The sequence below is a fragment of the Barbus barbus genome, assembly GCF_936440315.1.
Source record: "Barbus barbus genome assembly, chromosome: 42".
NCBI lineage: Eukaryota > Metazoa > Chordata > Actinopteri > Cypriniformes > Cyprinidae > Barbus > Barbus barbus.
In genome coordinates, this window is record NC_136720.1 from 19,358,829 (window position 1) to 19,503,007 (window position 144,179).

General features: G+C 37.5%; 7 protein-coding genes across 9 annotated transcripts in view; 5 read left to right on the forward strand and 2 right to left on the reverse strand.

The window, feature by feature from the left end:
- The window catches only part of LOC306861430 (scavenger receptor cysteine-rich type 1 protein M130-like), a gene marked incomplete at both ends in the record, with an annotated part of 11,253 nt that extends 10,871 nt beyond the window's left edge, over positions 1-382 (forward strand). Inside the window, 2 exons of the mRNA XM_079403678.1 lie at positions 1-22; positions 117-382. The exon at positions 1-22 is cut by the window's left edge and continues 293 nt beyond it. Coding sequence (XP_079259804.1) covers positions 1-22; positions 117-382 — 288 coding nt within the window. The remainder of the gene's footprint in view (positions 23-116) is intronic.
- LOC306861874 (scavenger receptor cysteine-rich type 1 protein M130-like) overlaps positions 1-519 on the forward strand; it is a gene marked incomplete at both ends in the record, with an annotated part of 24,192 nt that extends 23,673 nt beyond the window's left edge. The window contains one exon of the mRNA XM_079404361.1: positions 416-519. Coding sequence (XP_079260487.1) covers positions 416-519 — 104 coding nt within the window. The remainder of the gene's footprint in view (positions 1-415) is intronic.
- Positions 520-2,421: 1,902 nt separating this feature from the next.
- LOC306861875 (scavenger receptor cysteine-rich type 1 protein M130-like) lies at positions 2,422-34,445 on the forward strand (the record flags this gene model as incomplete). The annotated part of the gene is made up of 19 exons (XM_079404362.1): positions 2,422-2,506; positions 12,666-12,980; positions 15,209-15,517; positions 15,619-15,927; positions 16,009-16,305; positions 16,450-16,764; positions 17,579-17,878; positions 18,631-18,945; positions 23,930-24,241; positions 24,343-24,657; positions 24,741-25,103; positions 25,141-25,458; positions 25,535-25,837; positions 27,507-27,821; positions 27,925-28,125; positions 28,224-28,319; positions 28,538-28,603; positions 28,704-28,769; positions 34,381-34,445. The coding sequence occupies 19 exons, from the start codon at positions 2,422-2,424 to the stop codon at positions 34,443-34,445; spliced, it is 4,665 nt and encodes a 1,554-aa protein (XP_079260488.1).
- An 868-nt stretch (positions 34,446-35,313) lies between these two features.
- Positions 35,314-48,688, forward strand: LOC306861876 (scavenger receptor cysteine-rich type 1 protein M130-like; the record flags this gene model as incomplete). Its single annotated transcript, XM_079404363.1, has 22 exons — positions 35,314-35,399; positions 36,951-37,015; positions 37,616-37,774; positions 38,001-38,168; positions 38,998-39,141; positions 39,235-39,558; positions 39,629-39,679; positions 39,972-40,285; positions 42,623-42,692; positions 43,105-43,179; positions 43,577-43,885; positions 44,012-44,323; positions 44,444-44,758; positions 44,840-45,163; positions 45,240-45,557; positions 45,758-46,060; positions 46,211-46,282; positions 46,730-47,044; positions 47,143-47,355; positions 47,454-47,537; positions 48,295-48,339; positions 48,645-48,688. 22 exons carry the CDS (start codon positions 35,314-35,316, stop codon positions 48,686-48,688), a joined length of 4,110 nt encoding a protein of 1,369 aa, XP_079260489.1.
- A 14,616-nt stretch (positions 48,689-63,304) lies between these two features.
- On the reverse strand, positions 63,305-79,878 carry LOC306861208 (synaptotagmin-10-like; the record flags this gene model as incomplete). Its single annotated transcript, XM_079403353.1, has 7 exons — positions 63,305-64,469; positions 65,014-65,143; positions 67,786-67,957; positions 69,691-69,811; positions 73,576-74,137; positions 77,505-77,967; positions 79,572-79,878. 7 exons carry the CDS (start codon positions 79,876-79,878, stop codon positions 64,398-64,400), a joined length of 1,827 nt encoding a protein of 608 aa, XP_079259479.1. The 3' UTR covers positions 63,305-64,397.
- A 35,516-nt stretch (positions 79,879-115,394) lies between these two features.
- Positions 115,395-133,328, forward strand: LOC306861475 (liprin-beta-1-like). Of its 2 annotated transcripts, none has more exons than XM_079403736.1 (25): positions 115,395-115,559; positions 122,887-122,968; positions 123,745-123,950; positions 124,551-124,640; positions 124,817-124,930; positions 125,062-125,172; positions 125,833-125,925; positions 126,349-126,466; positions 127,272-127,333; positions 127,763-127,847; positions 128,226-128,308; positions 128,631-128,704; positions 129,072-129,123; positions 129,516-129,675; positions 129,812-129,941; positions 130,018-130,146; positions 130,219-130,369; positions 130,480-130,591; positions 131,263-131,351; positions 131,596-131,715; positions 131,811-131,936; positions 132,015-132,203; positions 132,340-132,498; positions 132,629-132,694; positions 132,778-133,328. In XM_079403736.1, exons 2-25 carry the CDS (start codon positions 122,905-122,907, stop codon positions 132,853-132,855), a joined length of 2,661 nt encoding a protein of 886 aa, XP_079259862.1. In that variant the 5' UTR covers positions 115,395-115,559; positions 122,887-122,904; the 3' UTR covers positions 132,856-133,328. The 2 variants fall into 2 exon arrangements, with proteins under 2 accessions (XP_079259862.1, XP_079259861.1); XM_079403735.1 differs by having other exon boundaries at positions 115,405-115,559; positions 125,833-125,946.
- A 3,287-nt stretch (positions 133,329-136,615) lies between these two features.
- The window catches only part of LOC306861586 (stabilin-2-like), a 30,767-nt gene continuing 23,203 nt past the window's right edge, over positions 136,616-144,179 (reverse strand). For both annotated transcript variants that reach the window (XM_079403953.1, XM_079403952.1), the window contains exons 55-68: positions 143,046-143,169; positions 142,553-142,702; positions 142,358-142,462; positions 142,141-142,248; positions 141,869-142,062; positions 141,618-141,759; positions 140,831-140,964; positions 140,570-140,735; positions 140,381-140,487; positions 140,179-140,295; positions 139,320-139,469; positions 138,983-139,231; positions 138,632-138,739; positions 136,616-137,646 (exon numbers count right to left, since the gene is read on the reverse strand). In XM_079403953.1, the coding sequence (XP_079260079.1) occupies positions 137,587-137,646; positions 138,632-138,739; positions 138,983-139,231; positions 139,320-139,469; positions 140,179-140,295; positions 140,381-140,487; positions 140,570-140,735; positions 140,831-140,964; positions 141,618-141,759; positions 141,869-142,062; positions 142,141-142,248; positions 142,358-142,462; positions 142,553-142,702; positions 143,046-143,169 (1,914 nt within the window). In that variant the 3' untranslated portion in view covers positions 136,616-137,586. The remainder of the gene's footprint in view (positions 137,647-138,631; positions 138,740-138,982; positions 139,232-139,319; positions 139,470-140,178; positions 140,296-140,380; positions 140,488-140,569; positions 140,736-140,830; positions 140,965-141,617; positions 141,760-141,868; positions 142,063-142,140; positions 142,249-142,357; positions 142,463-142,552; positions 142,703-143,045; positions 143,170-144,179) is intronic.

The window sequence follows — 144,179 nt, forward strand, 5'->3', positions numbered from 1 at the left end:
CACGCTGGACTCACCTGTGCAGGTCATAGCAAACACTGAGAAATAGTATATATTTGATCATTTTAGTTAATATTTTTGTATTCAAGACTATGTTTGACTATCACGTGTTTTGACAGATGTGTCAGTGTCCACTACTCCTGCCACAGCAACATCAGCTTCTCCTCCAGTGCCCTCAACATCAGTCTCTCCTCCACAAACTCCTCCAGCAGCGCCTCTCTCCGTCCCCCCAGAGCTTGTGATTGTACTGGGAGTTGTGCTCTTACTGCTCTTAGTGCCACTGCTTATACTGATTCAGCAGAACAGAGTGATGAGGAGAGGTAGGAGAGATCCAGAGACTGTCATATTGTGTCTTATTCAGTGTGTGATCAGTCATGTGTTGTGAACTGACAGCAGGTTTGTCTGTCTACACTCACAGCTCTCTCTAAGAGGAGACACAGGACGACGACTGAGGCCGTTTATGAGGAGATTAAGCGCAGACCCATTAATAGACACGGTCTTTTCACTCAGAGGGGTGAGTAAGTGTCATAGTGTGTGATGTGTTGAGATCATCAGGGTGAGTGGAGTAAATCACACTGATTCATTTGTGGGACCTTGTGTGTTGAAATATAGGGTTAGTGTTATATTATTCAAATGTTTTTGATTGTAAATATATTTCTAAGATTCTGCTTCCCAATAACAGCAAGTGTCATTTCTGAAGAACAGTATTCTGGGTATGAAGAAGCTCGTGAGTTTCTTTCAGGTTAGAGGGATCGGGATGACATGTAAATATGTTACATACAGAAACGTGAAATTAATTGAAGAAAATAAATAAAAATTACTTAGCAAGTTAACATTATTCAATGTTATATATCTTGAATATAAAAAATACAAACAAAATTTCAAATGTAAAGATAATTTTGATGATTTTTGTTGTGGTTGTCATTTTGAATGTTCATTGTAATTTTATATTAATATTATTATTATTATTATATAGGAGTCACACCTGACTATAATGACGTCACCACCACTACAGGCCCAACAGGTCAGTGAATTTGTAATCACGAGATTTCACTTAATTAACTTAATTAGTTAGTTAGTTAACCTACTGGGGCCTTGAACTGTAAAATCTGTTGTTGTTTTTTTTACCTCTTTTTCTTTTAACTCATTCAGAAGAGCAACAAATCATACCCGAGGATTATGATGATATAATCACTGTTAATTTGAGACCTCATGCTACAGGTTTATTTCTTTAATTATTAATATTATTTGACTATGCATGTATATTATGTGTATTTTATTTTACTATTGTAAATTATTTGTCTTTTCGATTGTCACATTTTATTTTTCTTTATTTTGTTGCAGATGACGTATCAGAAAGCTATGATGATGTTGTCGTCATAAGGCAGTTTTCCATTAATCAAGCAGGTGTGGGTAACAAATTTAACTTAAACAGTCTGGTACAGTGTTTTTCTTTTCGTTTATTATAGTGTTATATACATTTATAGACTTCATTATTATAGTTTTTATGTCATATATTGAATTTTGTGAAGTACAATATTAGTTTTTGTTCATTTAATTAATGATTGACACATTTATATCAGAGGGAGTTTTAGAAGAATATGATGATTTGAGAAATTTCAGTAAAGATGTGCAAGATTTTAGTAGGTTATTTTGCTTTACGGCACTCTGAATATGTCAAAAAATTATAATGCAATGCAAACATTTGCTCTTGTTTCCAAAAACAGCAGACTATGATTATTTGAGGGAAGAGCCAGGAAAACTGGGAGGGACTGTTTGAGTCATCCACTGCCTCACATCCTGTTACATCTTTTAAGTTTTCTACTTAAAACTAACTTTACTTTCTAATTGATTTTTTAAAAAGATGATCTTACATAAAATCATATTTTTCTGTAATATAATTTAAGTAGTGAAAGTTTCATATTGATTATTTTTTATGCCACCTTGTGATGAAAGAAAATCATCAATGGTTTTCCTAATTTGCACATTTTGTTTAAATCTGAAGTAGGTAAAGTCTTTGTTTGTCGTTAGGTGTGACTGTATATACACTGTATATACTTTGTGTTCTCTCTTCAAAGCTGAGTGAATTTGTCAGCATAGTGTCTTTTCTCTTGACATTCTGAAACTGAACAACATGATTGGCATTTGCCAGAATCCCTTCTCCCCTGTATCTCACTTTATTTCACAATATTTCAAAGGGTGATAAGAAAAATTCTATCAGTGAGAGTTCTGGAGGAGGTTGATATACAGATTGTAATGGGACTTCATGCAAGCGTTGCAGTTTTCCCTGAATTTTTTTTGTTTTGTTTTTTTAAATTGCGTTAGTTTGACATTTTGAGGCTACCAGTAAATGGGTGTTTTCACAACTATAAAATGTTTTGCTTTGGTTAACATCCCAGCCAACATGGGATTTATCTGGGCTATATGGGCATCAACTGGGCATGGGCTCAGAGTGGGCACATTGATGGGCTGAATGTGGGCCCCAGCTTGGATAAAGTTGTGGGCCCCGGTTAGGTTGCCCATTATTGTTTATTTGTGGGTCCTAGATGGCCCAGATTTGGGCTATATTAGGATATATTTATAGTTACATAATTTTTTTATGTTGATTTTATTTTCATGCAATTATGGGTAACTAACCTTAACAATTAAATAAATTGATTTGATTTTATGTATTTCATGTGTTTTTTTTTATATCATGAAGGATTATATCATAATTTACTGTGTATAACAATCCAAGACCAAGATTCAAGATTTTTATTTGTCACACACAATTATACGACCATTTACTTTTTGAATAATCTAATTTTATTTTATTTATAAGTATCTCAAAGGGTATTTTTTCCCCCTTATAATCTAAATGCACTTGTGTTATGCAGTCATTGCTTCATGCGATGACAGGCGTGCGTGTCTTCCCGCCCCTTCTCATTTGAAAAAAAACAAAAAAAACAACAACGGTTTGGTACTCACCACTTCAACACGGTCGGGCACCTCCGTGTCAATGGATACACTCTCTAATCTATCAAGGTAACTGTGGTGGGAGAAGCAAACGACAGACACAGTGGGCGTGGCGTCAGGCCTCGGAGAGGTTTTTATTAAACAAAAATATTAAAATAAAGTGTCCAAAGGGGAAAAAGTGTCCAAAATAAACAGGGGATCTGGTGTCCTCGTCGTGCTGCGGGGCTTGTGAAGGAGGGCAGTGTTCAGGAGGGAAGGGTCTAGGGAAGGGGCGGAGTCCGGTGGCCGCACGCGCTCCCCTCTCGGGTCTGGGAGCGAGTGGCGGCGGCTTCTTCCAGCGGTGACATCCTGCTCCTAGGCCCCCGGAGCTTCTGGGGGACTCGACGGCCCGGCATCCTGGCCCGTCAGCCGTCTAACGGGTGCGGCAGTCCTCCTACTCGATGCGCCCTTCCTGGACCCATGAGGACACCAGCGTGCATGCACGGGGAAGGGACCGGTCTCCCGAGGAGAGGCACAACTGCAACAGGGGAGGTAATCCAGTTCCGGCAAGCAGCCATCCGGTCCTGCAGCCATTCTCGGCGCCGGTCGGACCCGCTTGTCAGGCTGGCGGTACAAAGCGGCGAAGGCGAGGGATCGGGGGTGGGGAGGTGAATGCATATCTGTATATATGTGCATATGTGTGTATGTATGTATTTGTAGGCCTGGAGAGCCGCCACGCTGGCATTCAAATCAAGTTGTCTCAGTCCGCAGAATGTAAGGAGAATTGTCCAGAATGTAATAGCGACACAGCACGTTGCTATGGAGACAGCCTTGATCAGGACCCAGACAGAGTCAACAATCCGCAGGTGTCTGTGGAAGGGGGGAGGAACGCAAGAGCGTCTCACTGCAGTGCTCTTCCCAGGGTTGTTTTTCCAACAGCGACCTTGGCCGAGGCCAGTGCTGGTGTGAGAGAGCTGAAAGAAGATAAGATTGCGATTGTTTGGTCTTGGGGCGAGTAGCCGTATTCCAATTTTCACGGCTACTCTCTTTGTCCATTCTGGTCTCCAAATCCATCAATTTTTCTTTGCAAAGCCGTAAGCTTCTCCGTGATGGTATCCATATTGCGGTTAATAGTCTCAGTCTCAGTGCTGACCGCTCTGCCCACTGCTTCAATCATGATGGGCAGCCTTGTGAGGCTTTTGACAGCTGTACCCGTTTCCTGAATTTTTCGATAACCCAGGGCAAAGCCTAATCCAATCAGCAGAAGACCTGTTATCATGGTTCCGAATAGGTAGATGTCTTCAATGTCCTCCAAGGAGCCGCCAGACACACGACCCGCCACCTTTCCCATGCGTCCATCGTGTAGCCAGCTGCGAACGTCCCGCCAGGGCAGTCAGGTTCCCCCGAACCTAAACTTCTCGTCGAGAAGATGGTGTCAATTGCGTTGAGAGACCAGTTGATCAAATCCATGATTTTTCAGTTTGGAGAGCAGTGAAGAGAGAGTCTCTCAAGTATTAGACAATAGACGAGAGAGCAAAGCAGGGAGGGTAAGGGTAGGAGAGGAACGAAAAATGCGTCCGCCTTCATTGAGAGCCAAAGTAGATGGCTCTCAACGTAGCCCAAATGTGTGCGAAACATACACACACATATACCCATATATACAGACATTCCATTCAACCCCCCACTCCCGATCCCTCGCCTTCGCCGCTTTGTTCCGCCAGTCCGACAGGCGGGTCTGTGACCGGCGCTGAGAATAGCTGCTGGACCGGATGGCTGTTTGTAGGAGCTGCATTACCCCCCACCTGTTGCAAGTCGTGTGTCTATGGTGTATTGATTATGTGCTTTTGTTGCTGGGGTGTTTTTTCCTGTTCTCACACTGTACTCCCATAGGAACATAGTCTGGGGGTTATTTTTTTTTCTCCCCTCCTTCCTCATGTTTAAGCTGTATTTCTTCCTCAATTCCCTGTCTTCCTGTCCTGTCCACCCCCCTGTCATATTGTATTATATGTATGTTGTGTATGTATGGACAGGTTGATGGCTAATTTCGCTGGTACTTGTGACTAGTGACAATAAAGGGCTGCTACTACTACTACTACTACTATAAGGGTTCTGTATGTGGCCCCAATTAATAGAACCCATTTGGGACCCATGTGGGCCCATATAATGAAATCTACATGGACCCCACTTAGAGCCCACTATGAACCTATCTTGTGCCCTTATGGGCTAATACACATGGGGCCCAAGTGGAGCCGATGGACAAAATTGTATGGGTCCCATTTGGGTTGCCCATGCAGGGCCCAAGTGACAGCACATCAAAAACCCACATGGAAATGTTGGCTGGGATAGGGCTGCATGATTAATCATATTTTATATCCACTTTTCTCGATTAATTAAAAACAATCGTCATGATATTGGCCGGCTAATTATTTGTCCTGAAAATTAGTTTTTAATTTGGCATTTGCATTATCTTGCATTGCTAACAAATCTTGTCACTAGCGTTCATGCTTGTGGTTGCCAGAAGTGAGGAGATTATAAATCCCTAAAACAGAGCTTTTCTACTTTAAGGATACACTTCCTGCAGGTGTTTTACTTAATCTGTGCAATCTGGCAACCCTGTGCGCGTGCTGACTGATGGCGGAACAAACGCTGATAATATGAAAACATCTCTATTACATATGTAACCTTGGTTCCCTGAATAGGGAACGAGATGCTGCGATGACGTCATCGCTATGGGAACATTGCAGCATCTTGATCCTTATTCAGGGAACCAAGGTTACATATGTAACTGAGATGTTCCCTTTCATTGGTTCACTTCAATGCTGCGATGACGTCATCGCTATGGGAACACTATACCTTTACATAGCTGGAAGACCAAGGAAAGCGTCTGCTCAAGCAGATAAGCCCCGGGAGCCAGGAGCCGTCATCATGTTCAGATTGTAGAACTTGATGAAGGTGCTAGGAGAGGACAATCCTGCTGCACCACAGACATCTTTCATTGAAGACCCTTTGAAGAAGGCCTGAGAAGATGCCACTGCTCTTGTAGAATGAGCATGCACCCCTAGAGGTGAAGTCAAGCCACGCACCTCATAGGCCAGAGATAGACTCTACTATCCAATGTGACATTCGCTGTTTGGCGACAGCAGAACCTCTGTTCTTACCACCAAAACACACAAACAACTGGTCAGATCCATGCCACTGAGCTGTGCGGTCAACATAGATCCTTAGTGCCATCACTGGGCAGAGACTCAAAAGCGAAACGGAGTCGAAGCAACATTAGGAACATAATCAGGCCTAGGTTGCAGTAAGACTTTAACCAGCCCTGGGGCAAAGTCCATACATGAAAGGTTGATGGAGAGAGCCTGCAGATCCCCTACTCTCTAAAGGGAGGATAAAGCCACCAAAAGATCCATCTTGAGGATCAACAGTTTCTCAGACACAGACTCCAACGGCTCAAAAGGATGGCCTGTCAGTAGAGATGCTCCGATCAGCTGATACAGAGTACAGATTTCTTGTCATGATGATCGGCCAATACCAATGCCTGATTTTGATTAAAATAATAATGAAAAAAAAACATTCCTAAAAAAAACTTAGAGTAATTTGATGCAACTCATTAGGTTTAATTTAACATTGTCCAATATTAGAGAGAGGACAAAATAAATAGAAACATTTAAACAGCAACATCGAGAAGTCTGATGTAACTCATAAGGTTTAATACTGTCCAATATAAGACTGAAGAGAAAAAAGAAATAGAAACATTTAAACTACTGAAAGAACAAAATGGAGTAGTTCGATCACGGTTATATCCACGGTTGCTGCAGATAATCCGCGGGTTGCGTAATAAAAAAAAAATGCATGCGGGTGGATAAAATAAATCATAAATGATGTAAATATTAACTACATTTTTTCATCAGGCAGACGATTTCATTTGTGTGTTCACCTGATCGGGAAGGTACAGTGACATTCCAGATAAAGTTTGAAAAGAGTAAAGCCTGTGTTAATGCTATTGAGTAGGCTAGTATGACCAAAGAAGGTCTTTTTGTTTTATAATGTTCATTTAAAAGCAGCCCACGATCAGCATATTATGACGTTACTTTCGTTACTATAACTATAAACTATGATCAAAGTTCATCAGCATGCATTAATTAATCAAATGTTGTAGCAATAAAAAAAAAAATGCAACCAAATTATGTGCTGGTGCGACCAACTGAGAAAGTTAACCCCAATTTATACTTCTGTGTGGACCCCTCTATACCGTAAGCTGTGCGTCAGTTTTCATTTATACACTGTAAAAAAAAAAAGAAAGTTGAGCCAACTTAATATTTTAAGGCAACCAGCTTCAGCAGATTTTCTCAATTTGTTGTTTTAAGTTTATACTACAAAAAGTTGAGAATCTCCTACAAAAATAAGTTGTGAGAACTCAAAAATCTGCAGTGACAATCTAGTCTGCAGTGTCCATGGGCATGTTGCTTGTGAACCCGCAGTACCACGGCAAAAGCCGAAGAAGAAGCGGCTGGTCGGAGAAGCACTGCCGTGACGGCGGCAAATAAATCTCAAATCATTAAATCATTATTTAAAACTACAAAAAGGAGACAACAACGGAACAGGAAAAAATGGCATTCTTTCAATCTGCACAAGCACTTGTACGGCAGATCAACATTGTTTGATGCGAACAACTACTGATGTACAAAGCAAGGGATGGACTGGGACAAAAAATCGGCCTTTTTTGGCCCAGACCGGCCCACTACATACGATCAAAATACTACCCATCTTAGCACGCCCTTGAATATGTATACCAGCTCCTATTCCATAAAAGCACTAAAGCCATATAATAATAGGAAGGAAAGAGTGAGAGTTGACACATTAAAAACTTCAAAAAAGTGTAATTTATTAATATAATAAAACTATAATCCACATTGATGAGTCCTAAAACTATAGGCCTATACAGTCATGACATCCTGTGTATGTACCTGTGTGTTTGAGGGAGAAAGGGAAGAGACATGATAAATTGTTGATCAGATGATCACTGTTTCCCATAGTATAGCATTAAATAAACTGTAAACTTAGTCAAATTTGTAAACTCCTTGGATGAACATTTAAAAGCATAAGAAGGCATCCTGTGTGTGTGTGTGTGTGTGTGTGTGTGTGTGTGTGTGTGTGTGTGTGCGTGCAGTGGTGTATAAAGTACCCAAAAGCCATACCCAAGTAAAAGTACAGGTATATGATATTTAAAGTATATGATATTTATTGATATTTGAACACACTTAAGTATTGAAAGTAAAAGTACAAGTAAATGCAAAATGGAAAAGAAGCAAATAAATATATATATATAAAAAAATATTCATACAGCTTTAGTAGCAAGATTGTGTTCAGTTTTAACTCTTTCTTCCATTTTGTATTTTTGGGTAAGAACAGGAAGCACTTCATCCAGTACTTGGTGTCTTTCATTCCAACATAAGAAAACATTTCTGGAATCTGCATCTGAAATAGCATTAAGATTTATTTTAATATATATTTATTTACACAGTTTATGTATCTCAGAGGGGGACATGGATGCATTTAAACTGCAGTTACAGATGCATAAATAGGCCTAATGTTGTGTTTTTAACATAAAACGTTGAATACTGATATTTGAAATAATTTAAAACATGAAAAAAATGTGAAATTAAAACTGCTAGTAGGTGACAGCAAAAACTTTGGTGACAGAAAGTGACCATTAATGAGTGAGTCATTGAGATTCAACCGATTCATTCAAACGACTGATTCATTCAGGAACAGAGCATTTGACTGTGTTAATGAGTGAATCACTGAATCATTTATTCAATAGATTCGTTCAAAAAGCGGATTCATTCAATAAGTACACCGTCCATTGCTCAGAGACGCAAAACAGTGCTGTGTATCTTTGTTTGGAACTATTTTCGTTTGCAAAATTGAGCAAAAACAAGCAATAAGTTTAAAATGTAAGTCACTTATTGCTTTACTGAACTTGTATGAAATGATTATTAAATGTGTTCATGCTGATATCTGCAGAAAAACGGTACCCTTTGTGTGATATATAGAAGTTAACTATATTATATAAATATAAAAAACATACAGAAGCATTTTTGCCGTCTATAATTTAGAATGCCTGGAATTTTGAGTTGTAATACATTAATAAATCAAGTGCGTGCACTCTGTGTGTGATTTGATGATATAGCCTACTTGATAATGTCAGATCACACATCATTACAACAACACTTACCCTATTATTGCAGAAGAAGATACTGTATATCACACACCCCAGACTCGGCTTTGAGTGGAAAATGAATCATCCGCGATTGTGCGCGCACTTGTTTGCATGTATCAGAGTAAAAGTATACGTTTTAATTAGGAAATGTATCGGAGTAAAAGTAAAAATTGGCTGAAATATAAAAACTCAAGTAGGCTACAGAAACTCCCAAAAAATACTTAAGTACTGTAACGAAGTACTGTATTATTACTTTGTTACAATACACCACTGTGTGTGTGTGTGTGTGAGAGAGAGAGAGAGAGGGAGGGAGAGAGCCCAAAATGGGAGTTGTTTAAAGATGTGATTGGGTCAGCCCAATGTCAATTAAGAAAATAACCAATGGGCTGCTGATTAAATGTCTCATGGCCGGTCTGTCTGGGGGAAAAAACCCTAAACCGACTTTTTTTGACATCATTATGAAATACATTTAAATAAAATAAAAAATAATTGAAATAAATTTGGCCACTCAAACTCTCCTTCTCGCCATGCATTAGGACGATATAGACACATGTCCTCTTCCGGGCAGATTCATAACATTTTCTGTTGTTTGGAAATTCTTAATTATTGCCCTGATGGTGGAAATGGGAATTTTTCACTGCTCTGGCTCTTTTCTTAAAGCCACTTTCTAATTTGTAAAGCTCAATTATCTTTTGCTGCACATCAGAAATATATTTTTTGGTTTTTCTCATTGTGATGGGTGATTAATTTGGAATTTGGCCTTTGTTTTGTTTTCCCTCCTATTTATATTTCTGTGAAACAGGAAGCCATGGCTGGATAATTTCATGTTCATAATCACCCTGGAGTGCTCATAATTGTGAATATGAATGGGAATATACTTTAGAGATATTTTACTCATAAGAATTTCTAGGGGTACTAGTAATTGTGTACAACGTGTATTTGAGAAAAAAACAACATTTATTTCATAATGATATTTCCCCTCATTTTAAATTCTTATTCTCCAATGAAAGATAAGATTTTTCTATTTTTTTAAATAAAAGATCAAAAGGATTAACAATGCACATTTATTTCCACAGCCTGTGTTATTTTCTGACCACGTGTGTAAGTGTCTTTGGTCTTTTCTACTTAATTTAACACTTTACAAAGGTAATAAAGTAGGAAGTTGCAGTTTATATCTTTATATATCGATATCTTTATCATCCCTCCAAAACAGAAAAAACATCTTTCACAAATATCTGCATGTCTGTCTCTGCATTTGTAATGTATATAATGAGTTGTACTTGTAGGGCTATTAAAGCACAATAACCAGATCAGGGATGTAAAAACTCAGTCCTGGGGGGCCACTTTCCTGCAGGGTTTAGCTCCAACCCTAATTAAAATACACCTGAACCAGCTTATCGAGGTCTTACTAGGCATACTAGACACTAGGTGTGTTGAGGCAAGTTGGACCTAGACTCTGCAGGACACCAGCCCTCCAAGACCGAGCTTGGACACCCCTGGTCTAGACAGACACCCCCCCCCCCCCCCCCCCCCCCCCTCAAAAAAACCCCTGTGAATTTAGATTGATCCAGCACATTTCAGTTGTGTGATTTCAGTGGGGAAAAAAAAGTGAAAAACAGGTAATAGCTGTTTTGCTGTGGCTTTTACGGTCTTTACTCCCATGTTGTGGTTACAGATGAAGTGCAGCAATAGAAAGTTCTAAACCAAAGGTTCATAGGCTAATACTTTTATGATTAAAGCAAATCTGAATAACGCCAATGCAAGTACTCATTCAGGTTTTTTTTTTTTTTTTTTAAATTGGTCAACTCACACTGCTTCTGTTCTCTGCTGCTGCAATATTGGCAACCGCTAATTATTTCAGCAAAACCTTTGGCATTTTTTGTAAATTGACCATGACTGCCATGGTTTTTCAATTGAATTAAGACTTGCAAAGAGGCCTGATTGAATTGGGCAGTTTTTGAAACCTACCATCAAATGTGCACTTTAGGCCTAATTAAACGTAAAAGAAACATCCCACAGATGTTGCTGTAGCACTCCTGATTTTATTCTGACCTTAAAAATCATACAAGAGTCGTTTTAAACTAAATCCCACACACAAAGCTTATGTGTTCTTGGATAACTGCTGAAACCACCTTATTTAAAACACTTAATTTCTTAAATTGATCATTGAAAATATTCTCTTTGCTTAGGCTAATCTAGCAATAACAGATGGTGGAAGCACATCCGATTATTATATCATTACTGCTTTTCTGTAGATGGCATCAGCACAGCATATAGCTCTACAGGGTGGAGTTCAGAGTCAGACTGATGCTTTGCTTGTAAATGTCACTGAAAGGAGGTTAAAAATTAATTGTTTGTTAGTCTGTTAATAATATAATATATGCCATAATATGCCAGTGCCCTGAGAGTTATCCACTGTCTGTCATGTAGTAATCAGTTTTTTAAGTGTGGCAAAGAGTGTATTCTTTTCAGTAGCTTTAGGACAGCATAATCTCACGTACAGAACTTTGAAGACAAAAATTTAGATTCACATTCTATAGTACTCAGAAACGATGAACGTGTAGTACAGAATGCTGTAGCAGACAGTTAGCACACAGACTCTCTCTGTTGGCCACAAGGTGAACAACATGCTTATCTTCACTCAATGAGCATTATGGTTTTTGTGGGCTATCTGAAACCACTTGCGGAATTAGATAAATTTCACATTGGTTACAGGAATTATTTTTAAATAAAAATTTAAGCTAAACATTTAATAATCTAATTTTGATTAAATATTATTCATTTTTTTGAGTACGTGTCATGCTAACATATGTATACACTAATAGACATTTTTAGGATATTTGCAGTTATTTATCAGTGCTTTTATCTCATCTCTGCAGGTGTTTGGCTTTGATGTTGTAAATAAACTGGAGAGTTTCCTGCCTCCTGTATGCCTTATATTTATATATCTGTGTGTGTGTGTGTGTGTGCATCCCCTTAGTGAGGCGTCTTGATGTATGGGGAGGAGCAGTTCATCAGCACTGACATTGATATATATGGAGAAAATCAGAAAAGCGTCCTCTGATTTGTCACTGAAGTTGTTTGATGATTTCCTCTGTTGTGTCTAATAAGGTAGTAGCGAGTGTGATTGGAGGGTGTTGGGCTTCTTTCTCTCTTATTAAGGGTGCTGAGAGGATGCCTGTACTTCTGTATCATCAGTTTGGAGAAGCTTGTACTGGGTGTTGAGTTAATCATGCTGAGGATAATGGGAAGATGCCTGACACTCATTTTACTGTCTGCAGTTGTAATACTCATCACAGCTGGTAAGTACAGCATTTAAAAAAGACATCAGAGCCTACTTTCAGACATTAAAGTTACTTTCAGAAATATTGTATTTGTAAATTGCTTGTTTTAAATATTTGGATTATAATGTGGTGTATCAGATAATTATAAATTAAGTCACAATATGCTCTCTCTCTCTCTCTCTCTCTCTCTCTCTCTCTCTCGCTCATTTTCTGTGTTCAATATACAGACCCTGTGAATGTGAGGTTGGTTGATGGTCACAGTCGCTGTGCTGGTAGAGTGGAGGTTCTTCATAGAGGTCAGTGGGGAACAGTGTGTGATGATGACTGGGATTTGGCTGATGCTGCAGTGGTGTGTAGAGAGCTGGACTGTGGAGAACCTGTAGATTTTCTGGCTAATGCACACTTTGGACAAGGATCGGGACCAGTCTGGATGAGTCACGTCCGATGTGTTGGTTCAGAATCCACCCTGAAGAACTGTAGGTCAGGGGGATGGGGTAAAGGTCACTGTGATCATACTAGAGATGCTGGGGTCATCTGCTCAGGTAAACAGTCCCAAACCCTGTCATCACTGCAAATATGTTCCTCTTTATTAAAAACAATGTGTTTCATTTAATCATTTTGTCTAATTTTTAAAGTAACAAGTTAAATTTTATTTTTTTTACTTTACTTTTACTTTTTTTACTTTTTGGGGAAAAAGCACTTTCAGTAGTTTTGCCGTGGGTACTCTTTTACTCAATTTGTAATCACTAAAATGTACTTTTACTCTATTACTTTCAGTGTTGGCTTATTAATGCATTTACAAAAAAAAACTAATGAATATTTAGTTGATTTACTGATTCTTCTGTTTATTTGACTATATTATTTGGAATATGAGGTCATGACTCTATTTGACAATCACTGGGTACTACGAGTTAAGAGCGAATGCACCAGTGTGTTGGGCTGCCCACATTTTGAGCAGCATTTATTCTGAAAGAGAATATCCAGCATGACTTGAAGCCCTAACAATTTTAGTCTAGCCCCAATGATTTACCAAGGGGTTGAATGAAATTGAAGTGTGAGTTATTAAACAGCATGATAGGCTTAAACAGTGGTGAAATGTGACTGTTGTGAAAGTGGAGCTAATGTTAATGTTAAAGCATTTATATTTTAATACATTACTTGTCAAAAGTGTGGAACCATTATGATTTTTTACGTTTTTTTTTATTTGTCTTATTTCAAGTCTCTTATGCTTGCCTAGGCTGCATTTATTATGTTTTCTTTCTTTTTTTTTAAACTTGGTTTATCCACAGAGGCCATCTTTTGTGTAGCGCCAAGTGAAAAGATAAAATAAAAGTAACCTAGACCACTAGAGATGGATTGACCCAATAATGAAGACTGTAAAATATCCATCTGAGTGGATCTGAGTATCCATCCAATATCCATCAGTCCATCTGTCGGTTAAAGCATCATTGATGTTTGTTTTTGTTTTTTTAATGCAGTAGACAGTAAATTTAATATCTCATTCCTGTGTAAATGCACAGGGTAAATGCATTTATTCCACCTCTGTGCAGCAATAACCAGTAACATTTATTCACATTAATGATGCTCATTCATAGTTATAAATTTATATCCTTTAGCATCTTATTTATTTTATCTATTAATATTCTATTAGATTGTTATATAAGGGACATTTGATTAACATTCTAATTTATGTTATGATGTTATTTTCACATGTTAATTTATACTTATTGTCTGGCTCAAGCATTAATTATTGGTAAGAATAGAATAGAACAATGTGACATACTGTATACTGTATGTTTTGTCTCTTCATGCTTGTCATGTGACACACAACAGCCACAACAGCACTACATAACTTATAGGATTATGTTTTATTTTATTTTATTTTATTTTATTTTATTTTATTCTTTTTGATCGAAATATTCCCAAACATGTTAACTATATCATGAAATATCTATATCTATACTATATAGATCATGTTAGTACCAGATAAACGTGTCATGCCATATAATATTTGAAATATCACTGACTTAGCATTTAATGTGAACTTAATAAAAAACATTGTAAGTTACTAATTATAACACTTTCATTGTACAGAAATAGAGCAAAGAACATATACATTGTCAAATAATATTTTCACTGACTTAAATCTAGCCAGAGTTCAAGCACAAAAACTCCCCTTATATTCACTCAAGCTGTTTACACTTGTGAAATTAATTTTACATTTGTACGCACATCTGCACTTTGTTGTTTCTGATCAGAAAATTCACCAGAGAGCAGAATTCAGTCAGTGAGCGCACGCGCAATGACCAGTGTTTCAGTGATGACTCATCTGAATGCTCAAATGCTCTGCTTGGCTCAAAAATCTGAGGGGGTATGTGCCCCCAGTTTCAATGGGCATGACGCCTCTGTTTGGGCTAAATATTTTTTTCCCCTTCATTTTCCCCTGCGCACCACAGTTTTAGATTTCTTAATCAGTCAGGAATTTTCATGTTTCAATGTGTAGAAATTTGTAGATTTTTTTTATAGTCAGCCTAGTTCAGGGCACCATAATGTTTGTTTGGGACACAGTAATAATATGTAAATTAAAGCAGTCACATACTGTACTTTGTTGCATATCTTTGATGCTCTGCAAGGCCTGTACTGTAGTGATCTTTAGCTCCTGCTTGTTTAGGGAGCAAGTCCCCTTAAGTTTTTTTTTTCAGTATATAAAATTCATGCTCAATTGGGATGAAACAACTGGGTTTTTGAGGCATTATCTGTGTTTTCTTAGAAATCAGGCTGGTTGGAGGTTCTCGCTGCTCTGGGAGGTTAGAGATACTTCATGATCAGACGTGGATGTCAGTGTGTGACGCTGTCTTTGACCAGCAGGATGCAGAGGTTGTGTGTAGAGAGCTGGACTGTGGGGCTCCTGTACAGGTGCTGGGATCAGCTGCTTTTGACAAAGGAGATACTCAGATGTGGACACAAGAGATTCAGTGCCGAGGAAATGAATCTCAGATTCATATGTGTCCAAAATCATTCAGATTTACACCAAAATACAACTGTTCAAATAAAAACAGCGTTGGACTACTGTGTACTGGTATGTGTTGACAATTCAAAAGCAAAAATGCATTTAATTTTGATGAGTTTCCTTTATATATATATATATATTTTCTTTTCCACATGCATCTGCAGACCTAGTAAGTGTGAGGTTGGTTGATGGTCACAGTCGCTGTGCTGGTAGAGTGGAGATTCTTCATAGAGGTCAGTGGGGAACAGTGTGTGGTTATGGCTGGGATTTGGCTGATGCTGCAGTGGTGTGTAGAGAGCTGGACTGTGGAGAACCTGTAGATTCTCTGACTGATGTTGAATTTGGACCCGGATCTGGACCAATCTGGATGAGTGGTGCAATGTGTACTGGATCTGAGTCCACACTGAAAAAGTGTGGATCAACCACATGTGATTTTAATGGTGTGTGTCATGGTAAGAGTGCTGGAGTCATCTGTTCAGGTAACCTAAAACTACATTTATTAAATATAAAAAAAAGTAATGTATGTTTTCATTCATTCATTCTCAGTGGGTTTTTTTCAGGTGTCAGGCTGGTTGGAGTTTCTCGCTGTTCTGGGAGGTTAGAGATACTTCATGATCAGTCGTGGATGTCAGTGTGTGATGCTGCCTTTGACCAGCAGGATGCAGAGGTTGTGTGTAGAGAGCTGGACTGTGGGGCTCCTGTACAGGTGCTGGGAGCAGCTGCTTTTGACAAAGGAGACGCTCAGATGTGGACACAAGAGATTCAGTGCAGAGGAAATGAATCTCAGATTCACCTCTGTCCAACATCACCTTCACACAAAAACAACTTCTCTCATGAAAACAGTGTTGAACTAGTGTGTGCAGGTTAGAGCAGATTTCTTTTAGTTCACTAAAATGTTAAAAGTTATGACGCTGTTTTTTTTTCTCTCTTTGTGTGATTCTTCCCTACCACCCTATTTCTCCGTGTTTATACGTATTTCTTCTTCTGTTTTCAATATATAGACAGTGTGAATGTGAGGTTGGTTGGTGGTCACAGTCGCTGTGCTGGTAGAGTGGAGGTTCTTCATAGAGGTCAGTGGGGAACAGTGTGTGGTCTTGGTTGGGATATGGCTGATGCTGCAGTGGTGTGTAGAGAGCTGGACTGTGGAGAACCTGTAGATGCTTTGGATGGTGCTTATTTTGTACCAGGATCAGGAACAATCTGGATGAAAATTGCATTTTGTACTGGATCAGAATCTACACTGAAGAACTGTGGATCAGTAGATTCAATTTCCTATGATTGTAATCAAGATAGCGGTGCTGGCGTCATCTGCTCAGGTGGGTTGCTCTAAAGTTCAGTGTCTTGCTAAATATAAAAAAGGCATGTGGAGCACTAATGATCTACATTCCTTATATTTTTAGTCCCAAATTTTATACTGATTTTCTTTTAACAACAAAAATAATCTCAGAAGTGGTGATTTAATGATCGACTAATCTCATAGAGTCGGACCACTGGCATAAACTGCCTACTTATACTGGAAGAGCTCATTACATGAACCATATAAACCAAAGCTCATTTATTTTTACATGAAATTTAGTGGTGGGTAAACATGCAATTGATGATGTCACAATAATATACTCTTATCCAGATCCAACTAAACCAATAATCAGTTCTTCCTCAGATCTTGTCGTACCAGCCCAGGACCAGTAAACACTTTTTTTCCTGGCATAAATACATAAATGTGCATTCTAACTCCTTGAAGTTTCTTAAAGCCTGACAATCAGATATGAGCTTGCAGTTTTGACAATTTTAATTTTTTTTTTCCTTATTTTTTTTTTTCTTTCAGTAAATTGACTGTGGGTGTCCATGGGTGTGCCAACTATGGTCAACCACTAATAACATTATTTCTAATAATTTACTTTATGTCGGTAACAAACAATTTATAGCCTAATGTTGATCTTAGATCAATAGTTCATGTACATTAAAAAAATGAAAATATATATAAATGTTTCATAACATTTGTTAATTATCTGAATGTACATAAAATAATGATCTGTAAGCATTTTTTTTATCTTATTACCAAAGTAGCTTTTGTTTTATTTTAGATAAATGGTTTTTTTTTTCTGTAATTTATTTCTCTCACTTCTTAAGGTGTCAGGCTGGTTGGAGGTTCTCGCTGCTCTGGGAGGTTAGAGATACTTCATGATCAGTCGTGGATGTCAGTGTGTGACGCTGCCTTTGACCAGCAGGATGCAGAGGTTGTGTGTAGAGAGCTGGACTGTGGGGCTCCTGTACAGGTGCTGGGAGCAGCTGCTTTTGGCAAAGGAGACACTCAGATGTGGACACAAGAGATTCAGTGCAGAGGAAATGAATCTCAGATTCACTTCTGTCCAGTATTATCACACAAGCACGACTGTTCTCATGATGATCACCAGGGGCTTCTGTGTGCTGGTAAGAGTTGGATTAGCATGAGAGTAGTCAGTAGTTTATGGTGCCCCGCCACCCCAACACCCTCACCCCATCTTACAAGAATGAATTAAAATACATAATATATAACCCTGTAATATTGTGTTGTACTGAATTGGCCAAATTGGTGCTCCCAAGGCATCTTTTCAATAATTTAAAACTGAATGTTTTTGTTTCTCAGTGAATATATACTGTCCCTGAAGGAATTTTTATCTTGTTTATTTATTCTGAAATGTTGTATTTTGCTTAATAATACTACATTTTGGATAAATTAATAATCATTGACCCAGTTTACTAAAGTATATACATTACAAGTAATCACCATGAATGAGATACATCAGCTATAAATAAGAAGCAACTGGTGAGATGAGTCAGTAAAATCAGGCATTAAAGTAATTTATCTCATTGTTTTAAAGGGCTGTTTAAGTTTGTAAAAATATTATCAGAGATCCAAAGCCACAGTGTGGCTATCTCTGCACTACTGGGTTTCATCACAGCATTCAGTTTCTAAAAAAGGACCACAAAATTTTTCCATATGCTTTGTATTTTAAGTCTAATAAACTGATAAAATAGGTTTGTTTGAGGAACACAGGTCAACATTTATCTGATTGCTCACATTACTGGTAGTTACACCCCTGAGGATAATAACTTTTAAACATCAATGGAATTCTTTTCATTCCTTCACACTGTTTTGTTTCTTTTGTTTCTCTCATTCTCTGTATTCCCCTCTCTCTTAGATGTAATGAATGTGAGGTTGGTTGGTGGTAACAGTCGTTGTGCTGGTACAGTGGAGGTTCTTCATAGAGGTCAGTGGGGAACAGTGTGTCATGTTTGCTGGGATTTGGCTGATGCTGCAGTGGTGTGTAGAGAGCTGGACTGTGGAGAACCTGTAGATGCTTTGATTGATGCTCATTTTGGTCAAGGATCAGGACCAATCTGGATGAGTTTTGTATTATGTACCGGAACAGAGTCTACACTGAAGAACTGTGGATCAGCAGGGTGGAATAAACCTTTCTGTACTCATAAAAACGATGCTGGTGTCATCTGCTCAGGTAAATAACACTAAACCTTCAAAGCATGCAACACTTTCTAACCCTTTTCTCTTGATTCATGATATGTAAAACACCTAAAGAATGCTTTCAATTCGAACTATCTATCTATCTATCTATTAGGGATGTCAATTATAACATTGAACTGTTTGGTGCAACATCCATGTTTCAATACGTACTTGTGAATTGCAGTTTTTTGGTCCCCACTTATAACGTGCATTTGAAAAAACAATGCTCCAAACATAAATAAATTGCAATGAGAAGTGTTTCTAAACCTGTTGCCTAACAAAAAAGAACATATTTTTACTTCACAACATCAGTCAAGAAATAACTCCCTTTTGTGATCTGATATGGCTTCTTATCACAGAATGAGGACGAAAATATTTTACCTGTACTGTAATAAAGGCTTAGAGATTAGCAATGGATTATAAATATACTTAATTATTATAAAAACATACTCGAGATGGCTTGAAGAACAGAGATAAACTAAACTTTGTGGCAGTCCAGTGTTTATTGTCTTTATCTTTCAAAACGTTTCTATTTTTTTAATTCAGTGAAAGCTGGATGCCTTTGTCCATATTAGTGATTTCCTGGAGCGGCATCAGTTCTATCACTTCTGTGATGCACATGTAGAGTTTCTGCCCAAGGGCGCAGAGCACTTTTTTTTCTTTACTGAAGCGAGGTCCCGAGTGGGGGTAGTTGATGGATGAGGGGGGTTCAGCTGCCTTGCACCCCATAGAAATCTAATCACTAAATCATTCCTCCACACTGACAACCTATCAATGTCAGAGTGAATGATGATATGACAGCTACATACACTTGAGCATAGAGGGCTGTCATCCAAAACTCTTGTAGAAAAGACAAAACAACTGAAAATGGGCAGTTGAGTCTTGGCCCTTTGAAGTGCAACAATTTTTGAAGGCTCTCCACCTATGAGTGTAGAGACGTCTTGTAAACAGAGCGCTTGCCTTTGACATTGTCTTCAGCACTTGATGTGACAGCGAGTCTGACGTCAGCAAGCTCAGTTGAGAGGCCAGATGCACAGATTCCATTAATCTGGGCTGGATGCCAGACTAAGCCGCTCGCTTGAGTGGGGATCTCTACAAAACGAAATTAGCCATTCAGGTCCAGAGAATGAGGGCTGCATGTGCCCTATGCCTCGAAGCATGTCTGCCCTGCGATTGAGATGACCGGGGAGACTGACAGCTCAACAGACAAGAAGCACTGGTCTGCCCATGTCTACAGGCTCATCGCAAGTGTGAGAAGAGGGCGAGAACGGGAATTGCCTTGGCGATTTATGAACGCCATGGCCGCCATGTTGTATTAGAATTAGGGCCGGGACTTTATCGCGTTAATTTAGATTAATTAATTACACAAAAATAACGCGTTAATTTTTTTTAACGCATTTTAATCGCACTTATTTTTGCACCACGGAACGTTTCTCACTGGATGAGTTTCGGCGGACCGATTATACTGGAGCACCAACTAGCGTTCAGAATTCCAAGAACGCAAAGAACGGACTTGCGTTCTCGTGGAGACCGGTCTTGCCAGGCTTCCTTGGAAGAACGAACTCGGAAGGACGCGAGAACACAGAACACATGTACTGCGTTCCTGCTTAACTGACCGCATAGTCTCAGCATAAGAAACGGCCAATGAACAATAAATATTACAAAATGTCATAACTTATTAAAACATTTCATACTATTATAGATATTACTTTCATATAATTGTATTGTTTTATTTTACAGCGTTATATGTTTTACTGTTCAGATTCATTTTAATATGCCAATAAAAATGCAGACTTTCTCCGGGTCTTATAACTTTATTAAAATTAACCAAAACAAAACGATAAATGTTTACTTTCAACTTGAAGAGCCGTTAAGTATTTGTGAGAGCGACTTTAAAGCTTACAGGCTTCCGTACACCGGCCACCCACAGCGTTTTCTGGGATTTCTAACGGCTCGATTCTCTCAAGTCTGCACTCGATGCATCCTCAGTTTCAAGAACATATCCGGGCACTTTCATGCATCCTCTGTACTTGCGTTGTCATTCTATATATATCTATGCTTGCGTTCTTGAGAATTAGAACTGAACTTCGACGGTTAATGACGACGTAGAACGAGAACACAAGGACGCAAGATCGCTGAAGAACGCATACCTCATTTCATAAATGAGCTTAGAATTATTGCTTCTTCTCTACATACACTTGAAAGTAATAAAGCTATTACATTAGCTAATTTTTTCAACCAATTTAGTGACTCATAATATATTGTAACCCCTTCTGTATTTTCTTTTTATTTATTTGTTTTATTTATTTATTTAGTTTATTTCTAAATCATATTTAATTATTGATGTTAATGATGTACAATGTAAATAACTTAGTTGTGTCTGCCTTGTATCTGAAATTGTGATTTTTTTCTATGTCTTAAGTTTGTTCAGTTAAAGCCTATTTTGCTTGTACATTTTTTGATTTTCATAATAAAAAAAAAAAAAAAAACCCAGAGAAAAATTCAGCAAGAATCCAAAAAAAAAAAAAAAAAAAATAGCTGAAGAACGCATATTGAGAAACAGCCAAAAACAAACCGCAGTGAACATGGACGGGATGGGAAATGTAAAAATCCATATAAAAAAAAACTTACTTCTCACTGTTCTCAGGTCAAATATTTATATGCGATTAAAATGCGATTAATTTCGATTAATTAATTACAAAGCCTCTAATTAATTAGATTAATTTTTTTAATCGAGTCCCGGCCCTAATTAGAATATAAACGATTCTACATGTTCTAATGAATATAGCGGCACAGCACTGGTGCATATCATAGGAAGTCAGTGAGAGCACTGGAGTTTACAGCAGTTAGTATAGACAAGCACTACACTCTGCTACAGTAAACAACTGCTTAGCTGGTGTTTATACAGTGATACATTATAAACTCATGAAGGCTGAAGCTGGCTGCCTGGCTGCTTTGTACACAACAGCTCGCCGCTGGGTCAGGGGAGATGTTTATATGATTAAGTAATTGGCTGGAGTAATTTGCTCTCTAGCATGAAAAATGCTACACTGACGTGGGGCACCGTTATATATTGTGTGAGCCAGTGTGAACTCGACACCTCATGCTCCAAAACAGGATGTCAGTGCTTGTTCCTCAGCTGCTTGAAGAGAGCAGGTGAGATGGTTTTTATTTGGACAGGGGGCAGCTGTGGAAGGGCTAACTAAGCCAGGAATTCTGACACTCACAGCATCGCAATGTGGGCAGTTAGGGCCCTCAGTGGCGGCTTCTGCGTGAGTACGGCCAGACAAAATCAGAATCGGAATGAGCTTTATTGGCCAAGTATGTTTACGCATACGAGGAATTTGTTGTAGTGACAGAAGCTCCACAGTGCAACAGAAAGACAGCAACAGGACAGGACACAGATAACAAAAGAATAACAACAATTAACCAAATAGGCAATGTACAAAGCAGCAAAAACACAATATATAATATAGACAATTATGTGTGTACAGGTCTGATATGTGCAAATTTGAAATGAAAAACTAAGTATGTGTGGTGAATAAATGTATAATAGAGTTGTGTGTTCCAAGTTTAGTGTCAAGTGTTCGTGAGATGGATTGCCTGAGGGAAGAAACTGTTCCTGTGTCTGGTCGTTCTGGTGCACAGAGCTCTGTAGCGTCAACCAGACGGTAACAGTTCAAAGAGGGAGTGTGCTGGATGTGAGGGGTCCAGAGTGATTTTGCCAGCCCTTTTGCTCACTCTGGATAAGTACAGTTCTTGGAGAGTGGGGAGGGTTGTACCAATGATTCGCTCAGCAGTCCGGACTACCCTCCGTAGTCTTCTGAGGTCTTGCAAAAGATGCAATGTTTAATCTGACGGAGATACCGATGGGTCCCACACAGATTGGGCAAACCTAAAAGATCCATTCTCCACTGGAACGTGTAAGGGGATCAGCGAAGTGTATTCCATAATTCTCTTTGGCGATGAATCAACGGCGAAGACTTAAGCATTTACAATGAAGGAGAAAGATTCTGATAAAATGCCACTCAGCGGCACTTATATGTGACCGTGGACCACAAAACCAGTCTTTTCAAAAGTGAGATTTATACATCATCTGAAGGCTGAGTAAATAAGCTTTCCTTTGATGTATGGTGTGTTAGGATAGGACAATATTTGGCAGAGATACAATTATTTGAATATCTGGAATCTGAGGGTGCAAAACAATCAAAATATTGAGAAAATCACCTTTAGTTGTCCAAATGAAGTCCTTGGCAATGCATATTACTTATCAAAAATAAAGTTTTGATATATTTACGGTAGGAAATTTACAAAATATCTTCATGGAACATGATCTTTACTTAATATCCTAATGATTTTTGGCATGAAAGAAAAATCAATAATTTTGACCCATACAATGTATTTTTGGCTATTGCTACAAATATACCCGTGTGACTTAAGACTGGTTTTGTGGTCCAAGGTCACATATAGGGCGCTTTCCCACCCCCTCTTCATGTGCTTGAGCAACATTGGCCATTGCGATGCAATGTGGTTAAGCCAATAAAAAGGTATTTCCCCAAAGCGTCAGCTTACGTTGTGCGCAACGCCAAGAGACCCTCTCGAAAGGGAACAAGACATTACATGTGTTTCTAGCACTCAATAATGGCCATCCATCCTATTCTGGGTAAAAAAAATAGGAAAATACTTTTCACAAAACAAATTTGAGGCAGATGATAATTTGTGCTTTTCTCTGGTGTACAGAAGTGTAAAGAAGTAATTTTATGGCAATTTGTTTAAAAAAAATTATTCCTACTGTCTATCTATCTATCTCTCTGAATGTCTGATTCCAACAAACTGTCTTGTTATAATGTATTGCCACTTAAGTGCTGGACAATCTGGAGAACAAAAATCTACAGTGATTGTTTTACTGCATTTTCACAATGAATTCAATAATTCACCCATGATCAATGCCAGGCACTACTTTTGTGCAATACAAACAGGTAATAAACACTCCAGACTTGCTGCTGGACCTCATCTGTGTGCTGGGAGATTAGAGATACTTCATGATCAGACGTGGATGTCAGTGTGTGATGCTGCCTTTGACCAGCAGGATGCAGAGGTTGTGTGTAGAGAGCTGGACTGTGGGGCTCCTGTACAGGTGCTGGGAGCAGCTGCTTTTGACAAAGGAGATACTCAGATGTGGACAGAAGAGATTCAGTGCAGAGGAGATGAGTCTCATATTTCATTCTGTTCAGTATCAACATACAATCACAGCTGCACCAGTGACAATAACATGGGCATGATATGTTCTGGTAAAATATCAATATTCAGTGTCTCTTAATTTATATTTAATATATTATATATTCTGCAGCATTATAGCAGCATTATACTGTATCTTAACTTCTTTATTCAGGTTACACAAAAGCCAAACTGATGAACGGTTCAGACTCTTGTTCTGGAAGAGTGGAGCTTCAGTTCCTCAATGAGTGGGGCACAGTGTGTGATGCATGCTGGGATATGAGAGCTGCCAGTGTTCTCTGTAGACAGCTGAATTGTGGGATTGCTGTGTCTGTTGTGGGATCAGGCTGGTTTGGAGAGGGAAGTGGTGAAATCTGGGCTGATGTGTTTGATTGTGACGGGAATGAAACAAAACTCTCAGAATGCTCCATCTCTTCATGGAGTCGAGCTGAATGTTCTCATAGACGAGATGTTGGAGTCATCTGCTCTAGTGAGAGGATTTTATTGAGCAAAAATGTTGAATACATACTGCAATATCTTGCAACATCTTAGTAAAATTCCACATCTCCTCAGATTCCTCTCTGGCTCTTCATGATGGTCTGGTGCGGTTGTCTGGAGAGAGACAGTGTGAGGGGGAGCTGGAAGTTTTCATCCATCAGGTCTGGAGGAGAGTTCTGCTGGACTCCTGGAGTCTCACTGAATCCTCTGTGGTCTGCAGACAACTGGGCTGTGGCTCTGTGCTGAACTTCTACGGCTCCTCTTCATCCAGTCCTGAACACAGTCATGAGTGTGTGACGGGCTTCCAGTGCTCTGGGAGTGAAGCTCATCTGGGGAACTGCAGCTCTCCACAAACTCTCAACTGCAGCTCCACACAACAGCTGTCAATCACCTGCCTTGGTGAGAAGAACAACATCTGGACAGATTCATCAGTTGTTAGTGATCAATAATGTGTTTATCTTTCTCTGAATATCAGGTCGCGGGTCCATCAGGCTGGTGGGTTCTGGGGGAGACTGTGCAGGGAGGCTGGAGGTTTTTCACAGCGGCTCATGGGGGACAGTGTGTGATGACTCCTGGGATATTAAAGATGCCCATGTGGTGTGCAGACAGCTGCAGTGTGGAGTGGCCCTCAGTAACCAGCAGGTACCAGCCTGGTTTGGTCCTGGTTCTGGACCCATATGGCTGGATGAGGTGGAGTGTGAGGGGAATGAGACGTCCCTGTGGAGCTGCTCTTCTCCAGGCTGGGGAAAACATGACTGTAATCACAAGGAGGATGTAGGAGTCGTGTGCTCAGGTAAAGACTAGATTGCTGTATTTTTAATTAAACATTTTGGGATTTTAAAATAATATTTGCTTTAATTTCCTTTAAGAGTTTAAAGAGATCAGGTTAACAGAGGGCTGTGAAGGGAATGTGGAGGTTTTCTACAATGGATCATGGGGTAATGTGTGTTGGAACCAGATGGACAGAGACACAGTGAGTCTGATCTGTCAAGAGCTGAACTGTGGAAGATCTGGTGTTTTGTCTGCTTCTACACCAAGATTGAAATCATCCCGTAACTGGCTGGATAAAGTAAAATGTCGACCGCATGATTCAAATCTGTGGCAGTGTCCATCTTTACCCTGGGGACAGAATAACTGCAATGAAGATGAAGTCACTAAAATCACCTGCTCAGGTAAGACTGATGCAGAAAAATACAAGATTAAAAATATACTTATGTCTCTCTCTCTATGTGTGTTTTGTATACATACGTATATACTGTGTGTATATATATATATATATATATATATATATATATATATAAAATATGTATAGATATATATGTGTATATATATGTGTGTGTGTGTGTGTGTGTGTAGAGAGAGCAAGAGAGAGATTGATACTAATAATATATATGAAGAGTTCAGATGCAAAAGCCTCTATAAGTGCCATCTGAAATGTTCTTCTAAAATGAGCATTTTTATCAGGCTCCAATATTTATGTTTGATTATTTTGCTTTAATTGCATAGAATACATTACATAACATTACAATACCTATAATTGCCATAAGAGTGAAATTACTGAACCTAAACATAGGAGCCTGATAAAAATGCTCATTTTAGAAGAAAATTTCAGATGGCACTTATAAATTTATGAACTGATTACAGAACAGAAAAGCCATGAGTCCCTTCGAAGCTATCTGACATGGTCCTCATCTCCCCACCAGAAAAAGAGTTCAGGTAAGTTTAACTTGGGGAAAAGAACTTCATAATAGCCTATGTAATGTATGTGCAGGGACGCATTAATGCACGGGCTTCAAGGGGCTGAAGCCCAGGGGCCTACACTGGAAAGGGGGCCCACTGGCTGCAGGGAAATTATATTTTTCAAAATAATTATTTATATGGGATATTGCAGCAGTGACAACAGCATTCTGTAAACAAACTCACACACTCAATTTCAGCGAAGCCCTGGCCGTAGTTGCCTATATAGTGAATGATTCAGTTTAGGTTACCCCCACACAGTTTATGTAGTAGGTATGTTCCACGTGTTCCGCCGATATACTGTAAGCGGAATGCACAATCAATGCATTTGCTTATTTCGCTAGTAAAGTAATGTTAGCCCAGCACAAAAGTGTCTGTATGTTAACATGCAGATTAACAAGAGAAACAACACTTCTGTGTGAAAGAAACTGGATCGGACAACTTTCTGTAACGTCATACAGTGCGAGTTCAGTAACTTGCGTGCCGTGGATGTAATCTGTGTCAATTGAAGGTTTTAGATTAAGGTGCTGCTTCAAAATCTCTATTTTAAATCCAGGGATGGAAAAATAGGAATCGTCCTATTGCTGTGATCATTAAAGTTTATACGGCTGTGATTTAATTAATTAAACGCGAGCACGGCATCTTTTTAAAATAAAAAGCCGTTAGCAATCACCAAACAGCCCATGTTTATGCCAACATGTCGTGTTGTTTCGTTCTACTGATGATGAATAATAAATATTTTGTGTGATTTATGGGGTTTAAATCATACCTGTAAACTCACATTTCTGCCAGGAAAGTTTTGATGGCATTTTCTTTTCATATTACCTCCGTATAAAGCCTGTAATAACGTAGTGTTTACTTTACTTTAAGTGTTCTGGGGTAGGGGGGCCTGCCTTAATGCTGTAGCCCAGGGGCCTCTGGTTATCTTAAGGCGTCCCTGTGTACGTGTGTACTGTAATTGTGTTCTGGGGACAACAGCAGGATTTTATCTCTGCATACTGTATACGCCTGACCACACATGTACAGTACCCCTTGAAAGTGCTTATGTTCTGACAGCAATCTATTGTCAATTAAGGTGTTGTTTTGTCTGTGCGTGTGTTTTAGATCATGTTCCTCTCAGACTGAGTGGAGGGGAGGGCCGGTGCTCTGGGAGGCTGGAGGTGTATCATAACGCTGTGTGGGGCTCAGTCTGTGATGATCAGTGGGACATCAGTGATGCTCAGGTGGTCTGCAGGCAGCTGGGTTGTGGAGCAGCACTAAGGGCTGATGGGAATTCAGTCTTTGGTGCTGGTGAAGGTGTTGTGTGGCTGAACAGAGTCGAGTGCAGAGGGAATGAGATTCACCTGTGGGACTGTCCTCTCTCCCTGAAAAACCACACTGACTGCTCCCACAAAGAGCACGCTGGACTCACCTGTGCAGGTCACAGAAAACACTGGGGAATATTACTTATTTGATCACTTTAGTGCCAAGTGATGTTTGTGTCTTTAAATCATTTACAAATTAAATGTTTTTATATTGCCAGATTTGTCAGTGTCCACTACTCCTGCCACATCAACATCAGTCTCTCCTTCAGTGAGCTCAACATCAGTCTCTCCTCCACAAACTCCTCCAGCAGCGTCTCTCTCTGTCCCCCCAGTGCTTGTGATTGTACTGGGAGTTGTGCTCTTACTGCTCTTAGTGCCACTGCTTATACTGATTCAGCAGAACAGAGTGATGAGGAGAGGTAGGAGAGATCCAGAGACTGTCATATTGTGTCTTATTCAGTGTGTGATCAGTCATGTGTTGTGAACTGACAGCAGGTTTGTCTGTCTACACTCACAGCTCTCTCTAAGAGGAGACACAGGACGACGACTGAGGCCGTTTATGAGGAGATTCAGTACAAGCCCATAAACAGACACAGTACCCTTACTCAGAGGGGTGAGTAATTGTCATAGTGTCAGATGTGTTGCGATCAACAGGGTAATCTCTTTATTCAGAGGGGTGAGTGGAGTAAATCACACTGATTCTTTTGTGGGACGTTTTGTGCATTGGAATGATATAGGGTTATATAGTGTTAGCCTATATGATCCAAAAAAATGGGGGATTTTGGCTGATTTGTGATTGTGATCATGTGTCTGATGTTTCTACATCCCTAGTAACAGGAAGTGTCCTTTCTAAAGAACAGCATTCTGGGTATGAAGATGTTGATAAACTTATTTCAGGTTAGAAGGCTCAAGTATATAATAGTATAATAATTCTAAATACAAAAACATGCATGTTAAAATAAATTTTTAACAATTACAATTTATCGACTTTTTTTAGCACAAACTTCAGTAGGAGTCACACCTGACTACTATAATGACAACACCACCACAAAAGGCCCATCAGGTCAGTGAATTTGTAACCAATCATAGGATTTCACTTAATTCAATTACCTGTTTGGCTTGTGAACAGTACACTTAGTCCCTGCTAATTTTTTCTTTGCTACTGCATAATTTAAAAGAGCAACAAATGACACCAGAGGATTATGATGATGCGATCACTGCTGGTTGGAAACATCGTGCTACAGGTTTACTTCTGTTAATTATTTCTACATTTAAGCACGATTTATATGATTTCTAATTACACATGTGTACTAGAGATGCACCGATTGACTGGCCAGGGACCAGAATCAGCTGATATTCCGCTTGATTGTCCCGGACCGGTGACTGGCCAGTTTCATGTCTTGCCGATTCCAAGCATTTCCATTTTGACATTACAGCTACACTCACAAACGTCATTGTCATTGTCATGGAAGTTCTTCACTGCGAGTGAAAAAAAACACACAGTTCACAATTCATAATATGTGCAATGGGGCTCGATTAACGCTTGTCTGGGACAAGTAGTTTTTTTTTTTTTAAAGAGAATTTTGCTTGCCTGACCGGACAAAAAGCCTGATTAAAACATCAATAGCAAAAACAACTAGGGAAGCACTGAAACTTGGCCACCAAAAATGTTCAAGCGAGAATGATTGTGACTTTATTGCATTCAGTGTTACAGGAGACTGATAATGTATTGATGTTGTGGCAGATGAGCCTTGCGCAGCCTGTCTGAGTGAGAGAGAGACTTGTGCAGAAATCAAAACAATATGAGCGCAACAGCACACACAAAGTAACTCAGAGAAAGTTATAGATGGATACTGCAGTAAAAAAAACAAAACATTTATAATATAGGATATAGGCAAGCAACATTACATAACCCAGATGTTTCCCCAAATATCAGCATGATTGCAATGTGACATTGATTTTATACAATAGCAATTCAATAAACAATAAGTTAAAATTAAGTAACTTAAATTTTAGACACAATATTGACTGTTTACTCAGTTTTGCTAATGAAAATAGTTCCAATCAAAGCCACAGCAGAACTGCTGTGTGTCTCCGAGCAATGCACAGTGGTGTTTTGTTACTGAAAGAATCCATTATGAATAACACATTTAATCGCTTTTATTTTTGTTCACATTGTTTTTAATCATGCACTTACAGGACGAGCATATAGGCTTATGCATTTATTTTGAAGAGAACTGATGAACAGAGACTGTGCGTCACTTTCATGTTTAACACCACACCCCGCAGGGACAGCGGAGACCACTAAAAAGAAAATATGCCAGGGTTGGGGAAAAAAAAAAAAAAAAATTCCCGATTTTAATAGATTCTCATTTTTATGAACAATTATTTATACTTAAAGGGTTAGTTCACCCCAAAACGAAAATTCTGTCATTAATTACTCACCCTCATGTCGTTCCAAACCCGTTAAGACCTTCCTCTTCGGAACACAAATTAGGATATGTTTAGCTCTCTGATCCTCCATTCAGAGCAAGGATACGATCACGATCAACACACAGAAACCTAGCAAGGACATTGGTAAAATAGTCCATGTGACATCAAGGGCTCAACCGTAATTTTATTAAGCTACGAGAATACTTTTTTTGCACAAAGAAAATAACAATTTATTCAGCAATTCTTCTCCCCGAGTTACCGTCTTCCGCCATTTTGGAGAGTATCCCAGAACATAATCAACGTAATCAGAGCTGTTTATGTTCTGCGTGTGCGCGCTTTCTACTGAACGTAAACAACGCTGATTACATTGAAGTCCTTAGGGTTGGGAATCGAAAATGGATTCCAATTTCAGAATTGGATACTTGTTGTAAAATTAAAATTCCGCCTCAGTTCTTGTGTGCGCTTCTTTTTCTTTCTTTTTTTTCATCTGTGAGGACCCGACCTAGCGATCTGCCAGGACCTTGCTCGCTAATCTAAGTGCTCTAAAGTTTGGCTACATTTGCGATCAGAGGCCGAAAAAGCTAAGTATAATATTTGTGATAAGCTAAACAAGTTGCAAGAGAGGTGTCACCACCAACATGACAAAAGCACTTTATTTTAACCGATTTTTTATATGAAACAAAGTATCAGATTTCAAATTCTGTCCATTTCATTAGGAAATTTAAGCAATAAATACCATTTTGGTGCTTTTTAATGTTGCGTGATATTGTTGTAGTTTACAGTGGGTACTCGTCTGTGCGTAAATCAAACACATAGTAAAAGACTCATGACAGGTTATTTTTGTTCTGGAGGCTGACAATTCCATGCTCTGCTGCCACACTGGAGCGCACTCGCCACCAACTGGACAGGGGTGGAAATTACAGTTACAAGTTTACAATATCACCTTCAGTGTAATCTGTCAAAGTGATGGACGGCCTTCAGATTTTTCCATATATATATATATCCCTTTGAAAAAAGTAGATATGCTTATAGTTTTTATAAAGAAAATTAGGATGGGCAAAAATCGGTATCGGCAGGCACACTTGCAGAAAAAGGAAATCGGAATCGGCTAAGAAAATTGCAATCTGTGTATAGCTGCACTGGTCTAATGAAATGATAGCCACGCTTCATACAGATGTCTTTGCTGTTTATTTGTGTCTCTCTCTCTCTCTCTCTTTCCAGTAGACACCTTGAAAACTACAAGAAATAAAACATAATGTTCAAAATATGCATTTCTCACAGTCCTTTTTCTCAGTCTCTCATTCAAATGTCAGCTAATATGCAAATGAACATGTGCGATAAATCTGAATCCAATGACATCGCTATTAACACAACATCGTTTTACATAAGCTGATACAAAACAACATTATACACAAATGCAACATATTTAAAGATGAATTACCGTGTGCGCCCTCTTAGACCATGCAGATAAAATCTTTTTCAGGTTCTGCCTCATTAGCGTTTTTTCTGCTTACATGTTAGTTCAACCCATAATGCAATGGTCCCGCGCTCAACATGTGACCTGTTACGCATTTCTTTCTTAAAGAACCCTTAACTTTAAACATTTCAGTTAAGTATTTCAAACGATGAATGAACTCAAATGAATATGAATATACAATTAAGCATGTACAACTCTGAAAACATGTCTTTGACAGATACACTGTGCATCTCCAAATTTTGTACTTTTAATGAATGCATTTTATTTTCTATTATTTTACTGAAGAAGAATTATCAGAAAACTATGATGATGTCATCACTGTACAGCAGTTCTTCGATGTTCAAACAGGTGTGGATTTTAAAATATACCTTTCTAAATTAGAATTTTTTTCCTCTTGTTTTCTTCCAATCATAATAGCAAAGACAATTGTACGTGTAATTAATGTTAGCCACATTTATATCAGAGCATGTTCGGGAGGAGCATGATGATGTGAAGAATGCAAAGTAATGTATGAGTGACATAACTGAACAATACACTATTGAAACTTTTTATACCATACTCTGAATCTTTTTCATTTAGTGCTTGTAATTACTCTTTAAATGATGAATTGCTCTGCTCGTTTTAGCTAATATACTTTGACTGCAAATACTAATGTGTTTTAATTTAATTCATTAAAAGTATATTATTGGCACCCTTGATAATAATGATCAAAGAAGGCTGTGAAAATTAATCTGCATTGTTAATCCTTTTGACCTTTTATTTAAAACATTCACAAAAATCTAACCTTTCATTGGATAAGAAGAATTTAAAATGGGGGGAAATATCATTATGAATTGTTTTATTTTTTTCTCTAATACACATTGGCCACAATTAACGGCACCCTTTTATTCAATACTTTTTGAAACCTCCATTTGCCAGTTTAACAGCTCTACATTTTCTCCTATAATGCCTGATGAGGTTAGAGAACACCTGACAAGAGATCAGAGACCATTCCTTCATCCAGAATCACTCCAGATCCTTTAGATTCACAGCTCCATGATGGTGCTTCTTCTCTTTAGTTCACCTCACTCATTTTCTACAGGGTTCAGGTCAGAGGACTGGAATGGCCAGCAGAAGCTTGGTTCTGTGCTCAGTGACCTATTTTTGTGTTGTTTTTGAGGTTTGTATTTGGATTATTGTACGGTTGGAAGATCCAAACATGGCCCATTATAAGATTTCTAACAGTCAGTCACTTATTGATTTTTTTTTTTTCTGTTGGTATTTGATAGAATCCATGATGCCATGTGTCTAAACAAGATGTCCAGCAGAAATATAGGCCCACAACATTATAAATACAGCAGTATATTTCATTGTACTTTTTATCCCTGTGTTCACCAAACCCATCTTGAGTGTTTGCTGCTAAAAAGCTAATTTTTAGTTTCATCTGACCATAGAAGCCAGTCGCATTTCAAGTTCCAGTCGTGTCTGATATCCAACGTGCTGGAGTTTGTTTTTGGATGAGCCAGGAGAATTTTTCTCGAAACCTTCCCAAACAACATGTGGTGATCTAGGTGCTGTTTGACAATTTTTTAAAAAGATTTTCTGACCCCGAGACTCAACTATTTTCTGCAATTCTCCAGCTGTGGTCCTTGGAGAGTCTTTAGCCACTCAAATGCTCCTACTCACCGTGCATTAGGACGATATAGACACATGTTCTCTTCCGGGCAGTTTCGTAACATTTTCTGTTGATTGGAAATTCTTAATTATTGCCCTGATGGTGGAAATGGGAATTTGCACTGCTCTAGCTCTTTTCTTAAAGCCACTTCACTAATTTGCTGCACATGAGAAATATATTCTTTTATTTTGGATGGATGATTAAGGGAATTCGGGCTTTGTTTTCCCTCCTAATTAAATTTCTCTGAAACAGGAAGCCATGGCTGGATAATTTCAGGTTCATAATCACCCTGGACTGCTCAAAATTGTGAATATGAATGGGAATATACTTATTGGGGTACCAATAATTGTGTCCAACGTGTATTTGAGAAAAACATGTATTTCATGATATTTCCCCCCATTTTAAATTCTTATCCAATGAAAGGTTGGATTTTTGTGATTTAAAAAAAAATAAAAGATCAAAAGGATTAACAATGCAGATTAATTTTCAAAGCCTTCTTTGATCATATTTACCAAGAGTGCCAATAATTCTGACCACTACTGTGTGTATATATATATGAATTTGATCTTGTTTTCCAGACTATGATGATGTGGGGGAGGAGCCAGGAAAAGATGGAGGAACTGTATAAATGAAAGCAACACCCACTGTCTCAAATCCTTTTAATGCTTATAAAGGGTCCACAGAGTTTAAGTTTAATGTTTTATCTGCAATCCACCAATGTTTTATATTACATTTTGAATTGAAATCTAAATCAGTTACAATTTCTGAGAGAAAAAAAAAACTGTTATACTGAGACATCTCGCTACAGGTTTATTTCTTTTACTATTAAAATATGCATATTTTATGTGTATTTTAATTATATTATAAAAAATTGTCTATTGCGTATTCTATATTAATGTTATACGTTTTGTGTCATGATGTCTTAAATATTTCCAGATCATTAAACTCGTCTTGAAGTTGTGAGAAATCTGTAAAAATAAAAAATTATTGTCTTTAAAACTGACTCCATATTCCATGTTGAATATATATTAAATAGGGCTGCACGATTAATCAAAATTAAATCGCAATCGTGATTAGACCAAAGTTGTGATTGTCGTGCATATCTTTCAGTGAAGCACAGTTCTGTGAGCAGTAGTAAGCCTCCACCTGAAGGCCAGAGGGCGCTCTCGCGCTGAAACTGCAAACATACCAATATATTGTTTAACTGAGTTCTACACATTATAATTTGTATTATAATAAAGTATATTTATAATGCAATGCAAAGTGAGTTTGGAGTGAAATCATGTTATTAAATGTGGTATTTTGTGGGACAAGAGGTTGATAAATGCTTCATATTTGAAAAGATGTTTCACCTATGTTGCTTTTTGAAATGCACGTTGTAAACGACTCAAACTCGCCAGGTAAATGGTATACAGAAGCGGGTTCAGATGGAGCAGCATTTACTACACAGAGCTGTAGTTCATTGGCAAGCTACACAAACTGCTTTCATAATCACAGAACGATTTCATAATCGCGCGATTATATCGGTCTGCAATTATGAAAGCGGTTTTGCGTAGCTTGTCAGTGAACTATGGCTTCATTAGTTTTCTGCCACAGTGGTATCCCCTGTAGCCACAACAAGCCTGGAACGACATGCATTACCTTTCTTCTGCGGGGCATGTTAGGAGTTTCAGTGCAAGAGCGCACTCTGGCCTTCGAATTGAAATTTACTACTGATCACAGAACCGTGCTTCACTGAAAGATATGTATGACAATCGCATTTGATTAATCGTGCAGCCCTAAAAAATAATATCATTCATGTTTAGGATGCACAAGTGAATTGACTCCCTTAAAGGGGTCTTGAACTGAGAAATTAAAGTTCCCTTCATCTTTTGATATATAAGAGGTCATTGTGCTATAAAAACATCCTGTAATTTTCTGAACTCAAAACTTTCTTGTTAGTGAAAAAACAGCTTATATTGAAGCCAATCTGCCAAAGCGACAGGTTGTGGAATGTGCCAATTTATTACAGTAAGGTGGCTATAAACACTGCCTCCACAGAAGATGAACGCCTCCTTCTACATCACTGCCTATTCAGCCCCGCCCACCGTTTTGAACACACAGGTAAATGACAAGAGCAGCAAACGCAGGTCTAAGCAGAAACCAAACAACAAACCTTATTTGATGAACTTTATTTTTAATGAAGTACCAGACTGCGTCGGTGAAAAATTGGTCCTTTGTTCACGTCATTTTACCATGGATTCGTTTACAAACAAGGCACAATTCGACGGCCAGTGCCCTGAAAGTGTGGTGAACCTTGTTTTTGCCCGTTCTTCTAAGTAGATTTAAGACGGCATAGTCTCACCTGCAGAACTTTGAGAAGATGACAAAAGCTCAGATCCACATTGTAAAATACTCTGGAAGAATGAATGTGTTGTACAGAATGCTTTAGCAGGGTGTAATGAAATGTACCTGCTACAAGAAATATGTCAAATGAACCGAAAGCATACACTTAGCACAGTGGTGTAGTGGTGCCTGGAGAAGTGGGTATAGTCTTAATTTATGCCCCCAGTTTTTTTTTTTTTTTTAAGCAGCCCGGCAAAGGATGAACTACCTGTGTCAAAACAGTGACATGCAAAATAGTCTTGCATATTTAGTTCACTCCAAAATGGGCCAGTAATATTTGCACTGTCACTTAACTTCAGCTGCTTGAGTAAGGATCATTATGAAAATAATATTATCCACAGAAGAGGTGCAGATTTTGCAATTAAAATAAATGTATAAATAGACTGCAGCAACTGACATTTTGTCAGAATCTCTAGTAAATTACATGCTATTTTGTTTAGTTGTCTGTTCAGAATTATCATCAGTGTGGAGAAGCTTGTACTGGGTGTTGAGTTATTCATGCTGAGGATGATAAGATGCCTGACACTCATTTTACTGTCTGCAGTTGTAATACTCATCACAGCTGGTAAGTACAAGGAATAAAAAAGATTGTTATTTCTAGACATTCTCTGAATATTGTGTTTTTTTATTCACTTACAACTAAGCTTGACTGTAATGTGGTGTCTCAGATGACTATAATAATAATAATAATAATGTTTAATCAGGTTTATTTATATATTTATTTATTTATGAAACCCTTAGCGCCATGAATTATTATTTTTCCTGTTTTGTTTTCAGTAGATATCTGCTTAATTTTCACAGTGCAAAGAAATTGTCAAATGTCATTAGCCTATATAACCACACAGACAAGTCAGTCCCTTGGGTTGACTGACGCTGAAATTGACAGTTTGAACTCGCTGTAGTCTCTATACGTGTTATAGTTCTGATTTGTACGTGGTTTCATTTAAAGACATATATTTTAAGTGTAATCAAAGGTAAAACATTATTTTTCCATGATAAAGCAGTAGACTGTTTATTATACTTAGAAATGGCTTTTGTTAAATTCATACCACAAAAAAAAGAAAAAGAAAAAGAGAGAAAACTCATTTTTGTATGTTTAGAATCCAAAGAAAATTCAGCTGAGAGCAAAAAAATATTTTGGGTGAAAAACCCAGACAGAAAAAAGAATAATGCATGGCACTGAATACACAATCCCTTTAGACAATGCAAATACTGTAGATCAAATGCACGGAATAAATACTCCCCTCACACTCTCTTCAGTTACTTCATCTTTATTCTTTCTGCTCAATATTTAGCTCATGTGAATGTGAGGTTGGTGGTCACAGTCGCTGTGCTGGTACAGTGGAGGTTCTTCATAGAGGTCAGTGGGGAACAGTGTGTGATGATTTCTGGGATCTTAAAGATGCTGCAGTGGTGTGTAGAGAGCTGGACTGTGGAGCAGGGACGTGCACAGGAATTTTGAGGGGCAGTTGCTCTGACCTGAAAAAAGGGTCTGATTATTTAGGCTAAACCGTGGCAAACGCAGCCTGGGTTTATGAAGATTTTAATTCATTTCATAAAACTTGATGATGATGATGATGATCATTCGTTTGTTATACATCACAAACTCAACTTTTCTGACAACGTTGAGACGCCTCACCCGACAACCGCGACAAACTCGCGCCCGCTCATGCAGGCTCAGCTCAGGTGTCACGTGCAGCGCTGCAGCAGCCACGTAAACAGAGTTTGCCCTTCCCCTACTGACTTTCACTTTCGGTGCCCGAATAGAAGTGAATGAGGCTTTTCGATTTTTTTTTATTATTATTATTAATCTAGGCCTACGTGAAAATCTGCATCCATTGTACGAAGTTGTTGTTTTTTTCCTCGGAAGGGCAACGTGAGTCGAAAAGGGCATATGGGCAGTTGCCAGGGCAACCTGAGCAACCCCCCTGTGCACGTCCCTGCTGTGGAAAACCTGTAGATGCTCTCTATAATGCTCATTTTGGACAAGGATCAGGACCAATCTGGATGAGTTATGTCATGTGTACTGGATCAGAGTCAATGCTGAAGAACTGTGGATCATTGGGATGGGATAAACGCAACTGTGTTCATTCTAAAGTTGCTGGGGTCATCTGCTCAGGTAAAGTATTGTTCATATTCTAGGTTATATTTATGTAAGTTTTGTGCTTCCATATGCTTTCTAATACTTAAGTTAATTTTAATGATTAAGATGCTGACTTTGTTAACATTTGTTTTTCATTATTCAGTCATTCAAAGATTAAAAATAAAATTTGTTTGACAAATAATCTATTAAATTAATTAATTTATAGCGATGGTATTTTTTTTTATCTTGTTTTCTTATTTAGAAATCAGGCTGGTTGGAGGTTCTCGCTGCTCTGGGAGGTTAGAGATACTTCATGATCAGACGTGGATGTCAGTGTGTGACGCTGCCTTTGACCAGCAGGATGCAGAGGTTGTGTGTAGAGAGCTGGACTGTGGGGTTCCTGTACAGGTGCTGGGAGCAGCTGCTTTTGGCAAAGGAGACACTCAGATGTGGACACAAGAGATTCAGTGCAGAGGAAATGAAACTGATTTATTTCTGCTCAATATCATCATCACACAAATACACCTGCACCAGTGACAGTTTATTCCTGATTTGTTCTGGTAAAGTATTATTATTATTAAATGTTCCTTGTGTCATATCTGGACTTTTGTAGTCAGTTTGTAGTGGGTTTGTTTATTGGCTCCCTATTGATTAGGCTTCCCAGGTCTTATCTTAAGTTTTTTAGCCCCCGTGTATAAATTGTCCATGTGTTTCCTTTGTTACTTCTTCAGTTATTGAATGTATTGGGTACTGTTTTTCATGCTTTCTCTTATTTTTGTACTCATTTCCCCATGTTCCTGGTTGTTTGTTTGTTTGTTTGTTTGTTTGTTACTTTCATTAAATATTGCAAATAGATCCTGATTGGTTTACCCACGTTACAATTAAGTGTCTTTTCATTTGTTTTTGGTACTCTGTTTATGTCTGAGATGTAAAATATTCTGTAATAAGTCTTAAATGTATTATATTACAAAATATATTATTTTTCTGCATTGTTACTGAATGGTTAAGTAATATTTGACCCCACTTTACATTATACTACACACGTAAAGATAATATTTATCTAATGGGCCATAAAGTTCATTGCACAGGTTACACTGATCTCATACTGGTAAATGGTTTAGACTCTTGTTCTGGAAGAGTGGAGCTTCAGTTCCTCAATGAGTGGGGTGCAGTGTGTGATGCATGCTGGGATATGAGAGCTGCCAGTGTCCTCTGTAGACAGCTGAATTGTGGGATTGCTGTGTCTGTTGTGGGATCAGGCTGGTTTGGAGAGGGAAGTGGTGAAATCTGGGCTGATGTGTTTGATTGTGACGGGAATGAAACAAAACTCTCAGAATGCTCCATCTCTTCATGGAGTCGAGCTGAATGTTCTCAGAGACGAGATGTTGGAGTCATCTGCTCTGGTAAGCTTATTTGACTTTGAGAGCGTTACGTTACTGAAAAACTTTTGAATGTATTTTATAAACACTATTCCATTACATTTGAACACAATTCAGGTTCCTCTCTGGCTCTTCATGATGGTCTGGTGCGGTTGTCTGGAGAGAGACAGTGTGAGGGGGAGCTGGAGGTTTTCATTAAACAGGTCTGGAGGAGAGTTCTGCTGGACTCCTGGAGTCTCACTGAATCTTCTGTGGTCTGCAGACAGCTGGGCTGTGGCTCTGTGCTGAACTTCTACGGCTCCTCTTCATCCAGTCCTGAACACAGTCATGAGTGTGTGACGGGCTTCCAGTGCTCTGGGAGTGAAGCTCATCTGGGGAACTGCAGCTCTCCACAAACTCTCAACTGCAGCTCCACACAACAGCTGTCAATCACCTGCCTTGGTGAGAAGAACAACATCTGGGCAGATTCTTCAGTTGTTAGTGATCAATAATGTGTTTATCTTTCTCTGAGTATCAGGTCGCGGGTCCATCAGGCTGGTGGGTTCTGGGGGAGACTGTGCAGGTAGGCTGGAGGCCAGAGTTTGGCTCCAGCCTTGACAAAAACTCAACTGCCTGTAGCTTTCTAGTAACCCTTAGACCTTGATTAGTAGGTTCAGGTGTGTTTGATTAGGGTTGAAGCTGAACTCTGTAGTACTGTGGCTCTCCAGCACTGACATTGGTCCACCCCTCCTGTATGTAATGTATCAATGTAATTGTGTTCTGGGGGCATTTGATCTCATGCACCACACACTGGTGCTGCTGTTCTAACAGTACTCTGCTGCTGATTAATGTGTTGTCTTGTCTATATAATTTAGAATGCCTAGCTCTCAGACTGAGTGGAGGTAAGGGCCGGTGCTCTGGGAGGCTGGAGGTGTATCATAACGCTGTGTGGGGCTCAGTCTGTGATGATCAGTGGGACATCAGCGATGCTCAGGTGGTCTGCAGGCAGCTGGGTTGTGGAGCAGCACTAAGGGCTGATGGGAATTCAGTCTTTGGTGCTGGTGAAGGTGTTGTGTGGCTGAACAGAGTCGTGCGCAGAGGGAATGAGATTCACCTGTGGGACTGTCCTCTCTCCCTGAAAAACCACACTGACTGCTCCCACAAAGAGCACGCTGACTCACTTGTGCAGGTCACAGCGAACACTGAGAAATAATGTCCTTATTTAGATAATTTTTCTGTGTTCAAGACAATCATGATTTTGAATGTTTGTTTGTGTCTGTTTTGACAGATTTGTCGGTGTCCACTACTCCTGCCACATCAACATCAGTTTCTCCTTCAGTGCGCTCAACATCAGGCTCTCATCCACAAACTCCTCCCTCTCTCCGTCTCTCTCTGCTGGGAGATGATGAGCTGAAGCGCCCACTTGCTTCTGAATGGGAACCGGACGACTATCCTCCACATCAACAAGAAAATCAGAGCCATTTAGATCGAGGACACAATTAATAAAGTCTGCTATGGGTCTATAACAATCGTCAGGAGACAGGAATCAAAACAAATTATCATTGTCAGTCCCATCCGGGAGCATGCATTAATCATATGATCGCTTCAGCTCACCAGATGGAAAACACTCAGGAACTCCTCCACATATCGTTCCAAAGACCATCCATCCTGCTGGATGTTCCAGATCAAGTCCTCAGCCCATACTTTGCTGGTCCGGTGTTCTGTCACGCTGCTGCTGTGTTGGAGCAAGGAGACGAAGGCGCTTCAACTTGACAATCTTTAATGAACAATAAAGCAGGGAACATAGGGCAGGCAGGAGACAAAAAATGACGTTATCACCAGACAAAGGTAAGAAGGAACAGATAACAATTTAAATACAGAACTAAACAAGAGTAATTAACGAGACACACCTAAACCAAATGACTAATCAAACGGGAGGGAGAAACTGTGTCACGGGGAGCACATGGGGAGAAATACACAACAAAACAGGAACACAAATCTAACAACTGGTTTTTATTATCAATTTCTGTGGTCATGATAGCTCATTTAACTGGACTGCCAATATTGGTGGGTTAATTATAATACTTTTTAAAAGCATACTGTGTGTTGATGCATGAATTTGCTCTTGATTTCTAATAACAGACTATGATGATGTGGAGGAGGGGCCAAGAAAACAGGGAGGAGCCGAATAACTGAAACCACACCCACACTGTGGTGTGCAGGGTTGTGGCTAGAAGGGATACAGCTAAAACCAGAAGCTAACAATAAATTAAGTTTTCTACCTGTTAGATTGTGTTTTATTGATGTCTACACCTACCCCAACCCTAAACCTACCCCTTACAATAATGTAAAAATAGTAATTATTGTTGTACAGTGTGACACAAATTATGCTATATTGATGTTCACACGCCCAGTAGACGAATCGGTCAACCATCTAGCCTTAACCGGTGTGCAGTTTTTATATGGCTTTATATACTTGCCCCTGGTTTCACAGACAAGGCTTAAGCCTAGTCCCAGACTAAAGTGTAAGTCTGAGCTGTTTTAACTGAAAGAAACTTGCACTGACTGATCTTAAAATATATCAGTGCCTTTGTTTTGTCTGAAGATGCACACCAGTAATGTTTTTTCTAAGGCATGTTAATAAAAATGGCTTAAATTGCATAATTGAACAAGGGCCTAATCTTGGTTTACTCTAAACCCTGTCTGTGAAACTGAGACTATATCTTTTAACTGCAATCTAAAGTTTTGTGTTACATGTTGTGTTGAATGTACTAAATCAATTACATTTAGGAAAAAAAAGAAGTTTTTCCTTCATGGCTTTTTCAAAATGTTTACATGTCTCTTTCCAGAGGTTTTTACACATCACATTGTGTTGAAATCCCACTGCTTTGTAAAATTTCTATCATATACAGCAGTTTTAAAGAACATTTAATTTGTATATAATTGTCTTTAACATATCACAGCACCTTTAACTTGTATTCCTTTTGAATGTGGAATGTAGTTTGATAGATGTCATTTTATATTTTGCTGAATAACATTACAATGAAAATGGGAAAATAAGTTTGCAAACAGCATGTGTGGGCAACGATCTTTTGCTTCAAAAGAATGTGGTAACTCTTTTAACTGAACACAAGAGCATGTTGTTTCTGACAGACACACACGGCGTGCATAAGCTTTTAATAACAGAGATCCTGAATGTTTTATGTTGTTTTCTATTTGACTGCAATTTGATTGTTGTTTTAACGTGGGTGTTCTACTGAGCAATTAAAATCAGACTACCAATGTGCATGTTTTTTTTTTTAATTATTATTATTATAAGCTTAAAATGGGGGAAAGTTGCAAAACATTTGGTTTCAACACATTGTGTTTTTGCACATTAAATATAAATGTTCAATATAATTTTGTGAAATAACCACTTCGCAATAACAGTGTTGTCTTTCAGGAATAGTCCTTTGATATGTCTCTCTTTCTTATCAGTGTTTCTCATCAGCAGTTAGTTATCAGTGCTTGTATCTCTTCTCTGCAGGTGTCAGACTTTGTCGTTGAATGTACACTTAAAGTGGAGGTGAAGCACTCCGTCAAGTTTACATTATTTAGTAAAGTGATTTCCACTTTAATTAAAAAATATATAACAAACACTATTAATGAAAGCATTGTAGAGAAAAATAAGGATGGTTTGTTATAGCTTTTAGAGCAAGGGTGCCGCCATCTTGTAGTACCACCGCATGTGAGGTCACGGGGCTGGTTCCTGGCCAGTTAAATAATATGGGCATTTCTTTATTTTTTGAACACATAAATGTTATTTTAACACATCAATATTTAGATTTTCACCATAATTTGGATGAACGGTCAACATATCACGGCCTATTTCACAAAGTTTAACTCTAAATGTGATTGGAGGTTGTCAAAAGAGCCCTCCCCTTGCTCTATCTTTCTCGAGGGAGGCAGAAGTCAATTTTACTTAAGAATTGCTGAGAAAGCCGATGAAAAGTTTGTACTGAAATGCAGAGCAAAGGAAGATGAAGAGCTGTCTGACGATCCTTCTTATGTCCACTGTTGTCACACTCACTGCTGCAGGTATTTGTACTTCAAGATATTTGTACTGTTCCTTTTAAAATATTTAATGCAAGTATAGTTAAATATTTAACATAAGGATATTGCTAACTTGTATAATATTTATCTTCTGTCTTGTATATTATAGATTATTGTTTAGATTTTCTGACTGATATTTATTGATATTTAATTAAAAAATATATATATATATATTCTCACTGATTTTTTTTAAATTATTGCATTAAATGGTCCTATGGTTTGATATGCTATAATACTATACATTCAGTTTTTAATTACCTCATATAAATGGAATGAAATGCAAAAGTCATTTGTTACACCACAGAACCACTTAAGTGAACTGCAAAAAGCAGCATAATTTGTCTTTAAATATATGGATATTTATAGAAATAAAGACTCTTGTGTACAGGCAATGTGAGGTTGGTTGGTGGCAGCAGTCCCTGCAGTGGTAGAGTGGAGGTTCTTCATAGAGGTCAGTGGGGAACAGTGTGTGATGATGGTTGGGATATGACTGATGCTGCAGTGGTGTGTAGAGAGCTGGACTGTGGTAAACCATTACGTGCCATTGGTCTTGCTCACTTTGGGCAAGGATCAGGACCAATATGGATGGATGAAGTGAACTGTACTGGATCAGTGTCAACACTGAAGATCTGTAAATCAAAAGGATGGGGTGAAAATAATTGTAATCATGGTGAAGATGCTGGAGTCATCTGCTTAGGTAAGCCTGTCCAATTCTCCTAAATGTTTTGATTAAACAAAAATTAACAGAATTGATGTCAGTATCTTAACAATGAAATTATGTTGATGTTATGTTGATAATTATTTATATAATGTAAACACACAGGTCGCCTCCCCAGACTCATTAATGGATCTCATATTTGTGCTGGGAGATTAGAGATACTTAAAATAAAAAAGTGGATGTCAGTGTGTGATGCTGCCTTTGACCAGCAGGATGCAGAGGTTGTGTGTAGAGAGCTGGACTGTGGGGCTCCTGTACAGGTGCTGGGAGCAGCTGCTTTTGGCAAAGGAGATGCTCAGATGTGGAAAGAAGAGTTTCAGTGTAAAGGAAATGAGACATACTTTGCGTTCTGTTCTACATCCAAGTCTTCACATAAACACTGTTCCTCTGAAAATGCTGTAGGAGTAATTTGCTCTGGTTGAGTAATATTTGAACTCTCTTTCCATGTAATATACACATAAAGACATTTGCTGTCATTTCCAAAGAAAAGTAAGTGCTCGTAAACTGTTATGTTTTGTTTCAATATCCTTTGCGCAGGTTACACTGATCTCAGACTGGTAAATGGTCCAGACTCCTGTTCTGGCCGAGTTGAGCGTCAGTATCTCAGTAAATGGGGCACAGTGTGTGATGCATGCTGGGATATGAGAGCTGCCAGTGTCCTCTGCAGACAGCTGAATTGTGGGATTGCTGTGTCTGTTGTGGGATCAGACTGGTTTGGAGAGGGAAGTGGTGAAATCTGGGCTGATGTGTTTGATTGTGACGGGAATGAAACAAAACTCTCAGAATGTTCCATCTCTTCATGGAGTCGAGCTGAATGTTCTCATAGACGGGATGTTGGAGTCATCTGTTCTAGTGAGAGGATTTTATTGAAAAAAAAAAAAACATAAAATACCTTACACGGTAGCTTAATAAAATGCAACATCTTTCACTCAGGTTCCTCTCTGGCTCTTCATGATGGTCTGGTGCGGTTGTCTGGAGAGAGACAGTGTGAGGGGGAGCTGGAAGTTTTCATCCATCAGGTCTGGAGGAGAGTTCTGCTGGACTCCTGGAGTCTCACTGAATCCTCTGTGGTCTGCAGACAGCTGGGCTGTGGCTCTGCGCTGAACTTCTACGGCTCCTCTTCATCCAGTCCTGAACACAGTCATGAGTGTGTGACGGGCTTCCAGTGCTCTGGGAGTGAAGCTCATCTGGGGAACTGCAGCTCTCCACAAACTCTCAACTGCAGCTCCACACAACAGCTGTCAATCACCTGTCTTGGTGAGAAGAACAACATCTGGGCAGATTCTTCAGTTGTTAGTGATCAATAATGTGTTTTTCTTTCTCTGAATATCAGGTCGTGGGTCCATCAGGCTGGTGGGTTCTGGGGGAGACTGTGCAGGGAGGCTGGAGGTTTTTCACAGCGGCTCATGGGGGACAGTGTGTGATGACTCCTGGGATATTAAAGATGCCCATGTGGTGTGCAGACAGCTGCAGTGTGGAGTGGCCCTCAGTAACCAGCAGGTACCAGCCTGGTTTGGTCCTGGTTCTGGACCCATATGGCTGGATGAGGTGGAGTGTGAGGGGAATGAGACGTCCCTGTGGAGCTGCTCTTCTCCAGGCTGGGGAAAACATGACTGTAATCACAAGGAGGATGTAGGAGTCGTGTGCTCAGGTAAAGCTTCACAATTTTAATAACAAATTTTAGTAACAATTGCAAATAATTGCCCAGAAGCTGCTAGAAAATATTAATCTTGTAGGATTTAGAATCAAATTATTTTTAGTTTATTAGTTTAAGTTTAGTTCAAGTTTAATAGTTAAAGTAATCTCCAAAAAATACAAAGAACTAAATTGAATGCAATATATTTTATCTAGAGTTTAAAGAGATCAGGTTAACTGAGGGCTGTGAAGGGAATGTGGAGGTTTTCTACAATGGATCCTGGGGAAATGTATGTTTAAACCAGATGGACAGAGACACAGCGAGTCTGATCTGTCAAGAGCTGAACTGTGGAAGATCTGGCAGTGAACCCAAACATTCAGTGGGACTGAGATCTGCTCCTAATTGGTTAGATCATCTTAAATGTCGAAAACATGACAAAACATTGTGGCAGTGTCCATCTTTACCCTGGAGCCAGAACAACTGTTACAATAATGAGGTGGCTAAAATCACTTGCTTTGGTAAGAATTAATTTAATGATTTAATAATGATTTTCTTAATTTTTTGTAGTAAATCAAAATAATAAATACATAAGTTTTTTTATTTAGTTTTCATAAAAACTTTTCCAGCTGAATTGAAGGTTTGTTAAGGTTCACATGTTCTAATCTCAGCGAAAGAAAGTCTTGAGTCTCCACAGAGTCTTCTGACATGTTCAGCATCTCCTCACCAAAGGCAGTGTTCAAGTGAGTAGGTCATATTTTATTATTAGTAAGATCAATATTAAATGGCTAATTGCTTTTTCTTCACCATATAATTGTAAAATGTATGTTAAAGGTATAGTTCACCCAAAAATGAACATTCTGTTATCATTTACTCACCCTCAAGTAGTTCCAAACCTGTATGAATGTCCTTGTTCTGCTGAACACAAAGGAAGATATTCTGAAGAATGTGGGAAACAGAGCAGTTCTGGGGCACCATTGACTTCCATAGTATTTTTCACTATGGAAAAACAACCTGGTTACAAACTTTCTTCAAAATATCTTCCTTTGTGTTCGGCAGAACAAAGAAATTCATACAGGTTTGGAACTACTTGAGGGTGAGTAAATGAAGACAGAATTTCCATTTTTTGGTGAACTATCCCTTTAAGTGATAACTGACGAGGCTCCTGATGAATGCTGTATATATTTTAGATCACGTTCCTCTCAGACTGAGTGGCGGTAAGGGCCGGTGCTCTGGGAGGCTGGAGGTGTATCATAACGCTGTGTGGGGCTCAGTCTGTGATGATCAGTGGGACATCAGCGATGCTCAGGTGGTCTGCAGGCAGCTGGGTTGTGGAGCAGCACTGAGGGCTGATGGAAATTCAGTCTTTGGTGCTGGTGAAGGTGTTGTGTGGCTGAACAGAGTCGAGTGCAAAGGGAATGAGATTCACCTGTGGGACTGTCCTCTCTCCCTGAAAAACCACACTGACTGCTCCCACAAAGAGCACGCTGGACTCACCTGTGCAGGTCACTGCCAAATACTGGGGAATTTTTTTTTTTTTTTAAATCTTTTTATGTATTGAAGAAAATCATGATTTTAAATGTGTTTGTTTCTGTTTTGACAGATTCGTCAGTGTCCACTACTCCTGCCACAACAACATCAGCTTCTCCTCCAGTTTCTCCTTCAGTGCGCTCAACATCAGTCTCTCCTCCACAAACTCCTCCAGCAGCGTGTCTCTCCGTCCCCCACGAGCTTGTGATTGTACTGGGAGTTGTGCTCTTACTGCTCTTAGTGCCACTGCTTATACTGATTCAGCAGAACAGAGTGATGAGGAGAGGTAGGAGAGATCCAGAGACTGTCATATTGTGTCTTATTCAGTGTGTGATCAGTCATGTGTTGTGAACTGACAGCAGGTTTGTCTGTCTACACTCACAGCTCTCTCTAAGAGGAGACAAAGGACGACGACTGAGGACGTTTATGAGGAGATTCAGCACAGACACAATCACTTCACTCAGAGGGGTAAGTTTGTTGAAATTATTTAATATGAAATAATTTTATATTGTTGTTGTGAATAGTCAAAATAATGAATTCATAGATGAAAGTATTTGTTAATTATTTTACTATGCTGACATGTCAATTGATTCTACATGTCTTTTTGACAGTTAGAGTTAAAGATATGCTAATCCAGTTAGGCTTCCTGCTTTTAACCACAGAATTCAGCAGTGAAAACCACATCGCTGTGTTTGTGTAAAAACATTTTTATGCAAGCTGCAGTCAGGGTGAGAGCACACAGGTGTTAGTCTGTGGGGGAGGTTTGAACAAGTGTAGATATCCAAGTCAGCATTTTTTAACTCTCTTAGTAAAGGAAAAGTTCACCCAAAATGAAAATGCACACCCTCAGGCTATCCAAGATGTAGATGAGTTTGATTCTTCATTGGAAAAGATTTAAAGAATTTAGCATTACATCTCTTGCTCACCAATGGATCCTTTGCAGTGAATGGGTGCTGTCAGAATGAGAGTCCATCCCTTGTTGTCCTCTCACATTTGTTTATAACTGTTGTAATTGATATTTCTTAGAGTGTATGATTTATTGGTTTTCATTTATGCAGACAAAATGGACCAACAGGCTCCAGAAGAATATGTAAACACCGATAGACTGAATTGTGAGAATTTTCCATACTAAAATGATCATTCCAAAATAAATATGAACTAGGACAGCAAATATAACTTAGTCCTAGTTTAGAGAGAGTGATGTTGTCTCTGTATTTTGTCACAGATTGCACGAATGAGACCTACGATGATGCCACAACCACGAGAGAAGGTGATTTTTACAGCCTAGTTTTTTAATGTTGGTTTCGGCATGACAAATATTTGCATAATATGCATCTGCTGTACATCTTTAGAAGAAACACTGAAGAATTATGATAACATCGTTTGTGAACAAAATGTTGGAGCTGTAAGGGGTGAGTCTAATGGTGTTTCGGTTTTGTTCCATCTAAAACAAATATTTTTTTCACTATCTTACATGTCATCTAAAGTACTCACCAACTGGTACATGTGTAGACTAAATTCCGAAGATATTGTAAAATTTTCAGATTAATCTTCTTTCCTTTTTTGTAACAACAGAGTACGGTGAAGAGGAGCCGGTTGAAGATGAAGAGAGTGTGTGAAGTGCTTACATTTACTGCTTCTGTTGTTTCTTCTTCTTCTTCTTGTTATTGTTATTTGATACCGTTTTGTATTAATCTGCTTACACTATTGCTGAATGCTATCGGTCGCTGTCCATGGTGCTGGTTGAGCGTCCACACTGTCAACTGCCAGAAAAATATATTTAGCTTGATGTAATAGTATAAATAGATACGTCACCCATACAATACATTCGAATGAACTGCCTTCACTAAGTTTAATATAATAGCAGTATTTGGTTGTCCTCCGAATAAAACTATTTTATATCAATGAATCAAAATAAATGGCTCTCTTTGGTCACGTTCTGTCATTTGTACAGTATTCTACAAATATCCTTGCTTGGGTGGTCATATATTGCTTTTAGTTTACTGCCATCTTCTGGACATGAAACGGTGTTACAGTGTTTATTGTCAAAGAGCTTATCATTCCTGCAATTTTATTTTTAAAATTAATTGATTAAAACATTTTTGTGTCCACGATTGAGCTTCCATTATCTTTTTTCATATAATGATCTGGAGCAGGTTATGTTCCAGGGTTAGTTCACTTCAGCGCTATCAGAGCACAAGTGATGTACTGACGAGCCTTCAGTGGGACAGATATCACACAACATTATATAATATTACAATATGTAATATATATATATATATAAGTTGTTCTAATTTGTTTTTTCACATTGTTTTAAATTAGATTCAATCATGGACACTGGTTACAAAAACTACTAAAATATTACTTTTTGATGAAACAATACTTAATGCTGTCAGGAAACCAATCTTTTAGCCTTTTCAGCCAAATGCTTTCTGATTGAAACAGCATTCAAGACAGTGCACAATTAATCTGTTCTCAACCTAAGCAAATGCTCTACTCCTCAGCACAATGGTAATCTCTTAAAAACCACCAACATAACAGAAACACTTTTAAATACCAAAAGAACAGAACACTGAACATTAATAAATCTTCTCCTGTTCTGATCTTGAATAGAAATGCATAAAATATTAGTTTATTTCTACATTACCGCTCATTATTCAGTCACATGCAAAGCATGCTGGGTACCTGAAACGTGAAATGGAAAAATTAAGTTATGGAGCTAATTACATTGAGTTAGTACAACTTAAATAATGTTTTAAACAAACTAACACAAATATTTAAGTTGAGTTACACACAATATTACGTTGATGTAATTATCAACATTAAGATGTCAGGACAACTCAACAACAAATGTTTGCAACTTAAGATGTTTAATTAAATCAATAAATTAGAATTTTTAACTTGCACCAATGCATTAAATTAAGCACAGATCCACTGAATTATTTTTTAGAGTGTATGGTAGTGACTCGTCCATTCGTCGCTCTGTTGAGAATGTCTGGAGTCTTAAACTGGCTGCACACTAGGCGATTTCCAAATCTTAACCGATTTTAAAACCATGGGAGACCAGACATGAAGACAGTTCAACCCATTCTTAGCATTATAATCCTCTGAACAGGCAGACTAGACCCTCGTTCAGACTGTCAGTCCAAATCCGATTTTGTGCATATCCGGATGGAATCTGATTTGAATAAATGACTGTCCACACAGCATATCGCAACTGTTCATATCCGATTTGTGTGTCCATAAGCGCTCTTTAGTTTTACTGAATGTGCATTGGTTTCTATGGTAATGTCATTGAGTTGTTATTATCTAAAAACAACAGGTTGCACTGTAGGCTAGTATTAAGGGCGAATTCCAAACGACTTTTTTGCGCCCTTGAAGGGCACTTCGGGAAGGGGACGCCATTTGTAGGGACGTTCCAAACGAAAGTGAGCAACTGAATCCCTTCAAGAAGGGCCCTTCCTGAAGTCCGTTAGCGAAGGGAAAGTGAAGTGAAGTGACATACGACCAAGTATGGTGACCCATACTTGGAATTCGTGCTCTGCATTTAACCCATCCAAAGTGCACACACACAGCAGTGAACACACACCCGGAGCAGTGGGCAGCCATTTATGCTGCGGCGCCCGGGGAGCAGTTGGGGGTTCGGTGCCTTGCTCAAGGGCACCTCTGTCGTGGTATTGAGGATGGAGAGAGCGCTGGACATTCACTCCCCCCACCTACAATCCCTGCCGGCCCGAGACTCAAACCCGCAATCTTTGGATTACGAGTCCGATTCTAACCATTAGGCCACGACTTCCCACATTCCATGGTCACTTCACGGAAGTGATTTCCATTTGTGATCATGTGATCTTCAGTTAGGAGATCTTGTGATGCATTTTAAAGCAAAGTTGGTGTTGATTTCTTCACATGCAATCGTAAGTATTAAAATAGGCTGATTAAATTTGTATTAATTTTAATGTAATACAAAATATTTTTCACCAGAGATTGAAATATGATTTAAGACAGAAGTGTAAGCAAGTTTAGTTTGAAAAAGTGTAATAGTAAATAAGACACAATTATAATGATATTTGAATAAATTAATTATAAGAAGAAATATTTATTTGCAACAACTGATCCACGCACGCGCAGCGTTGTCAAGATAACATCTGGTCAGTCATTCCCTTCGCCAAGGGAGTTCCAAAAGCTTATAGTGCCCTACACCCTTCAAAGAACTCACATCAAAGGGCACTTGCCCTTCGAAGGGAGTAGGGCATGGGGTGCTCACTTCCGTTTGGAATTCGCCCTATATTTCGTCTTGTGAGTCAGCAGCAGAAAGGCTTGAATGTGCGGCTTTATTCCGTGCTGCCGTCCCTGATACTTTTTTTTTTTTGGTCTCCGCTACATTCAAAACACAAAGAGGTACGTATATACTGGCAGTATATTGTTTTTCTCCGCCTTGACTTGCACTTCGCAACGACACAAGCTTTCTGCAAAATGTTCAGCATGTTGTTTGCAAAAACGTTTTACGTGGCGTAAGGACGTGAAAAAGCTAGGCTAAATCCGATCTGACCGGTCAGAAATATGATTTGAATAGGATTCAAACCACATACGAATGTAGCTCAAAACGGATTTGCACAAAAATCGGATTTGGGCTGACGATGATTCGATGATTCGACTAAACTTGAAGATTATAGGAACGATTTCACAGTGACACGTGATATTACGGAGACTCGCAAGATCAAACGTGACTAGAGAAGAAAAACAAATACAGGACAATCGACATTGTCAGCTGGCTCTCCTGGCGTGCATTCTGTGTCACAGTGAAAAACAAAGTATACGAAAGAATATGGATGATGCTTTCTGCTTTCATAGCATGTTTGTGGCTGCCAGGTTTCAGCTATAGAAGCACGCAACCATTTTAACCCACCTAACCATTTTTGGTTCCCAGAATGTTCTGGGAACGTTCCCTTTTGGGTAGGCAGGAAAGTTTTCTTAACGTAAATAGAACATTCCCCTAACCTAAAGGGAACGTTCTATTTGCATTCCTAGAAGGTTCCCAGAAAGTTCTCTTAAGGTTCTCAGGGCGTTCTCCTAACCTAAACGAAATGCTCCATTTACGTTCTTAGAAGTTTCCCAGAATGTTCTCCTAACCTCTCTACTCCGATACCGCTGCTGCCAGTAATCATCCAGCACTCCCGTCCCGAGTCCCGTAGAGTATAAGTGGCATGGAAGACGGACAGATATGGACCTCAATAATCGGTACTACAAATTTCTTGTTTCAAACTATTGTTTAATCATTAATGTTAATTAGAGCACATTTAACCATCACAAGGAGCATTAAATGAGATTGAAATATCCGTTAATATGCCGCTCACTCATGCCCGGCGTTTGCGGGGAAGCCAAGCCCGCCGTCCGCGGCTCACTCAAGCCCGCCGGCCGTTCCGAGGTCAAGCTCGCCACTTGGCGGGGGCTGGGGCCGCGGCGTTGGAGGTGGTCCCGTCCAGCCCTCCTGAGACTCCTTTTTATTTATAAGGCTTATTACAGGAAATTATTACTTTTATTTATAAGGCTTATTACAGGAAAATGTAAGCTATGACCTCTAAACACATTTTAAATGTGTTTATAATATGTTGATATGACCGATCTGGGTAATTCATAAATCAAGTGAAGTTTTTACTGTTCTGAGAGACAGTTAGTTTTGTCATTAGTAATCCCATCATAAATTAAAAAGTCTGTTAGTGTGTTGCTCTTTTTTTTTTTTTTGGACTCAACACAGAGTACACAATGAAGAAAGGACTTGCCTAGCTTAAAATTGTTGTTTATTTATTTGTTTGTTTATTGGGACTGGAGATGAATGCAATGTTTATAATTTTGCTTTTTTTGTCCCCTTTCAGCTAAAGTATTGCCTGGCACGTCCTCCAGATATGAATATTATGATTCTTACAAGTTAGAGAACTGCTTGCTTATTTACTTACTTGCAAACGTACTTATAATGAGATGTGACTGAAGAGCCTCAGCGTTGTAAATAGTTTTGTATTCTCCAACTATTTTAAACCAGAATTCTGGAAATTTATCTGTAACAACAGTAAAACTTATAATGTATAATTTGATGTAAATAGTTTTCTCAGTGTAATTAAAACAGTGAATGTCTGCTCAGGGATTGGCTATGACTTATGAAGTCATCAAAATTAAAATGATAAAGTAATTTGCCAAGTTACTTTCATAGGATTGATGCTTTGCTGTGATGCCGGTTTCAAGCTGTTCAAACAGCCTAAACCATTTAGCTGTCTGTCATTTAGCTTTCAAAAATGTTGATCCATTTAAAATCCATTTAAATCCATTTGTGGTTTAAATGGATACATTTAAACCCCAAAACCTAAATCTTGTACTGTATTTTTCTTAATGAAGATGAAATTTATCAGTATGTCATGCTTGAAAGTGACTTAGGGGAACAGTGGGGACTAACTGAGGTTAGATGAGGTTGCATGATGCACACTTTCAACTGCAGTTCACATTATGATCACAAGGTGGAAACGTGACTGAGGAGATCTAGACAACTAAAATATGTGTGGTGTCTTTATCTCTGTCTCTCTATCCATCCTTTATCTTAAAATATAAGTAAAAACAACATCAATAACAAAATCATCCAATTCTTAATTTACATTTTGGCTTTCTTCAGTGCGTATTCATTTAATTGCCAAAGATAATCAAGTTAGGGCTATGTTAGGTCATACTGCTCTGCTGTAGCCAATAGACCAAAGATTAGAAAAATTCACCACGTTGGTCCACAATACAGCGGTTCAGCTGGATGGTGTTGTAATGTGAAATGTTACTCACAAGCAATTGAATCACGAATACGCTCCTGCAATAAAGGATGCGTTCTCAAAGCACAGCTGTGACTGACACCAGCTTTATCAGCCGTCTGGTCACCGTGGGAACGCAGGTAAACCTATTAAATTCTTACAGAGACTGCAGAAGCAGACGGGATTTCCATAGAGACCGCAGGAGGCCAAGTCCACAATAAGCAACCCCCAAACTATCATTACACCCTGTGGCTCAAACATTCCCTTAAACTTCTCAGCCAGTAATGAAGTGGAAGATGATAGATCGATAGATAGACAGATCAATCATAGGCCTAGTTTTTCACTTCACAAGAAGTTAATTCATGGATGGGAGTCATTTGTTGGATTATTGTGATGTTTTTAATCAGCTGTTTGGTCTCTCATTATGACGGCACCCATTCACTGCAGAGGTTCCATTAGTGAGCTACAATTATCCAAATCTGTTCCAATGAAGAAACTAACTCTTCTAAATCTTGGATGGCCTGAGGGTGAATGCATTTTCAGCAAATTATCATTTTTGGGTGAACTATTTTTTTTTTAAATTGTGTTGTTTGTGCATATGTGGTGCAAATGGAGGCAGTTGTATTACTTTTGCCGTTTTATATTGGAGGGTTTTTTTCACCTCGCTACCTTACTAAAATTTACAATGTGGGCAAGACATGCCTGTAACCCTCCAGCTCACACTCTCACGCTGGGCTTCTTATCGCTCTATTGGCACCAGGATGGATGGATCGGTTTAGCACACGGCGCTGGCAGGCTTATCTCCACTGCTCACCAAATTGAGATTGGACCTGTGTCTAGCCGACGGTATCAAACAGCTTTAGCCCAACCATGAGGGCATCAATCTATCTCCCCCTTGATGATCCTTATTCTCAGATTTCAAGCCTGTCATCATTCAAGCCAACAGCAGAGCCTTGCCTTCCCGTAATGGACATCAGACTCTGACCACAGATGTTTTGCCTGCTGTTAAAAGCCCAGTGATTATGAGCCAGATGGTGAGCAGTCTCACTTTAGGGCATATTGTAGATATTTGCTAAATACTGTTTCAAAGCCCAGAATCACCCTGCTTTTTTGTTGTTGTTGTTGTTCAGATAAGACTAAAGACAAATTTAAGAATTAGAAGAGGATGGAAAGTGCTGCCCTGTAGTGGAAATCAATGGGTAACATGCACCAATGTCTGAGAAGGGAGGATATACAACAATACGGATGTAATTTAGTGATATTTTTGTGTCATTATGTGTATGTTTCAGTTTATATTGAAAGAGGATTAAACTGCAAAGTCTTAATCATGATTAAAATATTGTTATACATTTGAATTAGTGTGATTAAATAAATTATGAATAAACGCTATTTTTATATATTTTACCTCTGAACCTGCAGCATTGATATTAGCTTGTATAAATTCCATTAAGGCTGTGTAGTGGTGTGTTTTGGTATACATGTCTGTGAAAGTCAACTCGGGTTATGTCTCACAGTTCAGTGATCTAACAGTGCACAGTTGGCGGCACTCACTGACTCTGAACACCAAGTCTAAGTCAATGACTCATGATGTGTGGAGTGGGCGTTTGGACACTCATTCATCGAAATACAATTTCCTATGGACAGAACTTAGTTAATGAGTGCCACTGGGCAATTTATACAGAAAAAAAAGGATTGTGGTGATTAATAATCAGCTGTTTTTCCCAATGGCCTTTTTTCTGACTTCATGCAATACAAAGTACATTCATTAGAATACAGTGGTGAAAATCTATCTATCTATCTATCTATCTATCTATCTATCTATCTATCTATCTATCTATCTATCTATCTATCTATCTATCTATCTATCTATCTATCTATCTATCTATCTATCTATCTATCTATCTATCTATCTATCTATCATTTGTGTCTGTCTATCCATCCATTTGTCTGTCATTTCTTTGTGTCTGTCTCCCTATCGATTTGTCTCTATCCATCTGTCTTTTGTTCTTTCTGTCTGTCTGTCTCTGCATCCATCCATCATTTGTTTGTTCGGTCCATCTGTTCGTCCGTGTGTCATTGGCTGTTCTATCATTGTCTATCTAGAATTCCTGCCCACCATTAATCAGTATATTAAAGGAAATGGATTAGTTAAAAATGAATAAGGAAACATGGCCATTTAGTATTTTATGTATATAGCATATAGGCCATTTATGAGCTTATGAGAGCAGGGCAGTGTGTGCAGACAGCTGGAGAAAAACATGAGTGTGTATTTACCATGATGGCTCACTCCTCACTGATCATTGTGATGAATGTCAACATTAAAATTCGTCACGTTTCTGTTTTCACTAGGGATTTACGATATAGCATTCTTAATTTAGACTCTGTAACGGGAATAGACAATCATGCTTAAATCCAAGATCATGTTGAATGACCGAATGTGACATACGGAGCTTGGATTAAGTGCCACCAATGTGAAGTGATTGTGAGTCAAACTCAAAGGTATAATTCCAGGGAATTAGAGCTGGAGCTCCGTAAGTGATAGGAATGCTGTCAAAACACATGAAGTGGATGCCGTCACTAATCTTAGAGAGTTTCAAGCATCAAGTACTGTAGACTGGATAGGACATGTGCTAATTAAGTAGGACATGTGTCTTGAAAAATGTACCTGCATTATTAGAACATCATTAAAGCTGAAGTGTATAATTTTCACCTTCACCAAACACAATTGTAGATAATAAAAGACTTTTAGGCTAATTGGGATGCTTCGACACAGTGTTTACATTACAGTTGTCTTTGCATATTGTAAGAGAAAATATTGAATAATTTCAATGTCATTTCTCCATTCGGTACAAACTAGATAAGTTTGTTGACTCAAATTAGATAAATTAGATGACTGTTGATTCAAATTGCACCTGAGTTCAAGCAGGTTATTCCAGTGTTACATGAAAACAGATTATAAAAAGCATTTGTCAAACATTTTCAGAAAGCTAGATGATGATCCATTATATATTTGATAATGCCCTTAGTTTGCACTGCATCCCTATGTGAACTGTTTTCTCCCTCCTTTCACACACACAAATGCACCAGTCTTGTTTATTCATGAGTTTTGTATGTGTGTGTGTCAAAGGATATCAGGCAAGAGAGCTCTAATGAAAGATGATTTGTGTGCCCTGATCCAAGGGGCAAAATGTCTATTTCTGGTTCCTCATATCAATACACATCCACCACCGGCACCTCTGTCAGTAGCTTGGAAAGTCGGCGCTGTGCTTTATATGTGAGAGTGCTCTCACCAGCGTTTCAAGAAATAAAGACAGTAATGGATTAAGTTGTTTACAACAAACAACCGTGTGTGTATGCACTGTAAAAAAAAAGAAAAAAAAAAGTTGAGCCAACTTCAAATTTGAAGGCAACCAGCTTCAGCAGATTTTTGAGTTCTCTCAACTTATTTTTGTAGGAGATTCTCAACTTTTTGTTGTATAAACTTAAAATGACAAGTTGAGAAAACTCAAAAATCTGCTGAAGCTGGTTGCCTTAATTTTAAGTTGGCTCAACTTTTTTTTTTTTTTTTTTTTACAGTATGTGCATGTGTGTGTACTGTAATATACAGTACATGCATAGTGAAAAAAGATGCTAAGAATTATTAGCTTTACTAATTAGCATTAATATGTTTTTTCATTTAAAACTAGCTTAGAAAAATGTGTAAATGTGAAAATGTATGTGAAAATCATATATACTGTTGTCATTATGTAGCTAGATATTTAAACATCGATTTTTTAATTTTCTAAAAATATATTTTCTTTTCTTTTAAAGTTTTTTATTTATTTATTTTTATATTTTTATTTTTATTTATTTTTATGTTGTGCATGCTTTTTGCCATAATGCAAAAAGCCATTTCATGCTATTTAGCCATTTCATGCTTATGTGAGCATTTTTGCACATATGTTTATAGATAGGAACTGAAGTATAGAAATTCAATGCATATTCTTTTCATATAATGTCAGTGCAGGAAAGCAGTCAGGTAGGGCACGTTGACTGTGACTACTCATCCAGAATGTGTGAAATATAAGCAGCAGAAGTGTGATGTCCTCTAATAATTAAACCTTCAAATGACATGACAGCTCTTAGCTGATGATTACAGAAGGAGACCTGCTGTGTTTATGAGTCAGATGCATATGGAAGCATTGTGTTCACATGTTCACCAGAGCTGTTAAGTAAAGCATTGCTACCTGTCCTCCCGCGCATTATTCAATCCACAGTTATTCGTTGGTTTTCAGCATTAAAATAATCTGTGCTTGGCAGCTCTGTGATCGAGTCATGAACCACAATGTCTGTGAAGCATTGCAGGGTGACTGTGATGACCCTCATAATGGATAGATGAGCACCCTATCCACTACATCCCCTCAACATGACAGCACTCATATATCACAGAATAACCTCTGGCTCACACTGATCAGGATAGCGCTAAAGCAAAATCAAAGACGAGCAGAGTGGCAGATACAAGACAGGATTGCTTTTCAGCAGAGCTACAATGCTGTCTGCTAAAATCTTGTGCGAGGATTACTTCACTCAAAAAAACGAGCTGTAAATGTTTACAGAAAGAGGCTACATGTGCAAGTAAAAATAATAAATGCAAAATGGAGTATACATGACAAGAATTAGAAACCCAAACCATTTGAGATCAACAGAAAGTTGCAATGGAAATTTGTGCGGCTTCAGGTCTTTAGGTCAGCTCAACTAATCGTATCAATTACGATTGTTATTTCTTGCTCTAAAAATGCACAGTCTGACAAACAAATTGTTCAGACATGCATATCACAAAGTTTTTGTAATTTTGACTTCAGTTTTGAGGACACTGGTGAGAAGTCCTACCTAAACTAAACCAGTGTAGTTGTCTACAACCGCCTATGTGATATTAGATGCTACTGAATCCTACTAAAATAATAATACTGACTACTAAAATAACACTGGTCCATTTTCATCATATGGACAAAAACTGTAAAAAAAAAACAACAACATTATTTAAGATATCTTCTTTTAAATAAATTGCCTTTGAAACATAGTAATAAGGAAAGAGTTAGATGTTTTGTATGATGAAAATTCCCATTATCATGTTCACTCTGTGCCAGTTTCTCAGACATCAGGAAAGCATAAGTTGTTCACAATCATCATGCTTTCGTTACGCCTTGCGTTAGTCTCCAGAAATGGCTAGAATGGAGAACATGTCAGACATCAGCCCAAGGGGATATACATGGACCCTTGTTGTGAGTGACAGTTCAACAATTAAACTGACAAGGTGAACACATTCACACACTCTGGCCCTGCAGCCTCTATCTAAGGAGACTAAATGCACTGTAGATTTCATACAAACAGCATGCAAGCTTTAGCCACTCAGATGTCCAATCATTTCTGTATAATGGAAGCCAGGGGGGACCTGAAATGACAGTAGCCTGAAACTCTTTCTCTCATGCTTTATTCCTGATTGCTGTTAGAATAATTGATGGAGACTTGCTTGTTTTTCATTTATTGTTGGTTTCATTGAGCAGTGATGTGCTATTTTCAGTCTGGAGGGGTCTATCAGACATATCTGTCTACATTTCCAAACCTGCATTGTATTGTAGAATAATGAAAACCAAGATTTCTTAGAGTCTGTAGTGTACCTGAGGAAGTTTCTTGTAGCTAAAAGCTTACAGAGCTCAAAGTGATATAAAGCATAGGAACCAAATAATGCTGAATCAGATGTTTTCTTGTAACAAAAGAGGCAAAACATTGGATTTTCATGCATTATTATTACATTGTAATAGTCCATTAAAAAGGAAAAATTAAAAAGGTAATTTCCTTCAAACCTTAAAAGAAAATCTCGGGCTAAAAAACCTGTGAAAAAAAATCAATATGGAAAATTACTTCATATTTATTTTTCTTGAAAATTGTTCCACTTTTGTACTTTTCTTAGAGTATAAAATGTTCTCTGGAATACTTGACTTTGATTGGTCAATCATGGCATATTTTTTGTATAATACTGCATATTTGAGTCTGACAGTAAATGTCTTGCTATTTTGTTCTTGTATAATAAACTACTAATAAAAAAAGTTGTAAATAAAACAAAGATTATTGGAGTGTGTTTTACAATAAAATATTATTTCAGCCTTCCTACTTCATAATTTCATGTTTTATTCAAAGTGTTCAGTTCTGAGTGAAAATCATTTAAAAATATTTACGTCACATAACAAACCCATTAGGGATTATACAAATCCTCTCTTGCTCACTGTATCAGGATTTATTTTGCAATAATGACTGGCTCACTCAATCCTGTTCCACTTATCTGACCAAAAAACAGATTAAATGTGTTAAACAAACTTGCCTCTGGAATATAGGCCCTTGGCAGTTCATAGCTCATGATAACAAGATGTAAGCCCAACATTAGAACCAATTGGTTTTCTGCCATCTCTTTCCCCAGCAGACTGAGGAGATTGCAAACCACTGAGGCAGACGACTCTTTGATATCTGCAGAGATGAAGGAAATGGCAGGTGTCTGTCAGCCTGATCAAGGTATTCTTAGGTACACCAAGCTTTTGATGAGGCACCTTTTAGCAGTCTGAGGCTCAGAGGTAAGATAGAAAGCAGCGCCTCATTCAGCAGCATCTCCTTTTGTGTTAAGCGGGTTTTTTATTCTTCGATACGTGCATCATCTCACTAGTGCCTCTATCTTCTCTTTTAGCCGTTTGGCTCTGGTCTCTTGATAAATGCAGTCTTGATGTGGGTCGAACACATGTCTCTGAACATGAATTGTTCACAGCTGCTTCTTTACAGCAATTACATTTTGAGATTTTTTGTAATATCTAATTTTATAGTGATTCCAGTAAAATAAGAGACCAAATAGGGCCTTTTCAGCATATTGTAAAAGCATTTTTCACTTAAAGATGATCAAATATTAGGCACTTTGACAAACCGCTGACATTTCTTGCCTTTCATTTCCTTAATAGGCTTGAGGTCTTTCTTTCTTCTGCTCTTGCTCTCGTTCCTACTCTGTCTGTCATTAATTATTAAATATCAGAGAAAGCCTAATTACAGCTGAACAGTGTGACGCCATTAAGTAAATTGTCTGAAAAATTGGTACAGCGCAGCATACAGAGCTTTCTCACTCAGTTGCTGCTATCTGAAAGACGTCCATCATCTCTCAGAAGATACGGTACCATTCTTAATGTACCGTTTTCTACTTCACCCATAGTTGCCTTTTCTGAAATTGGCAAATGTGAAATGTTTCAAATGTGGAATGTGTCTGTGTACATGTGTTTGAGTATAAATGTATTCTATAATTAGGAATATAATCGAATATCCTGTAATAGAATATTCTCATATTTCATATGCATGAAATTGAAGTCTTAATATTATACAGGGTTTTATAGTTAACTAAAATGAAAACTAATCTATATATATTAATATATAACTATAATAAGTTGACACTCTACGAATAACTATGAGTAGCCTAATTGTAAAATACACTTTGACAATTCAGAATTTATTTAGTTAAAATACATTTGAAACATCCAGTAAAATCATATTTCAAATATTTAGTGTATTTGTTTTTTTTTCTTACAAAAGTTATCACAAACTGTACACATCATAACAACATGTATAGCGATCATTTTAGTTGTCCTGTGCAAGTATGACAAAGAATCACTGAGAAGCAGTTCATCAATAGCAAGAACAAGAAGTCATCTCAGAAAGTTGAGTGCTAATCAAAACAGTTGTACAATTTTTAGAAGCCATTACACAATATATGCAAACTGTGTATAAAGTTATTCAAGATCACAAGCCCATAGTACAAACCAATCACCAAACGATCCATAGAAATGCACTTTAACAGCATAACAATTTGAAGAAATCCTCAAGTATATACACACACGCCAGCATTGACAAAGTTAAATAAAATAAAAAGTAATACCTCTCAGAAATGATAGATTTCTAAACAATATCTAATGTATTGATATCAGCATGCTACAAGAATACTTCATCTTTGTTCTATCACGCTGACCAAGCTCTGGGGCAGAAGCACTGTCTTGTGCAAATTAAAGTTAACAGTACACAGCCGTTTGTGTCATTGCCATGATTGCATTATTACTTAATGGAGACATCAGAAAACCCAATCGTGAGGGTCCAGCTATAAAACATTAGGCGCCTCATTTATAAAGTGTGCGTATGCACAGATTTGATCTTAGAGTGTGTGTACGCTTATATCCACGCCAACGCTCATATTTGTAAAAACTTCCTTTGATGTGGAAAAGTGCTTAGCGTCACGTCAGAGTCTGAGCAGATGAACTCCCTTTTTCTTGCCGGAGTACAGCAGGTTTTTGGAAATAAGCTTTTCTTCCAGCTCACTGTTCTAAATTAAAGAATACGGATGACGACTGGTGATCTTTTATATGTTAATGACATTAATTAGGAGTCGTTTACAAGCAGAGAGCTAAAACCATTCAGTTGCGCGCAAGTTCAAGATCATTTGCTATTCATAGATTTAACATCTGAAAGAGAGGCATACGTGTGTTTTCTGTGCATACATTCAGTCTATGAATCACACGTATGCATATTTGAGAGATGACCAAATTTAGGATGGTTTCTGCACAACATTTTATAAATGAGGCCCTAGGTGTGCAATTATCATGATGTACCATATTATTTGCATACCGACTGAATAGATGCTGGATGATTTCACACAATGAATACTAATTCCCTGACATAACAAAACTCAGCCACACAGATACTAATAAACAGACAAAATTCACTCAAATGAAAAGTAAATCAAGGCTTCTCTATTTTCCATCCATTTTAAATTACCACTGAGCAATCGTTCCATGAATTGTACCTAAAGTTTGTGTGGTTGGTTGATTCACCTCTCTTTTTGCAGAATCAATTCATCCTTGAACCCCCACCCCCCCAAAAAAAGAATGCTCATCCATTTTCTAAATCGTTAATGACATGTCAACATTGATTTCCTTTTGAATGTCATCCGAAGATGGATGTGCATATAGTAGATTTTGCTAATATTCACCTGATGGAATCATTTATAGCACCTTAACTGAATCACACGCAACTTTCCAACAACGGGATCGCTCTGAGAGTGCCAGACACCATTAAAAGTTAATTTCCTTGTCTAGTTTTTCAAAAACTGAGGTTTTTCACTTGCAAGAGTTTTAGAAATTGTAAAGGAAACCATTTTTGTCTGCATGCAGTGACATTTAATAATACTGTACATCAAAAACTCTAGGACGGAGAACAGGAGTGGGGTGGTTGTTTTTAGATTTGATCATTTAATGTTAGGCACGTGTTTCATATATTTAAAGATAATATAAGTTTATATGAATATTATTCTGCATGTTGGTAATATTGGGAATAATCAACAATTTTATTCTTTTTTTTTTTTCTTTTTTTTTTCTCAAAAACAACTACAATAAAACACGCTACATCATTTGGCTACTGTGAAAGTTCTTTTTGACCATAATTTTCAGCACATACTACCTAAGAAAAATGAAATCTGTTTAAAAAAAATGGCTAATTATAATTAAATTTTGGTATGTTATGACAGCTCTTAAGTTAACTCTTAGATTTATACATCAATATCTTCATGAAGCTTCTTATCCTATATACATATATTAATTTAAAGCTGAATTATTGTAATATGTTCCATTTATTTACCAACTTTAAGACATTCAAGTATGATGAGCACATCATTAAATGTTAATGTAATCAAATGAAATTTGAATACCTTTAAATCAGTATGCTACAACAGTTTGATTAAAATAGCGTCTTTAGAAACATCAATTAATGAGCAAATGAATCAGTTAGTAGATTCCGTTTGTAGTAAACATGCTTTGAAAATGCTTTTTCCTTCATAATGCCTCTCAGAGTCATGATGACAGATAGAATATCCATCCTGTCTCAAATGGCTAAAACACAAAGTTGTATACTTTTGACATCTCAGTGTCTTAGATGATATAAAGAAATGTTGTTTTATGTCAATTTTAAAGTCTTCTTGATATAAAGAAAGACAGGCTTTATAAATAATTGTAACAATGTTGACATCTCCATTGTTCTCCATTTGATCACAATTGTATGAATGTTTTGCATACCAAACAGATCTTGATTTTATATTCAAACGCTTTTTTTCTCTAACGCTGCATCAAATTTGTCAAATGCTTTCACCAGACAGGGGAATATGTGTTTGAAATGTTCAAGAATATGAAATGATAAGCACTGTAAAATGACATGGCATCATTATACTGTCAAACAGTAAGAGGCTTCACATTATTTCACTGTCAGCTTCAAAGTGACCTGAAAACTATTGTTTTGGGAGCTCATAAACTCAGCACCAGCAAAATGTCAGAGAAACTGTGAGATTTGGAAACTTGATTGTGTCTGTAGCAGGGATACCAGTAATATTTAGTTCTTTTCCAAATAAAAATGCAACAAGCTACAACTAGAGAAAAATATACCCTATTAATTATACAAACCAAATGTGTTTTGCAGTTAGATGTGTGTGGACTTCAGGGTGTTATGGGGTCTGTGGAGGTTTTGGGGATGGACATGATCCTTGACTCTCAAAACTGGATGCTCTTCCAGGCCACTGCAGAGACAGATGATACAAAATATCACAACAGAGTAGTTTAGGACATGTTAGACTTAAATACACTTGGCAAATGGATCAGCCATTAATAAGCCCAAAGCAATAATCAAGGCTCAATCTACATAACACTGTTGCATAAAGTTGTCATCATTTTGACTCCTCCATCATACCTTCCAGGGCTCAATACTATGGATATTTTTCTTCACTAGTTTTCTTCACATTTTTACCACTCTGTCAACATTTAGTGGTCCCACCGTAAAATCTTTGTAGATGTTCCAGAATTTTTAGATGTAATTTTTAGCAACATATATGTGTAAAAACATAATAATGTGTACAAAGATATTAAAAAGATTGCATTGGGCCCAGTGAAAATATACAAATAGTTTTTCATAATTAGTTTGATATTGAAAAAATAAAAGTTTGACAAAATCAAAATCCTAATGTTTACATTCTGCATGGCATAAAAACTACATAATGCAACATCTTTCCTATTGGGCAAGTGCAAGTTGTGTCCAGCTTTCTGCTCAATTTTCTAGTTTCTCACCTCACAAAGTGCATGCCAGTGGGTGATGGGCTTGCGTGGATAAGCTAGCATCTCGTTCCAGTGGCCCCTCCCAAGACCCTTCGCATCCGGCCCTGCCCTGCATACCCCTATCACTTCGTTGTGTCCAACTCTAAAAGCAAAACAGAACATAATACTTTGTTTTTTGACTTTGAATTTGTTTGCCAGGGGTTTGCTATCTTTCCAACACATTTTATGAGCATTTTTGATCCAGATAAAAAGACTAAGGAAACCAGTGGAAAATATAGCTGCAAGCAGCAATGACGGGGCCAAGGACATCAGCGGCAAAAGTAGGAGCTAAGCATAGCACGGAGCATCAGAGCAACTGCAGCAATGAGTAATTGAAGCCATTTTAAGATTATTCTCGTCCAAATGGCTGAAAAATCATTTAAAACTACCAGTAATACGATTGAATGACTTTTCATTTTTAACCAACAGGTGGCACCATTATCAAATCGACGTGGTGTGTTCTGTGTGAGGTGACAATGGCACAGACAAATTTTGGTGTCAATATGCCAAAGCATTGCAGAGATACAGCCTCAAGTGTCATTTTGGCATCATGCCTCAAATTTGTTGTTGTGGTATGTGAAAACCGTTTTGTCTATCAACATGAAATCCATAACTTTTTGTCAGCATGGTCTGAAGATGATATGATTCGATTTTGATGAAAATCGGACCAACGGTCTAGGAGGAGTTCGAAGAAGTAGGTTTTTAAAGAAAATTAAAAGAGCAGAGAGGAAGTTTGGCTGACTATGGCAACATTGGTATCACTGTTCTCAGCATGACCCAAGGAATCTATTAATACCAGTCTCATTACAATAGGCAAAATTCACAGAAAGATATAAGCATTTATTTGAAATTTCATTATGACTTTTGACCACAAGGTGGCACTGTTTCAAACATTTTTGAGTACTTTCAGGTCATGGTCTCCATGGTACATATAAAGTTTTGTAATGGTACACCAATGCATTCGTAAAATATTGCATTTTTAATCAATACCCCATTATGGTCAATGGCAATTACATGTTTTGTTCAATTATAGCGCCACCAAGAGGCACAATCCTACAATGCCCATACATATGCGTGTCAAATTTGGTGAAAATATCTAATTTTGTTTTGGAGTTATAGACATATTTGTGTGTAAGTAGATGAAAAATGACTGACTGTTGAGTTTGTTTGCATTTTTGTGCCACTTACTATCAACATTTTGGCAATTGGGCATTAGTATATTGCCGGGGCGCTATGCTTTCGAATTTCCTACAGGGTTTCGTGTCGATCGGAGTAACGGTTTCAAAGATATTGCCAGATGTTTTTTAAGCGCTAAAATGCGACTTAGCACAAACCATAAGGCTAAACCTGGCAAGTTTGGTATCGATGGACTCGGCAACGATTCAGGAGACTAAAAAGGTGACTCCTGTGAAAATATGTCAACCCCACCCAAAGTTATAAGCATGTGAAAATTAGATTTTACCACTAGGTGGCGCTGCTTTGAAACTTCTCAGGCTCCTTCAGGGCATCGTGCTGATGACCCATACCAAGTTTCGTAACGATACGTTAATGCATTCGTAAAATTTAGCATTTTACTAAAGAATTCAACATGGCCGACGCCCAAAATGGCTGACATGGGAAAATTGGATATGGTTGGACTCGGCATGATGCACCGAATCTAAAGAGACCGATTTTTTTATGATTGTTGGCCAAACCATTCACAAGTTATAAGCAAAAATATGAATTTTTCATATCTCCTGACCACTAGGTGGCACAGTGCCAAAGCACTGCATGTTGCCTCAGGTCATGCTTGTTATAGCACACACCAAGTTTCGTGTAAATCCGTCAAACCCTTCCGGAGATACAGCCTCAGATCCCTTTTTGCGTGCTTTTCGGCAAATTCGTTATTGTTGTATTCGAGAACGCTTGGGCGAATCAACTTGAATTCCATAACTTTTTGCCTCCATGGTCTGTAGATGATCTGAGCCAATTTTGGTGAGAATCGGACGAATCGTCTAGGACGAGTTCAACAAATTAGGTTTTACGAACAATTGAAGATAGCGAAAAAACTAAACCTTGCAGACTTAATTCGACTTGGCTTGAGCCAAGGATTCAGAGGGAAAAAAAAATTCATTTTGTGGCTTACGGTTCAAAAGTTATTAGCATAACAAAATTGAAATTTTAGACTAGTGGTGGCGCTAGAGAGTTTGAGTTAGAGACTCCAAATTTGCTGTGGTTACTATTGACACCATCATCTACCAGTGTGCCAAATTTTACTACTTTCCCGCAAGCGGTTCTATGGGCTGCCAACGCAATGGCGGAAGAAGAATAATAATAATAGGAATCCTAACAAACACAATAGGTGCCTACGCACCTTCGGTGCTTGGCCCCTAATAATAGTGATCATACTTGATCAACAGGACCTTTGCATAAATGCTCCCACATCCACCCACATATATATTTTACTCCTTGATGGTTGAGCGATGTTTTGATAGCCAAATCTGCCCTTAATTGCAGCGTAGCTTTCTGATTTAATAGACGTGCACAGCAGAGTTTTATAAGACCAGACTGAAAGATCTCCATTAAGATGCTTGTTACAAATATTTCAGTAACAGTCGCCAAGCATGAGTGGTTTGCTAGCATGTTATCTGACTTAATATTATAACCATCATCATCATTATCATCATGTCAGAATAATTTATCTTCAGCATGCTATAAATGTGTTTGGTTATTGTTTTAAAATGATCTTAAGGAGCAGGGACTGACCTGTCATAATCCATCACCGTGATGGACAGGCTGACCTGCTCTACATTCTCAGGTGGGATGTCGAAAATGATGGCCTCGTTATAGACAGGGTTGAGCGTGTTCTTTTTGGTTGTTGTCTTCCGCTTCTTCAGTCTCCGACCATCACATATGAGGGAGACTTTAACATATGGATCTGTGGAAAGAAGCAAAGTGAATGTGTTTCGAGCTTTTTGGATCTGAAACATGAATATAAAGGTTTTTCCACATAGAAGAACATAGCATTATTCTTTTTTTTTTTTTTCTTTTTAGCTGTCTTAAGACGTTCTGCTTGCGATATGACAAGAGCCCACGGGCATTTTAATATCTCACAAAACATGCTTAGCATTGATGTGTCTGGTTGATGTGTTTTCCCGCTCTCATGAGGACTCATACATAAACACATTTTTAACTTAATAACATGCATCAAATGAAAAATTGTATATAATTTTTGGTTTGCAGAGACCCTAGGCATAAATTAATTGACTGTAGATGGAAGCTTCTGCCAATAGACTAATTGTATTTATTTTATTGTATTTTTTTACAATACATTTTTCTATTTAAAAACCTTAATTTATTGGATACCAGTGACATTTTTAGTGCATGTCTACATTGTGATACAAATGGCGCTTAAGGTTTCAACAGTTTCTGTCTACATAATAAAAATAAAAAGGAGAATATTGGTTCAAAAGTTCCTACTATTATTTTCACTGTCATTTGAGTGTCTCAGTGGTGTCTAATCCTGTTCCTGGAGGGACACTAGCATGCAGAATTTAAAGGGGAGATCAGATGCAAAATTCACTTTTACAATGTGTGTTGCTAGTGTGTGTACACAACCACCCAATAATGACAAAAATCCACCCAATGCTTTTTTTTAAATCCCCAAAAATCATTAGCACTTTCTCAGATCAAGCCATTCTCAGATTCTGGCCAAAAGTACTTCACACAGGCCAAGGTCCCTTCCACCACGATTGTTGACTGACACAGTCGTTTTAGCATTGACCCATCCTGAATGAGCTGTAAACACTCTGCCATTGTTTCATTGCAAGATTGTTTCCTAAGCGATTGAGGTGTTTTGTTGTCGGATGTAATAATGTAATAATTACTTTTGTTTTTGAAGGGACATGCAACGAAACTGGTCACTGTGAACAGAGCCATTTTTGACAAGATAAAATGGGTGTTGTTTTACACTACCATTGAGAAATTTTAAACAAAGTATGTTGTAGACTTTTCATTAACGGGGTGATGCTCATTTTCCACAAGTTGATATAATTCATTAGGGTGTTAATGAAAAGTCTACAACTGCGTCTTCAGCGGCTCAGATGTCGGGAGTAAATGACGACTGCAATGTTCATTATTACATACAACAACAGATCACCTCAATCTCTTAGGAGCCATTCTTGTCACCTGCTCCGGCGTTGAGACAATGGCGGACTGTTTACAGCTCACTCAGGGCGGGTAAAGCACCAGTGTAAATCAACAATCGTGGGAGGGGCCTGGTTTGTGTGATGTCACACATCCAAGAATCTGAGAATGGCTTGATTTGAGAAAGAAAATTTTATCATTTATCGGCATAAAAAAAAAAACACTTTTTATCATTATAGGGTGGTTGCGTACACACACTGCCAAGACACATTTCAGTTCAAACAACATATAAGAGTGAATTTTGCATCCCATGACCCCTCTAAGACCCTAAAGAATCATATCAACTTGTGGAAAATGGGCATCTGATGTCCCCTTTAACTCAAATTCTAATTAAACAAAACTAATCAAAGTAAACTTTTGGATTACTGGAAACTTCCAAGCAAATGTTTTGAGGCAGGCTGAAGCTAAATTTGAGCATAAAGATGGTAAAATTGTGAAGGACAGAACATGAGGGTTACCACTGACCAGAGTAGCCGGTTATGTCCATGGCTTTCAGATTGCGACACTTGATGACGGTGAGGGTCATGCGTCCAGCCGTGGGAAGATAGCAAAGGGAATACATAATTTCACCCAGATCAACACTCTCCTGAAAGAAAGAAAGAAAGAAAGAAAGAAAGAATGAAAGAAGTTGATAGTTGGATGCTAAGAGATGGCTGAAATAATGTCTGCACATCAGTGTCCTAAAATAGCATTAAAAATTATTGATTAAATGATCTGCAGGTTCTTCAGCATATATTGTAAGATGGTTTTTCGCTTAAGAGTCTCTCTAGAGAGCACTTGATGCGGCTGCAAACAAAATCCTTATTGACTGACTCTCCAAATAGACTTTTATTTGCCTCGCCAACAACAACATAGCTTGGGAGATATTGGACTAATGTTTGCTCATCCGTTTTAAACAAATCCCTATTCTATATTAAATCTATAGAGAGGATATGTCTGTAAAAAGGGAAAAAAATATGACTCTTCTAAGAAAGCAAGCTTTTTCCAGGAAGACTTTAAGACTTTCATAACGGCTGTGTTTGTGTGTGTGGATGTAGTTTGGGTGGCTGGTTCTTGTGCAGTTAAATAACTCAGTTTTCAATGAGACAAATCTAGCTTCCCTGACCTTTATTAGCTTTGCAGAGGCGGTAAAGATTATTCTAAAAGGCCAGTGTGTATTTTGGTATTTACAGCCTCTCAGTACTGGAATAAGATAGTGATTAATCTGTCCAAGTAAAGAATAAAAACGATTGTGTAATAGGGAGAAACATACACATGTAATCACTGCTGTGCTGTGTTTAAATTTCAGGTGTACCACATGCCTATTTTCCAGCCTTCCAAAGCAATACAGTTTCTTAATACCATGCTATTGGTTTAGTTACCAAGAAAGTGCAAAAATGAAAACAAATATTCAAACATTTTATGTTAATTAAGCATGTATAATTTACTGTTAATGTGCAAGTAAATCCCGACTATTTGAAAGTTAATGTTTTCTATAATTTTCATCCTTAAAAAAATCAGTACCTTATTAATATCTTGTGGTGTTCTTGTCATATTTTTGGCAGCAGTATTGTACATTTTAATTGTCATTATCATGATGCACATTTCTACGGTGGCCGAGAGAGCTCAATGCGCTGCAACTTCAGAAAACACATGCAAATATAAAAGGCACCAGAAAATCAAGAAAACATATTCATTTGAAAGCAGGTGCTGCAAATGCTAACAACACAAACAAATAAAGAAACACACTGCAAATGCTCACAACACAACCAAATAAATAATTTTATTTGCAGTGGGTTTCTTTGTTTGGTTGTGTTTTGAGTATTTGCAGGCATTTTTTTCTATTTGCAGTGCGTTTCTTTTTTTGGTTGTGTTGTGAGCATTTTCAGTGTGTGCGTTGGAAAATTGAGGAAGTTGTTTTCTTAATTTGCAGGTGTTTTTTTCTATTTGCAGCGCGTTGAGCTCTCTCGGTCACCGTACATTTGCTTATACATTCTTCATTATTTAAAAAAAAGGACATTTGTTAACAAACTCTGTTGTGTGTAATTGACAAGATCAACACTATATCAAACAACTATGGTACCTCCTCTGTTGTAATATGACGTCAAAACCCTTTCTGTCACATCCTACCCTCCTCCGACTGCTCTTGTTATCCACACCACAACTGTTGATTATACAGAGCCACGGGCTAGTTCTAGAGTCACGTCTCCTACCAGAGTTCGTGTCCAAAACAATTCACAAATCCTTCCTGTTTTGACTGGCCAACTTCCTCTCCTCCAGATCTGAATGGCCTTGTGCCAAAGAAGCAATGTGCTCCAAAAAGCAGTGAACAAAATTAGACCTTCAAACGTCAGCTTAAGATAAAATAGAGGGTTTCAATGTGCAGTCGGAAGTGTAACAGAGCAAGGCTGCAATCTATGGCTCTGACTATTTTAGGAATTGAGAGTTACTAGCTTCTTTCCGCAGTCGGGGGTCTAAGAGCAGCTGGTCTGGTTCTGAGAGTCAGTTTTTGTCCCTAAAGGGCAATTATACTCTCATAACAGAGCACAAGAAGTCGAAACCTCTCCACCACCTTTCCAACACGAAACATCAATACTTTTGTATTGAAGCTATGAGGCAAAGCAATAGTGAAGAGAATGAGAAGTAAATAGAATGAGAGTGATACAAATGTTAGCAAAACACAACAGAAGTGATGCGAAATGCGCATCCCTGTCAAGAAAACAAGAAAATGGACAAATAAGCTGAAAACAACACAATCAGGAAATGAATGAGCCTGAAAGAGACTGATTTGTCAAACAAGTAGGAGGAGACTGCGTTTCCCAAACAGGAATGACTCACCACAGAATCTCTCTGTGGTGAACAAAATAAAACGCTGTCACCATTCACTTTGTCTTTGAAGCTGGATGGCAGTGGGACATCATTGTTAAATGCTTTTGAATCACTCACTGTAAGTGAGGTGAGTGTGACAAACAATGCCTTTCACCTCTACAGATCATCTAGCAGTTTAACAAGTCAGTATATATGTAATAATATATAATATAAGGTTAAACCAGTGTGCATATTACCACTTAAACTAGGGTTTAATGTTTCAGGTGCTGTGAGAAATCATAGATTCTGAACTAAGTACCCAAACCTTTTTTCTTTACCCAACCTTTACAAATTGTTTCTTCCGATATCTAGTATATGCTTTTCATAAGGCTAAAAACTTTCATAATGCTAACTATTCAAATAATATCATTTACTCACCCTCATGTCGCTCCAATCCTGTATGACTTTATATGTGAAATACAAAAGAGGATATTTTGAAAAATGTCTTGTGTTGCAGTCCATACAGTGAAATTCAATGGGGTCCACTGGGGTTGTTTTGGATCCCATTGACTGGTATTATAATTATATAAACAAAAACAATTGTAACATTCTGTGAAATATATTCTGTGTTCTGCAGAAGAACGAAAGTCATTTAGATTTTGAACGGCATGAGGGTAAATAAATGATGACTGAATTTTCATTTTGGGGTGAACTATCCCTTTAAGAAGAGCTGTTCTTAAAAACCCTCATAAACAACATGACTGATGCAGTTACATAAGCTCTGATATATTAACTGAGGCATAATGAGTGGGCTTCAATATCATGAGGCCCAATCTGACTAAGGAACCTAAAAAAAATTGTATGGAGGAAATTGCTTAGGTTCCTTTGTACTAAAAATGGACTGCCGGTAACATTTCTTATTGTATTCTTCAGTCAGTGGGACGGTAGGGCAAACTCAATTCCACACCTGTTGGATTAGTCATTGCTGTCGTTTGAAGGCTCTGGCTTGATAATCATGCTTCCTGTGGCTCTGGAAACTGGCAATTGGATCTATTTTTGGAAGGGGTACGTGGGTGCCCTGAAAGGGTGAGTCAGTTTGGAGATGAGCCCTCCCTGACACCTGGCTTTACATAACAGATCAATCTATCCTTTAATGAGACATTCACGTTTGTGCAGTCAGATTTCCTTTGAGCTCTGTTTGATTGAAGCAGAGGTATGTGACCAGTTAGTAAATAATGTAAGTGAATACAGTTGTCCTTGTACTTCTGTTAGTTAATTAGTTCGTTTATCTTTTAAACAAATCTATGTCCAGCCAACATTCAACAAAATCTAGACAAACTTTGGTTTCAGTTAAAAATTTATTTAATTGCTGATGAATTTCGTTGCGTTTCAATTCATTTAAATTCTACTTCCCACCACACAAATTTAAATACTGCATCCTGTTTGCTACCTTCAGTTTAAACTGAATTTTAAAATTCCAACCTGCCAGAAATCTGGTCTCGTTGAGGTATCTGAGGAAAGTACTGGTTATGACCTTTGCTTTTCTATACGCGCTGTACTTACTGTAGTGGCTGCAAGGATGTCCTTCCAAACCACAGCTTCACGTGATAGGTCAGACAGCTCAAACAGGTTATCAACCACCACCTCTCCGATCATGTCATGACTCGTAAAGCGGTCAAAGTCGTACACGCTGAAGTGCAACATGCGATTGCACAGCTCACTGTACTCCACAGGGAAGCGGAACGTCTCATCGAACGTGGGGTTGAGTGTCTTGCGGTGGACCCTCGTCTGAAACTTCTTTTTGCGCTCCGGAAGCAGGTAGATCTTCACGTAGGGGTCGGAAGTGCCTGTGAAGTCTTTTGCGGGAAGGTCCAGGGCCTTTAGAATGCGAACTACAAGAGCTTGTTCCTCATAGTCATAGCTGAGGGCAAAGCTCAGCTTACCGCATGTCTCTACCGCCTCCTTGGTGCCCTCTTCAGAGTCCACAGACTTCTGCTTGTATAGCTCAGGTTTGATACGACCGATACTGACTGCAGAAGACTGGCGCACAGGTAGAGTGTCCATGGTGAAGTCCACACTGGTCACATTCATCTGCCGCGGCAGGTGTCGGCGGAAAGAATTGTGCCTATGAAAAGAGAAGAACTTTATTGCTACTTAAGAAAATGTTTCCTTTTAAATATTTCATAGCTACTAAATATTTTGGTAGGCTATATTGGATATTCTGCAGTAAATGGGTGCCATCAGAATGAAAGTTCTAACAGCTGATGAAAACAATGCAATTACGTCAACTCCAGTCAACATCAGTTAACAATTTGTGAAGTGAAAAGCTGAATATTTGTAAGAAACAAATATATTAATGCATTTTCACTTTAAACCATTGTTTCTGGCCAAAATATCTATTGGACGCTTCCTCCAGTGAAACAGTCCATCCCCTGTTGTCCTCTCACATCAAAATCCACTATCATATTTGTTTTTAACTGTTTTAGACTGTGTTTGCTTGTAAACAGAGCTTGATGTGCATATTCAGACAAGATGACTTTTTCACTAGAAGCAATATTATGGATGGAAGAAGGTTAAATACGTCTTAACGATGAATTTGTTTATTGCAAATAGGATTATAATAGGATTTAAATAGGATTTATTTATTGCAAAAACAGATTTTTACTGCACAAGATGTTAATTGATGTACTGGAGTCGTGTAGATTACTTGTGGATTATTGTTATGTTTTTATCAGCTGTTTGGACTCTCATTCTGACGGCAGCCATTCACTGCAGAGGATCCATTGGTAAGAAAGTGATATAATGCTAAATTTATGATATCTGTTCTGATGGGGGGGGGGCTCATCTACGTATTGGATGGTCTGAAGGTAAGTTACTTTTCAGCAAAATTTCATTTTTGAGTAAACTATCCTTTAGTAGCAAGGTTCCTTTTAGTTAGTTACTCCCTAGCACTGGAAAATAAGCGCTTTAGTGCCGCGTGTTACTCTTCAATTGCGTTGATTTAATTATTAGCAACTTTTATATTCTAGACTTGACTTAAGATTTTATCACAATAGTTAGGCCTGGATCTTTTTACTAAAAAAAAACAATTTTCAGCACTCATCTTGACTCCTATGAGGAAATCATAGTTCTCTACTTATCCTTGGTGTTTCCTAGCAACTAGCACCTTTAAGACGATGACAACAAACATATGACAATGACAGCATGATACAAAGAAAGTGATGGATTATATCATTTAACAAACTTGTGATATATTAAACAGAATATTTACCAAATTTGAACTTTTTTAGTGTTTCCACACAATTGTTTCTGCCCTTTGTCTCGCATAATCTCATAATCAGTCAATCTCTCTTTCTGTCTCTATTTTCTTTCTGTCTCTATTTTCTTTCTGTCTCTATTTTGTCTCTATCTCTTGTCTGTCACCTGCACGTTTGCTGCACATTATGCCTTGCAATTTGTGCAAATATCCCAGCACAATGCAACGATAAATTGAAGACAGACAGAGTAATTAACTGCTGTCTTCTGATGTTTTGAAGAGCACTTATTTTGAAACCCAGTGTTTGATGGCAGTGTTTCTTGCCAACCATAATGAATGAGTCTGTGAGCCAGTGTCAGATTTCAATTTGTATTTTTACTCTCCTATATAAGCGATTGTCAAGGAGGTGAAAATATTTAAGTCCTATTTGCACAGACACCTGTCAGTCACCTGTTGCAGTATACACTGATGAATGATCGCTACATGTGAACTAAAACTAGCCTGTCTACTCATTTGATTTTGACTTTTGGTTCATGCAAGCTATCTAACAATCGTGTTTTATCATATTACAGCAGAAGGAAGTTCAATTTTGCAGGAATGTGTAATATGCTCATGCATGGTTAAATGAAATTAATTGTGCATACAGTAATTCAGTTAAAAATTTCAAAGGGGTCATGAACTGAGAAACCAAAATTCCCTTGATCGTTTGACATATAAGAGGTCATTGTACTCATAGAAACTTCATTTTACAACAGATTAATTTACAAACAAAGCACAATTCGACTCAGGACTTTCCCCAAAAAACTAAATGATTCAAAACAATAGTGCATTAACTCATCAGAAATAGATTAACTAGCTTCTCCAAAGCATAGTTCTGCTCACTTTAGTCATCAACCTATACCATGAAATGACCATTTAAAAGAAACTAGTTTCACATTTAGCCTATTTTAAAGTCTTTTGAAGATGGTTTGCCTTTATCTCAAGGCATAGTGTATCTGCCTATTTATGCATTCTTTCTTTAATTTTGGAAGTGAAACTAGAGTCCAAGCGATGTACTCCAGAGAAGGTAATATTTAAGAAATATCAGATAAAATGTGTCAACCCAAGACAAGCCAAACAGTCTTTCACAATGACCTTTAAGTAACTTCACCTGGCCTTATCATGCACTGCATCAATATGCAATTTATGAGGACACCTTATTTGTTACACCATGTTGAAGTGTTTAATGACAATTGGCTTGTCAATAATAGATTCCACGAGGAACCGAGCACAGCTGTTCCTCACATCCCCAGTCGGACAAACAGTCACAACATGACAGCGCTATTGCGTGGCAACACTAATTACATCCCTGCTTTCTTTAAACATGGTGCTGCATGAAACAAAGAAAAGAAGAGCTGATTGTTTAATTGCTGGGGTCATTTAATGCTGTTGCCATGGCAATGTGACTCTAGGGTTCTGATTGGTGAAATGTAGTGATTAATGGGTGTATGCAGCAACCAGGTGATGTGCCATCAATGAATACGTGAACATAAGAGTTGTGATAATAAACTTGATACCATAATTCCTTTTATTTGGACGTATATAGTATACTATATATGTAGTATACTAATGTTATTTTGTACTAATATAATTAATTTTACTAATAATTATACTAATTATTTTATCATTATTATTATTATTTTAATTTTTGTTGTATTAATAGATGTTCAGTAATAGAAAATACTGTGTCTGTGTGTATGTGTGTGTGTGTGTATGTGTATGTGTATGTGTGTGTATATATATATATATATATATATATATATATATATATATACATACACAGTATATTTTATTTACTTAAAATCTGGATTTATTTAAAATCAGCTGGCTTAATCTACTTAGTAGCTGTGCTTTGGCTCGGATCCGGTTGTTTTATTTCCAGCTGGATGGCAGCCATGAAAAGCATAAATGTGCATATCTCATAAGTGAAAAACAGCTGCTGCCTCATTTGCTGTATTCAAAGGCACACACTGATCAAAAATCATTCAGTAAATTCACCCCTTTATAAGCATATCTGCTCAATTACACCAAGTATATGTTCTTTTTTCTAATCCTTATATGAGTTATTTACTCAAGTGGCAATAATGAAATGATTAACCCTCTTCTGTAGTGTCATTCAATGTGCAATCGGGCATCAAAAGTAGATTTCCATGTACTGTAATTTATCATGTAATTGGCATTCAGATGTGCGTATCACCTGGAGGACGAGGTAGGTTCAGTGGTCTGCCTCTGGATTTTGGCCTGCTTGCTCAGATGGTCACGCAGGGCCTGCTGCACCTCGGCAGGGATGTCTGGCAATGTCTGGCTGATCTTCATGGCCGCCTCCAGAATCTTAACTGAGCTGCGGCCGTTGACCTTCACTTCTGGTACCTTCCTCTTCTTATCCTCCTCATCCTCATGCTGGATGTGCGATGGCTGCCTTCCCATAGTTCCAATTGCCTTAGTCTCAGGATGAGGAGAAACAGAACGAGACACCGGAGGTGAGGCCGGGGCCGGGGGGGCCTCGGGCAGCACCCCCAATGGGCAGCTGTCAGCATTGGATGACAGCGCCTTGCTTCTCCAAATGGGCCAGCACAGCTTCCAAAAGACAAAGAGAGAGACTACCAAAAGGGCGAGCCCACAGAAACCTACGACCACAGCTAGGAGACTTACAGAGATGTCTACAGGCAACAAGAGGAAGAGAGAGCAAAGAAAAAAGAGGCAAGATTGGAAGCAGAGTGTGTTGAGGAGATCGTAAAGAACAGAAGGTGAGGGAGAAAGGAGACAAGGATTGGAGTAAGAGATAAATGAGACAGACAGAGCACCAGCAGTAATAAATGATGCATGACAGACAAACAGGAGAAAGAGGGAGAGAGAAAAAGAAAAGAAAGAGAGGGCAAGGTATAAGAAAAAGAAGACTGAAATGTGTATATTTAGTAAAGCAGAAATCAGCAGAGTCATTTTGCTCCCTGTTTTGGTGGTCCATGCAACCAAATATTAAAGAAGTCCTTTCATAGACACTAATAAACCTTGATTTAAAAATGTTAAATATCTCGCAATATGTGTTTAAGATGCTAAAAGGTATCTGAATGAGTGGCACTGTTGAACCTTCATATGTGTCCAACAGGTGCAAAAGTTTCAGCTGCTTAATGCACTGCACAATGCAACACATAATTATAGTTGATTGCTGTATCATGGAGTGAGTTTTACCACCATCCTGCTAATGGTGCTACTACTAACCAATTAGAAATGAGATACAGGGATGGACTCACTCTCATACATAACCACTACCCTTCTAAGGCCACTGAAAATGTAGGAATATGAGGATAAAATATATCGATTTCATTTGCATCAGAATGCCATCATGTAATTTGATTTCTGCCTTCTGATGCACTTGTGGCAATTTAACTATATTTATTACTATATATATCACACACATTACATCACACTGTTTGCATTACAGCACATTCTGTACTGTCTGACATCTTGTGAGCTGCAAGCCTATGTGACTTGTAGTTCTGTATTTCATTTTCATTTGCTCTGGACTACAGGGCTAAAACAAACACAATGACCAAGATTTTTACAATAAATTCATGCACAAAACGTTCATGGTTTGTATTTGTGTTACTCACCCTAGTAGTGTGATAGCCTACTGGGGTACTTTGCACAGGGTGAAGTTGTAAAACTATTTTCATTTGTCGCCAACAAATTAAATTACAGACATTGAAACATGAAACGTGCATTATTTACGTGCGGTACAGAAATGTTTATGTTTTATCGAGTTTTTCCACGCAATATTTCACGAAACGTCTGGCGCGTAATTGTACACTGTCAGAAAAAAGGAACAAAAACTGTGGCAGTAACCCTTTCAAAACGTATACAAACATGTACGCTTCAGGTACTAATATGTACTTATAATGTACTAATATGTACCATATAGGGGAAATAGGCTACAAAGATGTACCTTGTAGGTTTTGTGCCTTATACCGCCCCAGTTAAATAAAACTGAGACAACGAACTGAGTTGCCAATTTCACACTTGTTGCGCCCTGATAATCAACAAGTGGAACCTATCGGCAAGTCTAATGGCTGATTTCAGGTAATGTTATGAATATAAAGTATGTGTCTATGCCCGTGAACGAATTTTTCAAACTTTCAGTATACTAACTCCGCGCACTCGTGCTTAAAAGTGTATTGTTAACTCGCTAACCAAAGTTCCTGGAAAATATGTTTGTGAGAGGATAATAGAACATTGTTTAAGTTAAATTTACCTGAATTTCCTTTACCTGGTATGTTGCTCTCCAGTGGAAATATATCCGCGCATTTCTCCCGGTCGACGTGCCCGGCGAGGCACAGCTCCGTCACTATTTGGAGAGCCCTTTGGCACAGGGTTATGCCGTCCTCTGTGCGGACATTCATGTCTTTCCTGTTAATCCATTGTATGTTGGACGATGCGTGAGGACGAGGGTTCATTGGGTCACCATGTGAGCTGCTGAGTGCAGCGGATGCGTAAGGGGATGGAAAGAGATTGGTGCGTCCAAGTCCATGTCCTCCGCGCAAAGGCGCACCAGATTCTTTGACGCAGTGGAACATTGTAGAGGCATTTCTACACTGCCCAATAGGAGACACGCATTGTCTAGAGAGGGAGGATCATAAACAGGGCACAAATATACATTATGTTCTCATTATTTAAATAATAAAATAAGTTCTTCCAATACAACATGTAGTTGCTTCTTCGCAAAAAGACAAAGAGCTAAGCTGTCAACACATAACATTGTATATTATATTGCTTATAGTAATTTCCAAGCGTTGTCCATATCTTTCAAACTTAAGATGAACATGCAAAGCAGTATATAAACGAATATATGTGAAGTATAACCACTTTAAATGACTTATAAATAAATAATAAAGAATTAATAAAGAATACAGTATAGTACATTATTCATGAAATAAACATTATATATCCATTAGATCTTTATTTCTTTGCTCATAAAACAAATATATAATGTACACAAAAATATATGTATATATGATATACAGTATAAGAATATTATTTTTTTTTTTTCTTAAATAAGATTAATGATTGTTGACTTATTGCAGTTTCATTGTTTTTGGCAATTGTAAATTAAATTTAAGTGATTATTAACTGTACCTCACATCATGCTTTTCTTTAAAGTTCTTTCATAAAGTCTTGTGTAATCATTCCATTATCAATAAAAGGAGTTTCCAAATGTAAACATGTGTTGTCAGATGTTCAAAACGAGTAAAATATGAGGAGACATTGTGTTTAATAGAACAAAAGAGGTCTGGAAATGCATGTCTGACGAATAAGAGAAAGCTATGTGCTTGGATCAGGGTTGCTCATAGAGTCTGACAATCTCCTTGACAACCAAATGCAAACTGGGGAGCAGTTTGAGGCATCATCCTCATGCAGACCCATGTGTATGTGGCTTTGCCCTGTGAGAACTTCAGCTTCAGAAAATGCGCTTGTCTCATACTAAACAGATACAAATAGTTTTGCCAAGGTGATTTATACAAGTTTGTGGGTTCACTCAAACCCTGACTGACCCAGCATGGGGCAGAATTATTATAAAAATATATTCTCTGAATTAATGACAATAATTAAAGATGTCTGTACAGTCTGTTGTTATTATTATTATTTTACAGGATTAAAATATTTTCTTCTCGCATTTATTTGCGCTTGTATTGGTGAATCCAGATCTCAACAAGAGATCACAGCAATTCACCCAAGCACCTTACTTCTTCTTATTATTCTTCTTCTTATTATTATTATTACTTCTACTATTTTTAACATTTTTAATTTTTAACATTAAGAGAGGATTCTGTTTCCGGGGGAGGGGGTGGTGGTGTAGGGGGATAAATGAAAGTAATCAAACTGTTTTCCAATTGGTTGGATGCAGTTTATGCATCCTTGAGTCTTGCTTCTGTTCTATTTGGATGTGACCACGTTCTTTCCTATTCCATTTGTTGAGCAAGATAACAGTGTAATGCTAGGAAAAACGTGACCTGGTTTCTTAGAGGTGTGTGTGCACCATGTGCTGGGAATGCTTCTTTCCAAGAATCACAACCGTGAAAAAGATTGTCATCAAACAGTACTTACTCCCAGGCTTAAGTGGCATGTTATTCACTTGTGAAGTCTCCTCAGTGTGCTAGCAATAGGGGCTGTCCATGGTGCTGAAAAGCAATTATAATAGGCTGTACTTACAGCTAAGAGCCACTCTTGTGCTGGATAAAGTTCAGATGAATGTTATTGTGCGTAGTTAATGTAATAAATGCAGCACTTACAAATAAGTTTCTCATCAGCATAGTTAAATGCAGGTATCTCACCACATTTTAGGAATAGTTCACCCAAAAACAAAAATTTGCTGAAAATGTACTCACCCTCAGGCCATTCAAAACGTAGATGAGTTTGTTTCTTTATCGTTATGTTTCTTTATTGGAGAAATGTAGCATTACATCACTTGCTCACCAGTGGATCCTATGCAGTGAATGGTTCTAAACTATGTCAGTGGATTTTGATGTGGGAGGACAACAAAAGATGGACTTTTTCCCTGGAGGAAGTGTTACTATGGGTGGTGGACAGAAGTGTTTTGAACAGAAGTGACAGTTTAAAGTAAAAAAAAAAAAAAAAAACATTTTGTTTTTACATTGTTTTTACAAGTCTAATTGCTGGACTTGATTCATGTGGATTACTTGTGGATTGTGGTGTCTTTATCAGCTGTTTGGACTCCCATTCACTGCCGAGGATCCATTGGTAAGAAAGTGATGTAATGCAAAATTTTTCTAAATCTGTTTCTGATGAAGAAATAAACTCATCTACATTTGAATGGTCTAAGGGTGAGAACATTTTCAGCAAATGGTAATTTTTTAGAGAATTTTTCCTTTATGGTATGTGCATTGTTCTCAGTAAAAAAAAACATTGAATACTGATGAACATAGATGATTTCAACCATAGATATCTATGGTTTTTAACGGCAACAACATAAGCAAACATTACTGCGCATGTGCGCTTTTGGCCCAAACTTAACTTAACGGTAAAATCCCTCTAAAAGTAGATTATTTCTGATAACAAGCTAAATATGTTTGCTACTTAAATCAGTCGGGCTTAATGAGAATGCAAATTCATTATCTGCCAGCAGGAGGAGATTTTAAACAGAGGTTTCCCCGGCAACTAGGGTTGCCACCCGTCCCTTAAAATACGGAATCGTCCAGTATTTAAAAATAAAATGATACGTCCCGTTTTAAATCAATACGAGACGCGATTTGTCCCATATTTTACAAAATGTTCGTTGTGAATGGGTGTCCCTTATTTTGCCTCTCTGAAGGTGGCATACCGCGTGCACTCGATGAAACCGTCTATAGAGGTTATTGCAGCTTCTGGTCATAAAATGTATTTTGGTCATAAATCTATTATGCACTAACACCATTTGGCACATGTAAGAGCAGAATGTCTGGTTCAATAGGTCAGTAAAAACACTGTATTTATACAGCATTAAATAGTGTGTGCTGCTTCCATAGCTCAATTTAAAATAATGAGTATATTATGATAATTGATGTCTATTAGCATTTCAGTGGCACGGTTCCTATGGCACGCCATTAAGCACAGATGCTCCCATGGCTCACATGTCCACAAACCTCCATTAGCACTAGGAAGATCCAGCAACCCAAATTACTCTTTCAAAAAGCTCTTTGTTTACAGAGAAAATATCACACCCTTGCGGAAATATAACTTAGATTTATTTTCATGACATTAAAGGCTATTTGGGAGATAAAACAGTTTAAACAATGGGCAAGGACTTGTTCTTAAATGTTGGTACATTTCAGGCATTTACACAAGCGTATTATTGGGTTTATACGTTAAAGCATATGATGTGTTGTATTTTTTGTTTACATTTTTCATGCAGAATCAGAGGTTTGCAAATATTTGATTTTAAAGGAATAGTTTACCCAAAAAAATAAAAATAAATACTAAAAATAAATACTACTGTTTTTTTTCACATCATAACAGAAATGTAGCATACATCACTTGTTCACCAATGGATCCTCTGCAGTGAATGGGTGCCATCAGAGTGGGAGTCCAACAGCTGATAAAAACATCACAATAATCCACAAGTAATTCAATTTAAATTAAATCATTTTGCGATTAAAAAAAAGCATGACTTTTAAAGCTGACCTTTAACCAAGTTAAATTTGACTCCTTGTTTCTCCTGCCACTGATGGACCACTAATTAGAAGCTGTTGTTTTCCTTTAATCACATGCTTAACAGACAGTATCCTACGGCCACATGTATAATTTGCGACATCACTTCTCATTCTTTTAAAGGTTAAATTAATTCTTCATCTGTGTGATGGCTCATTGCCCAAGAATCCCGATTGCAAAAGAGATCCCTATTAAAACGAAACAACTGCATACAATGATCTTTTTTCTGTGTTTCTCTAGCTAGCAGATACTAATTCAGTGACAAAAAGGCAATGATCCATTGAATACACAAACTATAAAAACCATAAATCACCAAAAGCATGTTAGTTGTCCATTAGTGAACCTTGATATAAGCGCACATTCACCAACAAGCTCTAAAATTTCTGATAGTTTTTTTCACACACAACCACATATTAAGACGCACACATACACTCGTCTAAAGATGAGCGGAGGTTAGTGAGAGCCTCATACTGGGCTGTTCTGAGTGATTACCTCCACATGGCTAACCCTTCAGACACCCCCTGGAAAGTCATTATTCCTAAAAGAGGTGGTTCTTGCATAACTCTTGCATAACAGTTCTTGTATTGCATGTCTAATCAGTCAAATTCTGATTTAAAATGCCCAATAGCGATTGTTTGGTAGTATGCTTCTGCCAATCTATTAGTTTCCCTGAAACTGTTATGGAAGCAGACGGACACACGGGAATATAAAAAGGTAAGGTTTATTGTACAGTGAGTTGGTTCAAGGGAATACCAGGAATGGTGACAATGGCAGAGATCTTGAAGAGTGACAATGGTAGTTAGGCTGGATTGCGTGGTCTGTTGACAGGAGCTCATGGATATCTGAACGCCACACACCGCGACGCTTCGTCGTGACTTGAAGGAACAGACAGACAGGGATCCAGGACACGGAGGACAACACTCGGAGAAAGAACAAGAGGTAAGTTCACAGGCAGGGTAGCAACAGGTAAGTATCAGCATATACTTGCGTAGAGTCCACTTCGTTGGAACGAGACCGGACATTTGACTGAGGTGAGGTGTGTGGCTTTATAGTGGTGCTTGATGAAGTGATGATGCTGTTCAGGTGTGCAGATTAGAACTCGGGTGATGACGTGCGTTGTGATTGGCTGGGGTGAGAGCCTGGCCGATCTGTGACAGAAACAGCGTTTTGAGGGCTGACATTTTTTACTTTATGTGAATGTGTGGATTCAGAATAATTTTTTAAATACACATTATTATTAGAATTAGTAATATTGTGGATTGTTTTGCAATACTCTATGATTCCTATAATGTAATAGTCAAAGTCAAGTGTATTCTCATTTATAATACAATTCAGCATATATTAAAAAAAAACATCTGATTGCAAAATGCATATTTTCCTGATTCATTTAAAAGCACTTCCTACCAGCCAGTTAGTATTGTACTTGTGACAAATTTGATAGCACAGCCAGACGCAAAAAGCCATGTCTTATTCTAATAATTGACATAATTATCTGAATGTACTAATTGTTTTTCCATTTTCAAACAAAAATACATTGTTTTATGTCTCTGCTTCCCCCATTGTCCAAAAGGAAGTAATCAAACAGCTTGACGTAGAAAAACCAGTTCTTGCATCCTCTTGTTTGTGCTATCATTTCAGGGATCACCATGGTAACAATTGACATTAAAATGTCAAAACAGAGCAAATTGGAAACTGTGCAGGCTGTTACAATCATGTTTGGTTGTTTAGTAGCTGATATTTGACAATGTATAGGAATAGCTTGATTTGTTCTAGCAATATGGGATTAGAATGACAATAAGATGCTTTTTTATAGTAATTATGTCGACAACATCTGTTTTAGCACCAATGGAGATTTGTGCAAACAAACAGATATGTTACAGTGGTGCAACAACAAGTATGAAGCATTTTTTGTATGTTTAAGGTCTGTTGTTAGTGTGCTTTGGCATGCCAATACACAAATCTAAAGATATCCCTATCATTATGTTCATGCACTGACTGTAAAGGACATCAGTGATAATCAGTATGAAGTACACTCAGAAGTCTCCCAAGGGTGTAACATGTGCATGTGTGTGAATATCCCCATGCAAGAATGCTGTGGACCACAGCTTTACTCTCAAACAGACGTTCACCATTCATCAGCCTCGCTCTTTGATTGTTCTGTTGCCAAGGCAACCCCCGTCACCAGTCAATACTGGTTGGGGACTGCCGGTGGAGGTCTTCCCTACTACCTAGCTGGGGTATAGTTAAACTCCATTTAGACCGAGCATCCACCAATAATCTCCTCCAGCAGCTTTTTGTACAAAGCTGTGGGCAGAGATGCAAGGGAGTGTCTCAGCATGAGAACTCCAGCCACACGTGTTCGAACCCTGTAACACACCGCGTTAAACTAGTGACAGTCACCCTGCACTGCTTCTGATCGGTTAATGGAAATATTTACAGAGGAAACGGGGAAATTTGGGGAAACTGGCCATTTGCTGTTTTAAAACAGCTATAAATGTGGCTGGTGGTTGCAGGTTGAGACCTCCATGGAGTGGCTTAGCTTAAAGCTTAAAGGCAACATGATGGAAAAAAGATGTCTGAACTCTCCAGTGACTCGCTCATTCTCCTCAGTCAGAGAGAGTTTAAACCCTCATCCTTACAGCTTCAGATCTTTCACTTGAAGGCAAACATCACCATATTTATTATGCTGGAGAAACAGCTTGTAAATTTGATTGTTCATCTGCATTCTCACATGAATCACTGTAAAATGTGACTCAGTGGCAACAGTAATAAGAATTTGAATTTGAAGAACAAGGTAAATTTAACTTAATTTGTCTTCTGGAAAACATGTAAGTATCTTCTGTAGCTTCTGAAGGGCAGTACTAAATGAAAAAATATGATATTTATCAAAACAAGAAAAATGTACTCATCTTCATTCTGTTCAAAAGTTTTCACGCTCTTAATGCATCAGTGAGCGTTTGAACCTTCTGTAATAGTTGCATATGAGTCCCTCAGTTGTCCTCAGTGTGAAAAGATGGATCTCAAAATCATAGTCATTTTTGGAAAGGGTTCAAATACACAAAAATGCTGGAAAACCAAGAATTTGTGGGACCTGAAGGATTTTTCTGAAGAACAGCAGGCAGTTTAACTGTTCAGGACAAACAAGGGACAACTATCACTAAATAAAAAAAAATCACAGCTGTGGATCATTCAGATAACAACACAGTATTAAGAATCAAGTGTATGTAAACTTTTGAACGGGGTCATTTTTATAAATTCAACTATTATTTTCTCTTGTGGACTATATGTAAACATCTTTTATGTGAAATATCTTATCCAGGTCAGTACTAAATAAACAATATCATGCATTTTGTATGATCCTTCTTACTTGGTAAAATAATCAACATTTTGCAGATTCTGCAAGGTGTATGTAAACTTTTGACTTCAACGTTCAAGGACCAGTAAGATTTTTAAATTGGTCTCGTATGCTCATCAAGGCTGCATATATTTGATCCAAAATATGGTATATACAGTAATGTTGTAAAACTGAAATGCTCTGACAATTTAAACTAATGGGTTTCTATAGTTATATAATCAAAATATAATTTATTCCTGTGGTGGCAAAGCTGAATTTTCAGCAGCCTTTACAGTCTTCAGCCTAATTTTTGGAACCTGTGATATTTATTTTTTCAAGATTCCTTGATAAATAAAAATTTAAAAGAACAGAATTTATTAAAAAAAAAAAAATTACATTTTAAAGTATGTTACAATAGAAAACTGTTAAAAACTGTTAAATTGTAATAGTATTTCACAAGATTACCATACTGTATTTTTGATCAAATAAATGCCGCCTTGATGAGCATAAGAGACTTCTTAATAAACATGAAAAATCTTACTGATCATATATATGTACTATATGTATTTGTATATATATCTATCTGTCTAGATAGATAGATAGATATGTTTTTATAGTTGAACTGCTCTGATCATTGGTTCTGTTCTTGCATATCTCATAGATGACAGAGCATTTTTTTTTAATTCTCCAAAGTTCCTGTGAAATGTAGTTATTATCCTCTCAGCATCTGATTTTTAAGAAAGCTAATCAAGAGTAATGACTGCTTGATTTGTAGAGTGATGCTGGTTACTCTGAGCGGCAGCATGTCCTTGTAGATTTTGTGCAATATTATCAGCATAAATGTGATAAAATGTTATAAAAATTACATTGTGGGTCAGTTGCTTACTGAATAATAAGCCTTACAAAACCAATATACTCTGAGATATGTATCGGGAAAAACAGCGTTATTACAAGGGTGATGTTACTTTGAACAGTTCAATAAACAAGAACGTAATAGTATAATTGACCGTTTCTTTTTCGGTTTTTGCATCAGCACTTTTGAACAGATTGATTGACTGAATGAATGAGAGAGGTGTGTGTTATTTATGGTGGTTCTGAGACTGTTTAAAAGTTATCTCTACACCTTATGTAATCAGGTACACTGGGTTATGTAAGAGGACCTTTTATAAGATCACTGGACAGGAGTGAATGATAACTTATGATCAGGATTTGGGATGTTTTGATCTCATTGTTCTGCTGCACATCCTGCTTGGAAACACTGATGCTGCTTTCCACACAGGTTTAAGACATTTATTGAGAATGCTCTTTCCAGTCTTTCACAGTCGATCTTCCTCATATTCTGGACACATGAAAATGAGTTCAAAAGGTAGTCTTCCTAAAATCTATTAGTACTAGAACATGTGAGTAACTAAACTGAGCAAACCGAGGCAAATAGTTAAACAAATATGGCATTGCCACTCTAATGTAATGTAATTGATGTAATAAAAATTAACAAAGTGAATTCCTGAAGTGAATTGATCAAGAATGTATCATATCAAATTTAGTCATTTTATGTTTGATAAATAAGATACATAACTACACACACACACACACACACACACATTGTTATATATTATATTATATTAATCTAACCAGCAATTACATAATTGTTTTGCATACTGAATTGTGACTTTCTTTTTCTTTCTCTTTTTCTTTCTTTCTTTTTCTTTCTTTCTTTCTTTCTTTCTTTCTTTCTTTCTTTCTTTCTTTCTTTCTTTCTTTCTTTCTTTCTTATTTACAAAGATACATATAAGATAAATTACATCCAAATTAATTCATTTATTATTATTATTATTTTAAGAAATATGGTTTTAGATGCTGTACTATACACACCAAATGTCATATCCCATACTTACCAATCAAAGGCCAATAATGTAACTATGCATTTTATAATTTGTAATAATGTGTATTTCAAAAGCAAGTGCAAAATAACTAAAAGCATTCAGTATTCTGTGAGCTCTTGATCTGTGATCTGTGACCAGAATAACCACTGGCAGCAGCTGTACATGTTCCACCACAGCCCTTTATGTGCTCACTGCCCTTTTGAGTCCACTGTCGATGTTATCAGACCTTTTCCTTCTAGCTGCAGTGTCACACCTGACAGTGAGGCACTTTTGAATAGTTTGGAAACCAAAGGTGTGCAGAGCCTGTTATCATGGTGTGGACTTTTGTGGTTTCCTGTTTAACTATCTGTTTGCTCGCTCAGGTTTATCTAGACACTTGTTCACACTGAGACAAACAGAGCTCCACCTGTGCTGAATTGGTTGATTATCTGATCGTGCTCCTCCCGAACCTTGTTAGTAAAACATAATTTAAACATCATATCTAGGCAGTTTATGTGCCCACACTTTTGGAAGTGTACATTAAACATGATATTATATCTTGTAGTCCACAGTATAAATGTCACATAAACTGTCGTGGTGATTGATGACTGGAAGGATGTCTGTATCTGGATGGTAGGAGGTCACCAAAACAACAATACTGCCAAGTCAGACACAGCACAACAACACAAAATCAATACAATAAAATTATAGGTTCATTTCAGATTGTACCAACAGCTCAGGTAGTTCTCAGACAGAATGTAACATGAAATAAAATTTGGATCTGATATTGATCCCACAGTGTTCAGCTGTCACGCTTTCTCTGAACTCACGTCCAGTCAGATCTGAAGGTTGATAAATGGACCAGGCTTTTAATTTACAGACAATGTCAGACAGAAAATGTCTGGTACAGGGCGCTCTTGCTCTGTTCTTCTCCTCGCTGCTGTATTGTGAATTCAGAGCTTGAGAGCACTGATAGAAACAGCTTGTTAATTCAGAAACAGCACATACTGATGGCAAGAGTCCTTGAACATGTGTAAGGAACATAACATTCTCAAGGAACACAGGAGAAAGACTGTAAAAAAAAACATTTTGATAATTTTTGTATACTCTAGCAAAGAAAACCAGAACCCAAACATATGTTTAATAATCATAATAACAACCATAATCACGTAATACATTGTTTTGGATGAAATTGAATTAGCCAAACCTAGGTTGCATACAAGGATGGTTCTGTTGATGCAAATGAAAAATGAAAAAACAAAATTAATTCTATATTTTTAAAATATAAATGGTTAATCTTAAAATTATTACATTATTATGCAAACATTATAAAATTATTTTAGAATAAATCATAGGATGCCATTCAATATCTAAACAACAACTATGTTATATTTGCACGTTATATTTGTTTTTAGTATTTATTTGCGTATTGATTTGTGATTGGGTTTCTATTTATTATCTTTTTAATCATTTGTTTAACCATCCAACTGCTTTTATATTGCAAGCAAAATGTACTACTCTTGCAAAATTACACAAGAAGCTGGTGTGATCTCTGAATACAGCCAAGAGGTCAATCTGTGATGTTTTGATCCTCTATTGGTCAAATATATACTATATGTATACTACTATATGTTGTACACAAATGGAAGTCGCAACTTCTTGCATTTCCATTCATGTTCATATTTGGCTAAAAACTTCAGTTGATTTCAACTGTTTATTGCCACCTTTTTGGAACCTTGTTTCTTGCATTTCCTTCATGAATCTCTTCAATCGAAATGGACAACATTATAAGCTTAAAAAAATCAATGTTGTGTTATCTAAGTGGTTTTTGGTGAAAACAAACAGAGAGATAAAAATGTAAAAACTGCAATTAAGTGAAAATCAATATAAAATACGGTACTTTAAGAGATTGTGATATGCGCATGTGAGACTGCATCACTGCCTCTTATAAAAGTTAAAAGCATTCGGTGCAGCATCTCTGCATGAGAGCGATATGAATTGTAACTGGTGAAAAGAGGCCTACTGTGAGAACTGATTAGAGACTGATATGGTGGGAGTCCTATCTTCACCTCCGGCATGGGGGAGGTTCTGCGTTTAGGAGAGCATTCTGAGCAAAAGCAAAAGTGTGTGTCGACTGAGCATTGCAAACATGAAAAAGGCAGCCAGCATGACATCAATAATGGCCCCTGATAGCTGCTCCAAAAAAGAGTTTAGCATGGTGTGTTTGCTCTCTTTCCTCTAGCGACAGTGAGATTCTCACTGGTTTAATTGGACCCTTTAGTGGATTAGAGGATACTCAAGAGCTTGACTCTCAGCGTAACGTGTTAAAACCCACAACAAACCTTGTTAACACACAAATGAATCACTCAAAGTATTATAAAAATATTTATTTGTAAAGTACACTGATTGATTTAGTTTTTTCACAGTCTACTGGTGCTTTCTATTCAGTCTTTATGAAAAGTCAGTCATGGTTTTGTGAGCTTCGGATCAGCTCCGTGAATCATTATGATGATGTAGTTTGAATTTCATGAGCTCTTGTTTCATCCCCTCCAAGGATGTCTTGTTTATGAATTGCTCCATGAATAAAGCGGTAATCATATTTGGAACATGCTTAAAATGGCAAAGATTGTGAGTCAGAGAACTTTCTATTCTATGAGTCAATGCATTATGTTTATGAGAGCTGACCTGGTTTCACAGCTTTAATATATAAATATTTGTATTATGTGCTCATAAAAAAAATAAACCTTGCAAAAAGGGGTTCCCTAAGGGGACTATTTTGGGTTCCCTAAAGAACCTGTTCCGTGAACAGTTCTTAAAAGAGCCTTTTTTTTTCTTAGTGTGAAAAACATTTTAATTATCTAAAGAAACTTTTACCACTATAAAAAAACATTTGTCCAATGCAAAGGATCCATCAATATAAACAATTCAAGAGCCTGGTTTGACACAAAATCCCATTTTTATAAAAGATTATACTCAGTGTTTTGCACATGATGATGAATAGCCTCTTATTTGTCAGATATCTGCCATAACTTTAGTACATTTAAGAGCTTAACAGCCTACAGACTTTATTCAGGGAAGGCCAAAGTTTTGCTTAGCATGACCTGATGCCCAAAAAGTATTTCAGTCTGCTGAAAAACTATGGCAAAATTGCATTTTTCATTAGATTATAACAGAGGTTTTACCAGTGTCCATTTTTTTGTGGGGCTGGAAGTCAGAAATAATTTTTGTGATTACATTTATTCATTTAGCAGATCATGTTATCCAAAGCAACTTAAAATGAAGGAATATAACAAGTCATTCTTCATAAAAAAAGGCAAATAAACACATAGTGCTCATAATACGAAGTTTCAGACATCGTTCAGATTGGTACAAGCTAGACAGCGAGGGATTAATGAAAAGTGAAAGCAAGCTATTTATAAATCAATATGCATAAATATACGTATTCATAAATGTATGTGCATTGTTGCATAGAATTCAATATATTTCATTAATAAGGCCCAGGATTTTTCTGAAATGACATACATTGTGTTAGATCTTAGCTGAATATTAGACCGTTTCAATTCTAGTCATATCATTACATGCTATGCCCCTCATGGGATATTAGTTGCAATTCTTATTAATTCTGTCAGTATGCCACTAGTAATGTGAAGACCCAACCATTATGCCTCCTCATTAAACTGGGAATCACATAGCAAAATGATGTGGTCAAGAGCAACCCTCTCCACAGCTGAAGTGCAAAGCATTATGGTCAGATGAGAGATCGAGCTAAAAAATAAGCCAAGAGGGAGTGCTCTATTGTTCTTGCTCGTGGATACCTTGGATACCTCAAATCTTTATTTTAGCAGTGCCAAAAAAGTTATCTGATTTATCCACAGTTTGAAATTACCCTCTTGAATCCGAACATAATGTCAAGAGCTGCTGAGCACACACTTAAGCCCAGAGTGAGAAAAGTAAACCTGTGTGGGACTAGCTGGATAACAGCTACATAGTTTCTCAGCCATTTGTTGTTTAAAAGTAGCCTACCAATTTATGTTTAAAATATGGAAATGCAGTAATGATGCTTCCTAAGTGAAGTTTTTACGTGTAGTTCAGAGAATGCTCCATTTTAAAAATGTATGAATGTCATAGTATTGGATGACTGTGGCATTTATTTGAATAAAGTATAACTTTGAGGCAAAAGACTTAGTTTGGTTGTAAAGTCTATAACAATACAGAAGTTTTTTCCCAAACATTTTTACAAACATTTTTTAATCACTCTGTACTCCACTAACCCATTAACCAACAGCATGGAAAAATGGTAAAGTGCTTCATTATATTATATTATATTACTGTTTTGATGTTCTTGGTCATCTACTCTACTCTCAGGCTTTTGTTTGTTTTGTTCTTTATATACGTAAATCAGATGTGAGAAGCTGAGCTTAATGACAAAACAATATATATTTATATCATATATTTATTATTATTATTATTGCTGTAAGACCAGTTAACTCTGGGAAAAGGACATTTGTAATAGATCACTTTGATTGATATGTTGTTATGCAATGCAGCAGTGCACATGCCAAGTGTAGTATAGTCTTTCTATCCTATCAGCCTCCTCCTGAGTTCCTCGCGTAATTGAATCAAACCTGCTTTTGCATATGTCAACAACCTGCATGAGCAGTCTTTGTCTTGGCTTTTGGCTACCCTCTAATATTCAAAACAGTGGCAGTGACCCATAGCCAGATGTTATTCATTACAGCCAAGCAGAAAATTGCCTCTTTTCAAGGTGTTTTTGAGCTGCAAGGTACAGACTGCCTTATGTCTAGTGCAGGAAAAAGCTTCTGTTCATACAAGAAAACATATTGCACATTAACATCAAAACCATCAAAACATTTTTTTTTATTATGTGTTGCAAGCACAGGTAAAGCAATTATACAAATTAGAGAGTGGCATGATTTGTGATACTCATTTTTGTTTTCATGCAAACATGAAAGAGCATGACTGTGACTGTGCCAGGGGGTTTCACCTGTCTAACCCTTGGATTCATTTCCATTTCTCAAGCTGGGCGATGTCTCTCCTATCGCCCTAAAGGTTAATTGATTTCTCCCCTTGAGCACCGAATACTCCGGAACACGGACATGAATAATAGAATAGGACTGTGAATGGTGCCGGCACACCGGGTGACGTGTGCAGATCATCTGTGCATTGTGTCAAAATCATGTAAAACAGACGTCTCCACCCCAGCTAACTCACTCAGACAAAAAATGCAAGTGATCGCACTGGTGCCTCCATGTCCTGCAAAGCATGCATTAGCTTCCACTCTCCGCACAAACTATTGGAAATAGCACACATTTAACGTCTAAACATTGTTATCTGCTTGAACTGTTTTATAGCTATAGATTTTATTTTAGGCAAGTCGTGATGATTTGAGAAGGCTAAATTTATCAAACATAGGCTATGATCAACTCACTTTCTAAAACAACTTATATTTAACGAACAAAAAATGCTCCAAACGTTTTTCAAAATTTAATAAAAAACTAAACAAAATATAATCACTTACATACAAAACGGAACTATTTTTTATAGCTGAAACAGTAGTATAAGCTGTTTTTGGAGAAGGGGAAAAAAAGACGGACTCGGGTCAGGCTCGGGCCGGTAATTCTGATAAGCTGTCGGACACAGGCCAGGCTAGCGCCTGAGCGTCTCGGGCCAGGGCTGGGCTAGGGCCTAAATGTGAGGCCCGTGCAGGGCTCTATTTTTCAATAATTCAATGGTCCTTCATCAATTATTCTTTACATAGTTTTTTATTATTTTGAATTACCTTTTAGTTTTAGAAATGTTATGTACTTTTGTAATTTTTTTAATATTTCTATTTAGGTTCTAGTTCAGTTTTTTTGTTTGTTCGGTTTTTTTTGTTATTTTTATTTTGTTTGTAATTTTAGTACTTTAAACGTATTTAATTTCATTTAGTTGGCAAGCCAACATTTCTCAGTTTCTCTAATTCAATGGCCTGTCATCAATTATTTAGTTAATAATTTTAAAATATTTATTTTATTTTATAGCTTTTATTGTTATTTTCAGTTTTTTACAATGTTGTGCTTTTGTCATTTTTATTGTTTTTTTGTTGTTGTTGTTGTTGTTTGTTTTTGTTTTTTAATATTTCTATTTAGATTTCTTGCATTGTAGTTTTTGTTTTAGTACTTCAAATTAAACTTTATTTATTTATTTTCCAGTTAGAGGCCAAGACAACATTTCTAATTGTATTTCATTAAAAGATTTTCATTTAATATTTATATTTTATCTTCTGACTTTTTGCAGTACTTTTTCATCAAAAGTGACTTACATTGCATTTGCTTCCTGTATGAGGCTGTTGTGGTCAGTAGATACAGTAGATAATTCAGAAACATTTAAAGATTCATGATTTAAAGGTGCATTAATTATTCTTTGTTTAGTTTAGTATTCAACTCATCATGTGATCTCAAAATGGCAGCCACCAGATGAAACTGAAGGTTTTTCACTGATGACTCGGGGGTTCATCTCATGTGAGTTTACGTCATTTTTACGTATTAGTCAAAATTATTAGATTTTTTTAGATGTAAAAATTTTTTTTAAAAAAGGGCTTTAGTTTCTGATTATCCAAAGAGCAAGATACGAGTCCTATGCAAATATAGAGGAGCCTAAATGTAAAGAGCAGGAACTGCATGTTCCTTTTCTGACAAAAGATGTCTACATCTCACCAGGGAGCTGTCACATAATGAAAGATGAAAATCTTATCCTTCAGGCCGCAAAGTAAAGGTCACCACGGCCAGTAATACTCTAACTGGGGTCAAATAAATGTCACGAACATGGTTCCTAAACTCAGACGAGTATTTCTATTTGCGTGTCTGGCCTGGCAACGCTTTTGTTCACCTGATGTGTGCGTCTCTCACCTGCCTTTGAGTCAGTCGGGAAGCAGGTGGCCAAATCTATGCCATTGCCCTGCAGGATCCGGCCAGATCGATCGGTGACACTTTAATGCCTGCGGTGACTCTTTCACACAAAATATGTGTCAAACAGTTCAAGAGAATCAAAATGTCTGGGTTTAGCAAATCAGATACACCTACACAACAAACTTTAGAAACAAGTCTGGAACTAAAGCGCAATTTGAGAATTTCTCTCAGAAGAGGGAACGAGAGAGGAATCTAAGCGAACGGATCCAAAAACAGATTCGCTAAGTGAACACAAAAGAAAGGCATTGGCTCAGAGGTGATGGGGTAGTTTGCTGAAACACCAGGCAAATTGATTTCCTGGCTGACAGCAACAGCAGCAGCGCGGACGTGCATCATGGGTTACATAAGCGGTCTGCCATTATGATCAAGCGCAGCGGGAACAAACATGCCAGCAGTCCACCGCCGGCGAGATTGACAGCGACAGGGTCGGCAGCATGGGTTACAGGAAATGCGACGTGGAAATCGGCAGGGCAGAATATCTTTCCAGCACCCACCTTGTGTCTGTAGAGTGGCATCAAAGCAAGACGCTTGGCTACGAAATCATCTTGGCTATAAAGAAATACCTTTTGACATGCTTTGATGCGTTTGACATCACCAGGGTCGGAGGCATGTTCTGTGTCGTGTTTTCATCGGTGGCTTGAGTTAGCCTTGCTTAACCTCGCTTGCTACAAGACTGAGTTATTTAAAAATAAAAGCTTAATGTTTCAACAACAGATTTATTCTGCATTTAATAAACAGTCTCCTGGCAGTGCATGTCTAACGTCTGAAATTTATGGATGTGCTGGCCTTGAAAATGTGGTACCCTCAGGAAAAGCTATCACTGAAAAAAATATGGAAGTAATTTTTTTTAACTTTCTTTTTAAATTATGTTTTTAAAGCTTATTCCTAATCACTACTTTTCAAACGTTTGAGGTTGTTGAGATTTATTTATTTAATTAGTTTTTTTTTTTGGAAAGTTTCTTTCTAAAGCCTGCATTTATTTGATCAAAAGTACAGTAAAATATTATTGTAATTTAAATTAAATGTTTTCAGTTTGAAAATATTTTAAATAGTAATTTATTCTTATGATTCAAAGCTGAATTTTCAGTAGCCGTTATTCCAGACTTCAGTGTCACATGATCTTTCAGAAATCATTTTAATGTGCTAATTTGGTGCTCAAGCAGTTTAAAAAAATATATATATATTATCAATTTTAAAAGCAAGTGTGCTGCTTTTTTGTGTGGAAACTCTAAGACTGGATCCTTCAAAAGAAGAGCATTTATTTGAAATATAATTTTTGGTAACAATGTAAAAGTCTTTACTGTCACCAATTTAGTGCATCCTTACTGAATAAAAGTATTACTTTTGAGGGGGAAAAAAACTTTTAACTAATAATGTACTGTATTTGCTAAACTTTAATCCCAGTCACATTCATTATGTCATCAACACACATTAACTTTGAAATCCTTAATTAAATAAAAAAATGCACTTTTCTTGACAGCACATTTACACTTTAATTGCAGTATTTTGTCTCCAAACCTCTCGTGTTAGGCAGTAGTGTTAAACTCTCCGCTTCAAGATAGCTTACAAACTCAGTGACCCTGCAGAGAGTTCAGTGGCAGAAGAAAACAAAGACGAATAGAGACAGAAGTCTAGTAGCTGACCGCGGGGGCCAAATCAAACGAAATCAAGCATAGAAAAAGAAAGCAGCTGCTGGCTGACAGGTAATAAGTATCAAAGTCTGAGGTTACGCTCCGGTGTGCTCAGGATACCCGAGTCAATAACCACAAGACGTCGCGCATTCAGATGTTGACATTCAGCTTGACTGACGTGCAGGCAAAGGGAATGTCAGCTCCTTGTGTAGAATAACACACAAACACAGCTGTCCCTCTGAGTCTCCTGCAATGAAGACAAAGTGGCAGTGGCATTCAATTGATCCCATCAGCTGAAATCAATGCCTGCGCACACGACATGATCTGAACTGTTACAACCCTCTGCGCAAGGTAAAATGGCAGATGACCATTCAAATCAAGATGAAATTTACACCAGGTCGTTTTTAGCTTGTGTTCTTGGCCCCACATTGTCATCATTTAGCAGCACTGAACAATATAGGCTACTTTGTTTCTTAAAATGATGGTGGTACACAAGTGGTTCAGCAAGTGATCAAAAAAGCCACATTTGAACAAGAATACATAATGATTAAAAATATTTTTTTCTTCAGTTCATTTGTTCATTGTTCAATAATGGCAGGAAATGCGTGCATGCTAATGATTTAGGTCCGTCTCATCTAACAAAACCCTTCGGGTATTAGGGAAATTTTTCTGTGTCTAATATTATTTTGTTTGGCTCTTGGCACTTGGAAACCTTTCATGCTGACTTTTCTCACATTTTGAGATCTCTGTCCATTTTATATAGATTAAGCTAGAGTACGTTGAACATTTTTTATTTAAGAAGAAAAAGGCAACATCTATAACGAAGGACAAAAATAGACTCATTATTATTATTATTATTATAAATTTCTGTATGCACAATGCATATTTTTTGTAGATGCATCATATATATTATCAAATCAACTCTAATAACAAAAATGAATAAATTACTTTTTAGTTGAAAAATATGTTAATATTATAATAATGTTTAATAATATATAATAGAGTAAGTATGCATATACTTTTTGCATAATTTTCATTGAGTGTTTGTGGGTGTGTATGCATGCATGTGTATATATAAAAAAAAAAAAAAAAAAAATATATATATATATATATATATATATATATATATATATATGGAATTGTTTAATATGTTTAATTCATTAAAGGTGCCATAGAATGCATTGATACAATATTTATAATTGTTATCTGATATCTACATAGAAGGTATGTGGCTTAGGTAAGGGCAATAAATCTCCAGAAACGGGTTTACATGTGCATTTACAACCCTAGGATTTGTCCCTAGAATGAAAAGGTCTGTTATTACCTTATTTGGAAGGGTCATGAATAATGTTGAGCTCTGCTCCGATTGGCTGTTTCACACTGCGGCTCATTTCAGTAGCTCACACAGCAGGAAGGAAAAATATATATTTCAATACTTTCTCGTGCAGTTATATCATTGTGTAATTATATTGTAAATAAAATGCAGGCATCAGGGAGCCGCTATAAATATGCGGGGCATTAAAACTGCTTTGGAATGCATGATCGCTTTTTAGTTTCACTTTCACATTCGAGATTCGTGATCACACATACTCTGTTTATACTATGGAGCGGTAGTACTTACAAGATCATCAGATGCTTGTCAGTGGTGCTCAGGATCTGTAAATCATTCGCCATCATCCTCAGTCATCTCTCCTTACTCTGTTTATGTGGTAAGTGAAATCTTATGTACTGCCATGTAACAGGCTACCGCTAGTACGAAGCTAACCATGTCCCTTTAGTGGCTCGCGTTATTTTATTAGAACGTGTTATTTCCATGCCTTTCTGAATACAGATGCCAACCCATCCCTGCACATCACATCCTCTGCACAGCCTGGTACATAACATTTATTTCCATGATCTGCCATTTTCACTGTTGTCCTCGCTTGTTTCTTCACATTACCTGCAGAACTTCTGATGGTTCGGCTGGCGGCTGGCCTAGAATATGGGCGGGTATATGCAAATGTTGGGGGCGTACAGATTAGTGATGCCGACTGTAACGTCACAGTCAGTGTTATGTTCTGATTCGCCTATTTTTCAGTGGTCTTTTGCATTCACAAAATTTACATAAGAAGGAGGAAATAATGGTGTTTGAGGCTCACGGTATGTAATTTCCATGTACAGAACTGTTATTATTCAACTATGCCAAGGTAAGCACAGTTTTCCATTCTATGGTACCTTTAATTAATTTTATTTATTAATGTTTTTATACTGTCCCTAAATAAATAGAATAATATTGTATGAATAACATAAAATCTAACTGCTCAACATTTTCAAGCAAAGGTTTGTGCCTTCTCAGAATCAGATGATATGCATTCCCAAATATTTTGTTGGGCTTTGAGTTTTCTGCTCGCTGCCAACTGGTCTGATAGTCCTGCCAGCATAATGTCAGTCACACAAATAAACACAAAGACATCTCCCTTCCTCTCTCCTCTCTCTGCCCTTGTCTCGCCTTTTTAATTAACCTCCAGTCCACCCTTAAATCAATTCACACTGCTGAGACGTCTTGCGGATAACCTATGCTTCCTCTTGGAGCCCTTCCATGATTGGCTGCCTTTCCCTCAGCACTTCCTTATTGCTTGACAAACACCCCTCCGATTGTGAGGCTGAGACGGCAGGGACGTTTATTTGTGGCATATAGAGGACAATGCATTCAGATTTTACTGCATTCGAGTGATATATATGGGAACTATTCAATTTTATACCACAAAGGTTCCAATTCTGGCCTTTGCAGGTCAGTGGGAGCAGGGATTGTCCCCTTTGGACCCCTGTAACTCCAGTAATGGGATTCGACTTTTGCTTTAATTGGTCACTGAGCTACTCTGTTGCTGTTGCATAGCTGCAGATCAGCAGCTATGTTGCTGTTGCAGAGCTATTAGAGCTGATTGAGGTCAGATGTTAATTGCAGACTAGTTCTCATATGTGTATCTGTCTTTGAATCCCATTACGGCAACTGAGATCTACATTGCAGTGTAAATACAAGTGAAACATGGGAAGATGAGACTCTGTGTAATGACACAACACGAGGCAAGATAATACACTTTCAGTGATTAAACTACCCTGACGTGACAACTGTAATTTCTAGATGCCAGGTTTTTTTCCTAGCTGATGTTGTTCATGTCTAAACAATTTGTCTTAGATGTTTGCTGTTCTGAGACGACCAAATATAATGGGTAAAGAGACTTATTTTTTCGTAGTTTCATTAGGTAATAGTTCTGATTGGATGTGTGTCCTCTAAGATGGATCTGAGCACTTAATTCTTACATCCAGCAGAGAAACATCTGGTCAGGCCGAACTGGGCTTCTATTTTAGAATTGTATTACTGTTTTCTCATTATTTGTCTTTGCATTTGTGCATGTTTATAGGATCCTGCAGAAATATTCACAGATTCCTGTCCTTCACATTTCCCAGTTTTCACATTTGTGCATGTTGTTCTTGATTTCATTAGGCTTTCAGCTGCTGCTTTTTATCATGTTTAAATTCATTCCATATTTTAGTGCAGAAAAAAAGGATAATACAAAGAATGAACAGGCATTATTATCATTATATTAATAAGAACATATTATTATTATTATTATTATTATCATCATCATCATCATTCATATAGGACAGTACAGAGAATAAACAGACTGTCATCTTATTATTTATCTTATTAATTATTTTTTATTTATTTAATAATAATAATAATAATTTAATTAATTTAATAATATATTAATGCATATTATTATTATTATTATTATTGTAGCATTTATTCATATAGGACAGCAAATAAATAAATATTCATACACAGAATGAACAGGCATCAAATACCAATGGTCCATTTTTCTTTGCAAGGTTTTTTCATGATTTATTCTTCTTCGCATCCTTTCAGACTTTGCAAACTCTTAGATTTGAAGGGTTCCTTCTTCCAGTTGCTGTTCAACTGCATTGTATGATTAAAATTCATGGGTGCCTATACTTCTGGCCTCAAATGTACATCAAAAGCCCTTTTAGAATGCCAATAGCAGCAGCCAGCCTTGCCCTCTGGATACGTTGTGTAAGACTCAGCAGGTTTAGGTGTCTTGCCAGGATTTATCTGCAGCTGGTGCTGGACACACAGTAGGTAATGAATGGTTCAGTGAATGTGCACTTAGCATGGTACCTTTATGGCATGATGTGTAAGAGTGTGAAAAAGTGTAGAAATGAGTGTGAAATGAGGGCTTTATGGGCTAAGTTGCCAAAATTCTTACTTTACAACATTTCAAACATCAAACCAAGTGCAAAAAAATTAAAAAATAAAAGAAACTCTTAAAGATGGAGAATAAAAGAAAAGTGTGTGTGTGTGTGTGTGTGCTTCGGAACTTGGAACAGGCAATAGATTACAGAGAACAAAGAAGGGCAAAAGAGATCATTACTAGAAAGAACAGAAAAACACATGTGCATTTGTGTGCGCACTTATCTATCTTTCCTGATGTCTGTCGGTTTGAGTATCTTTCTGAGAGTAATGAAGTACAACCAGGCCAGAAGGGATATTGAAATGGTTTCAAAGTGGCGCAGTCACTAAGTGCTCTCTCTCCTCGTAAACAGGGAGGATGGCTCGCATGCTGCCGAGCTGATAAAGTCTTTCTAATGGCCTTGAAATATATGATTTACTTTAAAAAGCTGGCTTTTGTTCTCTTTTGTGAAAAACAGTCTGAAAAAAGGTGTTCCACCATATGCATATTTTTATTATCAGGACTAATTTTCAACGGTTGACACAATGTGTGATACAAAGCAACATGATTAATAATTAGTTATAAAACCAAATTGGAGTTATGAAGCTAAAATTCGTAAGCAAAAGAATACTGAAACTGATTTGTTTTTGTTTCTTAGATGGATGATTCAAACAAACATTTACTTTACTTGACAACTATAATGAAAAATATTCTGTCCTGATAAACAAGACAAAAGTTTGGTGTTTTTTTTTTTGTTTTTTTTTTGTATTAAATTGATTTAAATGACAGCAAAGGCATGTTACTTGAGCATCAAATCAGCATATTAGAATGTGACACTAAAGAGTGGTGTAATGATGCTGAAAAATCATATGAATAAATCTGGGTGTGTATAACATTGTTAAATAATAATAAAAAAAATATATAAAATAATACAGTGCCTTGCGAAAGTATTCATACCCCTATATATATATATATATATATATTATGTTGCTTCCTTATGTTAAACTGCTTTAAATTACTTTTTTTTCCACATCAGTCTACATTCCGTACACCATAATGACAAAGCAAAAACAGAACTGTCACAACTGAAAATTTATAAAAAAAAATAAAATATTCAATAAGTATTCATAGCCTTAACTCAGTACTTACCTGAAGCACCTTTACAGCCTCAGGTGTTTTGGGGTATTGTTACGTTCCCAAATAGACTTCCAGGGGCAAAAGGGAAGTAACGTTTTAAAGTAAAGGATTGCGGCGACAAAGAGGAAGGTTTGAACCATTCTCAGCCCCTGCACTCAGTACACAAAGTAAGATGCAATAAATTTATTTAGAATAAATAAATGATGACACATATCGTGAAAAATGATCTCCAAACGAACAATTTTCAAAGCTGTGCACTGCAGCCAAAACACGTTTAAGTTTGGTTTTAAATTTAAGCTTTACACATAAAGCTGCACACTACAGCCATAACACCAATAAGCTTAAGACACACCAACAAAAGCAACACTCTGGGACTGGCAACGTCTCAAAACACTCTCTTGCAGAACATGCTCCTGGGAGAAGGAGCCTCTCACTGGTTCACTATCTTGTTCCTCTTAAGCCCGAGACACACTGCACACCAGCAATATGCTCATATAACAATACTGCACCTACCCCAAAACGTTTTCACCTCCACCAGAAAAAGGTAGAACAAAGCTGGAAGCAGCAAGTACAGGAGTGCTAGTTTCAGTACTTGCAAACAGTAAGCAGATGGCAGCTCTATCTCAGAAAACTGTGCAGCAGCCATTTGGTCCCTCCCAGCCACTGCAGGATACGACAAGCTCTTATCATCATAATAAGGCAATTACCTGCCATTCCTTTCCTCACCTCTTCACCTCTCAAGCTCTGTCAGGTTAGATGAGGACAGACACACATTTTCAGGTTTCTCCAGAAATATTTGATTGGGTTCAAGCCCAGGCTATGGCTGGGCCACTCAAGGACATTCACAGAGTTGTCTATAAGCATCTCTTGCTGTGTGCTTAGGGTCATTGTCCTGTTGGAAGGTGAACTTTCTGCCCAGTCTGAGGTTCTGAATTCTCTGGACTGGGTTTTCATTAAGGCTATCGCAATATTTTGGTGCATTTAGCTTTTCTTCTATTATATCCTGCTCATATTAGCATGAGGCTGCTGCCAGCACCCTTTACTTTTGGGATGGTACTCTGCAGGTGATGAGCAGAGCAGGTTTCCTCCAAACAGGATGCTTGGAATTGAGGTTCATCAGACCAGTTAATCTTGTTTCTCAGAGTCTGAGGGTCCTTTTTTTTTCAAAATTCCAGGTGTGTTATTGTGTGTTTTCATGTGTCACTGAGGAGAAGATTGAGTCTTGTCACACCACTATAAAGCCCACACTCTTAAAAATAAAGGTGCTTCACGATGCCATAGAAGAACCTTTTTGTCTAAATAGTTCCATAAAGAACCTTTAACATCTGAAGATTATAAAAAAGGTAAGAAAGAGATGGTTCTTTAAAGAACCTTTGACTGAATGGTTCTTTGTGGAACCAAAAATGGTTCTTCTATGGCATCGCTGTGAAGAACCTTTTGAAGCACCTTTATGTGCATATCGGTGGAGTGTTGCAGTGATGTTTGTCCTTCTATAGGTTTCTCCTATCTCCATTCTCCACATATGATCATGGAATTCAACTAGAGCAGGGGTGCCCAAACTCGGTCCTGGATGGCTGGTGTCCTGCAGACTTTAGCTCCAACTTGCTTCAAAATACCTGCTGGGAAGTTTCTAATATGCCTAGTGAGAGCTTGATTAGCTGGTTCAGGTGTGTTTAATTGGGGTTGGAGCTAAACTCTGCGGGACATCGGCCCTCCAGGACCGAGTTTGGGCACCCCTGAACTAGAGTGAGCATCAACTTCTTGGTCACCACTCTAACCAAAGCCTTTCTCCATAAATTGCTCTGTTTTGCCAGGAGGCCAGCACTAGGAAGAGTCCTGGCTGTTTCAAACTTTTTCCATTAAGAGTAACAGAGACTACATGCTTCTGTGAGCCTTCAATGCAGCAGAATTTTTTTCTGAACTCTTCCCCAGATGTGTGGCTTGACGCAATCCTGTTTCTGAGCTCTGCAGGCAATTTTTTCTTTTGTTTGACCTTAGGGCTTGGTTTGTGCTCTGAAATGCATTTTCAGCTGTTAGACCTTTTATAAAGACATGCATATGCCTTACCAAATCATATCCATTCAACTGAATTTGCCACAGGTTAACTTCATTCAAAGTGTAGTAACATCTACAAGCAATATGAATGCTCTTGAGCTAAATTTCAACTATAACTAACCATGAAAAAAATGAAGGGGTATGAATAATATCGCAAAGCACTGTATACAAACTGGAACAGGAGAAAGTATTTTAAATCTAAATGAATAAATAAACTTAAAAATACTAATTAATTAATTATAATACAATATAGCATAATAAAATAAATAAATAAAAATAATATAAAAACCACATTATCACTGCATTCTGCCAAAAGGAAATATCTCCTGAAGTGAATCAGTAGCTACATTATTTTCCAATGACAATGCACCCTGAATTATTACACACACCTTCCTCCACGATCAAGTGTATAATTGAGAGACTCTTATGATATATTAAACTTTCCACTTCAACTTTCCATTAGTTTGTTGATTTTTTTTAAGTTTTTTTGAAGGTCAGTAGCATATTCTTTAGACAGATCTACGGATCAGACTTGGGGATTTCAGTGCACTTGCATACTTCAGATGTAAGTGCTTAAAACCTTGAACGTTTGCCTGGAAAATCAGTGACTTTTTCCACACATATACCCTGACATTAGCCTAGATTACAAGATGTCCTACACAATCAAAGAGTAATTTGATTATCTTCCTGTTTTATTTGTATGTTTTGATGTTGTCATAATCTCACGTTATAATCAAAAATTAGTTTGTTTTGCTGGCATTTGGTTAAGAAGACGAAATGCTGAGGATGTCTAGACGCGGCCTGACCTTTATGAAGTTCTTGTTGGGTAAGACCTCAAAGCATTTGGCACGATATTAGCATAGCTGCTGAAGAGCATTCACATGGGTGACCTTTTCCTGCTTGACAACAGTGTATGTCTTGTGGTATAGTTGACTTTGAGATTACAAGTACTTGCAAGTACATCTTGTTGTTTGAGTGCTATCAGCTATTTGAGGTCAGTCAAATATGGATAGTTCTAGAGATAAATATTATTAAAATTAAAAACTGAAAGGGGTTTTTAAATTTTGGTAATGTGTTCTTTTCCAACCCCCAATCTATTTCCATAGGTCACAACAAGCCTTAATCATGGTCTGAAATGCTTGTGGGTGTACCGGTCAGTGAGCATCATCTCTGCTTCAAAACTGTTTGCTGCAAATTTGATGTTTTTCTTCAAAGCGGCCATTTGTGCTGAAATACAAATAGATTGCCTTCAGAGCTGCCTTTCAAATCTGTATAATCAAACCTAACCTTGAACATGAAAATTGCCTCTTATAACAGAAGTTGCATTACATTTTGCAAAATGTTTTTCGCAGGATAAATATGCCTTCGAATCAGGATCTTCTGTTATTCAGCACTGCTCATCAGATTAATTAAGGAGTTAATTAAAGCAGCTCTTTGTTTTTTAATGAAAATTGTCAATATGCTTCCACAATACAAATTTTCAGCCAATTTCCAATTATTTTTTCGATCAGTTGATAGTCATGCTTATTTTCATCTATTTTTACATCTATTTTACGTTATTTTACATTTTCAATATTAAATGCAATCTTTAACCAATCTTAATATGAAAATCTGTTGTTCATACTCATCATGTGATACCTAATTTCAAAATTATTGATATTAATTTTTATTTTATTTTTACTTTCATTATTTACTCAAAATATTCTTACATTTAATTAAAATGAATTGTTTATTTTACTTTATTTATTAGTTCATTTATAGCCAGATTTGTATTATCAGTGCATTCCTTATTCTCAATATTTATAAAACTTTACATTACTGCATACTTTGGCATTTTGTTTTGTTGATAGATTTGTGTCATTTCTTTTTTCTTTCTTTTTTTGTCCAACTGGTGAATTGTTGGCTTTTTAAACTTGGGATTGTGCCCAAGCCATTTAGACGATAGAAATGTAATAGGTTCAGTGTTTCTGGCTCATATGCATGCAGCAGCGAGCTGGATCTGTGGCCTTTACAGGTGAGCCAGAACCGTCGTTATGTAACTGTTAACCTTCAAGGTTGATATGCTGACATAACTTCAAATGAGCATTTGAGCAGGATAAAATTAACTTGGTTAAAAGAATTATGTAATACTGACAGACAATCACCCCCCGCCAGCACCTGGACCAAACAGGGTCCAGCTCTGTTACATAATCGGCTGCAGTCGTTAAACACAACAAACGTATACACAGCAGCCTCATGTTGGGTGTATTTTTTTTTCTTTTCTTTTTTTTCTTGGTTCACATTGTTTTTTCAGTAGAATGTGGGATGTCTAAAGACGATTAGGCTTTACAAACACTCTCTGCAGAAAATCACTATCAAGTCTATTTCTCATCAAACAGAGCCCCATATCGCCTGCTCCCAGGCTCACACGAAAATTAAAAGCTGCTATTTTGACAGTTACTGTAATGAATCATGCTATTCAAAGTAACACATTTCAGTAAGGATCAACAGCACAGTAATTCATTTAGTTAAGGCATTTAGTTTGGATGCTTGTGGATCTAAGATGGCGCCGCAGATGGCAGCTACAGTGCTTTGCTCTTCAGTGTTTGTACTGTTTTTGTTTGTTTTTCCTGTTTTTTGTTTCTCAAGCACGATCAGTTTTACCAGGGATGACCTGCTGAACATTCGGCAGAACACACTGCAAAATCGTTTACCGGATTTTGATTATTCGGACGTTTTGCTGGACACTGTAGTTGGCGGAGCCGTAGCTCTGGTCAAACGCTTCAGGACGTGCAGACGGACGGTGGCGGGACATGCTTTTACATCAGTGAGAGGTGGTGTACAGATGTAACTGTGTTAAAGAAGATGTGCTGTTCAGATCTAGAAACACTCTTCATTAACTGCAAGCTGTTCTATTCGCCGCGGGAGATTTGTTCATTCATTCTCATGAGTGTCTACATTCCACTGCAAGTGCACGTGAGCTCAGCTCTACAGAAACTCGCTGATCAGATCACAGACACAGAACAAAAACACCCGGACTCTGTTTTAATCATTCTCTGGGACTTTAATAAAGCAAATCTCTCCCGCGAACTGCCACAATGCAGACAGCACATCACGTCACACCAGAGACAGTAATATATCGGTTCACTGTTACACAGCGATAAAGGATGCATATCACTCTGTCCCACGGGCAGCTTTAGGACTCTCTGATCACTGTTTGGTTCATCTCATACCGACCTACAGGCAGAAACTTCTGCAAAACCTGTATTAAGAACTGTTAAAAGATGGACTAATGAAACAGAGCGGGACTTACAAGCCTGTTTCTCTCTCACTGATTGGAGTGTTTTTGAAGCTGCTGCAAACGATCTGGACAAGCTCACAGAGACTGTAACATCTTATATTAGTTTCTGTGAGGATATGTGCATTCCTACCAAGACTCATCTAACTTACAACAACGGCAAACCATGGTTCACTGAAAAACTCAGACAGCTCCGTCAGGCCAAAGAAGATGCTTACAGAAAGGGGATAAAGTCTTGTATAAACAGGCCAAATACACACTGGAAAAGGAGATCAGAGGGGCAAAGAGGAATTATTCTGACCAGCTAAGGAACAAATTCTCTTCCAGTGATTATACTTCAGTGTTGAAAGGTATGAAAAATATCACCAGTTACAAGACACCATCCCCCAGCACTTTGGAGAATCAAGAACTGGCAGACGACCGGAATGAGTTCTACTGCAGGTTTGAAAAAACACCCCACACCTGCCCTGAACACCTCTCCACACAACCATTCACACCTCCAGCAACCTCCCTCTCCCCCTCACCTACAATTCAGATCAGTGAAGATTACATGCGCCAGGTCTTCAGAAAGAACAAAAGAAGGAAAGCACCAGGCCCAGACGGTGTGTCACCAGCCTGCCTAAAAGTCAGCTGGCCCCCATCTTCACACAGATCTTCAACAGATCACTGGAGCTGTGCAAAGTACCCTCATGCTTCAAACGCTCCACCATCATCCCCGTCCCAAAGAAATCCAAAATTACTGGACTTAATGACTACAGACCTGTGGCTCTAACATCTGTGACCATTAAATCATTTGAAAGACTGGTTTTGGCTTATCTGAAGGCCTCCACTAAGCAGTTTGCCTACAGAGCAAGCAGGTCTGTGGATGATGCAGTCAGCATGGGACTGCACTTCATCCTGTAGCATCTGGACAGACCAGGGACTTATGTGAGGATCCTGTTCGGAGACTTCAGCTCCGCTTGTAACACCATCATCCCAGACACCCTTCAGAATAAACTGACACAGCTCTCCGTCCCCACCTCCGTCTGTCAGTGGATCACCAGCTTCCTGACAGACAGGCAGCAGCTAGTGAGGCTGGGAAAATACACATCCAGCACCCGTACAATCTGCACTGGAGCTCCTCAGGGCTGTGTTCTCTCCCCACTGCTCTTCTCCCTGTACACCAACGACTGCACTTCTAAAGACCCCTCTGTCAAGCTCCTGAAGTTTGCAGATGACACCATACTGATTGGCCTCATCCAGGACGGTGACGAGTCTGCTTGCAGACAGGAGCTGGCTGTCTGGTGCAGTCTTAACAACCTGGAGCTTAACCCATTCAAAACAGTGGAGATGATCGTGGACTTTAGGAACCCCCCCCCCCCCCCCCCCCCCCCCCCCCCCCCCCCTGCTCTCCATCATGAACAGCACTGTAACAACAGTGGAGTCATTCAGATTCCTGGGCACCACAATTTCTTAGGACCTGAGGTGGGACAATCACATTGAGTCCATTGTGAAAAAGACCCAGCAAAGGTTGTACTTCCTTCACCAGCTGAGGAAGTTCAACTTGCCCAGGACTTGCTGAAACAGTTCTACTCTGCCATCACTGAATCCATCCTCTGCACTTCAATAACTGTCTGGTTCAGCTCAGCTACCAAATATGACCATAGAAGACTACAGAGGTAGTCCGGACTGCTGAGCGAATCATTGGTACAACCCTCCCCACTCTCCAAGAACTGTACTTATTCAGAGTGAGCAAAAGGGCTGGTAAAATCACTCTGGACCCCTCACATCCAGCACACTCCCTCTTTGAACTGTTACCGTCTGGTCGACGTTACAGAGCTCTGAGAACCAGAACAACCAGACACAGAAACACTTTCTTCCCTCAGGCAATCCATCTCATGAACACGTGACACTAAACTCATTCTGATTCTGATTCTGAATGGTTGATGTCAAATGTACACAAATTCGATTCCAATATGACAAAGCTGTGCAAAACTTAAAGGTGGGGTAAGCGATTTCTGGAAGCCAATGTTGATATTTGAAATCACCAAGACAAACATGCCCCTACCCCAAAAGGGTCTCACCCCTATTTTGATAGCTCCGCCCCACACATACAGCCTATGCAACCCAGCCAACGATTAGTTCTGTGAAACTAAGCAAAACCAATGTTGCACTGTGTCTACACCGGATGCGAACGGCGCAACAAAATACTGTAGAAGTCATTATAATCAGTGGTGATGTCTACACTGGATGCTGCGCAGCACGAAAAATCTCCGACAGAAAACTGCTGCCACGTTTATGACGTGCTGACACAAATTTCAAATGATTTTCAACGGTCGCTTTGTCGCATCCAGTGTAGGCAGGCTTTAGCTGTTACGGCACGCCGCATCCGGTGTAGACACGGTGTTACTCACCTATTGACAAACAAAGCAACCTCGGCGACCGATCGCAGGCCTTCCGCTCCTTGAGTTCTCTCCAGCACTGGAAAGCTGATCTGATATTTACACGGGTCCTACTCCTTGTCTTATCATTCAGCAAACGCTTTCCTCTTTTGTTTTTTATCCACCATCTCTATCTTTCTGTCGCTCGGCTCGGCTGTTCACTGAATGCTCTCAGCATGTTGTTTGTGTCATATACTGTCCTTAAATTATCCTTAAAATTGCTTTTTAACAAGATTTGCATGTATTTTTTTTTTCTGCCTCCGTATATTGCTTTGAAGGTATCAGTTTCTACTTTCAGATGGAGCTGAAGTAAAGCATTAACCAAACTGAGCTCATGCCCATGTGAAGCTGACCTCAGTAAATTCCACTCAGCTCTTTAGCCACTTACACAGTATGATTTACAGCTTCTCTCACAATGTCATTTGTTGGAGGGTTTGACAACTGAACTAATAAGTGATATGATATTGGAACAGGTGGTCTAATGCGAGTCCTTCTGTAAGCATAATTACATTTATCATGCAGAAATGTCAGTTTGCATAACTCAGGCTGAATGAAAATGAAGAGTGATTTGGTTTGGCCCGGCCAGACAGCATGAAACCCTTCTCAGACAGGATATCAAATTCCTTTCATTTACATGAAAATGACTTGATTAATTAATTCGTCAGTGTTAATGTTTTACAATTGTGTGTATCTTTGTTTTCAGTGTGGTAATTAGGCAGATAAATGGCTCATTGCCAGCATATTGTGTTTAAATGCTCCAAGGAAAGATTGTATTTCATTCATTTAATTTGAGTTTCTCCTTAGACTGGCATAATTACCGTTTAATATCAAGACAAACAGATTGAAAGTTATTAAAGCAAATAATGAATAAAGGATCAAACTTATAAATCTCAACAGGCCCTGGAGCTTGACGTGACAGAAGTATGTTGACAGTTTTATTCTTTATTCATTCCCATAATCAGAAATGATGTAATTACACAGAGTAGCGGAGCAGAAGAGACAAGAGACTGTCTGAAAGACTGTCTGCCGACCTCATTTATTTCAAAGGAAAAATCATTATTATCACAAAAGTATTATGCAGCTTGAACGAAAAAAAGTCTAGGAAACTCATGAAGAAAGAATATAAAAAAAAATGTAAAGATGAATTAGCACCAAAGACACTAAAGAAGCAGCGGCATTGCTTGTTATCACTAAGAAAGCATACAGTTTTTGAAGGATAATTTTCATGCACTTTGTTATTTATTCATTATTTATTCAGTTTTCACAAATGAATTTCACAATTCATGCACGTTTTAGATTGATTTTTGATTGAACATGCTTGAATATATGCTTTGGCATCTCAACACTTACTATGTCCTTTGAGATTCAGAAATCTGAACTGCTGGTTTGAAGTTTTCATTAGATCATAATGGCTGTTTTATGATAACAACTTTTTTTCTCAGCTTCTTTCTTTTAAACCATTGCAATACATAATTATAAATATAAATGTTCTTGTGTTCCCGGAATGTGTTTGTTGTTGTTAGCAACAGACATCACTGTCTGGTTATATTTATTGCTAGGTGTTCTTTGTGCACCTAATATAAAATGGCTTTTTACTTACTGTACAAGGACATTTCTATCTTGCTATTATCAGTAAGAATAAAAGGGTACAGTATTCATTCACATTCACATTTTGTGTTAAGAGATTGGCTTCTCAATTTCATTATTCAGACATCAGCTGATTTGCCATTATCCTTCAGCCATATAGGTGACCTGTTAGAGTAGGGATGTGTTATGCATATATCATTATTTTTAGCTTGTCATTGCTCCCAAAATAAAATATGAAAATGGAGGGACTAAAATTTATACTGTCATTCTTGTTTCTTTTTTTATACTGGGTTACTTTGTGAAAGGTATAAATAACTCAAATGTTTACCAATGGGTTAAAAACATCTTAATGTTGGATTTATTACAAACACACATCTTTTCATTCCAAAATACATTAATTGATGGACCAGATTTGTGTTTGATAACTTGTGGATTATTGTCTTTTTATCAACTGTTTGGACTGACGGCACCCATTCTTTTAATTGACAGCAATTCTAGTAGTTTGCTTAAAAAAAAAAAATAAGTAAATATGATTTTTCAAGCCATTGGCAAAAAAAGAGAGATATATTGAGGAAAAAATGAAACTTTAACATTTGCTATGGTGACATCCTGTGCAGACCAGTCCATGCATGAGTCATTCAGAACTGGAACACGTCTGAGAACTCTGAATGACCATTAAGACTACGCTCATTATTATCAGCAATTCCATCCCAGCACGCTCACGACAAACAAGGACCTTTGATGAGTAAACAATGTCATAGCTTCGGTGTGTTTATTTTGAACTCCTCTAAAAGTAATCGCTTTACTAAGAAACTTCTACAGCATTTGAAGTTCTTCAGAGTGAGTATTTAGAGAGAAAATCAGGAGCATGAATAAATAATGGAACTGGAAACCTCGGGGATGTGAAGAAGCTTGACTCTAAATGAACAATTTAATGTGTTTCTCTTATAGAGCCCAAGATCCAACTCATCTGTCTGACTAAGAGCAACCTTTTGGGCATTTCTTTACTAGGTGTCAATAAGTGCCTCCCCTAACACGATTCCACTGCTGAGCCATGGGCTCTTTGTTACTGGCTCCCAGCAACCACAGATGATTACTGAATATAGCAGGGCCTTCCATACTACAGAAGGCTATTTGTAGACTCACTGAGGTTTTTAAAGGGACAGTTCAGTTCACCAAAAAATAGACATTCTGTCAATGCGGTCTAAAACAACATTTCAAATCTTCACATCAGCTATTCATTCTTTCATTTATTTCAAAACGAAATAATCAATTAACAATTAAATTAATAAGGTGCTATTAATGGATCATTTTGTACAAAATAATAATATTTATGGCTTTCAGTGTACTTGATTTTTGCACGCATTCTGCATTCCCACTGTGTTTGAGCAGTACTAAAGAATTGTATTTTATTTTATTTAAAATAATATATTAATAAAACTAATAAAATAAACAAAGTGCTATTAATAGCTTTGCACAACTAAATTAGTTGTTGCTTCCAGTGCACTTGACTTCTGTGCACATTCTTCATTCCCACTGCGTGTGTATATTTTTAATCACAGGCATCGGACAAGTGTTCTATTTCTGGGAAAATGACATTCTTACATGCACTGAGGTGAGTGTTACCATGCAGTTGCCCAGGTGAGAGATAGAGAGATTGCTGGTCTTCTTCCCGTTAATTAACATGCTGTGTCCTTATAAACAGTGAATGAAATAAACAAAGGTTATCTCTGTGACACCTGGAAGAAAAAATGGTTACATAAAAAAACCTTTATGTTGGTGGGTTGGTGTGGGGTGTTTGCTGTTTTGAGAGTTCTCAGTGTTCTTTGGACATAGTGAGTCATTGGTTTCATTCAGAGATGGATTTAAAATGCCTCCGCTTTGTTATTGAGGATTTTCAATACTAGGTAGGTATCTGCCTCTATTCACTTTGGCTATATCCAGCAATACCTCTGCCCACACAAAATTGCTGGGATTCACGAGGGAAGTTATTTTGAATACTAAGTTCTATCCTGTATTGTTATTCTCAGAATCATTAGCTTTTTCCCTCCTCACAGTTTTGTACTTTTCCAAGAGTGACAACTTGACCCAAGCAGGGTACAACTCTTGCCCCAGTGTGCAAAATAAGAGGGTTGTTTGTGTCATTGAGGAAAAAGGACTAAAATGATTCCCCATGATCCTGGTTGCCATGGACACAGACGTGCCTCGATCCAAAAGGCAGAGAAAATAGACCAGATATTACAGGTTAATGGAGGTAACTTCACTTGTGCTGTTTTTCAATGTCTTAAGACAATACATCATTGGGCTCGTACTGTAAACATGGACCAGCAAATCTCTTTAAATCCTAAAATCAAGGGTCTGTCCAGGAAGAACAATATTTGAACACTCTTGTGACAGAGGGTCATGTTTTAGCAACCTTGACCATACAAGGCATAACTTAAATACAAAAACTGAATTATGATATGATCCCATAGCAAATAATAACTTTAATAGCAATCACATATGTATAATTAATTCAGAAAGAAACAAATAGCTGTTTCATCAAACTTTTACTGTGTAAAATAAATAAATAAATAAATAAAAGCTAGCATTTGCCTGCCATCTAGTGTGAAGTGTTTGAAAATAATATGTATGTGATAATGAAGACAACAATAGGGAAAAATAAGATGAGGATAACAAATAGGAAATGTGGTGACACTGTGTACTATAACTTGCATAAAATTCTTAACATTATATTGTAATTTAAAAAATATATTAAAAATATGTAATATCCACAAGAGGGCGATATTTATCCGGTTTCCGGGAGCTTTACGTGCTTCTATGCAGATGACTTCACATTAGAAAATTTTGGAAACCTTTTAGTACCTCTCATTAGCCTACTAACATCAACATGCATTATTACTTAACATTATACTATTAGTTTGTGCATATTCAAATAGCTAAACATGTTAATTCATATACTTTATCATGTAACTTTTTATTTGATTCTTAGTATTGTATATTTAATAATGAATTATTAATAAAAATGATTAGGCTATAAAGCAAAACATTTAGTAAACGCGATGGATTTAAAAGCTCTAACTGGAGGAAAAGGCCATGCTATGTTTATTTGATTTATTTATTTAATCCAAAAATATCAATCTGCTTATAACAAAGGGATATATAGATTAATTAAAAGTAAAATTACAAATTATATAAATTGAAACTGTCCTTGACAATCACAAAAAAATTCAGTTTCTGTGGAGGTAATATTTTATTGCATTGTTATCAATCTTTAGCAGAACCCTGGAGGCTCACGCATGCAAAAATCAAAGTTTTAACTGAGTTTTCTGTGGAGGTAATTAATAATGTTGGATGGTTTTGTGGTTGTGATTGGTTTCGCAGGCGCATGCGCACTTAGGCGCACAACTCTCAACTTGAAGTCTTTAAAGTTCCGCCGCTGCTCTCGCATGAGACGCGTTTAACTTCATTTGAAAACATTAATATGAGGGACACGTCTGCTGAAGGAAGTTTATCATTTCAAAAAGCGACAGGACTCTCATTACATTAGAAGGTAAGCCATTAACGATATTTGAAAAGGCGATTAAACCATAATAATGCGCTTAATCTGTATCGCACCTGAGAGTCGTTTACGCGTTTTAGGATAACTTGGTTAGAATGATGTCAATGCTTGTTTTTTTTATTTTTTCCTCTGTTTAATCATTCTTTCTCTTTTTTTATTAACTACACTTCTACACTTAAACGATTTTAAATGAATGTAACGTTTTATGAATGCATTTGTACAAATTCCCTGTTTTTTACATTTATAACAGATTAACTAGAGATCTATGCTCGTTTAAGGCATGAGCTACGGTAACTTTATTTTATTTTTTTTAACTTGTGTATTTTTGTTGGACAATGTCACATTTATTTTCTTGTGGATTTGTTGAAGCTGAATTTTATTTGCTTGTGGTGTGGGTGTGACATTTGGTTATGTGAATGAACCCTAAATCTGAAGTTGCTCATGAAGTTGGTCATTTGTGCACACCGTAAAGTAAAAGGTCTTAACCTGGTGCTGTAAAGACTTTAAACCTGGAGCGTGTAAGTATATCCTGTGTTTACTGTAACTTCCAGGGTGGAACTGTGGCCTTTCAAAGTGGGAAAAGGTCAGCTATGACATCAGGGATATCTTTTATTTATTTGTATTTTTTTATTCTTCAAATATAAGACCCAAATTGCTCCCATGCAGGCTTAAAGTGTGTGTCAGATGTTTCCTATCTTGTTCTCCACATGTCTCCTTGTATTAATTTGAGCAATCCACAGACAAGCTACAAAATGTCAGAATCAAAGCATTATTAATGCAGTTTTTTTTTTAATGAATGTAACTTTGTTGTGTGTTTTGGGGGGAGGCAACTCTAGCAATCTGTGCTCACATACAGTAAGTATATAGGGTTAAGTTACAGAAGCATTGTGTATTTACTTTTTTTTGTTGAATCTATAAAACAAACAAATAGATTCTAACAACTAATATTTTTTCTGTTATTTTTGGGATGTTAATAATTCAATGTGTGCACATTTGTAATGTTTACAGTTTTGTACATTTGTTTGGATGGGTTTTTAACATTAGTGATACTGCTAAATGATCCCAAAGTGAATAAGAACACATTTTTGGATTGTGTCGATTAAGGGCGTTACTGATGGGCGTACGTTAGACAAATGGTTGGGAAACACTGATGTACGGGGAGTGATGTGTGTCTGGTCTTTATCGGCTGACAGCTCACTCCTCTTTAAGAGCACTATATCAAACCAAGTGATACGAGATATGCTTTTACTTTCAATCAGAGCTAAATTTTCTGTGCAGGAATCTTAACTTGCACACTCCAACATCCAGTTGAATGATTGGTAGCGGATGGGACTTCACCACTAGGAGCTTATTTTAATGCCAAAGGCCACATGTGTCACATCTGTGTGTTTGTATAGCGTAAAGCTCATTAGCATGATCCGTCTGAGGGACTAGGTGTGTTTGGGACGAGGCTCAGCCTGGATAACGGCACGGGCAGTGGGTTGTTTTTCTTTCAGACTACCCCCACTCCATCCCCTATCTCCACATCTGGCCAACGTCAGAGTATGTAAATAAATCAAAACGACTTCTACCTTTGTACTGGTAGGCCTGTCTGGGCACCAAGCCAGCTAGACACTCACGACCATCCCTCCTACAGTGCTTTGGTTAACAACCCTTTAAGGCAATATGCAATCTGCTGATTTATTGTATATTTACTAGTAAAACACTTGAATTAATTTGCATGAAGGGCTCGACAGTGCTTTGGCCTGAGGGCAGGCTGTACGATATCTATGTTTGGAGGAAGTGCTGATTGTGAAAGTATGTGAGGGGGAACGCACATCTGGAGGAGTTTTTCAGGAATCTGGGAGAAGGGGGAGGTTGTCGATAGAGCTGGTCATTTGGGTCATGGAGCGATTGGTACATGGTACACACAGGGCCTCTGGCTGAGACCAAATATACAGCCAATTAAGTCAGCCCAACTGCTTTTCCCCCTCTTTCCGTATGGAAATCTAATTCCTCAGCCCATTTGCGACTGATTGAAATCTGTTGCGTTTACTACTGGAAAGTATTGTTCAAAAGTGTGCTTGGAGCCAAAGATCACTCCACAGTATCACGAGGGGCTCACTTTTATCCATATGACTTTCCATCCAGGCTTTGTGAAATGGAAAATCAAAGTATCCATGAAAAGAACGGATCAGAGCTGGTTCTCATCAGAGTGGATGGAAACACAATATGTGTCATACTTGAGCTTAGTTTTTTTTGTTGGGTCAGAATGTAAATGCAGAAAAGGTATAGCGCATAAACATAGTCATTGGTTAAATGTACAGGTACATCTAAAAAAATTAGAATATCGTGAATTTTTTTTTTGTAACATTTCAAAAAGTGAAACTTTTATACATATATTTTAGATTCATTACATGTAAAGTAAGACATTTCAAAAGATTTTTTGTTTTAATTTTTGGTGATTTAGAGCTTACAGCTCATGAAAGTCAAAATCCAGTATCTCAAAATATTTGAATATTTCCTATGATCAATCAAAAAAAGGACTTGCAAAGCAGAAAAGTTCAAGTTCTGTTAAAGTATGTTCATTTATGCACTCATTCCACTCAATACTAGGTCGGGGCTCCTTTAGCACAAACTCCAGCATCAGTGAGGAATGTCATGGAAGTGATCAGGCTGTGGCTCTGCTGAGGCACTATTGAGCCTTCAGCTCATCTGTATTGTTGGATCGACTGTTTCTCATCTTTCTCTTGAAAATATACCATAGATTCCATATGGGGTTCAGGTCAGGCATGTTGGCTGGCCAGTCAAGCACAGTAATATCATGGCCAGCAAACCATTTGGAAGTAGCACTTGGTGCTAACGTCCTGCTGGAAAAGCAAATCAGCATCTCCATAAAGCTTGTCAGCATAAAGTGCTCCAAAATCTCCTGGTAGATGGCTGCATTGACTCTGGACTTGATAAAACGCAGTGGACCAACACCAGCAGACGTCACGGCACCCCAAATCATCACTGACTGTGGAAATTTCGAACTGGACTTCAAGCAGCTTGGGTTCTGTGCCTCTCCAGTCTTACTCCAGACATTGATTTCCAAATGAAATGCAAAATTTAAATTTATCTGAAAAGAGGACTTTGGATCACTGAGCAACATTCCAGTTCTTTTTCTCCTTAGCGCAGGTAAGATGCTTCTGACGTTGTTTCTGTTTCAGAAGTGGCTTGGTAGTTCTTTTCCTGAAGACATCGGAGCTTGGTGACTCTTGATGCACTCCAGCTTCAATCCACTCCTTGTGAAGCTCACCCAAGTGTTTGAATCAGCTTTGCTTGACCGTATTCAAAAGCTTGCGGTCATCCCTGTTGCTTGTGCACCTTTTCATACCCGATTTCTTCCTTCCAGTCAACTTTGCATTTAATATGCTTTGATACAGCACTCTGTGAACAGCCACTCCATTCAGTAATGACCTTCTGTGACTTACCCTCTTTGTGGAGGGTGTCAATGATTGTCTTCTGGACCATTGCCAAGTCAGCAGTCCTCCCATTATTGTGGTTTCAAAGAACAAGAGATACCCTGAATTTATACTGTAGAGATGGTCGTTTAATGAAACTCAAATATAAATATTCTAATATACTGAGATACTGGATTTGGACTTTCATGAGCTGTAAGCTCTAATCATCAATTAAAACACAATTTTTACTTATTTTACAGTCATAACATGTAAAGTATGAAAGTTTCACTTTTTGAAATGTTACAAAAAAAAGTTTTTCACGATATTCTAATTTTTTTAGATGTACCTGTGTATATACGTGTGTGTGTATGTATATGTGTGTACACACACACACACACGGTCAGAATTGTTGATACCCTTGGTAAATATGATCAAAGAAGGCTGTGGAAATCTGCATTGTTAATCCTTTTGATCTATTATTTTTAAAAAATCCCAAAAATCTAACCTTTCATTTGGAGAATAAGAATTTAAAATGAGGGGAATAATTATAAAATGTTTTTTCTCTAATACACATTGGACACAATTAATGGTACCCTTTTATTCAATACTTTTTGAAACCTCCATTTGCCAAAATAGTGTAGGAGTTTTGTCCTATAATACCTGATGAGGTTTGAGAACACCTGACAAAATATCGGAGACCATTCCTTCATCCAGAATCACTCCAGATCCTTCAGAATCACAGCTCCATGATGGTGCTTCTCCTCTTCAGTTCACCCTACCCGGTCTCATGAAAGTGCGCATAAATAGTATGCCAAAATAAAATTAAACTCGTGGTATTGATACGCAAAAATGGACTTTGGCGTATATATGCTACACGATGTGTAGGATTAGGGTTGTAGGGTAGATGCGTATCATATATAAGCGAAAACTGCATATCATATGCACGGCAACAAATTTCGTATCATATGTATGCGGAAACTGTGTATTATATGCACGCCAAACAAGTTTGTACCATATGTACGCCATAGTCCACTTTTGCATATCAATACCACGAGTTCTCATTTTTATTTGGCGTACTATTTATATGCATTTTCATGAGACCGGGCTGGTCAGGGAATTGAAATGGCCATAGCAGAAGCTTGGTTTTGTGCCCAAAGCTTGTGGTTTTGTCAGTCACATTTTGATTTTTTTTATCTGTTGGTATGTGATAGAATAAGTGATGCCATGTGTCGAAACAAGATGTCCGGGACCTCCAGCAGAAATATAGGCCCACAACATTAAAAATACAGCAGTATATTTCATTGTATACATGGGGTACTTTTTATCCCTGTGTTCAACAAACCCATCTTGAGTGTTTGCTACTAAAAAGCTTATTTTTTTTTTAGTTACATCTGACCATAGAAGCCAGTCCTATTTGAAGTTCCAGTCGTGTCTGACAACTGAATAAGCTGGAAATGTTTTTGGTGAAAGCTTTTTTCTTTTTCTTTTTTAAAATGTTAAACAACACAAATGTATCTAATCCCATTTTATTAACCAATGTCTTTGCTGCTGACCTTTGATCCAGTTCAAGATAAACTAACAATTGTGCTTCGTTGTTTTTTTTATTGCTGTGAAATTGTGAAAAGGGCTTTTACATTTGCTATAATTAGAACTTATTGTATTAAAAACAATCAAGCCCTGCTCATATTTAAAAAGTAACGCAAAAGTAACGTTACTTTCCATAAAAAGTAGCTAAGTAACGCAATATTGTAATGCATTACTTTTAGAAGTAACTTTCCCCAACACTGTGTGTGTGTGTGTATATGTGTATATATATATATATATATATATATATATATATATATATATATATATATATATATATATATATATATATATATATATATACATATACACACACACACATCTCAAATTACATCCCTGATTAACTCTTCTGAAGTACTCTTCTGAATTCACTTTCAGACTTTCTACTTGCACTATTTGGAGAAACTGCCAGCTATCCAGGGCTTCCACATATAAGTGATGCAGGCAGCTGACTAAATACAGCTCCTTTTCCCTCCAGGGATGTGGAGAATGTTTTCTCTTTGCCAAAAGTAACTGTAAAAGCGGTGAATTTCAAGCTGGGCGGACCTCCAGTTAGGCCAGTGTTTCTTCAGGTGGTAATGGATCTGAATGTCAGTGCAAATCCAGTAGATTGTAACTTATTTTAGCACTTTCATTCATCATTGAAGTTTCGGTTAGGATTTGGTTGAGGTTTTGTGGTCAGAAGCTTGATTTGGTCATTGAGCTGTAAAACAGTTTTTATTTGCTTGGAGAAAAAAACTACTGTCTATGCAGTGTATTTTGAACAAGCGTTGTATACAAAAGACTCATTGACCCAACAAAATCTAATCCATAAACAAAACCCTGGTCTGCTCTTCTTGCTACATAAAAACTGTGAAGTGATGTGGGCTGGTCTTGCCCTTTCTGCAGTCCTCGTTGATCAGATTAGGTCATAATTGAATAGGTTCAAGTTAGAATGAGAATGTAGCTTGTTTCTGTGCTCTTTCTCTCGGGGTCAGTGGTAATAGACAAACAAAGACCTCTGTGTTAGTTGTTGAGAGTTCCAGCTCTCTTGCAGTCTGTAACAAAATTAAGGGTTGTTTTTGGAGTGTTTTACCCCACTCTTTTGGCTTGTAATTGTGACCAGCAGTGATGGTCAGTGTGGTTTACTTGTTGTCCGACAAACATCTGATGTAGTTTGTATTTCCCCTATTTTTTTTTTCTTTTTCAATATTGTTTGTTTTTATTTTTTTAGGTAGTTTGCATAGTAAAACTTTAAATTTGTGTTCATCCTCCTTTATAGCACTGCTGTAAAATCCATACACATTCAGAAGGATGTATTTTACCATTGCAATGCATCTCTGTTTTGATTTTCCTTCAAAATCATAATATAATGGAACTATTCAAATATTAGGACTTGCTTCTGTAATAACATCTTGAGACCCATGTATTCTGCTTTGACATCCCTTAGCCTATAAGCCTAAAGTTAAATTATTCATAATGTGAATATTTATTAGAATTTAAAACATTATGGTTAAATAACACAATTAAATTTAATAATACACAAACATTGTTTGGCCCTCCTGCATCAGTGTTATTTTAGTATTATTTCTTAATATTTGTAGAATCTAAAGAAATGCATTCTTTATATTTTTATATATTTTAAATTTCCATTTTAGTATTTTTTCCTCCCTTTTGTTTTTTTAATATTTAGTAAATCATTGTAATATTTAGCTTTAATTTATTTCAATTTAGTTGCTACATTTTGTTTAGATTTTTTTTATCTACAATTATTTTATTTCAGCTTTATTTGAATGATTGGAAATTATTTTACTAGTTTATTTTTAGTTAACAATAACACCACTGTCTTACATACCTTAAGGATTGTGGTATGATTTTTTGTAAACACATTTGAGCAGCTGCTCATGCATGTTTTGACACGTGTTCATAAGTGAGGCTTAGCAGTCTATTAGATTTAGTTTGCCTTGCTAATAATTAATATTGAAATAGTAATTAAAGGGTTCATTCAAGGATCCAACCTGGCGGGTGGAGAAGGGAATCTTCTGTCAAGCTGTAACAGCCAGTGGCAGTAACAGGCTGGACATGAATCCTGTGGGACTTTGTTTTGAAGGTCTGGAATTCCAAGCATTCCAACGCATAGTGGAGAAAGATCCTGGGTGAATCGTGCCATTATCCCACACATGAGTCCTCTCAATCTGTATAGTGGGACAGTTACGCCTCATATTAGTGCCAGACAGGAGAGAGAACACCAGATAGATGGAAAGCAGGAGTTTTTTTTTCTTTTCTTTTTAAGAGCAATGTTCTTGCTTACCTTTTAGTTGTTACATTTGCAGGTTTCAAGAAAGGTGATCATGATGTGCGACGCGAGTGAAATGTTGGCAGCTGCTCTGGAGCAGATGGATGGCATCATTGCAGGTACAACTACTAAAAAAATTAAAAATACTGTACAAAAACAAATTTCTCCCTTTTTCTTTGTTTATTTGCAGTTTTACAGTCATCAACTGTGTAGTCATTTTTTTTTTTTAAATAAGACAAATTATTTGAGAATTTTTAGGGTCAATGCACATACGTAAACTTTCAAGGAGGATAAATCTGCAATGTGAGTGCTTCTGCAAATTTGTGAGAACTGAGAGTATGCGCAGTGAGCAACATTATAAGCTTTTTCCACTATTTCAGCACTGATGAAATCTAATGCTTATTCAATATGTGACCACAATATTGTCCATCTCTCGGAACATCAGGGACACATCAGAGAAAAATTAATGTCTTTGCTTGGAGCAAGAATGAGTTTCTTGAAGGTTATGCTTTCCCATTCACTGTAATTATGGCAGTGGACGTCCCACTGTTTACATCATCTGACAGTAAGCCACCTGAGCAGTGCGGTCACAGTCATCCAACCTGTGTTTTGTTTTGGAAAGTGCTGAAAGTACCTACAGCAAAACATGCTGATTTAAAGGGATTTCACCCAAGAATTTAATTTAAAATGAAATCATTTCAGTCATTTACTCTCTCTCATTTTCTGTTCATTTTTAGGGAATACAACCACACAGTCACATTAAAAAAATGACACAAAAATATAACAATAGAAGTAGTCTATTCAGTTTGTGCACTATATTACAGTCTATTCAACCCAGTAATTTTGAGTCATCCCAGAATTCCTTCACTGATCCTAATTCCTGCACTTGCCTCAGGTTCTAAGGCTATGAATTACACCAATGGCCTCTTTGATTGTCAGTCACCAACTTCACCATTCCTGGGCAGCCTCCGGGTGCTGCACCTCTTGGAGGACCTGAGGGCTGCGTTGGACTTGATGGATCCCGAGGAAAAGGAGAGTCTGCGCAGTCAGGTGTCCGAAACCACAGCTGAGGGTCTGATGGAGTGGCTACAAAGCAGACTGGTGGGTTCTCATCGGTTTTTAAAAAGAGGCTAAAATAGGAATCTTTAATAAAGTTTATTTTAAAATAATAATTGCATTTTTGGCTGAAGTTTTGTAAGCAGTTTGATGCAAAAATTATTCTGAAGGAAAATACTATTGACTTTTCATATAATGTATTCATCTGCAAGCCTGACGTAAGATTTCCTCCCTTTGCGTTTTCCATCCTTAACTCCAGTCATGATTCATCTGGATTAAGCACATTTCTGCTCCCCGGACCCTTTTCCCATATCCAACCTGAAGCATGCTTGTTTTGTGAAATTTCCACTCCTGGGCAGTAAAACTTTCACATGCATCTCATATAGCAGAGTATCATCTGTACGAGCCCCACATGACTCACCGATGGCAGCATGTGATTTTCTTTTTCAGATCCCATTGGCGTTTGACTGAATATGGTCATTATATATTTCACTGCATTTTGTTGCCTGTTCAGAGCCTTCTATTTCAAAGATGCAATATGTGTCACACCACACAACCAGTAAATCTGGTGTGTCTATTTGGAAATGTTTCCATGTACGTTTAATGTAGATTAAAATTACACTCTGAGGATTTCTTTGTTTCCAGACCAATGGTCATGGATCTGCAGCAGGGGATTTGGTCTACCAGGAGCGACTCTCTCGCTTGGAAAGTGACAAAGAATGTCTAGTGCTCCAGGTGTGGTGTTAAAACCAAGTCGAGAGACTTTTTGTGCGTTGTGTGGGATTTTCTTGTCAGATTTGAAGTTGTGTGCCTCTGCTTTTCTATTAGCTGTCAGTTTGAATGCAGCAATTGTAGTTTCTAAATGTCACACATCACACACAACTCAATAAGTATCCACACTGATCTCCCAGGTAAGTGTTCTGACTGACCAGGTGGAAGTTCAAGGAGAAAAAATAAGGGACCTAGACTCGAGCCTTGAGGAACACCGCATGAAACTAAATGCTACAGAAGAGTTACTACAGCAGGTGTGTGATCTCTTTTATAAGCTTATGTCCAATAACAGAAGTGCACTGCATTTAAGACGCGTTGGAAGAGTAGTCAGTATTAAAGGAATAGATTTCAAAAAAATTAAAACCAATATGTAAATTGTGTGTAGGAGCTGCTTAGCAGAAGTGCTTTAGAGACGGAGAAACTGGAACTGCTGACCGAGGTATCAAGTCTGAAACTGAAGCTAGCTGCTGCAGAGCGGGATTGCAGAGAAAGTGAGGTAAGGAGCACATGTTTGCACAATCACCACTGTGAAATTTCATAGGGCATAGAGTCCCACAAGCCTAATAAATTGCAGTCTCCAGTAATTTATCAGAACCTTGAAAGTGCTCTGAATGCAGAACAGAATGAACTGTACTGACAATCTGAACATTTAATGAAATTAAACCTGGTTATTATGGTTTGACCACCCTGTGGTTTCCATAGTGACATTCATTGATGCTTAAGCCCCCAGCTCTATTCAGCAGAGGGTGAGAGCAAAATACAGAGTGCCAGAGCCATTTCCTGTTATAAAGGTTTTTTTGGGTGTTTTTTTTTTTTTTTTTTTTTTTTTTTTCGCCCCGTTTGACTCCAGACTACACTGGACCCATTCAGCTTTCTCTCACTTGCATGAGCCCAAAGGGGAGTTTCAGAAATCCACAGTGGACCAAAAGAATGGGCTAGGTTTCCTCTGTATTAGATGAAAATATAGATTTCATTTAAGTATAATTTTAAGTTCTCAGTTTCAGTGAATTTTTTTTTTTTTTTTTTTTTTTTTTTTTTCACTTTAAGTGTCCTTGAGGTATTTTTTATTTTTTTTGGTCCTACTTGTCCAAAAAACTCAAAGGATTTAGCATTACAAGTCACAAAATCTCTGACATATCATGGTCTTTCTCCTTAGGGTCTTTATCAGGATGTGAAAGACATGCGCCTTCAGTTGACTTCTATGGAGAACGAGAAACAAGAGTATGAGAGAAGTCTTAACTCTACCAAAGTACGAGTGCCTCATGGTCAGGTGATAATTACACAACATAAGATTAAAAGCAGTGAAGTGAAACAGCAAGCACTTGTCTATGAATCACTTAACCACACAGATAAATTCTTATGTAGTTCACCCTAACCTTCATGACTAGCCACTGGAATGTTCCAAGCTAATGAACTTTATCCAAAGCAGGACAAATTCACATAGCTGGACAGATTCATGAAAAATCTTGATTCTACCACTCAGTTTTGTTTCTTGCATACTTTGAAATGGCATTTCTCATAATTGTCTTGATAATGCTATATTAGTAGATAAGTAAATTTGAGCTAAGTAAATATAGGGTTGGCACATGGTGAGCTTATTTTTAGTTTTGGAATGACCTGGTAGCATTAATTGTGTGGTTTTTTTTTTTTTTTTTTTTTTTTTATTGGTCAGGAGGAGCTGATATCACTACAAAAGCAGTTGGAGGAGAGGGAACAAGCACTTAGAAGACTTCAGGACCAGGCCATGCCAGAAGCCCCAAACACAGAACAGTCACAAAGCAGAGAGAAAGGTACAATATGACCATTCTGCTTTAACAATAACATGCCAAAGTCAATTTAAAATGTAACTAGAGGGGATTCACAATCTAATTTAAATTTAAAATAATGTAATAATGTACAGAAAGTAATTGACCGAATCTCTTTTCTTGTATACATAGGTGCATTGTGGATTATTTACGTAAATGTGAGATTTGATCTGGTTTATTCTAACTTGTGATCTGTAAAAAATTAAATTATCAATGTTTCAACTGTGTTCATGTGTTTTTGTATTCACCATCATTGTTTACGCTTATTGGCATAAATATGGTGGATGAGTGGGAAACGTGACTAGTCGTAGACTTTTGGACTCCCACTGTGTACAATGTCTTAAGGGAGTCTCGCACAGACACATTATGCCGCTATTAAATCCACTATTAAATGCATGACACAGGAACAAAAACATTTTTGTGTTATAAAGGAGAAACTATCCCAGCACACTGTAAGCTCAAGAAAAACTGTGTTGGAATGTATGAGGTATATGAAGGTTTGTATTACACGTCTAGGCACGTTTTTTGATTGATGGTGACCTGGTTTTGGCTGCAGACTCCCCTGCTCTTATAACTGTGATTTGCTAGATGTGCTTGAATTGTCTAACAATATTTATTCTTGACTGCAAATCATCTTTACTTCCAAAATGACAAGTATGCAGTTTCTGGGGTGTTTATTTTAGTGATTCCAGACACATAAAAATGTATCAAAGGCCTCAGTCTTGTTCTGAAATGTTTAGCTGTTGTATGCCATAGAATATTATTTCTGGAGTTGTTTTTGTGTGTTCAGACATAGAGGTGCAGAGAATGAGGAGAGCTGTTGAGTCTTTGAAGGCAGCTAATGAAGAGAAGGTAAACAATATGATGTCCTGCTATTTTGCTGTGGTGATCACATCAACTACCTGCTAGCACACACATTATTTCACAGACTTTGGTTTCTAATTAAACCATCTCCATAATCTTTCTAATTAAACAGTCTTTGCCTAGATGTATGCATGTAGAAGTAGATATTGTATAGACAGTACCAGTCAAAAGGGTTTTTTATGTGATGCATTTCTTCAGCTGGTATGCATAAAATTGACAAAAGTGTCCAAAAATTGTATTTCAAATAAAAGCTGTTCTTTTGGTGCAAATGTAATATTTTCAATATTACCGTGTTTGTGTGTATATATTTTATTAAATTATTATATTTTATCAAAAAAATATAAAAAATATATAATTTATTAATTTGTATTTCGTACGATAATCAATTTTACATAGTTTTAATCTGAATCTTTTTAGGATTTTAAAATAAAAGAGCTGCAGCAGTCTCTGATCCGTTTCAAACGAGTTCAGGATATGGTGATGTCCGTGCAGGCATCAAAAGGTGAGATGTCCTTGGCACATTTTTATGTCGTCTTTTGTTTATTATTTCCTTTTGAGAAAAAAAAGTTAATATTGTAATGGCACACTATAAACAATTACCTGTTGACTTTCAAAAATCTGACAATAAGTACGTAAGCCTTTCCATTTCTATAAATTCTGCTATAATGTAAAACCACTGATCTTTAGCAGTTCTCTACTTTTACAAGTAACATGATTTCAGTAACATTTTAAACATTCATTGCTTTAATCAGTACCACCAGTTTTTTCTGGTGTCAAAAGATTTTGATCTCAAGAATATTTCCAAGAAAGCTTTTGTCTGCATCTCAGTCTAATAGCTTGGCTGATTTATCCTGTCTTAAGACTTGTGCTGTTTTCCCAGACAAACTCAGGGACGAAGAGACAAGAGAAGGGCTGTGTGACACAGAGATGGTCTCCACCGGAGGCACAGAGGAAACTGATGAAGTATGAAGGGTCTTACACATACACACACGGTTTATGTAAACACATGTTCCTCAGACTTCCTTTTTAGACCCCCTCCTTGCAGTACTTTCATTGTGATGGTCTGACAGAGAATAACAATTTAACCATAAGCTTTTTTTTTTTTTGGACGGGGAACATCTCTGTTGTTTTTGTTTGGGAGCAGCATCCTGTTATTTCAGGTCGTTTCAGACTGGTCACTGCCTGCTCCTCTTGTCCATTGAAATCTGACTCCTCTGGGAAAATACTTTTCTCACTGCTGTTCTCTTGCATACTCCCGTCAGTTTTATTGTTGTTTCTCACACAGCCTCAGCTCATTCCATGTTCAGAACTGCTCCCTGAAGTGACCACACACAAACCTGCATCTGAGACCACTGACAGGTCTGTTTACTTTCTGTAGACTTTTATTTAAACTGTTCATATAAGGATATATTGACGTTCAAGCATTTTTCATGGTTTGGGAACAAAGTTGATATTGAAAAAAATAGATAAAACTGACTATATTCATCACAATCAATACAGCTTTGAATAGTGTACATAAGCCTTAAAAATTTAACTTTTTTTTTTTATTGTTATTATTATTAAGAAAATTGACGTAATCATAAGAAATTTAACATTAACAAATATTTTATTATACAATTCATCATATCTTCCTTATCAGGGATTTGTGCTTTTATTGCTCTTTATTACAATTTATTATTACATTATTAAATTTGATCGTTTTGATTTCTTCCTTATGCTTTTTCAGTGTCTTTGAAGTACAGCAGCCTGAAGGGTCTCGTTTGACAAGCAATAATGAGGTACCAACTTAGTATATATGAGAAATTATGAATTGGATGTGTTAAAAAGATCCTGTAAAAAGGTTGGAGATTTGCATATGTAGGTTTCTGTCACCCCCTGTTGGTTAAAAACTCTGCTCTCAGTCACTTCTGTCACTGTTCTCATGTAAGCACAATGGCACCCCCTACAGCATTTCACATCACCCAAGCCAGCACACTTTACAAGTTCATTGTAAAATTAGATTAACACGAGCCTGACAAAAAGCTCTATTTACAATAAAACGACTTCATAGCTGCACAGGACACTTTTTATAAATTATGCTAATAATTAGAACTGTATAGACCCAATCATTTGGCAAAACGAAAACTTAAATATCTTAACCAAGAACTGCAACTTGCTTGTAATATTTTAGGATGAAGCCAGTAAAAATGGAGGCTCTCCATCCATCTCCCCGACTCAGCCCAGTTCAGGGGGGAATGAGAGTTTTGGCTCTAAAAAAACACGTTCCTCTTTTGGACGTGGCTTTTTCAAGATGAGAGGCAACAAGATGACAAGCACCGCTCCCAATCTGAGTGAGTGAGGCCAAACTCTTTCTGTAAAACATTTTGTATTTAAAAACTGCAAAAGTTTGACTTTAATAAACATGAAATGAAGTATGCACATTTCTTGGCAGTGTTGGCATTAATTAATTATATGTTGGCTTGGCAGTTGAAGGAGAGCATACGGGGACTGAGCACTTGGATTTGGCCGGAGTGCAAACTCGGAAGCCCAAAGCATTAGAGACACACTCGCCTGAAGGGAAGAAGAAATCAAAGGGGATCATGAAGTTATTTGGAAGGTCTTTTTAATATATTAACAATAAACTCCACTGTCTATTAAAATGAAGATATTAACTTTTATAACCCCTGCATCAGAATGAAGAGAAGTCAATCCACCTTTGATGACCTGGACGATTCTCCAGAGTCAGCGTTTAGGAGAGGGGGAGTCCGAGCCACAGCGGGACCCAGACTGGGCTGGTCACGTGATCTGCAGCGAAGCAATAAGTACATACAATTTGTTTGAGTTCTTTCGTTTTGTTTTTTCCAAGCATGTAATGCTGTAAATGTCTCTCTCAGCGAGCTGGACAGCCCATTTTCCCGCTGGAGTAAAGAGCAGGTGTGCGAGTGGCTGCAGACCCAGGGACTGGACTTGTATGTAAATCAAGCTCAGCAGTGGATCAGCTCTGGGCAGACATTATTGAAGGCATCTCAGCATGATTTGGAAAAGGTCTTCTGAAAAGCCTCACATTTTCAAATATGCATGCACATACTTTTATTTCTTAATTTGTAAGTTTAGGTTATTCTGTGTGATGCATGACATTTCTGTCTGTGCTTCAGGAAATGGGCATCAGACATCCTCTACACAGAAAGAAACTGCAGCTGGCTCTTCAGTCGCTGGGCTCAGAGGAGGAAGATGCCATGGGTAAACTAGACTACAACTGGGTTACTCGTAAGTAACAATCAGGACTAAAAAGGACTCTATCCCTTTAAACTTTTAGTAAAAAAAGTTCATCCAAAAATGAAAATTCTCTCATTAATTACTCGCCCTCATGTCGTTCCAAACCCACAAGACATTCGTTCATCTTCGGAACACAAATGTAGATATTTTTAATAAAATCTGAGAGCTTTCTGACCCTGCACAGACAGCAACGTTCAAGTCCCAAAAAAGGTAGTAAGGACGTTAAAATAGACCATGTGACATGAGTGGTTCAACTGAGAGTCACGATACTCTCCTGAACGTGACTAACGCGGAAGAGAAGAAATTATTGAATTAAGTTAATTTTGCTTTCTTTTGCGCACAAAGTATTCTCGTAGCTCCATAATATTACGATTGAACCACTGATGTCACATGGACTATTTTAACAATGTCTTTAATACCTTTCAAGGCCTTGAACGTGTCAGTTGATTAGCTGTCTATGCAGAGTCAGAAAGCTCTCGGATTTCTTCAAAAATATCTTGTGTTCCGAAGATGAACGAAGGCCTTGCGGGTTTGAAGCGATATGAGGGTGAGTAATCAATGACAGTTTTCATTTTGGGTGACCTATCCCTTTAAGCCAGATGTCTGAATACGGTTGATTACAAAGTGCGAGTACCAATATTATTATTGAAATTGTCTCAAAGGATGGCTGGATGACATCGGCCTACCTCAGTATAAATCTCAGTTTGATGAGGGCAGAGTGGATGGGCGCATGCTTCACTATATGACTGTGGTAGGTGTCAAATAACTCAAAATAATTACAATTACAATACCTTATAATATATTTTAAAATTCAACTTATTTCTGTGATGGCAAAGCAATTGTTTTAGCAGCCCTTATTCTAGTCTTCAGAAATCATTCTAATATGCTGATATGGTTTAAGAAAATAAATTATGTTGGTAATTTTTGCTGCTTTATTTTTTTGTGTGTGTAAAATTCAATACTAAGGTTGACTTTGTCTGCATATCATTGGTTAGGATGACCTGTTGGGACTGAAAGCGGGCAGTGTGCTTCACCATCTCAGTATTAAGAGGGCCATTCAGGTGCTACGTATCAACCGCTATGACCCCAGCTGCCTCCGTCGCCGACCGATAGAGGTAGCACACCCTGCCATTATACTACCACGCTTGGCTCCATTCACTCACTTTGAATACGACTTTGATTTTTGTTGTATTTATTCCCCTTTGATTAGAATAATCCCACACCAGCAGAAATCTGTCAATGGACCAATCACAGAGTGATGGAATGGCTTCGTTCAGTGGATCTAGCAGAGTATGCACCCAACCTGAGAGGAAGTGGAGTCCACGGAGGCCTAATGGTAAGTGCAGTGGAACAGAAGACATCAAATTTCTATTCAAGTTGTTTTTACTTTCTTTTTTTTACCTGCATTTCTCAGGTTTTAGAGCCTCGCTTCAATGTTGAGACAATGGCTCTGCTGCTTAACATCCCACCAAATAAAACTCTGTTGAGACGTCACCTTGCAACCAACTTCCATCATCTGATTGGCTCAGAGGCACAAAGGCTGAAGCAGGAGTATCGCGACAACCCAGATTACACTGTCTTGACCGCTACAGCCAAAGTTAAGGCAAGTAACCGTGTGTAAGGTTGCCTGTGGGTCTTTGAATGGCACTTACTGAATGTGGAATACAGCTGTTTATTAACTTAATAACGGCACGCTGATAAAGTTTTACCTGTCCTTTACCATCCTCACCTCCTTTTAGCCAAGACGTCTGTCATTTGGAAGTTTCGGGACATTGAGGCGGAAGCGACAGGAGGAGATGGAAGAGTATGTTTGCCCCATGGATGTACAGATGCCTCAGAACAGCAGTTTCAATAAAGGCCTTTGTGTATATGAAGACGGCTTGGATCAACTGGAGCAGGTATGGACAATTCCACTGACTAAGATGAAATGCAGCTAAAATTGTGAATTATATTCTAATTGCCAGTTTTTAATAAGTCTTCTGGTCATAGTTGGATATTATTGGAGATTGTTTAAATGCTGTTGTGCAGATGGAGGACACTGATGGCACAGTGAGACAGATTGGCGCATTCTCGGAAGGAATCAACAACCTGACTGTAAGACAACCACACAATATTCCAGCTGTACTATATCTGCTGTGGTCTCTTGTTCTTACCTCAGTTCCTCCTGTGTTCTCCAGAGCATGCTAAAAGAGGATGAGTTCTTCATTGAAGCATCCTCCCGTTCACCTGAAACCAGCGCTATAGATGACGACTAAGACTGTTTGAACATGACTAAGTCTGTAGCTGTGAAAGTTGAAGGTTACTGTGATTTTACTATGATAAGCTCCACTTACAGTGAAACAAATTACGCAGTAAATGCAATAGTATATTAATTGAATGAAATGCTATTTATTCATGTAGGATCTGCAGTATATACAGTAACTGAAACAGTATTTATAAGTGTTTGCACCAAGCTAAAAACCAAAGACAACAAATCAAAAAGGCAGTTAGTTCTTAATGATTTTTATTCTTTTATACTCTAGGCTATTCATCTGTGACCGTTTGCTGCATGTTTTGGTCGTTTTCTAGTTGAATGTTTATGTAATTTTATTGGGAGGGAAAATTTTTAATTTTGCCAGCAAACTCTTGATATTGTTATACTATAACATATCAGTGAATACCATGTACTATGTACTGTTTTATGCATGTGTAAAGAAATTCAATTAAAACTTTTTTTTTCCCCTTAATCCAATTTATGTTTTTAGACAGTGTATAGTAGTTTGTCTTGGGTTCGTTCAACTAGATTATCTATGAATCTATAAAAAAAAAATAAAAAAAAAAAGGGCTAATGCAGCTGCTCACCATCCTCCAATATTGCTTTTAGATGTTACTTTTTCAAAAATACTGATCCTATGCCGATATTGCCTGAGTTATTTAAGACGGTCTTAACTCAGTATCGGGCATTGCATTTGAGCATGAACCTAAATACTGGTAATATGCAGCGCATTCAGCTGCATGTAAATATGTTATCCCAACGCATCCTATATTAGATTAACCCTATAATAATGCAGCAGTGTTTTATTCGTCATATGTTCAACAGTAGCTAGGCATACTTCAATTAAAATGTTTTCGTACTTCGTATGGCTTCGAAAACACGCAGATGATTTTAGGAATCACTTGATAATGTAGATGAAAATATAGCACAAATCTGCAATAAACATTAATGACACTATAATGAGAACTTTATAGAATGTGAAATCTATAGTGAATTCTGTCCTTGCGCGCTCTCACTTATAGAAAGCCAAAGGTGCCAAAAAACGTGAATTTTAACGCGTCAACAACACGTATTTAACATATTTCACGCGTTAAATACGTGTCGTTTGCACTTTAAAATTCATCGTGATAAATACGCGTGAAAAATCAGTTTGAACGGGTCAGTGTCATTGGCTGCTGAAGACTTGGGTCAAACCATTCATTTGAGCTTAGGGGGGTGTACCATTCATAGACTAGGCTACCACCATTTAATATGGCTAATTATGCCTATTTTTAATTTTTTGTATAGCCTATAGAAGTAATATTTAAATAGCAGTTTCATGAAAAATTTGATAAATAAAATTGTTTCGTTTTTCCATCACTCATGCCTTTTTATAAATAAACTCATTAGTGGGCATTCTAGCTTTAATAGTGATCAAACTTAAGTTAACATCAAAGCATTAACATTTGTGTGGGGAAATCAGTTACAGTGGTGGTAAGCAATCAATGCAGGTTTACGATACAGACCATTGCAATAAATATCTGTCTTTGGAAAACAATCATTATCTTTTGTAATCAACAGCTTTTATTGTGCTTACATTTACAGCTATCGCCAGCAGGTGGCGCTTATTGAACCCTTTTTTATTAAGAGATTATGCACTCATCAGACAAACTGATCAGGCAAAAGATCCCACTTTTGGACTGACTTAAAGTTACTGTTTAATCCATAATGGATGCTTGAATGGCCTTACAAAACAAAATACAACCTGTTGTATGTTCTTATTTTATTTGATGTCTGTTGTTACAAGTAACCCAAGAGTATAACGTATAATAATGCTATTTAAATATTACATCTATAGGCTATACAAAAAAAGAACAACAAAAAAGGCATAATCAGGCATGTTAAATGGTGGTAGCCTAGTCTATGAATGGTACACCCCCCTAAACTCACATGAATGGTTTGATCCAAGTCTTCAGCAGCTGTTGTCTGTGAAACCGGGGGTTTAGTAAATAAAATCATGCAAACAACTGCCTTAATACATACTTAGTTGTCAAATAGCAATTCGCGGGCCGTTACTGTGTCCCACCACTTTCCATCCTCCCTCCTCCTTGTTGAACGCGATCGATTTTGAAAGCGAAAGTACTGATAAAACAGCGCACATAAGATAGTGATGATGTTCACTTCACTGTTACAATCCCAATGTAATCACGACAAACTTTATTTTATTGGAAAGGTCTAATCTTAAAATCTCAAAATTCATCCTGTGAAAACCATTTTGAAATCGGACATTGCATTAGCATAGAAATGGTACTTCAAAATGTTTTAGCGGTCTCCTCCCCCTTAGCGGGGGTGTCATATTACAAAATGTATTACGGTCTTTTAGAATCAAAACTTTTTATAATCTTCACAAAATACATATCATTGGAAAGGTCTGAGTCTCGAGATTTCACATTTGGTGGTATTTTTATAGATGTAAGATTGAGAGAGAAATGGATAGATGTGTGACAGAAATGCATCAAAAATAATAATTTCAATGGAGTTTGAATGGCACCCGGTGGCTGTTTTTGGTAAAACGCCTAAACAAAATTGCATATGAACCTCAATTGTTTTTTTTTATATCAACTTCAAATTTGGAACACAATTTATGTATACATATGGCTTTAATTTTATAGCAATTCTGGATTTTTAACTATTTAAAAAAATATTTATTTTTATATAAAAGTAGCATAATAAATGTTTTTACAGTAAATTTAAACTTCTATAGCTTTTTAATACTTTATTAAATGATTTCACTTCTGTAATAATCTGCTAATTTTCTTCTTTAAAAAGAGACCAACCTTAGGTCTGTATTCAAAAGCGTTCGTGAATTAATTTTGAAAATAAAATGAAATTATTTAATTTCTGTATTTTCTTAAATGGGTGTGTATAGAGTATTTACAGAGTTTTAACTTTTAGTTTTAGTTACTTTTTCTTATTTGTAAGTCGCTTTGGATAAAAGCATCTGCTAAATGAAATTATAATTTAAATTTGCATAGTGCACTTTCTTGTGAATTTTCAAAAATGGGGATGACAGTTAAGGGGTTAAACTGAAGATAAATTATACAACTGACCTGAGAACAGTTAAATTAAAATTTACACTCAAATTATTGCTTACTGTTTTATAATGTATTGCAATACTGAGGTGCGGATAATTGCCACTATTTGCAATAAGTATAAATAGCAGAAAATCCTGCTGTTTTAACAGTGTAAATCTATCGCTAAGACAATGTTACTTTCACTTTGTGCTAATAGCCGCTGCCTTAAGTGATTCTACAACGGGTTACATTTGAGAGATATTGAGTTAGAAAATACAGTAAATGAAGTCGCCAATAAGGTGATTTAGTCTGATTAACATGACACACACACACAAAGAGACATATACTCAAATGGAAGATTTCTGTTTTTTCAGGTTTCTAGATTCTAGCTTTGTTTATTGTCATATTATACATTTTGCGTTCTGCTCTTTTTTATGTAGTTTAAGTATTTTTGTTCATACAATAATATATATTTATTTCAATCCCATGCTGGAAAATACTGGGTGTCTTTGTTCTGCTGAACAAAGGAAGATATTCTGAAGAATGTGGAAAACAGAGCAGTTCTGGGGCACCATTGACTTCCATAGTATTTTTTCCCCCTACTACGGAAGTCAATGGTGCCCCAAAACAGCCTGGTTACAAACTTTCTTCAAAATATCTTCCTTTGTGTTCGGCAGAACAAAGAAATTCATACAGGTTTGGAACTACTTGAGGGTGAGTAAATGCAGAATTTTCATTTTTGGGGGAACTATCCCTTTTAAGTTTATATTTCATAAATTTAAAAATAAAAACATAATTTTTCAAAGTCTCGACCAGTATAACATACATTTAGTAGTTTCAGTAAATGATCCAGACCTGCTTGCAACCAATGGGAAAAGAAAGCTAAAATGTCTAATGTTCTCAATTCAAATGTTTATGGTCTTTTTACTTTCATAAAAAGAAAGGTCAATACAAGCTAGCTGCATCCCAAATTATCTAATGTGTGCAGTTTGGCAAGGGTTTCAACAGACAATATTTACACAATTCTTAAATCATGTACACTTACCTCTGAACCTTCTTCCACAGTGTCTCATTCAAATTTCTGCTTTTAATTCATTCAGTTTTGTAGTTTTTAAAACTCAGAGAGCACAACTTGTCAACAGTGAAAACTGAACACAACATTGTTTCATTCACCATCTACTTTTACCATTTTGTTTAACAGAAAATGATTTTCAGGTGCATGTAATTTAAGGTGCTTTGCATAATTAAGCATGTGTCAAATGTGTTAAAGATTGCAACCCCAAAAGACTTATGCATATAATAGATAAACAGAGCTCACAACTTTCAAATTTTTTTAAATCTCTTTTTCATTTAATGTGTGCTTTGAGCAGGCAGTTATTTAAAACATTGTATGTTGGACATTTATTAATGCCTGTAGTACAACAGAATTTAGAGACTGCTGGTGGTTACCAAAGTTCAAAACATTTACACATTCAAATAATCTCTCATCCAAAAAAAAAAAAAAAATGCATACACAACCTCAGTAGATTCAAATTGATTTCTCAGTCTAGCGTTAGTGTTCCACTGTCCCATCACTGTGACATGGAGTTCACAGCGTCCTCTTGTGTTCTCGAAGAGAACTGCAGCAGAATGTCCCACTGCTCTGTAACAGAAAGGATTCAAATAATTCCGTGCTGGTTTCAGCTGTCCTGGAGGAGGTCATAGGATCCACTGGAAATCACTTGATGCTTGTCTTCTTCCTTTCACAAAAGACAAAATAGATCCACATTAATGTACTTCAATTTGAACACAATTCGAAAAAGGGAAGGTTGGAATAATGTAAAATGAGTCTTGTAAGACATAATAAAAATTCTCAGCATTTATGATATCATAACACGCTTATATCCAGCTAGAAATTTTTGGTTCACCAAAATGTTTCAAAAATAAAAGAAAAAAAAAATAATTATTCCCTTCAATATTCTGGGAAGGTTAGTTTCAGGTTATACATTTTTATTTTTTTAAAAATTGGAGAACATTCTGCACTCTTAAAAATAAAGGTTCTTTATTGACATTTATGGTTCCATGAAGAACCTTGAACATTCATGGAAACTTTCAAATGCAGAAAAGGTTCTTAAGATTTTTAAAATGTTCTTCAGAATGGTTGATTTACTGAAAGGATCTTTGGGGAACCAAAAATGGTTCTTCTATGGCATCACTGCAAAAACACCATTTTGGAGCCTTTATTTTTAAGAGTGTGTATGGATTATGGCTTATAAAAATAAAATAAATAAAAACAAGTGTGTATGGAGTGTGGATTATAAAAATGATCCCTACAACATTATGGGAAGGTTAGTTTATTGTTATAAACATAAAATGCAAGTTTTGTAAAATTTAGATTATGGTTATAAAAATTAAACCTAAAAACAACCATTATAATATATTCTGGAAAGGTTCGTTTATGGTCAAAATAACTTTAGAGAACATTCTGTAAATGGGTTATTCATGGTTATAAAAAAGAACATCTAAATATAACCGTTACATAATGTTTGGTATAGATTTTCTTTAGGTTATTACAAAAAAAAAAAAAAAACCTCCCTGCAATTTTCTTGGAAGGTTAGTTTTTGGTTAAAACGAATTTACAGAGAACTTTTTGGTTCTCAAAAAATAACCAAACAGGAACCATATAATATGGGAATGTCAGGGGAAGGTTGTGTGTTTGCTGGCTATTAAAGCTGCTTCTCTTACATTTGACTCGCTGACCGCTGAAGTTTGTTCTTTTGTGGCAGGTAAAGAGTCATAAACAGGATTACTGATGTTTAGACTGGATTCCGATGGGTTCACATCTTCATCCTCCTAACAATATAATACAATGATTATGTATAAACAAACACCACATATAGGCAAAAATTTCACATCATTTCTGTAATTCTTGCATTTGGCAATTTGTGTGCATGACATTCAGTAGAATCATTTTGTTCAACTTTCTGCCTGGGTTTTAATTCTAAATAAATGATTAATAAATAAATAACTTATCCATCCACTAATAGTGAACTTCGAAGGCCCTAATATAGAAACGTGAACACAAACAAGGATTACCTTAAAATAATGGAACTGGAATGGCTTTGTTTTATGCGTGTAGAATTTGTATCCCACAAATCCAGCTGCTACGATGAGTATGATGAGCCCCAGGACGCCGATGCCCATCCCAGCCTTATGAGCCGCGTGAATGGATGGAGGTGGAGGAGGAGGTGCTTTCAGTGGGCCCTGCAGAACATGGATGACCCCATTGGATGCCAAAATGTCTGAGTCTATGACATAGCGGTCGTTGATGTATCCCGAGGAGGTCTATGAAGATGAGAGTTACAACAAGCAGATTAAACAGAGTTTATCCTCAAATAATTTGACATGAATGGAAGTAAGTTTGCATCCTCACCATCATTTGAGGGTTTTGGAAATCAGGCACGCCGGTGATGGTCAGGCTGTGTCCTAGTCGTGTTCGGACATGAGTGATGTTAATAAGTGCCTGCAGTACTAATGCTCTCCCATCCAGTAGATGGTGCTCTATGTCTCTGCCGCTCAAAGTCTGTTGAACACATAAGAGGCATTAACTAAGGAGGCCTTCTTAGGTTAAGTCTAGAAGGGATACAGGCAGCTGCGGCTACTGGGCATGTGCACATCAATATAGCGTTTTTTTTTTTCTTTGTACTCAGAGAATCCTGACCAAAAAATATTAATAATAAAAATACATTTCAAATAAAAAAATGTTTTGGAAAACATCGATAATTATAAACAAGTTTCTTCAACACAAAATGAGCATATTGTAATTGTTATTTTAAACTGTAAAAATATTTTACAGTATTACGGTTTTTACTGTACTTATAATGCAGCCTTGGTGAGCAGAAGAGACTTCTTTAACAAAATATTAAAAATCTTACAGACCACCACAAACCTTTGAATGGTAGTGTATCTAACTTTACTCGACTAGATGGTAGATGGTAAAAATAATGCTGTCAGCTTAATAAAAAAGCAAATATTTAAAAAAATAATATTTTAATAACTTGCTTTAGCATACTGACATTATAAAAGCCAATTATTTAATTATGACAATGACAAGTTGTCTTTATAATATCACACTAAATATTTTTCTCTATAAAATATGAGCTGAAACGCTTTTAAAATCTGTAGTGCAAGTCATGCATCAATGTGAGAATAAAAGTGAAATAACATTTTACTTTGAATTCAAACAAATGGCAACAAAAACTAAAAGTATAAAAGGTGGATGTGGTAATCACCTGATTGCTAAAGAGACCATCGTTATCAGGTACAAAGAGAGTGGACTGGATAGTAATGTTACTTAGGCGATTCACAAACTCCTTTCCTGCTGCCGAAGTTGAGTAATTCAGGATTTGCTAAGAAAAGGCAAAGAGCAGTAACATAAAATCATTTCCATGCTTTAACAAAAAACAAACAATCAAACAAACTAGCTCTACTCACAGACAGGAAGTTAGACAGGGTTGGTCTGGCTGAGAGAACCTGCAGCAAGTTTCCTGTACAGGCGTATCCGTCACCAATGTAGCCAGTTTTACATTCACACTTCACATCTGAAACACACACAAACCGTCTAAACCCCAAATCACCCCTGCTTGTCACCACAGCTTCACATAATCCCATGATGACTTTTACCTTTCGCTCTATAGCAGAATGTGTCCCACGTCTCACTCAGGTTATTGCGGATGCCATAGTCCACAATCCCCACATGTCCAGAGCCACATTTAGGGTTAGAGAAGCTCATAGGATATGCTACCCTTGCATTGTCAAGCCAGCCTGCTAAGCACAAATTATAACCAGCCTGCAGGACAAAAGAAAAGACATCCAATAACATTTAGACAATCAGAGCTAATGGTATGGCGGCCTATTATTACTGTGTTACTGTAAGAGCGCCACCTGCTGGGCATAGGACAGCTGGGTGTAGGTAGCTATAATGCCTGCTGCTTCTTTGCAGGCCTCCTGGGCCATTGTGTAGTTGAGTTTGTATGTTCCGTTTGAGGAGCGATAATGGAAAACCCCCAGTGTTTTATCTGAAAGAAGAAAAAAATCATAAGGCATCATAGGTTAAAGCTATTAAAAAGCATGAGACATTTTGTGTTTGCTAATTTCTAAAGCAACACTGTCAAGGAAACAATCGCAGAATGGGTTGCGATGAGCGATATGGCATACAAGAAATATTGATTTTAAATAAATTTTGAATCAAACTGATTCATGCATGTTATCTGTTTACTATTTATTAGATTTACTGATTTTGTTTTAAATATTTTGATTATTGATCATTTTGTTAGATTATGCACCTAAAGGATTGCATTTCAATTTTGTTGTACTAGTACAATGACAATAAACACATTTGACTTAGTTTAATAATTTTTTTATTTAAAATAATTAAAATTTAATTTTGATTAAATACATTTAAATTTAAATTAATTTAAAATTATAAAATTTAATTCAAAATATTTTTAGAAAAAAATACAAATTTATTTAAATACATTTTTAAATAATAAATTAATAGTATTTTTAAAGATCCTGTTATTTTAATGTCAGTCTCTTAGTAACGTAATTTATTTAAGCCATGAAAAACTTCATTGCAAAAAAAGCTTTCAAATATCTCCAGCACATTTTATAATACCCAAAATATTTTGAGATTTTGAGCCATGGCAATAGTGCATATAAAAAAACATACCCTCATAATGCAGGTCCGTGCACTGAGCATCTGAATGGCACTGTCCATTATCTTGTAGACAGCGATTGACTGGCAACTGCTTCACTTCACACTCAATCCCATCGCCAATATAGTTGTCTTTACAATCACACTTCCTCTTTCCCTGGTGACAAATACACATTACATATGTTTATGGATGTGCAAAGGTTTACGTATCCGTTTAAAGATCACATTCTCTTAAAAGAGCAATAATAAGAGAAAGTTCTGCTTACAGCTCCAGTCATGGTGCAGGTAGCGTGTTCGTGACACCCGCCGTTTTCACCATCAGCACAGGGGTCGACCGGTGAGCACTCAAAGCCATCGCCAGAGAAACCTTTGAAACACGTGCAGCTCACCTTCTCCCCCTTCTGACTGCATTTAGCATCCCTAGAACACCCGCCGTTCCAGTACTTGCACATATTGGCCGCTGCCGAAGAGGTAAGAGTGAGTGTGGTTTTCTTTAGTTTTTTCATCAATTTTGCTATTGAGATCTTTGTGTATGTACCTGTGCAGATGATACCATCTCCTTCATAGAAGGGTTTGCAGACACAGGTGTTATTCTCCATGCAGACGCCCTTCTCATGGCAAGCCGGATTGCAGACAGGACCGTCAGCTGAAACATCAGAAACGCATGAAATGGACTTACAGGTATAAAGCAATGCTTATTTTTTTCTAGTCTGGTATATAACCCAAAAACAAAAGAATAACCAGAAGGTCTGTACCTAGTTTGTTCTCACATCGTGGACCAGTCCAGCCCTGTTCACAAAAACACGAACCGGTACCTTTAGGACCCTCATCACACGATCCATGTTCTGTACAGTTGCAGGCTTAGGAAGAGGAAACATACCAAGTTCATAATTATATAATATGTATAATTTATTATATAGTAAATTGAAATTTATTTTGAAAAGGCTCACCATTGCAATCTGGTCCAAAATGGCCATCCACACACAGCTCACAGGCTACACCTGTGAATCCAGCATCGCAAGTGCAGGTGCCATTGCCTAAATGATCCTCGTCACACTTGCCATGATTACTGCAAGGGGATCCTGGACCCCCAGGACATGCTGGAAAACAGGAAAATGTTCTTATCAACTGGCAAAATAACTGCTATAAAAAGTCTACCTATCCATAAGTCTACATATGTAATGTAAATGTAAAATGTACATATCCCTGCTAAAATTGCAGGTTTTTGAGATGTAAAAATGATGGTTAATATGTTCTATTTGTACATTTCAAAATGGGTGTGTATACTTGTAGTCACTGTATTATATTGTATATAATACAATATAATATTATATTATATTATATTATATTATAATGGTTATATTTAACCAGCATAGCTCAATAGTTTGAAATGGGGTCTATGTCACCTGTTTACTGTGAATAGTACAGCAAGACACTGCTTACCAAGACAGTCCCTGCCGTAGTACCCAGAACAGCATTTGGGCTTCCATATGACCACTGTACATGTTGACTGACATCCTGAATACCTAGACATCAGCGAATCCGGAAGGACACACTTTTGTTCTGACTAGATTGAAAACACAGCTTAATTAGTGTTCTGTCTTTAATACATTATCTAATTAACTAGATTTAAATTAGGCTTTAATCCATGGCTGTTATGCTAGTTTACTCCAACAAATTACATATAAAAGTTTGATGTCAGATTTTTAAAAGGTTTTTGAAGAAGTCTCTTATGCTTACAAAGGATGTGTTTATTTGATGAAAAATACAGTAAATTTAAATAATATATTACAATTAAAAATAACTGCTTTTTATTTTATTATATATTTTTAAATGTACAACTCGAATTCAGGAAATGTTGGGATGTTTTTTTTTTTTTTTGAATAAAATTAAAACTAAAAGACTTTCAAATCACTTGAGCCAATTTTTAATTAACAATAGAACATAGAGAACATAAAAAATGTTTAAACCGAGAAATGTTATGCACAAAATGAGCTCATTTCAAATTTGATGCCTGCTACAGGTCTCAAAATAGTTGGGATGGGGGCATGTTTACCACGGTGTAGCATCTCCTCTTTTCAAAACAGTTTGAAGACGCCTGGGCATCGAGGTTATGAGTTTCTGGAGTTTTGGTGTTGGAATTTGGTCCCATTCTTGCCTGATATAGGTTTCCAGCTGCTGAAGAGTTCGTGGTCGTCCTTGACGTATTTTTTCGTTTAATGATGCGCCAAATGTTCTCTATAGATGAAAGATCTGGACTGCAGGCAGGCCAATTCAGCACCCGGACTCTTCTACTACGAAGCCATGCTGTTGTAATAGCTGCAGTATGTGGTTTTGCATTGTCCTGCTGAAATACATGTCATCTGGAGGGGAGCATATGTTGCTTTAAAACCTTTATATAGCATTCAGCATTCATATTGCCTTCCAAAACAGGCAAGCTGCTCATACCGTATGCACTTATGCACCCCCTTACTATCAGAGATGCTGGCTTTTTAACTGAACGCTGATAACACGCTGGAAGGTCCTCTTTAGCCTAGACATGGACACGGCGTCCGTGATTTCCAACAAGAATGAAAA

What these genes read in the sequence shown, in the direction of transcription:
- LOC306861475 (XM_079403735.1), top strand. Translation starts at nt 122,905, where the DNA reads ATGATGTGCGACGCGAGTGAAATGTTGGCAGCTGCTCTGGAGCAGATG. An exon ending in GATCTGCAGCGAAGCAATAA is followed by an intron (nt 130,147 to 130,218) that starts GTACATACAATT and finishes TGTCTCTCTCAG; the next exon opens with CGAGCTGGACAGCCCATTTT. An exon ending in TCCGTCGCCGACCGATAGAG is followed by an intron (nt 131,716 to 131,810) that starts GTAGCACACCCT and finishes CCCTTTGATTAG; the next exon opens with AATAATCCCACACCAGCAGA.